This window comes from Corvus hawaiiensis, chromosome 16 (genome assembly GCF_020740725.1).
Source record: "Corvus hawaiiensis isolate bCorHaw1 chromosome 16, bCorHaw1.pri.cur, whole genome shotgun sequence".
NCBI lineage: Eukaryota > Metazoa > Chordata > Aves > Passeriformes > Corvidae > Corvus > Corvus hawaiiensis.
In genome coordinates this window covers 6,119,360-6,258,854 of record NC_063228.1, presented here as the reverse complement: position 1 = coordinate 6,258,854, position 139,495 = coordinate 6,119,360, and the positions used below count along the sequence as shown (strand labels likewise).

The window sequence follows — 139,495 nt, the reverse complement described above, 5'->3', positions numbered from 1 at the left end:
GGTGACCCAGGGGATGCAGGGCAGGGAATGGTGCTGGGGGTTATATTCTCCATGCCATGGTGCAGATAACCACTGGCAGCCACCTGCTGCCATCCTTGGAAATCCACCAGTGGAGGAAGGGTGGCAGTGCCAGCTCACCTCCAAGACATCCCAAAATTTTCTGGAGGCTCTGGCAGCTGAGGATGATGTGTGACAGCCTGTAATGGGAGCTGCCCCTGCTGCTGCCCACCTGACCTTCTCCCAGGGGTATTATTAGCCCATCCGGAGCAGCCAGTCCCAGCCACGAGCTTTCCATCTGCAAGTCGTCCCTGGCTGCGGGCCAGAGAGAGGAGCTGGACACGAGCCTCCCTGTTTTCCTAGGGAGATTTGGGTTGGAAGGGACCTTAAAGCTCATCCAGTTCCAACCCCCCTGACATGAGCAAAGACACCTCCCACGATTCCAGGTTGCTCCAAGCCCCATCCAACCTGGCCTGGGACACTTCCAGGGATGGGACAGCCACAGCTTCTCTGGTCCAGGGCCTCAGAGTCAAGAATTTCTTCCCAATATCCCAACCAACCCTGCCCATTTTCAGTTTGCAGCCATTCCTCCTTGTCCTGTTGCTCCAGGCCCATGTCCAATGTCCCTCTCCACTTCTCTTGTAGACAACCACACTGAAGACTTCCAGCCACTCTCCAAAGTCTGCTCACCAACACGTGGAAGATGCCCATGCCCAGCAGAGAGATCAGAGTGTGCTGCCTCACCTAGACCCTCCCTGTTCTGCCCCCTTGAAGTGACTGCCATGCAGTTCACCCTCTCCCAAACCATGATCCCTCTCCCAAGAACTCACTCTAGCAGCCTCTAAGGCGATATGAGCTGATGTCTCTATTCCCACCTGAAGCTTCTCTGGGTAACAAAAGCATCACCTATCCTGCCATTATCTGACAACTGGACAGATAGACAGCCCTTTCACCCATGGATTTCCAAACAGGGCATGTATGGGTATGAAAAGGCCAGGTTGGATGGGGCTTGGAGCAGCCTGGTCTAGTGGAAGGAGTGCCTGCTCATGGCAGGGGATTGGAACATTCACTGGTGTCTGTGAGTTTGTATTGATGTGGTGAGAGCACAAGAACTAGTTAATGAAATCACCCCGGAGTCACTGACATTGTACATTTGTGCTGGTGACTGGATGCTCCTCCTGCCTTCACTCAGGGTGAGTTTGCTTGGAGAGATTATTATCCTGTGGGAAGACACACCTGGAACAAAACTTATTTCCTCACGGGGAAATAAGGAAGGAGAAAGAGCTGATAGATCAGCAACCAACAAGCCAACAGGAAACTGCACTTCTATAGATCATCCAGCTTTTATTTTGTCTGATTTTAAGCGCCTGGCAGCAAGTTGGCCCTTCCTGTCCCATGGGAGAGGCAGAGTGTTGCCAGCTCAGCAGAGCGTCCTGGGATTTGCTACCTCCGCTGCAGGGCCCCAGCTCCCAGTGCCATGTGGTTACTGGAAAGGGACTTTGTTGCTGGCACAGAGCATTTCACTCCAGCTCAACAACAGCTCAGGGACCAGACACCTTCAACTGCCCCACATCTCTGGCAAGGTGGGCTCTGATTTTATTCTTCCTCTGGAGGACTCTCCTGGATGTCTGGCTCCTCTGCAGCACCCGACCATGGCAGGGAATGTACCAGGCTCCAGGGATGCCTCCATCCTTCCCCACCTCCCAGCCTCTGCCCTGGGCTCGCATGGGGGACCTGACTTGCAGCTGCCAAAGCCACATCACTGATTTTTAATTAGGGAGAACTGCAATTAGTGGAACACAGCAGACTGAGAGGAGAAGCCCTGGCCTGTCAGTCGTGGCTGCGAGGTCCCTGACACTTTCCCTAATCAGCCCAGAAAGACACATTGCCTTGACTGCGACAGTCCAGCGAGTGGGGCATGCATCAGACCTCGCTACAAATCCCAGCAGGATTTAGCTCCTGTTGGCTAAATGTCTGCAGAATATCACCCAGCAGAGCAGTCTGGAAAGTCCTCCCCCGCCAGGAGAATGGAGAGGTGATATCTACAGCTTTACTCCTCTGTGTGTGTGTGTGTGTCCTTTGTCCACACAGCAAGGTAAGGGTTGTGCTGAGAGTGCAGATGAAGGTGGTGCTTTGTGCCTGCATCCCTTCCACCACAGCCCTGTGGATGAACACAGGCTCTTTGATCTCAGCATCAGAGATGTCCAGACACAGGGATCCAGGGAGACACAGCTGGGAGGCACCAACAGGGTCAGACCCTTGGAAGCTGAGTTAGGCTCAATGCATCTGTTGCCAGAGGGGTTCCATAGATTTCCATATGCTCCCACATCATCCATCCTTATCCTCCTGCTGCAAGAGGGATTTGCTGTTCCAAGCTGCAGAGAGCAGGTCCTCGACTGACAGTGCTGTGCCTGGGCTGCAGATCCCACCAGTGCCATTTCCGAGATGCTGGCAAACATCCCCTTAAGAGGAAAGAAGCTCAGCCAAGCCTGAAATGACCTGCTGGGGCAGGGTAGGCTCCTTCCACTCTTGCATCATGTGCTGGGATTTATATAAAAGGGGATTCTTTGCAGGATGGCCTGACCTATGGAGGGGGATGTTCGCAATGTGTGGCTCCCAGACCACAGCTGGAACATTCCTGGGATCAGGGACAGCCCCAGCCTCTGCCACAGAGCACTTGGCTCCCTCTGAGGTCAGGCTGGATTTGTGTGTTAAGTCCCAGCACAGGGCTCTGGGCCACTCGTGTGGTGTCGCTCAGGCCTCTGAACAGTGACCACACATGTGATGCCACACATACCTGCACCCCCAGCTGGGGCACAGCACCCTGGTTCCTTTCCTCATCCCATACCTGAGAAATTAATGTCCTGTTCCTGTGTTCCCACAGTGCCACTCTCTGAACAGACCCCATCCCTCTGCATCCCTGTGTCCCCAGAGCCCAGTCCTGCTCCCTGTCCAGCACAGAAGCCTGTGAGCTTCCTCCAGTCATGGCTGCTCCCATACACTTCCCCGACTCTGATTAACTCCAGGCTCCTCTCTTTTCTCAGCCCCTTGGGAAATAAAACTCTCCAGTGCTGCAAATTGTTTTCAGGTGATGGAGAAAGCAAGGGGTGAACCTGCTGGCAAAGCCACACTCACCTCTGCTGAGGTTGGGGGTTGAGCTGGGATGGATTCTTGTCGGGAAGGTGTTCCTGTGTCGCCAAGGACGTTGGCAGATTTGACTACCTTGCCAAATTACCAACTCAAAGGTTATCTCAGCCACATCCCCCAGGCTGACTGCTCTTCTGGAACAACACGGGGGCACCAGGAATGAACTGGGGTCTCTGGTACTGCTCAAACACCACCCAGTATGGAAACCATACGGAAAAAGAGGCAAGCTCAGAGATGGAAACATTGCACTGGTTCTTGGGAAGCTGGGCTTCCCTGGCTTCACCACAATGCTTTCTTTGTCTCCTTGGTCACCTCCTGTATGCCCACGACCCAATTCTATCAGAAATTGGTTTCTAGCTCCTAATTCCGGTACCAAAGCACAGCCACTGGATTGGATTGCCCAGACTGGACTGCAAAGCTGTAAGCCAGGTCAATGGGAGCATTAGTGGTTCCCACTCTGAGAGAGCATCCCTTCTCCCACTGGGGTCTCCAGGGCAGGCTCATCCAAGAGAAAGGATCCTGTAAGGAGGGGCAGCCACCCTGCCTGCCCAGGCCCGCTCCCTCATCCCTGCCTGCTCCCTGCTCACAGGGACATGTGCACACACGGTGGCAGGACAGGCGATGCCAAGCGCTCCTCGGGCACCGTCACCTGATCTCCACCACCCCCGCTCCAGGCCTGGACAAAAATAAACGTGGGAGCGCTGCAGCGGGGCCGCCCTCCCACGGCTGGCCCGGGCTGAGCCCATTGTTCCAGTGATAATGCTGGTTCCAGTGACTGATCCCAGAGAAATGCAGATATTCCCCTCACGCCTCTCCAGCCTCCTGCTGCAGAGAAACCATGGCTCAGGAGCAGGTGGAAGAGCAAAGGACAAGTTTTTTTCCTCACCATGTGAATTTTCTTGTTGATAGAATGTTCCTTCCTTGTGGACGAGGCTAAAATTTCCACAGGAATCACTTTTTTCCTTGAAAGATTGAATTTGTTTAGGAAGAAGGACAAAATACCCCCCTCACCTTATATCCTGAAAATGTAAAGCCTGAAGCTCCAGCTCTCCTGGTCCTTCCTGGCAGTGCCCAGTGCTCCTGCTGGGCAGCAGCCTTTTGCTATGTAAAACTGGCATCTCCTTGCAGCTTCCATGGTGCTTCCAAGCACGTGCAGAAATACCTGTGGAAGGGCGTGCTGAGGTCAGCCAAATTCATTTCAGTCGTGACCTAAGCAGGTGCTTGGTTGGAAGGGTACAAAGCTGGGGCAGTGGCTTTGGCAGGACAGCGCTGGGGCTCTGTGGTGACAGAGGGAACACCACAGGCAGCAATTTGGGGTCTTCTTCAGCACTCACCCAAGACACACCTGAGACAAACCAGGCCTGCAGAGGGACTCAGCATTTCTGTGGTATGTCCTGGGCTTTCACATCCATTCGTGTGGCTGGAAAGTTGCCCTCACATCCCTGATTTTTCCTGTGGTGCAGAAATACCAGAGACTCTGCCCCACGGGATCTTTACTTGAAGCCACCCCAGCCCTGAGCCTGGCCGAGCTCAGGACATGCCCCAGTTCTGCATAAGCAGCCCCAGGAAGGCTTTGCCACAGGAGCCCCCCACCAGCAGAACCAAAATATGGGCACCAGCTGCATCTCCTCGTGCTCTAGGTGTCCAAGTGGCTTCCAGGGCCCCTGCCCTGAGTAGGAAACATCAAAGTCTCTCCCAGACACACTCCTTCCAAGGAGCCCAGCACGCTCTCAGCCTGGCAAGCGGATCAAACAGGAGGAAAAACCAGATCTGAGCAGAAAACTAAGAGAGGAAGCAACAGCAATATGGTCCTGGAGAAAGCAGGAGCACAACCCCTTGGCTTCCATTCCCCGCTGCTTCCCCTTGCTTCCCAGAGTGCCTCCAACTCCAAATGCCTCAGCTTTGCACAGAGCTGATCTCCTGGTGTTCTCTGGGCTACAGCCCCATCTGCGGCAGCTTGAACTCTGGAGCATCCACCAAAGAGGCTCCTGCCTCTCCCAGCAAAGTGCCAGGGAAATCACAAGACTCTGGGCTAACCAGCAGCTCTCCTGGGACAGACCCAGCCTACCTGCATCATGCTGGATTTTGTCCCTGTCCCCAGAGCCTGTCTCCTCTCACCCCCTCTCCCCAGGCCATACCTGGCTCTTCTGAAAGCGTCATGACTTCACTGTCTATTTTTATCCAGCCCACTGCTAAGTAAAAGCAGAGTTGACACTGGCTTTTGGGAAAAAAAAGAAAAAAAAAAAAGAAAACAAGGCATTTTTCTTATTGTGTGGGAAAAGATCCATGGGTTGGGTTTTCTTTTTCTTCCCCCTTAACTTGGAGATCTCCCAAAGCAAACAAGTGCTGTTAACTGGAAAATAGGATGATTCACCAGTCCCCTGGGCAGATGGTACCCAGGCCCTCTATTCTCCAACTCCTGGCAAGGGAAAATGCCCCCTGTAAAACTTAAAATAAACACATGGTCCTGTATCCATCACGGGATCTGCTCTGCAAAGCCAACGTGTCTTCAGCGACCTCCTGCGTGTGCCCAGACCACTCAGGTCATCCCCTGTCGGTGTCCTGCCCGAGGGGCAGTTTGGGTATGCAAGATCAGATCAGGGGCACGGGAGGTTTCCAGAAGTTGCAGCCTGCCTGTGGATGCTGGAAGCTGAGCAGTGTGCTGGGTTACAGCCCCAAAGGAAGGGATGGAGCAGCCCTGAGCTGCCCCAGGAGCTGGAGCAGAGCTGCTGCTCTGTGACAAGGTCTCTGTCCCTCTGTGGAGCATCTGCCGCGCAATGCCCTTGCTCTGGGGTGCTGAGGAGATGCTGACACATGGAAAAGCTGGCCAGGATATCCCTGTGGGTGAACAAACAGTGGGGCCAGAGCAAGGAAGCAACATTATCTTCCCTGCAGCCTCTGACATGTGTCACGGGAGGGATCGTTCTCTTCACGATGTGACTCAAATCCCATATGGATAGTGCAGGAATCTGCTGTCCTTTCCAGAGACAGGGAAGGCCTGTTTTTAAATGCCCCCAGCTCCTCTCTTCTTCAGGCAGTGAGAGCTCTCATCCTTATTACGTTCCCCTTCCAGATTCCCAAATCCTGGCCACACCAGCAGCAGGGCTGTCCCTGCAAGGAGGCCTCATCTCAGGGATGCAGTGAAGTGAGGGGCTCTTGAGGGATTTTGGGGGCACCACGACCTCTGAAGCACATCCCACATGGAAAGTGTCCATCACCAGTGTCCTTTTAAGGCAGGAGCTGTGATGGTGCTGCTGGAAAAGACTGGGGTGAAAAGAAGAGCTCGAGAGGGTCCTGGGGCAACTCAGAAGTGAACTGTTCCCTGTTGAGATGAGGGTTCCTGGACCTCAGGAGCAGGGCTGTGTTCAGGGTCTGCCTTTCCCTGCCTGGGTCATAATAACAGCAGAGGAGCCCCAAGCACAGGCTGAGAGGCCAAATTCCCAGCACTTAAAAATTCCCCCTTGGAAGCTTTTTGGCTGCTGGAGGCTTGGGTTATTTCTGGATGCACTCGGCAGGAGTGTTTTTCTCTTGCTTCGTAGCAGGGATGAACAAAGAGCTCAGCTCTCTGCCTGCACAGAGACAGCCCCACTGCCCTGGCAGCACCCACATGAGCTGTGCCCTCTCCTCTCCCTGCTCTCCAGGCCAGGGATGAGCTCCCAAGGGTGGGGATCAACTCATGAACTGCTCCCTGTATGAGCCAGAGACACAGAAAAGTCTCTTCCTTCCTCTCACATTTAAATCAGACCTTTTCAGCCCAAATGGCCAGCAAGCCCCATTCCTCACAGGAGGTCTGTCCTGCTCCCTGGACTTTCTCCGGCATCCCTGTGGAAAGCAGGTCAGAGACTTTAGGGTTGCACAAATGCCTCAGCTCCAAAGAGGGCTCTTGGGACAGAAAAACAAGGTTTCTTAAACAAGCCAGCAATGCTAAGCCTCAAAATAAGTGACAGCCAATTGCGGTGTCACCGCATTGCCCACATTGCCACAGCTGCTCTGGGCATTTTTATCAGCTTTGCCCTCCTCCTGTTGCTTTTGTGTTTTATTCCGAGGCACCCACTCACCCCTCACGCCTTGGGGTGGGCAGCAGCCTCTGCCTGGAACCCACTCCTCCACCTCTGCCTGAGTATGAGGCTGTGGCAGCCTCCAGGTCACCTCTGGGCATGTCTGTAGAGAGATTAACAGGAGGAATTGCATTTTTAAAAATGCCAAATATATTGAATAAATTGTGCTGTTACAGATTTAGAAAGGAAATACAGCCAGCACCGAGGAGTTCTGGTTTGGCAGCAATGTGGGCACCCTGCAGGCAAGAGGTGTTTGGGTTTGGAGGGTGAGGAATGGTTTTAGGGCTTTGATTGCTCTTCTGAATTTCCCCCCTGCTCCCACAGAGGGGGCTGGGAAGGGCTGGCTCTACAGAAGGTTCTGATTTTTCACTGAGCTATTCAAGAGAGCCAAGCTTGCCATGGAAGGGTTAAACTCACCCAGTTCATGCAGCAGACTGGTCCCATTCCCCTCCCCATCACCCAGCCCTGTGGTGTCCAGCTGCAGCAGCAGGAAGAAGGGGTTGTAGTCCCTGCTCTGACCACACACCAGCTGCCCTGCCGGCTCCTCCGGCCAGCTGAACAAGCACCCAGCACTGGGGGATCGTGGGCTTAGTGGTCCTGGGGGGCAGGGGGGGTGAGGAAGGTGGGAAAGGCACTGGGTGGGGGAGATAGGGGCTAGAGTGACCTTAACCCTGACACCTGGAGTGCAGCAGGTGGGTGGGATGAGATGGGTGGTCTCTGGTCCTCACCACTGGAAAGGCCAGAGAGGTCCCTTCTAAACCTCCATGTGTGGGGAGCTGGCAGAAGTACAAACATCCCAGGGCTGGGATTTGGGACTGCCAGGATTCACTTTGACCACAGATTTTCCTGGTCTGGCTGGAGCTCAGAGAAAAGCCATCTGGCACCTGGGATCCCAAACTGCCCCAACTCACCTCACACTCAGCCCCAGGGACTCCTTGCTTGGATCCAGTCCCCAGCTGAGCCACTGAGAGACACCAGTTAAGATCTTTCCAGAAGGCTCAAGGCAGCTGGAGGGTCATTTTGGTCCCATCCCAGACAGTGGATGGTGGCAGTTCCTGGGGACAGTGGGGACAAGGAGCCTGTGTGATGTGGCTGCTGGGGCAGCAAGGCTGTGCCTCCTGTGCAGAGGGGTCAGCATGGAACTGGGCAACCCCAGGCACCCTCATGTCACTGCAACCACCCCATGGGAGCTGCTCCTTCAGCCTTTGTCTCCCAGACCTTGCTCAGAGGGAAGGGGAATGGGGGAGTGGGAAGAACAGTCAATTTCAGACCGAAATCCCACAGACGCACCTGGAGGAAACAATTTCTGTCACAGGCTTCTCACAGACAAGGACCTTCTCCCTGTAACAGCCCTGAAAGTCTAAACTGGGAACCAGCACCAAGCCTCACAAGGTGCCAGGAGACATGGGCACTGTCCTCATGCCCCCACTCCCCCACACCTCCTGCCTCTGCTGCCTGCTGCTGCTCTCCATGGAAATTTGCCCTTTTTCCCCCTGACAACAAACCCTGCCCAGTGCTGGGTCTGACTCTGCTCCCCTGCAGCGCTCCAGCCTCCCAGCATCAATCCATCTCCCGGCTTAGTGTCACAAGTGCATCACGGAAAATGCTATCGATCCACCAAGGTGGTGACTTAATTTGAGGGCTCGAATGAGGCAGTGATTTAACCTTATTACACAAAGATAAGTGGAGCTGCTGCATGCCCTGTGCCGGAGGGGACCTGGTGGTGCTGTTGTCCATCTCCTCGTGTGGGAAGGTGCCTCTAAGGGCATGCTGGTGTTAGGGAAGGGCTGGGCTTGTGTCCAGAACTGAGTCAACATCTTGTTGTGCTGGGGTGTCCAGGCTTCTGGTCTTGCCCAAAGTCACAGGGGAGTTCAGATCCCAGATGAGCTCTGAGCTGCATCTCTCAGTGTCGCTGTCTTTAGTGCTTCCCTTCATCTCCTGGCTCCTTCCTTCCCATCTCCTGGCTCCTTCCTCCCCTCCCACCTCTTGGAAGCCTCTTAGTGCCGAGTTAATGTACTGTTTCGAAACAGCATGTCCTGGCTTCACAAAAGGGTAGAAAACTCAGGGGAGAACACTCATCAGGAGACTTCCAGCCTGCCACGAATTCACTTTACATCTCTGATGAAGTCCTTTATTCCAATTTCCTCATTATTGCACCACATTAACATGATTACTCCTTAACTCGGATGTATTTGCCCTCCCTTCCCTCAGGCCATGCAGTTTAGTTGCCTGGACATCTTTGGATCTCCAGGGCCTTTGGGACACAGTCAGGACAGAACTAGGTGTCCTCAGGACTAAACCACTGCTGTGGGATGGAGCAGAGAGCCTCAGCCATGCCAAAAGGCAGCCAGGAGGGTGATGGGGCAGCCAACCTGTGAGCAGCGAGGCACAGGGAGGGCAAGCAGGGAAGGTACAGTCCTCACTGACCCATGGGCTGGGGAACGTGTCCTCTGTGGCCTGGGGCAGCTCTCACTCACACCAGCAGCTGAGTTTTACAAACCATCAGGGTGATGACTTTAATTCCGAGTCCTCTCCTGCGCACAGCAATGATTTTTCCAACCACCCTGACCACAAGCTCACAGTATCAGCCTCTACTGTGCTGAGCCCAACAGAGATCTGATCCTTCCTGGATTCCTGAGATACCACCACCATCATCTGCTCCCTCCAGAAGTGTTTCCTCTCCTCAGCTGGAAGCAGGTGCAAGCTCCTGATAATTCTTCTGTCTGTCCACAAAGGAAATGGGGCGTGAGAACAGCCCTGTACACGAGCAGGATGACAACAGCCCTGCTCCCACTGATCTCAGCTCAGGCTGCAGATGACTCTTCCCTGCTCTCTGCCAGGCCTGGGAAAGTGAGATACTGTGAATAGAAAACAAAGGCTTAAATGTCCCTAAGCCAGTGATCCCAGTGATGTCTCAGCACACCCTAACAACGAGGATCTCCTCCTCACAGCTGGTGGAGGCAGAACACAAGCACATGGTGGAATGACTGTCCCTGCCTGCAAGACTGTTGTTGTGAGTTAAAAGAGGGTCTCAGCACACAGAGACAAAGGTATTGGATGGGGCTTGGAGCAACTGATCTGATGGAAGGTGTTCCTATCCATGGCAGAAAATGGTTGGAATGAGATGAACTTTAAGGTCCCTTCCAATCCAAGCCACTCTGTGATTCTGTTCCTCTGGCCAGTCATGGCAGGCACTGCTATCTCTGCAGAGCTGAATTGTCCTGTGAGTTCTTGCTGTAACCAACCGCAGCACTACGTGAAGGTACTGTCCTGATGGTCTCAGGAGCAGGTGGCTGGAAGCAACATCCTGAGGTTCATACACTCTTCCCAGCTGTGTACAAGCATCTTCCTTGTTCTCCCACTCCAGAAGATCCAGGCAGTGAATGTGGATCCCCACAGAGAAGTGTGGCATAGATCTGACCCACACGTGAGAAAAAAACCTTCAAGAACAAAAAGAAGAAAGCCCAACAACAAACCAGAAAAGCTTCTGGAAACTGGGAAAGAATCACAGTGATGGGAAGGAGGGGAAAAAGCTCTCTGCCTTCTAGTTCTTCAGGCAGGCCTCAAGCCTAATAGACACAGATCTCCTATAAAGCCTGGGCAACCTCAATCCTTCCCACACACAAAAAGCGGCACCAAGAGGTCCACCCAAGGGGAGGGTCAGGGAGGGATTTCCCCCTCCACTCCTTCCTCCCACCCATCACCAGCTGGTGAGGACGAGCAGAGGGATTAGTGGGCTTTCCCTGAGAGTGGGGACGCTGTGCTCTCACCTGGTTACCCACCAACCCCACTTGTCTGTGCACATTCACCAAACAGTCACTGTTCCAGAGACACATTCTCCCAAACACCCTCCCTCCCTCACCGCCTCCTGCAGAGCCTCGTACGTCAGCGCCTGTGGGGGAGAACCGGTGGGCTGGGGACCGAACTTTGGTCTGCGTGGGCAGCTCCCGCACGCAGCAGCAAGGGCGAAGTTTAACGGGGATGTTCAACAGGATCCAACAGCTTAAGAAACCCCAAGATCTCTCCCATGGTGACCGGGTGCGTTAATGCAGCAATCACGCATTCGGAATGCCAAAAGGAAGGCTGGGGAGGTGTGGGGAGGGGGAGAGGGACTAGGAGAGGATAAAGAAGCTGGAGAACTGAGTATCCCTGTCCTTTCTCTCTCTTTGACATGCAAATCAAATTTGCCTTTCTAAGAGCCATGAAAAACCTCTACATCTTGGCAGGGCTTGGAGAGACAAGGCTAAGGCAGATCCATGGAATAACTGCCTCTTGCAGCCAGCCTGAAATTGTAGCCTACAGTGTATCACATACTCCTGCCCATGCCCCCAGCAACCCCCATTTTAAACCCAGTCAGCACTGGGATTCCTCTGCAACTGTGAGTTGTAAATAGGTTGCTGCGAGAGACAGATGCCAAGGGAGAAAGGTTAAACAGACATTGTGCTCTAAGGAGGGAAAAAGAAGGCTCTAATTCAGCTTTGCAGTTTCTAAAACAGTCTCATGAGATCCTGAGTGAAGTGTGTGCAAGCAGTTTTGGCAAAGAGAAACAAAAGACCTGAGAGGAGCGAGAGGAAGGATGAATGAACAAAAGACAGGAAAGCTGCACGTGTTTTCAGTCCCTGAAGTTCACTCATGTCACTTTTCATGCCCAAGCCCTTTTCTTCTTGAGGCACCTTTGGAAAAGGTAGGAAATGGGGGGTGGGAGATTTACTACTACTACCGGGTTTAGCACTGGATCCTATTAACTAAAAAGAATGGAGCAAGGAGAAATTCCCGAGGCGAGAAAAAAATCCATCATTAATTGACAGGTCCCTGGGGGGCCGAAGCGGAGATGTTGAGCTGAATTCAATTACAGACCTGGTCAGAATCAGGCAGGAAGATGTGGCTTCTTTCACTGTGTCAATTAAAGAAGCGACTGGGAACGATAGACTTCTCTGCACAGCCTCTGACCCATGAGTCAAAACAAGCTTCCATCCGGCACTGCCTGATGGCTCCGTGGCTCCCACTGGGAACAGATGGGCTCATGGGCAGTGCAGGGATGCCAGAAGGCCTCCTTGCAGGCTGGGCACTCACCAAGACCAAGCCTTGTGCCCGCTGCAGAAATTGCTGTTCTCTGCAGGAAGGTGGCATCGTTAACAGTAATTAATTTGCAGCCACTGTGCTACCTGAGCAGAACCGAGCGTGGCATCACTGAGCCAGCAGCTCCCTCGCCGGATTTTGGGTCTCTCTTTAGCATTTCCTTTATGGAATGAGGAAACGACTAGCCGTGTGAGGAGGGACAAGGCAGAGAAGATTTCAAAAGGTATCTGGGCACTAAAAGCTCTGCATCAAATCACACACCCCTTCCTGGCTGATGGAAGCAGCTCCCCTCAGACCACCTGGTGCTGCACAGCCTGAGCCCTCCAGCTTTCACTCCCTGGTACCACAGTAAAAAGTAGATGTCAGTAGAGTATCACATCCTTTTCCCTTCACTGTCCTCCATGTTAGGCTAGGTTTGGCTATCCCTAATTTTCAATCTTCCATTTCCCCTGCAAGAGCATCACAAAGTTTAAGAGCTCCTAGACATGCCGAGCTGTCCTGGCTAATGCACTTCCCTTCACTTTTCCTCCTGTGCCTTGATCTTCTCCCCACGGCCCACCTTTAGCACTAGAACAGGCGTTGATAGGAGATAAACCAGCAGCACTGTGCACTCCTCACACGCTGCAAAAACAAAGCACATGGATGCACCCAGGAAAGTGCTGAGAGAATTTTCTGGGTGATGTCTTAAATGTAAAGCAGGGTACATGTGTGGGGGAAATAAACCATGGGAAAGGGAGACAGCAACAAGACTTGACTGGGCAGGGCTCTGAGAACATGGCCCAGAGAAGAGATGGGGCGGAGCACGGTCACATTCCCTGCAACCTGGTCTAGTGGAAGGTGTCGCCGCTCATGGCAGGGGTTGGAACAAGATGAGCTTTAAGGTCACTTCCAACCCAAGCCATTCTAGGATTCTATGCTTGATTCCTGCTGGGTTGAGATGGGCAGGAGTGTGTCCTTCCTTTGTAGGATCAGAAAACTTCAAAGGAACCTCCCTCTACTCCATCACCACTTTCTTCTCTACCTGGGATAACCCACACATCCTCCCATTTTCAGCTAACTGCTCTCATCAAAGGAGTAACAATACTGTGTTCCTACTGACAGCATTTTACACCTTAAAAAGGACCTCTCTTTCTCCAGATTCCCCTTCAAGGGTTGAAAACATCCTTTCTTCTACTCGTTCCTGCTACTTTCCTTCTCCTTTGAAGATATTTATTTTACTGAACAGTCTCCTTCACAACACATGCGGCCTATTTCTTACCATCCTGGATCCATCATGCCTGGCCTGATCACAGGATACCATGGGTGGCTTCAAAGCCTTCTGGGCATCCTCACACAATCCCTCCAAAATAAAAGCAAGGAAACGGATGCCAGAAAGGTCTGATTCTGCTCTGGGAGCACAGCCCAGAATGCAGGACTCCTAGGAATAAGCTGGATAAGGGCTGATCCTGAGCTCTCTGTGGACCAGCTGAAACCAGGAGTACCACAAAGTTCTGAAGAACAAAGAAGTCCTATACAAACATCTCTCTATATTTATAGCTCTTGAGTGCTCCTTTCCTGTTGGTGCTTAAGTGGCACTGCCAGCACCTGGGGAAAGAGATCCTCAAGAGGTGGGCTAATTGATGGAATTATTCCTGGCCAGTTAATGGATAACTGCTAATTGGTGGAAGAGGCTGAGCAGGGGGGCTGCGCTATTGGAAGAACTTCTCAGAGGCCTTGGGAGGGAGAAAGAAGCCAAGAACAAAGGATCTGTGCAGTGTCAGGCAGGGCCTGGAACGGGAGGAATTCCTCTTTCTCATGTTCTTGGCTTATTTACAAAGATTCCCAAAACTCCTGTAAGGAACGGATGAGCAGGATGAGCAATGCTTCACTCCCTGCCCCAGAGCAGTCCCAGCAGCAAAGGGAGAAGTTTGTTACAGTCAACAAAACCCAGCAGTGTGCAGGAAAAGGAGCTTTTCTGCTGCAGCTCCAGCTGTACCTTTGTGGTGACCCAAGCCAGACCCTCAGCTCAGGGGACCCTGATGAGGGTGTGGGGACCACAAGTCGAGGTCTCTCAATTCCTCTGACCCCCAGCACTAGTGGTGTGGAAGGAACAGGCTGAGGCTGTAAGTCAGAGCTCCAGGAAAGAGCAGGGAGGGAAAGTGCCATGTCCTTCTACCTGGAAGCTCATGCCTGAGTCACTTCTCCATCCAACAGAGCATCTTCATGCTCCAAGACACTTCCAGCACCCCTCCCCTTCTTTCCCTGCCTTTCTCAGCTTCCTTGGAGCCCAGTAGGTATTGAGTAGTCCTGGAGGTGAAAGAGAAAGCAGCCTCCACTCAGGATGGTAAGAAATGCTCTCCTGCCCCAGTCCTGAGGCTCATTCCTGAGGAGAAGCTCCCGAGCCGAGCAGACGCCACATGAGTTCGGGAAAGCTGTCAGCAGGAAAGAAAGGAGGGGAGAGAAGGAAAAGGCACGTGCTGTATCCACTGGCGCTGACTAAACCCTGAGGCTTTGTTTGCTTGGTCTCTCTAGCCCCATAAAAGTCAGATGAGCCTTTTAGCTGAGAGCCTGGGGAGGACCAGAGAGGGTTGGGATAAGTGCAGCAGCGTGGGCCATTCCCTCTTCTACCTCCCCATCTGTGGGGCCCAAGGGAGCCATTTCAGATCCTTTGGTCTTACAGGAATTTCTTGGTCTGGAGTTCCTTCTCCTGCAAATTTCTCCTTTTAGGAGCAGTTCAGTAAGGCCATAAAAAGTGCTGGACTTGTGAAGGGTTCAGCCTGAAGCTGAGCAGGGACTGAAGACAGAGAGAGGTTCAGCGACTCCTTCATCTCAGCCTTCCCTCCCCACTGAGACATAAGGCAGGGATAAAGGGCTCCTGAAGATGAGCAGAGTTTCAGAGCAATGAGGCAAAGAGCACAAACACTCTCAAACCTGTTCCTCCAGCCTGGGAACTACCATGGCAGCAGCCAGAGCAGCAGTTTTCCCTGTGAGGAGGAAGGGAAGGAGTGAGGAGGGCTTAGTAGGGAGGTGTAAAGGGAAATCCTGCTTTACAAGGGCCCAGTCAGTCCTGCTTGTACCAAGTGACAGACCTGACAGGAACATGTGACGAAACACAAACAGTGTCTGGTGGGTACAAAACAGCAGCGGGGACTCACCACTCTCTGTCCCAGCAGGTATTTGGATGCTGAGAGACAGTTCCCAGGTAACACGTGGGGCTTCTTATTTGAAAACTGCTCCTTTTAGTATTACCTTTCCTCCCACTGCAAAAGGCAAAGAGAAAAGAGACAGGGAGAGGGAGAGTCATTTGACAAGCTGAAAACTTCTCAGGGGGAGAAAAAATGAATAAGTGGGGAAAAAAATGAATAAGGGGAGGAAGAATAAAAGTGCAGGTGAAGAAGGAAATACAAAGTCAAAAGGCTCAGGGCTGACTCAGTGTGGTGCAGGGTTTGTGAGGGAGACTCTGCCTTTTGGAAATCAGTAATCCAAAGGGCTCTGCGTGTGTGCATAAAGTTATTGACTGACTGCATTACATCCACTTATCCCCCATTAAGCAGCAGGCTTCAGCTTGATCCCCAACAGCAAGGAATTAGAGTAACTCTACCCTGCGTTTTTAGAAGGGTTTCCATCTCCCAGGAATCCAAAGTGTTTCAGCAGCCCTCCAGGGAATGCAGGACTGACATCCAGATCCTTCTGGGGTGGAGACTGGCAGTGGGACAGGCTGCTGTGTGCAGCGGAGATGGGAGGGAACCCTGGTGCTTCTGTACAAAGCTATAGGATCTCTATTATGCAAGCAGAGTAGGGAAGGATTGGCTTCCAAGGACACAGAATATAATTAGCCTATCTCAGAACAAGTAGCGATTCCTCCCCTGCTAAGCTGCTCTCAGTTCAGCTTCAAACAAATCATCTCTGCTCCCTGGCTATGTCTCCACACATGAGCACCAGACAGCTCTTCACGTCTGGAGGGGACAAGAGGCTGTAGGTCTCCATATAGTTACTGAACATTTTCAAAGCTGACTTAGAAAGTTTTTGTTCCTTTCTGCCCCCACTTCAGTTTTCCACCCCCTCAGCTGTACTGATGCAACTGCTTGTGGATCTATGGGGAAATGAGACCACGGAAATTATCTGGGGTGTTTTTAATTTTTTTTTTTTTTTAAGACATATTCACTTGCATCACTTCATCAGAGCAGCCCCCAGTCTCAGAGCAGCACAAAGTTTGGTGAAGAGGTGGAAAGAAGCTCCCATGGGGGAGGAGGAAAGTGAAGGAGCCTCAGGTACCTCCATCAGCTCCCGCTATCCTGAGGTGCTTTCTCTGGAGCCACCACGGCCATGAACAACCCTGGTGACCCTGCAGCTCTGCCAAGCCAGCTCCATCCAGATGTCCCTGCAGCTGGCACGGGGGGACACTTACAAGTCTCTTGTTTCAAAGATGCTTCTTTGCTTTGTGTCTCTGGCTTCACTGCCATGCCCCAGCTGACTTCCCATGTAGCAAAGCCTCTTTGTCACGGATGTCACTGGGAGTGCTGCTTCTCCTGGAGCTAAAGAAGAACTGGGAAGCTCTAAAGGAAGAGGAAACTGCAGCTCCCTCCAGGGGAAACAGACAAGTGAAAGCGCAGGGTTTCCACGTCATCCCAGATTTCTAGGATAGAACTGGGGAAAGACTTTGAAGGAAGAGAAGAAATCAGAGTGTTTAACCCCAGCTGTGACAGCAGCCATGGAGGGCCCAGCACCTGTGAGGCTGGGAGCTGGGAGGCTTCACTTCTGCTACAACAGAGAGCAGTGGTCCTCAACTACTCTGCCTCTGCACCACTTCCACAAATCCTCCATATGGGAGCTGGGGATGATTATGTTTGTTGCCTTGAAAACAGCTGATGTCCCAGTGCAAACTGGTCAAACAGGGAGCTGTCAAACTTCCCTGTACCCCCTCTGCACCCTCCAGACAGTGCATGAGAGGCACCTTGTTTATGGGCTTGACACTGGGTATGACTTAACCAGCTTTGACAGGGGTGATCCTATTTATAGGAGGAACTCCTAATGCCTCTCATTCAATGTCATGTTTGGGAAAAAGTGAGAAATGAAACAGAAATGACCCCTGAATTTCTACTTTCAGTAATGGAAATTTCAGCTGCTGACCTGGGCAGGATGGGCAGCACAGAGCCAGTTTACTCAAGGTCACTTAGAAGTTCACATCACAGCCCAATTTCCCCTCTTTGAATGTCCTTCCTGGCTTGGCTTGGCACTCCTGAGGTGTTTTTAAGTTTGGATCCCTTGCATTTTGGAGCCTTCCAGAAATTCAACTGCAACTCAGCCCATTCCGTAAGGATGGGAATGTGAAGGGCTGAAGGAGAGGTGTTATTTCATAGATTGCCACTCAGGAGTTGCACAAATGCTTTGCTAAACACCCCTGAACACAGGTCAAGCAGAGGAACATCCAAACAACCACCTTTATTGATCCTTACCCAAAGGCTTCAGCAGAGGCTAGATCTCATCAGGGGCTGCAGCTCCTCTGGAGGGGCAGCACAGGGGCATCTCCAATCTCTGCTCTCTGCAACCAGAGACAGGACCCAGGGAATGGCTGGAGCTGTGTCAGGGAGGTTTAGGCTGGAGATCAGGTAAAGGTTCTTCCCCCAGAGGGTGATCAGGCACTGCCCAGGCTCCCCTGGGAATGGTCACAGCTCCAAGGCTGCCAGAGCTCCAGGAGCATTTGGACAATGCTCCCAGGCACAGGGTGGGATTGTTGGGGTGTCTGTGCAGGGCCAGGAGTTGGACTGATGATCCTTGTGGGTCCCTCCCAACTCAGGATATGCTATGATTCTACAGAAAAGTATTTTTTTATCCCTGTGAGTTTTTCTAGCATCTCAAAGGATGATTTGCCATCCAGTTGGCCACCAGTCCTGGCCCGTCTCAAGTCCTCTGGTCAATCCCGCCTCAGAGGGGAGCATCCAGAGGTGCACTGCTGTGTGATGAGCCGTGCCAGGAGACAGCACGTGTGCGAGGCATCCTGAGCTCCAGGCGGCTACGATGAGTCAGAGCCAGTCGCCTTTTTCCCTGCGGTGCAATTGTACCAGGCCCTGACAGCATCAGCTGGCTTTTATCACTGCTCCACATCAGAGCTGTCAGTCCTGAAGACAATGGAAGGTGTGTGGAGGGGGAGGAATTGAGCATCTCTGCACTCTGTTGGCTTCCCAGAATGATGCCAAAGTGGCGAGCAAAGAGTTTTTGATTAGCAGCAGCAGAGTTTTTGATTAGCAGCCTGCTGCCGCAAGAGGCTCAGCGAGGACGTCAGTGAGTGTGGCAGCCCTGAAAGAAAGAAGCAATACTTCTGGAGCTTCCTCCACTGCTGTTTTGTGGGGAAGAGCTTGACTTGAGAGCTCTGGAGGGCACATAGCTAGTGGATGGTTCATCCATGCTCACAGCTCTGTGGGTGGAGGGCACCTGTCTTCAGATCACTGGCTCCAGTGGAGTCTGCAAAGGATTTGAGCAATTTCCTCAGTGCAACTCATCTTCCCATGTATAACTTCTCCAACTCACCTGTTGCTGTGGCAGTGACAACGACAGAGAAGGAATAGACTTGAAAAGCAACGTCCGGGGGCATTTAGTGAACAAACAAAAGCCTCAAGTGAACAAAAACATCAGATCTTGCCAGCTGAGTCCTCTGCCAAGGAGGCGGGGGCTGTTTGTGCCTCCTTCAGGCATATCACGGAGTCTCCTGTCCCCCAGGTTTGCTGGGAAGATCACCCACATGGATTCTCAAACCACCCTTGTCCCGTGCCACTCCCTCGCGCTCGGGGGCCGCTTCCTGTGAACGCCCACGGAGTGATTCGTTCTCTCCCTGCATGTCCCTGATGAGATGCCGATGGAAAAGCTGACAGCAGCAATGCCCAGGGTCTATTTGCCTGTCAGCTCTGCCTTGTTTCATTCCTCCTCAGCAGAGTTGCACCTGCCTGTTGTCCTTGTCTTGCACTTAAGCACTGAAGTCCCCCCAGCACAGAAATCAGCTGTTTATTCTACTTCTAAAGCACAGAACACAAGGACTTTGATGCCATCTAAATACTATGTTTATCCTAAAACCAGAGCTAAGGAAAGTGTTGTATTGATTATTTTCCAGACTCAAAGGTTAGGTTCAAAGCAGGATAAGTGATTTGATAAAGGTCTCGGGAGATCTGTGAACACTGTCAGAACAGGGTCTGCTTCTCCTGGAACTTAACCCAAAACCTGAAGCACAAGTCCATCCTTCCCCCCAGGATGGACTTAGCATAGGTCTGTTTCCCTAAAGTGCTGAGGCATTATGTAAAATAAATTAGCTTGGTCTGTGCAGGCCCAGGTACAATGGGTTTCTAAATTAAGCCCTTGTAAATGGAAATGGTAAGACAGGTGTGAGAGAAGATACCCACAGGCTGGAGAGTTTAATCAGAAATGAAAGTTGCTGAATGGGCCAGACAGTGATTTCAACAAGAATTGTGTGGTGTTGCTGCAAAACAGCAACAAAATGGCTGTTGTTTTATTGATCCCACACAACCTGCTCTGCCCATGCTACTGATGTACTCAGGCACTGTGTCACCGTGTTCCTGAGAGCTGCTGCAGTGACAGAAGTCACCAGTTGTCCCTGGGCCCTGTATGGCCTCAGCCTGTGAATTTCCATCCAGCCCCCACAGGTGAAATGCCCTGTGATGACCAACTGGCATTTCATCTCCACAGTACTCCTCTGGAAGTGACACATGGGGAAAAGAACACATTCAGCACCAGGACAAAAGCTACAAAATAAGCAGAAAGGGAGGAAGTTTAAAAATTAATTAGAGCTCAAAGTGCTGTCAAATTTTTCCTCCTCTTGCCCTTTCTGGACACACAGCCATCACCAAAGATGAAAACTGATCAGCTGACCAGGTCAGGGCAGAGCAGATGTGATAATAGGAAAAGAAGGGAATTACTTCAAACTGCCAGAGAGCAAGGTTAGATGGGATATTGGGAAGAAATTCTTCCCTGTGAGGGTGGTGAGGCCCTGGCACAGGTTGCCCAGAGAAGCTGCGGCTGCCCCATCCCTGGAAGTGTCCGAGGCCAGGTTGGACAGGGATTGGAGCAGACTGGTCTAGTGGAAGGTGTCACTGCCTATGGAAGGGAGGTTGGAACAGGATGATCTTCAAGGTTCCTTCCAACAAAAGCCATTTTAGGGTTCAGAACATTGTGTTAGACTCTCCTGGAAAACAATTTACAGATCTCTTCCTCCACCCCCCTTCCTCTGTAGCTCGTTCCTGTTCCCTTGCTATGAAAAGTTGGGTTGTCTTCTCCTTTTTCTGGCTGAGTCTTTCCACGGCAGTTAGCTGCCATGGTGATAGAAGTTAGAGAAATTAGTAAGAAGAAGAGTCATAATTAACGATTGACTGACAGTCCCATCTGACCTGAGACAGTAGCTGAAAGCTGCCTCCCACTTCAATCTGCTTGCCACGAAACAGCCAGGAACAGGCAGATCCACTAGCCACGGTGGTCTGGCTATTGGCTTCGTTCCTGCAGTGGCTGTCCTCAATGGATTTGGTGCTCAGAGCCTCGGTGAGGATGTGTCACCATTGCCCTCTTCTGGATCTGCAGCCAAGCCTGCTCCAAAGCTTGGGAGATGTCACCGTCTAGTGATGGCAACACGTGGTGACTCCAAGGGAGCGGTTTCAGAGGTGACCACTGCTACCTCACGCAGGTGCTTTGCACTATTTCACTCCAAGAGTTTCAAGTTCTTCTGTGTTTCTCCTTCCAGAATGGTGACTACGCTGCAGGGCAGATTCACAGCAGATGGTGGATTCAAATGGATGGAGATATTAGAAAACAAATTAAAGCTAAATATATGACTAATTCCAGATCTTTGTGAATGTGTACCACTGTGAAAGGTGGGTGGTTCAAAACCTCCCAGGAATGGGGGGATCTCAGGTTCAAAAGAAAGGAGACGTGGTTAAGCTGAGGAACTCCTTGCCACAGGATGTTGAAAAGGCTAAAAATATATATAAACTTAAGAACCTGGAAAAGTTTGTGGAAGAGAAATCCAGTGAGGGTTACTAATTACACAGAACTTCTAACCACTTATATAAGTTATATTTCTACATGAAATACATATTTATGGAAAAAAAGTCTCCCTAGTCCATTCCAGGCACCTTCTTTTGGTATCATAAGACACAATCCTGAATCAGCCCTTTGCTGACCCAATAAAACTCACCCCTGTTTGTATGAATATTGAAAAGCAGGGGTCAGGTCCTGAGCTGCTCCCTCAAGGTTTTATTCAGCTTGAGGCAGGTGAAGACTCAGTAATTGCTCAGTAACACACTTGGGGCCTGGCCCACCATGGAGCCCTTGAGAGCTGGTGTTTTTGTAATGCACAGAATTATGCAGAAACCTCACTGTTTTATACAGGGAGGAAAATTAGCCCAACTCAAAGAGGCACATTACTTATGGACTGAGCGAGGCAATTTTTCACACTCAGCTGGAAAGAATTTCTGCACTTGTCTGTCTGCTGGAGTTCATGCAATATGGTAACATGGAGAACCAAACCTGACACTGGAAATTACGAGGCTGTTGTCAGCATCCAAGAACTGAAAATAGGCAGCAAATAGGAATCTGGTGAGGAGTTTCAACAGCTTGACCCGGCTGTGTAATGGACTTTAGAGTCAAGAGCAGGTTGATGACAGTTGTTAATCCCTTCAAGCACAACCCTCCCTCACAGCTCTGCCTGTGTTCCCTGCTGTTAAATAATGTATCTCCCAAACAGGGAAAAAATAGGAGCGGGCATCTCCTGTTTCACCCAGCATGGGGGAAAGGAAAGATAGGGGAATGATGTGTCCCTGACAGCAGCGAGAGTGATGGATGAGGGAGACAGGGGATGTATGGAGTGCCTGGCACATGGAAGGAGAATGGTGGGTCCAGGGTGAATGACAGAATATAGGTGTCATATATCCCTGAGACAAGGATTTAGGGGAAAAGATGGCACACATACCTCTTGAATCAAGGGATGGATCAGTGAGGTAGAATGGGATGCAGGCTGGGATTATCCAGGAAAGTAAGAATGGAAAGCAAAGTGCCCCCAATCCAGTGCAATTGGGGCCAGCACAGGCTCTAAGTGTGAACAGTGGGACAGAAGGGACAAACCCACTGCTGAGGTGTCTCAGCATTGTCTCCAGTGGGTGTCTGCTAAATGAAGATCCAGACACGGAACTGCAGAGGTCTGGAGAGGAACCTGTGAGGCAAAGCTGTCCAAGGGTGATAAAGGAGACACAGCACAAGCAGCACACAACATGCACAAAAGATGCTCCTCAGGGCCTGGGTGATAGAGTGCCTGGAAGATAGATCAGGGACTAAAACTCAGGATTCCTGACCCATGATTAAACTTTGGCACATGTTAACTTACAGTGGACCAAAGACACACTCTGACCCAGTTCCCTGCTTTCCAGCAAGTATAAGAGTCATTGCCTGCCCTAGAAAGAGAGCATCCTCCATTCATGTTTGGGAAGCTCCTGGAGAGCAGAAGCTGTGCAAGTGCAAAGCATTAGCTCCTCAGCATCCTGCAAGAACATGCCAGCAACATTCAACCTTTCCTTTAAATCCGGTGGCAGGTCACAGCGATTGGCGGGTATCGCATGTGTGTGACTGTGAGTCACCCAGGATTACTGATCTTCATATTAATCTATTGTTGTAAATGACTTGGAGCTGCCTACAGACAATCCTTCAGAGTACGGAACAATGGAGAACCTGCACATCTGAATAAAGCCTCCTCTGCATGGCAACTTATTGCCATCGTAACCAGCATAAACAAGAGCAATTAAGACAATTTCAGAGCATCACCTCCTCCCTCTGGGGTCTTAATGAGAGCACGCTCAGAAGGGGGCTGGAGCAGAAGCAGCAAGGGCTGGGAGTTAACTTGTGCAGGAAAAGAAGGGTAGGGAGATTGTTAGATCCAGAGGATTGCTCCTGTCCACTCCATAGTGTAATGCAAAGGGCAAGCAAGGGGAGAGATTCCATCAGCTCTGACAGATAGAAAAGGCTCTGAGAAGCAGAGCTTTGCTGCTGTCTAACCTTCACACCAGCTGCCAGGACTCTGCAGATTTTGCTGACATATCGAGGTGACCAGAAGTAGCCAGAAGCGGTGAGAAAGACACAGGCACCACTCAGAAGGATAACAAGGTTCTGAACCGTAGCTCTTGGTAGAATCAGAGTTGGATTGGACTGATGGCCTTCTAGAAGCAAGGTGTTCAGGAAGAAGCTCTTCAAAAGGTGATGATTATCTATCCCAGAAAATAAATATGAGCCTTCACATGGTGCTGTTGGATTAGTGTATAGGTTGCACATGCTCCATAGAGCTTTGCTGTATGGTACTGATCTACAAGCATTCAGATGACTGAGAAGCTGTTTGTGGGCAGCTGTGCAGTGAGAAGAGATGGAAAAGTGGGAAGCTCTCCCATGAGGAATCTGTCAGGAGATGAGAGGGACTGACCTGTACAAATACTCCAGGGAAGGAAGGGAGACAGCTCCTCTCAGCTTGGTTTGGCACCTCTTCCTTGGGAAATCTGGCCCCTTGCAATGGAGAAGAAATGGATGGGGCTCCAGAGCAGAGCTTTTGTGAAGGTTTTCAGAGGATTGCAGGAACTACATGATTTTCAATTGACTCTTTTCAAATTTAAGGCAGAAGTCAAAAAGGAGGTTCCTGCACTGTCACAGTGTATAAATAGCCTGATTGAAGCATAACAGCAACTCGGTTTGGTATGTATTGTGCACTCAAATAATTTTATAAAAAAACTCATAGAATTCTATCCAGCCACTCCTGCAACAAGCTCACCAGCTTCTGTTTAATGTGTGTGCAATGACAGCTACCCATGCTTCAGGTGGATCACAAAACTCACCCTAGAACCAAAATGGTTCTTTCCATTCTCTGCAGAGACAATCTTTTCCTTTTAACTTGAAATTTGCTATTACAGATTTGATTGTCTGCTTAAAAAAATGAAGAAAAGTGGTACATTAACTTACAAAGAGAAGAAAGGAGCTAAATCTGAGACCTCTTATCTGAATCTTCCCAATGCCTAAGTGCTGGATAATTGGAATTGCTGTCTGAGCCATAAAGGGCTGCTTTGCTCAGATGTTCCTAACCTCTGATAGTCTTCTCCTTTCTGCTTCTCGTTCAGAAGCACGCTGGTTCTAGGACCTCAGGAGATGCATGAAATCTGACCTTCAATGGAGAAAGATCCTACATAAACTTCCTAGAAGCCAGCAGGAGATAAGTGCTTTGCAAAATGAGCAATCCATTCTCTCTGGAGTCAGGAGTTTTTTGGAATGACAGGGTCACTCAGCCAACCACATGGACCAGTTTTCTCTTAGCTAAGAGTTTTGACGACCAGAGTTCAAACCCTCCCAGCCAAAGCACTTCTTATCACCAGGTAGGTTTTTAGGAGGGAAATAGCTGTGAAATAGTCACCTTTTGGAAATTGGGTCTATCTGTTGTGCTCATTGCCTTGTGCTAAATCTGTGTGCATCAGCTTGGATGAGTGTGCAAAACTGGAGTCCACCTCAAAAACATAGACGAGTCTATAAAGAGAAATAACCATTAGTGGTTGCTGATATTCAAGACAAGACAGCTTTCCCCATGGATATCTTGTTTGGGTACTGCCTGGAGGGCAACTAGTGAGGACTCAGCAATTCTCAACACCAGCTTACATATTTAGGAACCTCATATCAAATGTGTCCTAAAATACAGCCAAAAAAATGCCATTTGACAGAGAAAAATGGGGAGAGGTGAACAGCTGAATCTGTTCTTTGCCACTGACTCACCAAGGGACATGGAGCAAGTCACTTTATTTCTCCATGATTCAAATACCCCCTTGCAAAATGAGGCCAACAGCAAAGCAAGTCCAGCATTTCCCATAGTGCTCACGTTCGTACCTGCTGGGGTATGTGTGTCGGCTGGGGAGCACCCAAGTTTTCAGTTCACAAGAAAGGTTTGTAGAGAGACATCAGTGTTTGTTAATCCACACTTTATAATGCTCTGACATCTGGAAGGGCAGAGCAGAATCATTATTGTTAGGATGATGACCACTGTGTCCCTTATTAAGAGGAAATTAAAAATAGGAAGTGGTTATAATTATCATTTTGGACACCATTCCAGTGGCATCATTCTCAACACAGTGCCAGGATTATAAAGTAATAGCCAAGGGAATGTCAATTTACAATTCCTTTTTTCAGTGCAGCATGAGTGTGAGCCAGTACGATGATCCCTGCTATCTCCTTCCCCGACATCCAGCCGTGCATTTCCCAGTATGGCTCCTTCGGCTTTCTGAGGTCCATTGTAACATTAACAAAGGCAGCCCAGTGATATTGTTACATCCAAATGATGGACGGGGACAGAGAAAAAAGCCCCAGTACCTCCAGAGATGAAAACAATCATCTTGTACCATTCCAGACAGGAAGAGAATTGCCCAGATAATGATTTACCACCGTCTCCTGCTTTAAGGCAAAGTGCTGTTGCCCGTTCCAAGCTCACTGGTTTTGCTCTCCACTCCGCACAGAGAAGTGAGAACCTGCCTTTGGAAACTGCTAACCTTTTGCTGCATGGAAAACCAAACGAAAGCACTTTGTTTGGGAAAGGCTTGCGCTGGGATTCATAATAAGCCATCGTTGACGTGACAAACCTTGTTGTTGACTTGGAGCCAAATCTTGAGGTCCTTGCCTGAAGGATCAGAAGGATTTGACCCCAGGACTGTTATTAGCCTTGACATCACCAGCTCCTGACATGGGATAGTTTTCCAGTGAACTTGCTTGAGAATGTTTAGAAATGTCAAGTGGCCGAGCCACGAGGACACAAGAACGAGAAGGTATCAAATTCGCCCAATTGAACGGGAGAATTTCAGTCCTCCCCCTGCTCTCGCTGGCGATGGCAGCGCTGCTGACAACGTATTGTCAGGGTTACACTGCCTTATCAGGCCCCTCTCAGCCCAGCACCCTTTGTCAGCACAGTCCACGTGCGCGATCCCAGCTAAGCGAGTGCAACGGGATCCCGATGTAGGCTCGGAGACCCGTGAGAGAACTTTTCCAGCACTAATTGTGTTGTGGTGGACAGAGCTTGTACCAAACGTTTTACACAGAGGATGGACACTGTGTGAGCTGAACAGGAGCCTACAAGTTCTGGTGTGGTAACATTCTGCCAAAGGATTCCTGGTGTCGCGTCACACTGAGAGCTTTGAGGGTGGGGAAGAAGAGTGGCAGAAGAGACCGAAAAAGCACAGAGCTGTAGGCACCAATGAGCTTGTGAGGTGCAGCAACCCCATAATTTACTTTTACTCCATATAGGCCAGAACTCCATGCTGAACTCCAGCAGAGGAAAGGCCATGTGTTAGGTAAAACCTCTATCCAAACTCTCCATGCTGGGAACGGCTACAGCACTCACTTCAACACTTGCAGAACACCTCGGCTCACCACAGTTTAAACCAAACTTCTCAAATTTCTTTGCCATTCCCCATTGTCTTCCCTGTGTTCAGTGCTGCCAACTTTCCTTGGATACATCCACAGCACAGTAAATCTTACTCCTGTGCTCCTCAACTCAATCCACCGTTCTGGTTGCTGACATTAGTCAAGGTCTAACAGGATCTACCATTCCATTCACGCCTCCAGAAGATTTGTGCCATCCAGATGCCATTACTGAGTGAAACTCCCATTGTTTCATGCAGCTAAAATCAGTTCCACTAACAAAAATGATAAGGTGTCAGAATCAGTATTGATCATATATCCACCGATCTCTCTCGCCACCTCTCTGCAATTTCCGCAATCCTTGAGAGCACCACTTGTTAGTGTGCTGCAGGAACTCATCCAAAATGCTTTAAGATCCCTAAATGAATCATGGAGGATTCACCTTCCCTTCCATCAGGGAAAACAAAAGCTTGAAATTCAAGGGGAGGGCTGGAATCTCCCCGGCTGATTGGCTGGAGGATGCCTTCTCGCCCACACGTCCCGCTTGGTAACATTTCCAAATATTTTTGAGCAAGCTGAAAACAATTGTGTTGGAGGAGCAGGGGGGCTGCTAATACCCTATCAGTTTCACATTCCTAGGAGAGTTCCCAGCCCACCAGTCTGCCATCCTATATCAGGCAATGAGCCTTCAGCTGGAAACTTTACCCCGGCTCTACCTATTGTCCAATGTTTTCCTTCCTGCCAGATGATTGGAATTGCACCAGTTGTTAATTTTACACCTGCTGTTTGTGAATATCCCTGGGTGACCTTTCTGACAACAGCCACCCCAGGGGATTTCTCGGTGGAGAGATGCACACACATGCTTGTGGGAGCAGATAGAAAGGGAACAGGAAGGGGCCTCCTGATGAATGATGAGGGATTAAAATAGCTCTTGCTGGGGCCATAGTGGGATATTGGACAGCAGGAATGATGAAGCGGATGTTTGAAACATAGCGAAGTGTCGATCTAAGCACAGAGGGCAAAATAGTGTTAGCAGATCCCTTCCTCTTTCCAGCTCTCTCCTTGTGCCCAGCTGGCTGAGCAATGCAACCCCCAGAGTTTCTTACAAAAGAAGAATGGCTCCCCGAGATGCTGAAGCCAAGGTCTGGAGAGTTTGAAAACCCTTTTATTTGGGAATCTGAAAGGAATATCTGCCCTGTGGCCTCATTTATCACTTCTTACCTTGGTGTAACTGACCCTAATGCCATTTCTGGAAGGCATCAATCACAAGGCATGTGTCAGTATAGCATGGACAGGAAAAGCCACTGGCTTCTCAGTCCTGAATTCTAGCTGGTCTGAGGAAGTCACAGGTGCTCAGATATCACTGTGACCAGCTTTAATACTCAGATTAGGTTAAACAGATCTAGCCCACTTTAGAAGTGCATTAAGAGCACTCTGGTTATTAAAAATGATTTATGGGGCCAGAGATGGATCAGAGGAGAAACTGTCCATGGGTTGTAGCCACATAACCTCGATATTTCCTACAGCAAGCTGGTACTTGGCTGTAGAAAGTGGAGTAGTACACAAATAGGCGAAGGAGATGGCAAATTTTCCTCTGAAAAAATACTGAATATTGGATAAATAACACAGTGGTGGATGTCTGCTGAGTCGTAGCATATGTTTGGGGACAGGCAAGCCTGACCCTTGTGGAGGAGAATTCATTGATGTGGATATCAACAGAATTCTGTGTGTACAGTGCTCAGTCACAGGCATCCATCCTCTGGTACAGCGGGGATCCATGTGCCAAGCAATCCCTCTCCCAGAGATATCAACTCGGCTTAATACACCCTTTCACTGGAGAATGGCTGTGGATCAGGAACAGATTCCATTCAGAGACGATGGGGCAAATCTTGCCTCCATTCTCTAACCTGGCCAAACACAACTCAAATGGAAAAAGGCCTTCTCAGATCTGAACACCAGGTCCAAACCAAACTGCATCTCACTACAGGATGAGGGGACCCCATGGTGTTCACCTTTGCAAGTGAAGGTCTCCCCACACCTCAGCTAATGAGCATCCCACTGTATCTTGTGCAAAATGGGAGCTCCAAGGGTTGGCCACTTCCCAAATCCAAAGAAGACATTCTGACAATCTAAACTCCTGCTGTAGCTTTAACCCCTGAATACATTCCTCACATCTTCTCCTGATCAAGTGAGGAACACAGAACCATTTCTGCAGAGAACCTGTCTGAAAAAGCCAGGGAAATAATCCCAACATGCCTCTCAGAAGAAAGGATGTCCCAAATGCCTCATTTTGCTATGGTGTTCTTGTGAGTCCTTCTTCTGAGACTTTCAGACCACCAAGCCACCACTTTCTAAATACTCTTGGCCAAAAGCTCACTCAAATGAATGGACAGCTGCAGACAGTACAAAGCACCTTTGGTGGCATTGGAAGGGGTCAGTGTGTCAGGTATCTCCAAACTCCTGGAAATCATGGGAACAATATTTGTAATCTCCAAAAAAATAATTCCTTATCTGAGTGAAACCCATGGTGGAAGATCAGGGATGGCAGATGAGCTTCTCTCTGCAGCCTCATCAACATGCTAATGGCCATCTGCATCTCTGGATTCAGCTCCATCCTTGGCCAACTCAGTTTAGAAAAGGTTTGTTTTTCTTGGGCTGGTTTTGTTTACAGCCTCTTGACCGAGGCAGCTGAGTGCAACCCAGGCTCTCCCAAGTGTATGTTCTCCAGTGAAACATCTGGTTACAAGGCAAGGTCAAACGGGCCTGAAATGGGAGAGGTCCACAGATTCTGCCTGCTGAGATGCAGCCAGCTGGGAAAGGAACAGGCTTTACTGGGTATATTGGAGGATTTGGCTGGGAAAAGGATGAAGAAAAAGAAACAGATACTGCAGAAAAGCCGGGGATCAAGAGGCTGATTCTTTTATTGGTTAAAAATCAGGACCACCCTAGTTGCCACATGAATTGCTGAGTCTTATTTATCAAGAATTCTAGTTGTTCCCAAACAGACAGAAGGTCTCTTCAAATCCCTCATTTATACATATTTCCAGTGTATGTATATTAATTCCTCTATTCCCCATTTTCCTGGGATTACCTCAGACACACATCTCAGACCTTCTCACTCTGTTCTTTCTACTATTTACCTCTCACAAGGCACTGGAGCCAGAAGGATGAAGACAGATCCAACTTGCATCACATTGCAAACCTTGATCTCCTAAATTCCTTGGGACAAGGACCACCCAGCTGCTTGGTGTTTGTCCAGCACCTGCACCACTGGTGCGCAAGCCAGTGTCTGGATGCAATAATGACACAAATAACAACATTGTTTAGGACTGGTGTGAGAGGTCCTGCAAACCAAAGAAACCATTCAGGAAGCCTAAAGAACAAATCCTTCCATGCAGCCCCAGGGAATGCTAGCAGCAAATACTTAGGGTTTCTTTGTTCTTAAAAAGAGACTTGTTCCTCTGAACAAGAATCATAAAAAAAACCCCCATGTGAATGAACCAAGCACACAGAACACCAAGAGAGGAAGCTCATCATGCAGACGCAGTGGGAGCTGTTTGGTGAACCGGGATTGATTCACGGACTACCAAAAAACAGCAGAAAAGACTAAATTCACATTATGGTGTTTATGCAGCATGAGCTGACCAGCCTTAATAACACTAATGCCTAGTACATGATTTTCAGAGAGAAACAAGTGAAGAATAATTGTCTGAGCATGGGACCAAGCACTATTTCTGAGCTGTGATACTTCCTCCTTCGGGACTTTCACTAAATATCCCGACCTGTTTGTGCTTGAGCATCCTTCTCTAAAAGGATAAGGACAACAGCGGTCACTCACCTACTTCAGCGGGTAATGAATGACTCAGATAGCTCTCACCGACCTCTTCAAGTCCTACACACAATACCCAATGTGTCATGCAGCACCTCACAGCAGCCAGAAAGCTGTCACCTCTTAATGGGCCTGCCTGGCCAGGGTGATGGGCAGGGCAGAGCCTGCGCAAGTTCCTTTGGCACCTCTGTCCAAGCTGGGAATGGTTTGCAGAAGGATCCACTGTCCCGTGGAAGGAGTACAGAGGGAAGGGGAACAGCCGGAGCTGGGTGTGTGCTGCCATTTCTTTGGGTCCTGCTGGAATCTGGACATTGCAGGCAGAGGCATCTTTTGAGGCTCAGCACATCAGCTGCTGCCTTCATGCACCAGAAATAAAGGACTCCAAATCCGAACCTGGAAGCCAACCAAAATACCAGAAGATCGTTGTGCTTCTCATGTGCATAATCTGATGCCTAATTTGCATGCACCGCTTGTGTATCTTAATCCCAGCTTTCCAGAGGATGCTGTCCCATCCCTGATCCCATCAACAGATGGACTCCATCTGCCCAAATGAAAGCCACAGTTTCACCCTGCTCAGATTTTTCCAACCAAACTGCTGGATACAGCTGTTACCCAAGCCTGCCTTATGCAGCCTTTGGTCTGAATGCAGAGGTTTTCCTTCACAAGATTGTTACCATTTCAGTCACCCTTCAAGCTGCCTGGACATGAGCGAGCTCTGGTCTGCAGTCACTGTGCTCCAGTGAACTTCCAGTAAACTCCATCGGAACTTCCAAGCACACGGTACTGGCTGGAATCTGCCTGGCTTGGAGCACAGATCCAGTGTAAGGCTCCACACAGAGCATCCAGTTATTCAGAACAGTCTATACAAGGCACATCTGGAGTGGGACTCTGCTCACACATATGTGGGAGTGCAAAAGCAGCCACTGCTCACTTGAACAAAAACATGACCTTTAAAAACTTCCTTAAAATCCTTTTAAAAGCCAACCATGTGATTTTGGCAACTTCCTGCACCCCTCATGTCGTAGGTAATATTCAGTGAAAAGAGATCTTTGGTCTGACCCTCTGGTATCTGCAAATGGTATTGTAGGGATAAAATGGAACCTGGTCCCATGCTTTTCCCAGAAAAGGGAAAACCCAAGACATATGTGAAGCCTTGGCACAGGCTGCCCAGAGAAGCTGTGGCTGCTCCATCCCTGGAAGTGTCCAAGATCAGGTTGGACAGGGCTTGGAGCAACCTGGTCTAGTGGAAGGTGTCCCTGCCCATGGCAAGGATTGGAACAAGATGACTGTTCCAATAAGGTACCTTCCAATCCAAACCATTCTACGATTCTATCATTCTATATTTCATTCCCCGAATAACAAGCAATAACAAGAACACAGAGTCACATCCTTATTCATTTCTCCCAAAACTGAGGCAGTGGCATTAGGAAAAGGTGTATTTGCAAACCCACAGATCTAGGTTTGCTAGGACATACTGAAGAGTTAAGGCGTGAAAAAGCCAATTGGGAGCACTAAGCATGCACATGTGGGAACATGCTGTAGAAACTGGGCTTGAGAAGCCACACAGTTAAATGTTGATTCATCCTCATCCCTTTCCTTCTCTTCTGTCTTTTCTCTCACAATGGGAACAGTCTCTCTAGAAAAACCTCACTGTATCTTTCAGTCGTGATCAAAGAACCTTCCTGCTGCCCACCCCAAACCCACGTCTGAGTGCTTTAAGAGCAGAGTTTTGTCATAGGTAAAGGGTCAAATAGTTCCCTTCTCCCTTTACTCATTTACCCCATTGTAGGTAAATTTTGGGTCATTCCCAACCTCTAATGGGCAAAAGGGCTTCTTTGCCTATTGAGGCTGCACCAAAGCAGCCAATAAGGTTTGCTGAGGCTTCCCCTCTCTCTGCTGCCAGGAGGGAGGGAACCACACTGACTGAGAAACTGTCTGGGATTTGGGCACTTCCCTTCCTCTTCTTTTCAGAAGTGTTTTGATTAAATTAGTAAAACTGTTCATTCTCTCTATCACTCCTTAACTTTATTTTTGTTACTTCTAGACAGATTGGAACACCCTTTCCTAGGTAACATTCACTAAATCTGTCTCAGAAGCCAAACCGGCTCCCTCCTTGCACCCAAGTGACAGAGACATTCCTGTGCAGTTGGATCTGGCATCGCCTGGAGAGCACCAAAGAACCCACCCACCTCCACTTCTCTGCCCCTTGGTTCTGGGAGGTGCCATCCTCCAGCTGGGAATGATCCTTGCCCACTCCCCATGGCTCTCACACAGAAAACGCCATCCCTGAGCCCCCGAGCTGGGAACAGGGAATGGTGTGGGGACACCTCCTTGGCCTCCCCATAGCAGTGGTTTAAGGGTGCTGACTGAAAGCAGCCACTGTGGCCAGGCAGCCGTCCAAGCACGCTGGATGCAAGCTCAGTTGCACTTTCACAGGGATTACACTCCTGGATTGCCAACCCTTGATTGCAGCGGGCAAAATCCTGAAGCAGGGAAACTGCCCTTAAAGCTTGTTCCCTCTCTAGTTGTTCACAGCAGGGATAAGTAAGGCCTCATCTATAATCACCTAAAACCATCACATGATTCCTGCTCTGGCAGTACAACAGCTGAGCACACTGCAGGATACACAGCAACACACATTGGTGATGCACCATTACACACTTCCCCAGTGCAAGCCCTGTTGAAATGCTGCCATCAAATTATTTCAACTGATCAAAGCAGGAAAAAAATAGAATATTAAAGCCCCAGATAACAAATTAATAAGAATAAAAGCATGTAGGTGAGAATTAAGAAGGCATTAACATTCTGATGGCATCTGCTGCCTAAATTAAACTACAGGGAAAAAAAAAAAAAAAGAGTTCAGCTGACGCTCAGGATCAGGACAAATAGTTCTCAAATGGAAATTACAGTTTTGAAAATTATGTACCAAAAAAGGATCCAAATTAGGACATTTCTGATTTGTGAAGTTCTTTCTCCAGGTGGGGATCTCAGGCTTGACTGGAGGGCTGGCAACATGATTGGCAAGATGCTGGAGTTGCTCAGTTCCTGCATCCCACAGCAGGACCGAACTGGCCCAGAGCCCAGCTGGGACAGTGTCTTGTCACTTCTCTGATCCCTCTGGGGCTCTGTCCCCTTTTGGACTTGGACCATATGGGTATGGTGTGTAAAGTGTGTTTCATTTCTGCAGACATCATCCTGGAAAAAGAGGAGGAATTAGGCCTGGATTTCCAAAGGAGCCCAGTGCTAAATTATGTGAATAACTGCATCAGTAATTTACATGAGCAGTTACTGTGACAACTAATAGTGAACAACTTAAGTAGCCAGTTGAGCATGTAATGACCCGAGTTGTATGCACCATCATGTCTCTTTCGCACACCAAATTAGGTGTGCATACACATTTTGCATGCCCTGAAGGACTTCTACCTCAGCAACGAGCCTTAATTTCACAGCACAAGCCTGATCTCAGCAGCCTAGCACAGCACAGCCAGTTTATGCAATGCAAGGAGCTGGCACAAACTCCACGGCCCAGGTCGGAACGGATCCTCAGACAGCTAATTAATTTTTACTGCTCCTTTGTGAACTGTAAATTACCCTTCATTTCCTAGATTTCTGTCCCATTTTTCGCCTGCCTTTCTCTAGTGAAGCAGTAAAAAGGGAAAAGTGCCAATAATGGGCTCTCATTGTGATAAAAGCAGCCACGATTCACTCGTGCTTTGAACAATGCTCAGCTTATGACCAGAATATAAAGGCAATTGGGTTTCAAGAAACAGTCCAGAGATAATGACTTTTCCTGGAGATGGGAGGATAGGAGGAATATTTTATAAAAAGAGGGGCGGGAGGAATGTCTGGTTTTGCAGGACAAACACAACTGAGTTCCTTTCCTGCAGAGGGTTAAAAACGAGATAAATAATCTTCACTTAGAGACCAAGTTCATCAGTATTGCCTGCACAAAAGACAAGGGAAACTGCTTACAACGCTGAACTGCCAACAGCCTCCCCTTCTCATTCAGATAGGAAAGAAGAGCCTCTTCCCGAGAAAGAGTGACCTTCAGACCACACACACAGAGCCCAGAGTCTTCTGAGAGCAGCCCCTCAGCAAACGGTGCTGGAGCAAGGATGGGCAGGGTATTTTCAGTACTGCTGTGACCCTGTACAAAGACTCAAGTTGCTGATTCTGCTGAATCCAGAAAGCAACACCCTGCCAAGAAGAGATCTACCAGTGCCTACAATCCTGCAAGCCATGGTTCCAGTCTATGTTCTTTGCTGATGTCACTGTTCACAGAATCATGGAATGGTTTGGGTTGGGAGGGACCTTAAGTTTATCTCGTTCCAGCCCCTGCCATGGGCAGGGTCACCTTCCACTATCCCAGGTTTCTCCAAGCCCCATCCAGCCTGGCGTTCGACACTTCCAAGGATGGGGCAGCCACAGCTTCTCTGGGCAACAAAATTAATCTAAACCTTTACATTCAGCCACACACTGATCAGAGGCAGAAGCAGCTGTAGGGAAGAGATCACAACACACCTGAGATGAACTTTGCACAGGCACTGCTCAAATTCAGAACAGATTCAGCATGGTGAGACTCACTTCACCCTTGTGTGAAGCGTTTGCATTAAACCCACGAATAACACAAAGGTATTACTGGAATTTTCATGTGGTTGCATCTACCAAATGCCCCTTGAAAGGCCACGGCCACAAAAACATACGGAAGATCTCCGGGTCCCGGCTGTTGAGATGCTGCAGGAATGAGAACACAACACACTGCTGGGGTGCATTTATGGGGCCTTCAGCATATGAGATACTTATATTGCAAAATGCCACATTCCTCAGCTCTGACGGAGCCTCTTTTATCTTCATGGCAGATTCCTGAGTCGAAATTGCTGCCAGATGAGGGTGCACAGTGAGTTAACGGCCACAGACCCTGAGCTCCTCTTGCCTCAGGTCATTTACCCAGAGCACCAGTGACGTTATCATGTTCAGCCCATATTTACTACAGCTACAAACTGATTCAGAGAAACCTGGAGTACAGTTAATCATTACTCTTGGGATGTTGAAAATGGATACCAGAACGGACTTCCAAATTAGGTATCTAAAAGTCCTGCATCTCCCAGGAGAGCCCCATTACATCTCCCTACTCCTTCTAATGGAATCTATAGTATGTGAGCACAGCTTTGCCTCCCACAAGCCCTTCCTGTATAATTATCCCCAGCTCAGATTGCTGCTTTCTGTAATGGCTGGAGAACCACTTTCTTCAGGCTACTGAGATGTAAAGAGGAAATGTTTATTGCAAAATGCAAGTCAGCCACAGCCAGTGGGTCTGGGCCATGGTGGAGGGATACAGAAATGGCTTCTTCTTCTTTTTTTGGCCTCAGAAATAGAACTCACTAAAAATAGCAGTTCCACAGGAACAAGACTGCCTGAAAATAGCTGTTTCTCAGGAGCAGGGCTGGCTGCTTCTGAAAGAAGTAGCTATTAATGTATAATTGTCCCTGAGGCTGGTTTCTGAGAAAATGCTGTACATACAGAGCGCTGTAAAGAGATATGTTCACAGCAGGGAACACAGGCACCCCTCTCTTGTCAGAGGTCCAGTGAACTCCAGTAGCTCCTATCAATGTATTTGGTTCACTAATCATAGGCACATTTAGATCCATCACAGCACTGGGAAGTATTTCCATCTGTTCCAGCTAAAACAGCACTTCGGGATGCTCTTATTAGCTAGACCAGTAAATAAGAAAGCCTCCATCAGCTCTAACCAAACCTACACTGGTTTCTCTCCCAGGACTGAGCAAGCCTTACAAGCTAGAGCCAGCTCTGAAATCCCAGCACTTTCTTTCCACAGAAGATCCAACAACTTTGTGGAACTGCAGGTTGCGCAATCTACTTCCAATTTCCTGCTCTACTCAGCACTTAGAGTTTTCTCGAGCAGATGCTACAGGGCAATAAATCTTCTGAAGAATGGCTCTACATTTCTCCCACTATGGTGTTGCCTTTTAATGAGGAAAGACAAATTGCTTGTGAGATTGGCCGATTGGTTGGTTATTCCCTAAAATATCTCACTCATCCCTCTCATAACACCATGGGTTCAACAGCTCATTTCTTCTGTCTTCGTTTTCCTTCCCAGCACAGCCAGACAATATCTCTATCGAGGCCATTGTCCTCCTGTTCTTCTCCCCTTAAGGAAAAATCCATCTGGCCAAAAGCAGCAGAGATTATAAAAGGTCCAGAGAAGGCAAATTTTGGAAAACAGCATCTTTAAGGAAACTGGGTATGAAGTACAGAGGACCTGGCTGCTGCCATCACTTCAGTCCCGCAACACCATTGCCACAAGCCATAATAACCTCTGCTGGGAGCATTCTTGGATCCCAAAGGCTGTGGGACTGGGCTGTGTCATCACAGGATGGAAATCTTAGATTGCTCCTTCGAGGCTCTGCTCTAAGTGCTGCATCAAGTCATATATCCTCTGTTCACTGGTGATCTGACGCTTCAGCATTCCAGTAACAGCAGAAGGCACTTTCTGCAAGAAGTGTATGGCTGAAGCTCTACCCACTGAGTAGCCCAAGACTGGTCCTTTAGCCTGAGAAATTACTCTTTCTTTTCCTGACTGAGTTCCAGAAAAAGAAATAGCATCCTGCTTGCCCTTACACCAGGCTTCAGTTTCCGGTATGGAAACTACCTCTAGCTCCCTGGGTAGATTTACATTGCAGCGTGCAACGAAGACCAACATTCCCAGGCTTCTCTTATCCTCATTTGCTTAGGAAGGTGCTGCAGCCTGGATGATTTCACTTGACTAAAACTGGAAAACTTCTAAACCACAAAATATACAGTGCCAGAAGTGTGGTGCCTGATGTGGCCAGGTAAAACTGAGGCAGGTACACACACCCTGTCACACAGCCATGACATCCAGCCACACCATTAACTGATCTTTCCCTTCCCTGTTGCCAAGTGGTTTGTTACATAATCTAAACTGCACACATAAAGGGAAAGATCTATAAAATACATAGACACAAATACACTCCCTGCCTTTTTATTTTGCTAAAGTTTTGAAAAATGCCTTGGGATCCTCAAAACCAATAGCCCATGAAAGGCAGAGTACTTGATTCCTGTTTGATAGCAGCAGGGTGAGGATTTTTTTTGCATCTCAGATCAGTTTGATTAAACAAGCGTTTTGTTGCAGCCGTCATACAGTGCTCATTAAAAAATACTCTACATTTGTGTAGCATTTATCATCCACGAATCTCATAATGTTTTACAAAATGTAATTAATTAAACTTTACAACTCCCCCCGGAGAGGGATAAGGAAAATGGAGAGTTGCTTTAATCCATCACTGAACTGCAGCAGGCGCTGGGTTAGAGGAAAGCAGCTTTTCATCAGCACACAGCAGCAGTGGATCAAGAAGAGAACATCTCCAGGCAAAGTCACCCAGGGAATATATCACACACCTTGTGTTTGCCTGAACTGTGCACTTCCACTAAAGGTTAAATGCCAATTCTTGCAGAGAAGAGGGGGATTTTTCCCCCCCCACCCTGCTTCCCAGGTTTATATCTGAGGCACCTGCCAGTACAATGCCTTCCACTGAATCCCTAGCCATACTAAAGCCCAGGGGCAGGCACAACCTGCCCAGCACCCAGGAGGCAGAAGATATAAAGCCACACAGCCACAAATTGCATCTCACAGTCCTGGAATGTTGTGCAAGCTGGTGCTTAAAGTGGAGGGAGGGTAAAGTCCCTTTAATCCCTCGCTTACTTCCCTCTCCCCTCCCCATCAGTAAATCCACACCTGTTAAAGGTCACCCTGAAATGAAATACATTTAAATGCTTCCTGCTGCTTCTTGGCTCCCCTGTCCTGGTCCCCTGTGATCCCTCCCAGTCCGCACTGTGAAGCAGAGGGAACAGGGGTGCCCATGTGCCCTGCTTGTATGTCAGAGTCTCATGGCTGAAATCCCACCCGACACTTCGCTGATCTTTAGAGAGGAATTTCCCTCTCACCCTGGCTTTAGGAGCATATAGGATAACATGGCCATGGGGCAAGCCTGATTAGATCAGTTATGCCACTTTCACTGCCTAGGAAAAAGCTAGAATTTGATCTGGTGCAGGTTGGGGAGGGAGTGCAAAGGATCGCTTTTGTGAGGACGTACAACAACAAAACCACGGGGATATGTGCCAGGAGAGAATGATGCAAACAAACACATGTGCATCCATAGAGCACTAAGAAAAGGGGGGATAGATGGAGCAGCACCAACTCATTCACCAAGTGATCAACACAGCCGTGAATCCAATGGCAACTGCACGTATGAATTAGAGAAAGATCCTTGATCTAACTCTCCAGATGTGCAAGTAGGAAGGCCTGGGCTACATGTGGTGAGACACAACTGGCTTGAGCTGTGACTCTCCCACTGCAGCCCCACAAACTTTCTGATTCCTTTGTGTCTTCCAAGAAGACACTCAGCTCACCCACTGGTACAAACCTGAGGTCTCACTGGCACAGCTGTGCTTCTTGGCTCCTTAACATTTGCTTCAGCCTCACATCTCCTTGCTGTCACAGGTGAAGTGACTGCAGCTTTTGGGAAGAGAAAGCCTGGGATACAAGCCCTTCCAGTTCTCAATGGGAAGATGTGCTGAGTTGAGACTGGCTGTGGTCTGGGATCTGCAGGAAACAACATCAACAGGTGCCACAGGACTGTGGAGGTAGTAATGTCCCAAAGCCACCAGTGCCTTTGGTCTGAGTAAGGTTCAATGTCAGCAACTAAGCTTCTTCCAAGAAACAAAGTAGGAAAGGAAGAACAGCCATCGGCTGCTTCAGCTGGGAAGGTCAGAGAGACAATTTCCACATTTATTTTCATCAGCCATAAATGTGGGAAGAGAGGAGAAATACAAGGATTGTGCTGGAGGAACTGGCAGTGGATTCGAAGATGGTAACAAGGTGATTTTTTTTAAGCCTCTGTCACATCATTTAATTAGTCTCCAAATCCTCCCCTGATAATATGAAGCCCATTTGTACATCCCTCCTGCTGGGCCACTGACACTTGGGCAAACAGACACATGGATAGATGGGATTCTTCACACCAATCTTCCCCCACTAATGAAGGCAGATCACCCTGCCCTTCTGGACTGATACCACTATGCCATTCCCACTGGGTACATGTCTTTCCTCTTTTTGGCATGAAGAAACTGGGTTTTACTGGTCCATGGTTTTATTTTCATGTTTGTCTCTGGGAAGCAGCCTCAGATACAGCTGTTGCTGCAGCAGATTTATCTCTGTGAAAATTCCTGCTTTGGTTTTGCAAGTGTTTTAATTAATGTACATTATTTTAGTACATTTTACTACTGATAGCATGTAATTATCTCCCCACAGGTATATATTTAGCTAACCACCGGGCTGATCAAAGAATAATAAAATAAGGTACTTTTGCAACTGACACCAGATACAAGCAAAGGCCAGCAAGATGGGACCAAAGGAAGAGGGAGGAATTCCCCCTCCCCAGTCCTAAACCCAGGGCTCAAATTTCACCACTTGAAAAGATAATCATGACATTAATGTACACATTTTATCAGAGACGCATGAAGATGCATCAACACTCAAGTGCTGTGAAGGAGAAAAGAACTATGTACATGCTAAACTATTAATCATTGGTAAGTGATCTCCTCTGCAAAGTGTTTTGAGGTTGATGAAGGAAAATGGCTCTGTAATAACACAGAACAAGCAATCTGCTTGCAATCACAGGTTCATTCTCTCAACTGCTTTTGCCATGTCAATCCCTAGGTATTATTATCTCTGCAAGGCAATTCACCATTTTCCCGAGGAAGTCTGGCCACGGAAGAGATTTCAGACTCCACACTCTTTTCTTATCCTCTTCAACGCTGGAGTCTGGTTTCCACTGCAAGCACAATTTTAGATGAATGAGGCTGAGACCTCAGCAGCTGCTCTGCTCTCACCACACCAAACTGTTCATACAATTAAAAAAATAACTGACTGGATGAAGCAGCCTGGGGCCATAACTTTTCTCCAAATTACTGGCTGATAGAACGTGCATCTCTCTGTTGAGCTTCTGCAAGTGCTGGTAGCCCCTGATTTCTCCTTCTCCTTGATGGCTGCAGCTCCTGAACCTGTGCTGGTGGGAATTCATCAGATTGAAATGAGTGCTTTGGAGCCAAGAGGCATCCTGTGCCAAACCACATGTTTCAGAACTGTATCTGGTCTACAAACCACTGAAGGTCTGGTCCTTTATTAAAAGCACTGGGTGCTTCGTCATCTCTTTCAGTGGGCATGGGATCATTTAGGTGAATCCTCGTTTCTTGACCTTTTTGAAGGCCACTCTGTGCTACCTCACAGAGCTACAGACACTGTGTCTGTATATTCCTACAGGACCACTGACCACCTAGGGGAGACCCTGAGTCTTCAAAGGGTGGCACATGGAACAGGAAAAATGATCCCAACCTCTGAGGGAGGCTGTTCTGCTTTTTACTTCTCCTTTTCAGCAACTCAAATGAAGTGTGACTTAACTTTTCGGGCTACAACTGAATCTTTGGACTGAAAGCTGCAACATTATGTGTTACCCTTGTTAGTGGAGAAAGGAAATCTCTTTTGTATCCATTGATGTCTTTTGCAAAACACTCTGTGTTTTTTGAACTTATTTCTATTTCTACTTCTATTATTTCTATGCCATTACTTACAAACTTCACAGCATTTTCTAGAGAGGTCTTCACTAAGATGAAAACCTCAGGGCAACACTCCATTAGGCTTTTATTTTTAGAGGTTGGGTTAAACCTTCTTGAAATTGGTAGGTTTAACTGCATTCCTTTATTTAGGGTAGCTGAAGGAGACATTAAGTCTATTTCCACCCACAATACAAGATTGCTCAAGAACCTGAAGGCTCCGGGAGGACAGTTTGGAGTAGGATATTAAAAGGAAAGAAGGTTATGTGTGGATGCTATGGCTCAGGTGGAGGAAGAGACAGAAAGACAGAGTATGGAAACAAGCAGAGAACGGAAACTTCAAAGACCCTGAACAATCATTGATATAAGACCTGGAATGAATACAAAGATTTGGGGTCACATTGCTGCCTGGAGCAGGTCTGGAGCTCTAAGCAAGGCAACTGGTTCTCAGTGTGTGAGTTCTTCTCTGGTCAGGAAAGAAGGGCTGCGAGAATTCTTGAAAGCAAACAGAAATACATCAGAAACATCTTTCTTTGTCATTCCTCCTCCCATCTGGATCAACCAACAAGACCCTGAGTTTTGGACAGCAGCACAGGTCAAAGGAAGGAAATGTGCAGCAAAACCTCCTGCACATCTGTACCATTTCACTCTTCCTGCTGGGTCAGGTTAAGGTGGCATAAAGAGAACAGCCCTGTTCCTCTCAGCCTGCCAGCATGGGCAGTTCAGGCCAAGGCTTGAGTCACTGCTCCCTCTAATTGCATTGCAGAAGGATCCTCATTAAGGATTTCCATTCTTACCCTAACAATCCAAATTTCTCCAGATCTTGCTATAAGCAGTTTGAGCAGCTTTATGTACTCTTCTGCTCTGCAGGGAACTCCTTAAAACGAGGCCCCCGCCACTGGCTTTCTTCCTGTAGGTGAATTAATCTACCTTGCATGAGTAATCCTATTTAAAACAATAGGTTGCCTTGCAAGAACGAGGGAAGCAAGTTTGGAACATGATTTTCTGCAAGTACTGTAAAAAGGGCACATAGTAGTTCATCAGGGGACACTTCAGCCATAAAATGACAGTTACCGGTAAAGTCCAATAATAAAATAAAGGATAATTTAATAAGAGGATTTAAAACTCATTTAACAGGGTCTAAATTTGGAATCCTTTCTTCAGGTGATCAGACACACTGTATTTTCCTAATCTTACTTTTTGTTAATGAGGAAAAAAAAAACTTTAAAAATCAGGCAGCAATGTATTAATTCTGCTTTTTTTTTCATTGTTTTGTTATGTTATAGAACTATTCAATGTAAACAAATTAATTTTGGTAAAATAGAGGGTGAAGCTAGACACGGGGATCAGCCTCTGATGTGTGACACAGTTCCATATATCTTGCGACAGCACAGGTCCCTCACCTCATTTAATACCAGGTAACACAACCCTGCAGATTTCAAGAATTCTGCAGTGGCAGGAGGGAGGAGTGTGGAATAAGACTCTGAAACCTAGGAGAAATAAAAGCTGCAGAGATTAGTGTTTATGTAGGAGCCCTATGGGCTCCTTTCAGCATCCTTAATTTAGTTTGCATCTCTGATCCCCTCTACCAGTCCTCTGTGGGATGGAGCTTTCATATCCAGGAATCCCGGGGTGCTATTTGACCTGTCAGGAGCAGCGGGGGAACGGCTGCTCCCTGTTTACCTCTGCAGCATTTTGCTTTTCAGCTTTAGCACAATAAACAACAACAAACCCTGACACTGCTATGAACCTGCACGAGAGGATTTGAAGCCTCTAGAGGTCACTACACGGGGACCATCAGCCGCAGCCGCTGCCTGCGAGTGACACCTGCTGGAGTCCCACCTGGTGCCACCACCCAGGGCTGCAGGTGTGCTCAGGGTGGGCCTGAGCGCCCCAGAAGGGCTCTGGAGAACAGGAAATAAATCTGGGTGGTCCTTTCCCGTTCTACTGTGAGTTGGTGCAGTCTCACCTCAAGTTCTGGGTGCAGTTTTGGGCACCACAATACAAGATATAAAGCAATCAAAAGGAGGGCTATGAAAATGGGGAAAGGTCTAGGGGAGAAGCCAAACAAGAAGTGGTTGAGGTCACTTGGTTTGTTCTGCTGGAGGAGCCTGAGGGGAGACTCATCGGGGCTGCAGCTCCTCGCGAGTGGCAGCACATGGGCAGCTCCAATCTCTGCTCGTGAGCAGGGACAGGACCCAAAGGAACAGCTGGACTTGTGTCAGGTGAGGGTTAGGTGGGATATCAGGGAAAGGTTCTTCCCCCAGAGGGTGGTCAGGCACTGCCCAGGCTCCCCAGGGAATGGTCACGGCCCCAAGGCTGCCAGAGCTCCAGGAGCGTTTGGACAACACCCTCAGGCACAGGGTGGGATTGTTGGGGTGTCTGTGCAGGGCCGGGAGCTGGACTGGATGATCCCTGTGGGTCTCTTCCAGCTCTGGATATTCTGTGATTCCTGTTACAGGAAGGCAAAATTTGTCTTTATCTGCACATTAACTGCTCCACCACTCTGGTTATGTGGGTTTATTTACATACCCCAACCCAGCCTCTCCTTTTGCCTTTGACACCCTTCCAGAGGAGCTGTAGTAGAACACATCATATTCCCACAGGGAAAAGCCCTCAGTGGGCATGGAAAAGGGACCTCTTACAGTACAATAAATGACAATAATTTAAATGTATGTTGCAGTATATACTGTCTGTGAGTGCATATTTACCATGTTAGAGTTGCAACTTAAGAACACACTGGAAAAGGTTCATTTGTGGGACATCAGCAAGATTGCTGATAGAGACGTGTGAAGATGCTGATGACAACTTGTGAATTTTTCTATATTTTCTCACAATCTGAAGCACTGCGAGGAGGGCACCTGACACCCCATAACGTGGGACAGTGCGAGGCGCTGCCCTGGGGGATTGAAGGACGTGCTCAGGAGTTGTTTACCATCTCTTGAGGAGGGGCCCAGCTGCTGAAGGGACCTGCTGGACTAGAAATGAAGGACAAATCCCTCAGGTGCCCCAGTTCCCTCCCAGGCTGGCAGCACCTGTGGCATCCAGGGCAGCGTGTGCAGCGCCCAGAGAGGAGATCACAGAATCATGGACTGTTAAGGGATTGAAGGACCTTAAAGATCATCTCATTCCATGTCCTGCCATGGGCAGGGACACCTTCCACCATCCCAGGTTGCTCCAAGCCCTGTCCAGCCTGGCCTTGGACACTTCCAGGGATGGGGCAGCCACAGCTTCTCTGGGCAACCTGTGCCAGGGCCTCACCACCCTCACAGGGAGAAATTTTTTCTGTATATCTAACCGAAATTTCCCCTGCTTCCAATGTGTACCCATTACTCCTTGTCCCGTCACTAGGACGGGCTGGATGGGCTCAAGGCGACACCGGGGCGCCCACGGTCCCTCCTGAGGGGGGCGTGACACACCCAACATGGCGTCGTGACACACCCAACATGGCGTCGTGACACACCCAACATGGCGCTGGACACACCCAACATGGCGCTGGACACACCCAACATGGCGCTGGCCCCGCCCCACCCGCCATCCGGGTACCCGCCCTTCCCTCCTCCCATGAGCCCCTGCGGCCCGCTCCTTCCGGGCACATCAAGATGGCGCAGCCGCCGGGTGAGTGCGGAGAGATCAAGGTGACCGTGGTGCCCTCCTCCCTCCCTCAGCCCCGTGCTGACCGGCTTCTCTCCCTCTCCCTGCCGCAGTTCTCCTCAAGGACACCAAGCTGATGGACGTGAAGCTGGGCCAGCTGGGCAGCTGGCTGGCCATGAGGGACTTCACCCCCGGCGGCATCATGGGCGCTGTGCAAAGAGGTGAGGAGGCTGCGGGGGAGGCCCGGAAGGTGCGGGGCCCTGGATCCGTTCTCCTGACGGAGGCAGGGAGAGCAGCACACAAGAGCCCCTGGCTGCCGCAGTGGATGTTGCCGGGGGGTGGGGGCGTCTGGCAGCGCAGGGGCTGCTCCATGACGAGTTTTGCCTTCCCAGAGCAGTTTCTGCTGTAACATCTCGTTTTTGCATCTGTAAACTTATTTCTCGTGTGGGTTTTATCCAGCTGATGTTTGTTCTCAGTATTTTTTCTTGTACAAAGGAGAAATGGGGTGCCCTTAGTCCTGAACCCATTGGCTGAAAATCTCGGGGTTTCCCAAGATCACAAGTAAATAAAAAATAGTTTAAAAGCAGTTGATCCCTACAGATGGTAAAAAAGGAAACAGGGCTCTTATGGATCACTTGGGACCACTGTCCTTTGCTATAGGCAGAGGTCTCATTCAGGTACATTTAAACACAATGTCAAATGCAACTGTCTGCCTTTGATAATACACATGTGTATGTTTGTAATATATGGAAGACTTACATAGTTCCAAAGCAGCTTGAGCTCATGAAAGTCACAATAATACTTAGGGGAAAATGGGTTTTTTTCCCTTTTATTTTTTTTTTTTTTAAGGCTTAGAGCTGTTAACTTGAGATCACCTTGCTCAACTAACACACAGGTTGCCTCCTCTCAGATTTGCTTCTGAGACCTTCAGATGTTTCATAAGAAACAATTTCCTGAAGTTCTGTGAATCCAGGCTGCTTCTTTCTCACACAGGGTAACACACAGCTCATCTGGCTGCTCTGAAAACTTTCCTCCTCCACAGGTTACAACAGATACTACAACAAATACATCAATGTGAGGAAGGGGGGCATCGGGGGTATCTCCATGCTGCTGGCTGGGTATGTTGTCCTCAGCTACGTGTGGAGCTACAGTCACGTGAGTAAGTAAAAACCATGGCTGAGTGTGTGCAGGACACCTTGGAAGGTTGCCTGGGGAATAGAAGCAATTACCTGCTGCTGCTTTTAGAAATAAAATGCAAGATTGTTGGCAAACAAACTTCTTGTAACCATAGAAAACTTGATGCTTACTGAGTATTTTCTTGGTAATGAAGAAAGTTTAGACCTTGGTGTCTGTCTGACCTGACAGCACGTAGAAAATACATGCTCAGGGGTTTTTTTTTAGAGTGCTTTCTTGCCTCTAATTTCAGGTGTGGTGGGGTTTTTTTCTTTTGAGTTCAGCAGAATTAACTTGCTGTGCTTTGCTGCAGAGCATGACCGCAGGAGGAAGTACCACTGAAACACCATCAGAAGGTGGAGGTGCAGCTCCTGGCACAGCTGGCCTGACAGAAGACATTAGAACTATAGATATTAAATCTGTACTCTTGTGACCAATAATAAAGTGCACACACTTTACATTTCCTGAGCTGACACTCTCCTAATTGAATTGTTAATTGTACTGTGCAAATAAATTTGTCTTCTGAGAGTTTCACCCCTCAGGGTAAGTTCACAGGGAAAGCAGCTGCTCCTTGGGTTGTATTATGAACTGGGGGAACTGTTGCAACTGATTAGTTTGATAAAAATAAAAGCATTGGATTGCTTCCTGGCCATTATGGACAGGCTGGACAAGGGGCTGAGAGGATGTGTTTTGATTTGAAAGAATTTCTGAGCTTTGGGCCTGTTGGTGTTTCTGGTTCTCAGTCAGGCTGTCACCAGGGACTGAAGGTATTGGGGCAGTTTTCCACCATTGCAGAGCACTGTCTGAGGTGAGACAGATCTGCACTCTCCTTCTGTCACTGCCTCAGATAACCCAAAATTTCCACCAAAACTCTACCTCCTTTCATTGCCAAAGCTAGGAGGGAATGAGCTTCAGACTTCAAATCCATCAAAATAAACCAAAGGAAAACTTTCTTCTTGACTTAAATGCAGCTTAAAGGAGCATCTGTGGGTTTGGCCCCAGCTCTGAGCTTCCTCACACCCCGATGTCACACCAGCACCTGGAGCTGGGCACTGCAGGGCTGACCTGAACCATCCTTGTCTGAACAGCACAGAGAGTGAAAAACACTTCCTGAGGGACACAAACCTCCCAAGAGCTTCAGTGTTTACAGGAAGGCTTTCAGTGTTGGAAAACTGGTACTGAAGCCCAAAAACTGAACTCAGTGGGGAAGGTGGTGAGACACTGGAGTGTTTTAGTTCCCTTCCCACATGCCCAGTTGCACACAGATCACACAGCTCAGTCTGAGGGGGGCACAAAGTGTCATGAAAGTGATGGTCTGTGACTACAGACTTGAAACTTCCACAGTGAAATAACTGCAGTCATTGACACCAACACAGGCTCTGGTCACTTCTCTTAATCCAGCCACATTACCTTGTTCTTCAAGAAAAGTAAATTCACAGCCAGCTTTTGCCATCAGTACATTTCAATAAAAACAAAGTATAAAGGCAGGCAGCAAATGAAGAGATGGGGTAGAATCAATAAGGCTCACATTGTGGGCAATTTTTTTCTTTTAATTCACATTTTGTCATTGGCCCTTTTGAAATAGTAATCTCAAAATAAATGGGGTTTGGGTTGAAAACAAAAACTGCTCTCAGAAGGAATCTCTACCAACACTTTTAAAAGCAATGTTCCATAAGAATATACAGGTCCACTTCCTGGTCTCCACAGTGTGGGAATACCTGCTCAGTGTGAGCTGGATGATGGGGGCTGAGACAAGGCTCTTCTATTCCTACTCCAAGACATGCTCATTTCCCTCCTTTCTGCACATGGGAACTGAGCACAGATGCAGCTTTCCTATAATTATTGTTCCTTATTGTCTGGCTAACCAGAGAGATGCCAATTTATTCTCCCCTTGATCCGTTCTCTCCCGGAAGACTGATTTCTAACCTTCAGTACAGCAAGAAGCACAGAAACAAAGCAAGTGGACATGGGTTTTACTGCCTGATGTACGTGAGGGGTTATGTCAGCCACCAGGACAAGCTAACCAGGCTGACCTGGAAACAGGACTTTGCTTTTGAAAAGCTACAGGACAGCAGAATCCCTGCTTCCTCACTGAGGAGAAGGCATTGTAAGTGTTAAGTTTTCCCAGTCAGTCTTCCTGCTTCCACAAGCAGGGCTGAAATGCTGCAGATTCTCCAAAGAGAAGTAGCAGAAGGAAAATACTTTAGAGAAACACTGGCCTAAGATGTGTTTACATGGAGTGCTGCACCAGTAAGGGCTTGGTTTATCTACAGGCTTTTAGATCTACCTTTCATCAGGGCTCAATGAAAACAGGCGGAGGCCAAAATCGATTTTAAAAAGGTTAAAACTTAAAAAAGTTGGGGACAATTACAAAAATGTTGCTTAGCAGCAGCCAGCCTCTGACCAGTTCTTTCAGTAATGGCATTAAAAAAACAACCTGATTAATAGCTCCAGACATTGTGCTAGGCAGAAACCTTTCCTCAGTGGTAACAGCTCCCTTGCACCTTCCTGCTGCACCTTCACTGTCCACTGAGAAAGGCCAAGTGTCCTTTGGTGCATCTGTTGGCATAATGACCTTTTTCACCACACTGAAAGAGAAAGAGACAGGAATTATTGCAGAGTTCCAGCTTTTTCCTTCTAGCCACCTTCATTAAGGCACCCAGCAACTGCTGCCATTTGGAAGCTTTTCCACACATGGAAGATGCAGCATTTAGCAGGTGAAGTGGAACAGGGTGTCAGGAGGGACAGGATTTATGGGCTGCTACCACTTCGTGGAGCAAAAGCTGCTTCTATGCTGGGAGTAACCTGATGCCATGTTATTCTAAGGCATTTCAAAGGAGAGAACACTCAGCACACAAGGAGGATTTCAACATTTGAGGCTTCTAGGACTACTCCATCTGATAGGCACCATATCCATGGGGACTCTCCTGGTCAGCTATCCTGAATTAAACACAGAAAAGCACCTCTGAACTTGAGAAAGTCACAGATTCATGACTTTGCATCTTAAAACTACTCAAACACAGAGAAATGCCAGTATCTGGTGCAACAGCCTTCTCCAGATCTGTAATTTACTTGCAGATAAAATAATAGGCAGCTATTAAAGGTTTTCAGTGGAATGGATTCAGCTATTTAATATCCCAAATGTCCAATCACAGCAATTTTCACCCAAACAAGCACAAGGCTCAGAGCTAACATGTAAAATGTTGTAACTGTCAGGGCTAATGGGACAGGAAGATTTTGTCCTTTTCTAGTGATAGGGGCTTTTGTGGAAAAATACAGAGATGGAAAGTTGATTGTGTCTGAATTTTCCTGGTGCTCCTCAATGAGCAACCAAGGTGAACAACTCATTCCTTGGTTTGACACCACAGGGTGCATTTACAACTCAAATACTGAGCAGGCTTTGCAAACCTAATTTCTGTTACTTTCAAGGACCTTCCAGGCTAACAGGGGAGAATAATCTACACCCACCAGTATAAGTAAATTAGCTTATGAGACAAAAAAATTACTCTTAATTCTTATTTTTGAAATGTGCAGCTTGACAGTCTCCTTCCAGTCTTTGGGGCAGGGTTTCCTGTTCATTAGCAGACAGCAGAGTCCTACAGAATTTGTCATTGTCACAGCAACTCCAGGACTAGCAAGGCAGTGACCTCAGAACTCACGGCCAATTCCCACAGCTGTATCCAGGCACCACACAATGTCTACTGAGCAAAGCTCAGAATTCATGAACCCCTCTACACTGTGAAAAAGCCTTTCCCTCCTTAGCCCTCCCCTCTGCATTACCTTGTAGCAGGTGACCTGCTCCAACGGCCGGGGTCCTCGGTTCCCACTGTTGTTATTTTGAGACTGCATGACTCCAATGACTTGGGGTGTCCTCTGTTGGGTAGGAGAAGAGTTCTGACTCGTTAAGTGCATCCAGAATAAAGATCTTTGTGGCTGTTGTTTTGTTAAGAAGGTAAAAGAGCACCCCATATGTCAAATGATCAATTTTCTTCCAAATCTGTGTGTGGGTGCTCTGCCAGCTGGAGCACCAGAGAGAAGAAATCAAGCACTGAGCCTTACAAAGCCCAGTGATCCTGTTTTTCTCTGGAAGGCAGATTTGAAGAGTAGGTTTAGGCTGCTAAAATATCATTGCCATCACGGAGGGATGTCAACCTGATTACAAAACCTGGCAGACTGCAGCACAACCACATATGATGGGCTTCTGTGTAGCGTGGGAGTGTTCTGTGACATGATCTCCATGTGAAGTTGGAACAATTGTGGGGCTTTCACCACTATAATGGCACTCAGGGTTGCTCACTGCTTAATTCTCTTGTCCAGACTCAAGAGCCTGAGTGCCCAGTTTTGACCACTAGACAATCGATTCTATTTTAAAGCACTGTGGGAGAGGTTTGAGGGTGGCTGTGTGGGGAGGCAGGGGATCTGGGTACCTTTTGCTGTGTTTGTGTTGGCTGAGGCAGTGGTGGTTGCTCTGTGGTTCCCATTGGCAGTTCAAACCGAGGGCTGGTTTAGAAGGAAACAAGAAAATTGATTCTCAAATCATATGCCAGCATTTTGTCATCAGCTCAGTCAAGTAACTCCAAACAACAAAACATTCAGCCAGTTAAATCTGGCTCACAGGAAACAGACCTCCCCATTTCTCTTTGCATGTGTGTAGCATATCCCTCTGCTTTCTGGAATATAAATCCATGTGATTCCACTGCACTGATGGCATCTAATCACCATGCCAGTCTTACTGGGAGCTCCCTGGAGAGGGCCTGGCCCATATCATAGAATGGTTTGGGTTGGAAGGGATCTCAAAGTTCATACAGTTCAACCCCCTGCCATAAGCAGGGACAGCTTCCTCTACACCAGGCTCCCCTAAGCCCCATTCAGCCTGGCCTTGGACACTTTCAGGGATGAGGCAGGCACAGCTTCTCTGGGCAACCTGTGCCAGGGCCTCCCCACCTCCACAGGGAAGAATTTTTTTCTAATGTCTAATCTAAACCTACTCACTTTCAGTCTGAAATCATTCCCCCTTGTCCTGTCACTAAATGCTCTTGTAAATACTTTCTCAATCCTCAAATCGGTAAAAATTTGGCCCAACTAAACACTGGCAAATCTCCAAACCATTGGGAAGCACGGGAGCACCCTCATTTGACACGTAGCAGATCACAAGGGAAACAAACAAGGCTGCAGGGCAGGCCTGGAGCATACTCACTGCATGAATTTACAGGCAGGCCCCTCTGGACAGAATCCTACCAGGTAATTCACACAAATGACTCTCCGAGTGTGCCGATGTCTGCAGAGGGGACCTGCAACACAAAGCTCAGCAGTTCACACTCCACATATCCATATCCCAGCAGCACATCCACCAGCAGGTCATGCCAAGAGACAACAGCAACACCCTGCCCTTGATCTCCAGCCACAGAAGCAGCGACTGTGGGAGGTACATACCGTGTTTACAGAAGCCTCTGTCATACCAGGGACAGTCTTTGATCTTAGATTCCGGGTCGATGTGCAAAAATGGGCATTCCTTGTTACTGCATTCCCCTGTACCAAAGGCAAACACACTTCCCAGTCAACTGTGCAGGTTTGAGATCAAAATGACTCTTAAAACGTTACCTGGATCATGTAGCTCCCAGAGAGCTGTTACCAACATTTGTAAGTTCAGGCACAACAGTCTAACTGCCTGCCTTAACTTCCTTAAAGAGCTCCAAGGACTCATCCCTGGTGAGCTAAGTTCAACCAGACTGGATTATTTTTGTTTTTTAAAACAGTGGGGGAACTAAATTTGAAAGAGCAGTCATGGTAACAAACCCCAAACATTTGGTGCACCAGAAGTGTGGAGAAACTACAAACTGCACACTAACCTCAATCCAAGGAAACCTACAAGACTGTAAGTTTCTGGCAGCAAGTTGCCTCATTATGTCCAGATCTCCAGAGCTGGAAAGCAAGTGCATAAAAGTTTTGCACTCCCATGCCCTCTGCTGCTCATCAGCTCCCCAAAACCAGAGTCATGCAAAGACCAGCTGCTCTGCCTACTCATGTCATACCCAAAAAAATGAGCTTAAGGCAAAAAAAAGCAGTAAAAACAGCTGTTTCCCCCCTCTTCCTGCAAGGGACAAGCTCTCAAGTGAAGACATCTACAATACATCATAAATTTATGTGGATAATCAGGTGAAGCAGATCTGGAAAAATGTCAATCTAACATCAGACACAGAAGAATGTAACGCTCCGAGGATGGATGAGAGGGATGCACCAGGATCTTCTTCAGTCTCCCACACCAGCAAGGATCGGTTCAGCAGGAGCTACTTACCAAATTTGGAGTAGAAGTAACACTCGGGCATCTTGGTCATGTCATATTCGTGCAGGAACTCGCACTGGTCTCCCTTTTTGCACAGTCCTCGTAGCCAGTGTTTACAAACAACTGTCTTTTCCCCACTGATGTGTCGGAACGGGCACATGCCTCCTGTGAAGGGTGGATGGGGCAAGGAGAAGGGAAAAAAGAACAATTAAAATGTGTCATGTCGGGTAACAGCAACACCTTGTTCCCCTCTACAAGAGGGGTTTCAGAAAACATCACTTATGATTTCAGCCTTAAATGATAACAGCAAAACGGGGAGCTCCAAAACAGTCTTGTGATACCCTCTAATGAGCTTCACAACAAAGTCTCCAGCTCTTAATCCTGGCAACTAAAAACCACATCAACTAAGAGGCAGATCCACAGCAAAGTCTGCTTGTGGCAAGTTCAAACCTTCCTTTAACAGAAGCTTTGCTTATTCACTTCCCAACTTCCTTAAAAAATGCCATTATTTCCCAATTGCTGCAGATATTCCGACATCCTTCAGTTTTATCCTCTGTCTAGGTTAGCCTCAGCTTTACAAAACAAGAACACTATAAACAGTGCTAGAAAATCTATTTTCACCCCTCCACCCTGTGAGAATAATTGCCTTTTCCAGTATTCCATACAACTTGCCTTTTCCACATGCTGCCTTTAAAAAAAACTCACAGACAGCTGCGCCCGACTCTGTGGAGAGAACAAGGAAACATTATTTGCTTTAACAAACCTCTATGGCAACTTTTACAATATTTCTGTCCTAGAAAGAAAATGATCTCCAACATCAAGAGAAAAGTAATATTTTGGTTTGGGGAATTTACTTTCCTGCAGGAGTTCCTTGTTAAAGCCTGGCACTCAAAAATAACTGTCTTCTTCTTGAGGGACATGAAAAGGAATTTGCAGAGATTTGGAGGTGCTTGTTTTGCTTTTCAGCAATTTAAGTTCTCAGCTGGGTTTTCCTCTGCTGTTAAGTCAGTCATATCACAGAATATCCTGAGTTGGACGGGACCCACAGGGATCACTGAAGTCCAACTCCTGAACCCTGTATTTATAGTCATGACATTAACAGTCTTGTCTTTTTTTACCAGAACTGCCTGAAACAACCATTAGCATGTTATCCCTTACTGATCCTGGCCAACAGGAAGTCAAACACAAGTTTAGTAGCCCAGCCAGAAAAATTCAGAAAGCTACGAGTCTCCTGAGTCTGTGTCAGACGGAATGAAAATACTTAGAGTCAGCCACGGATATACCTCAAGATGATGACTCTTGTCATCGAAATGCCTCATCTGCCAAAAGTGAATGAAAAAGGAAATATAAAATACTTTGCAGGAGAGCTACCTTTATTCACGGTAACACCTCAAGTTTAATTTTCCAGCCTGGCTGGGTAGTAGCTACTGATTTCACTAAGTAGAAAAGAAAAACATCTGGGTTAAGACACAAACCTCACGGGGAAAGCGGAAGTTGGGTGGATCTATGGATAAAACCTGAGGACGACGCTCAGATCCCTGAAAACCTCCCAGCCACCGCAGTCCTGCCCAGCCCACCCTCCTCGGCCCCATGGCCCCCGCCCCAGGACGAGGGGCCCAGCCCCGGCCCGAGCACCCCGCAGAGGAGAGAGCCCACACGCACTGTCCATGCCAGGGAAGGGGAGCGGCTGTGCCCCCAGCTGCTGCTCCACGGCCAGCTCCAGGTCGAACGTGATGTGGTCCACGCTGGCTATGAGCTCTTGCATGGTGGCAGCTGGGGGCCGCCGGCAACGGGAAGGTAGGGGCGGAATGGTGGCGGTGTTGGTGGCGGCGGGCGGGCGGGCCCGGGCGGGCCCGGCCCGGCCCGCTCCGCTCCGCGCCGGCAGCGCCTGCAGTGAGGGGAGGCGGCGGCGGCAGCCCCGTGGCCGCCCCGCGCCGCCCGCCCGCGGAATGACGGGACCCACGGCGGGCACGGCCGCCCGGCGGGCAGTGCGCGCGCCCCGGCCAATCAGCGCCCGGGGCGCCTCCGCCCGGCGGGCAGCGCGCGCGCACCCGCCAATCAGAGACCGCCGGCTCCGCCGAGGACGCGCCCCTTCCTTGCGCGCAGGCGCCGCGGGTCGGGGGGTGACGGGGGATGGTGCCGGCGCGGGGCCGGATCCCGATCCCGATCCCGATCCCGATCCCGGTCCCGGTCCCGGTCCCGTTCCTGCTCCCGCTCCCGTTCCCGTTCCCGTTCCGCACCCGCTCGCTTCCGGGGGGAGCGGGCACATCATGGGCTCCCTGCGGCTCCTCGTCCCCCGCTGGTGCCGCTACGCCTCCCCTGCTCTGCTGCGGGCGCGGTGCGCAGCCCCCGGGGTTGGATCCGGCCGGGCGCCGCTCCTGCCCCGGCCCCCAGGCCAGGGCTCGCTGCCGGGCTGGAGAACGTGCAGCTCCTGCCAGGCTTCCTGCAAACTGCCCGGCAGCGACCCGAGAGAGATCAGTGCTGGCAGCTCCGCTGGAGCTACCGAGGAGCAGAAGGATGATGATGATGATGAAGGCGTGGAGTTCGGGACGCTATCCGATAAATTTTCCTCTAGAAAATATTACCACAAAACCACAGCGCGCTTTCGGGATTTAAAGTTTCAAGAAGAAGGAGAAGAAGAACCAGAAAGAAAACCTCGACGTGGGCCTAAGAACACCCCATACTGGTACTTCTTACGGTGCAAGGCCCTCATCAAAGAGGACAAGGTTTGAGCCCAGCTTTTCTCTTGTTTTGAATAGCACTGTTGAAAGATGCAGCTCTGACCAATCTCTATCACTTGGTATCTTTACAGAAAGAATTAAAATAATAATTTCTTGTAGAATCATAATAGAGCTGTTTGGGTTGGAAGGGACCTTAAAGATCATCCAGTTCCATCCCCTGCCATGGGCAGGGACACCTTCCACTATCCCAGGTTGCTCCAAGCCCTGTCCAGCCTGGCCTTGGACACTTCCAGGGATGTGGGCAGCCACAGCTTCCCTGGGCACCCTGTGCTAATGCCCCACTTCCCTCACAGTGAAGTATTTCTTCCCAATATCTAACCTAAATCTCCTTCTGTCAGCTTAAAGCCATCCCACCTTGTCCTATTACCACATGCCCTTGTCCGAAGACCCTCTCCAGCCTTCTTGTGAGGAACCCCACACTTTGTAGGACTTGCACTGCAATCTGCCCATAGCTGCATATATTAATATCCATTGTAATCGGTTTTCTTCTGCCTTGTGATGGATTTTTCTCATCCTTGTAGCTGGCAGAGGCTCTGGAGCTGTTTGAGGTGCAGATGCTGAAGGAGGAGCGTGTCCAGCCAGAAGAAAGCAATTACACCGTTCTCATTGGCGGCTGTGGCAGGGTTGGCTACGTGAAAAAGGCATTCAGGCTCTACAATGATGTAGGTTTAACTTCTCTTTCAAAACATTTTCTAAGCTAAAACTACTTCAAGCATTCATTATGTTACTTTGTCTCCAAAATGCCTTCAAGTTAGTGTTGGCACCTTCTTAGCCTAAAACTCTTAAAAACAAGTTAAAAAATTCAAGATGTCCTTTTGCAAAAAAGCCAGTTCAAATCCTTCTTCTCTTCCTCTAGATGAAAAAACGAGGGTTAATCCCCACAGAGGCCACTTACACAGCCCTGTTCAACGCCTGTGCTGAGTCTCCATGGAAGGACTCGGGGCTGCAGAGCGCCCTGAAACTGCGGCAGCAGCTGCAGAGCAAAAATGAGGAGCTGAACCTCATCACCTACCATGCCCTGCTGAAGGTCTGTGCCCTCTGCTCAGACCTCAGGATGTGCATGGATGTACTCAAGGTAAATAGGTTGCTTTTTCCCCGTAATCTGTTGGGGTTATGGCTCCTGGAAGTTGTCATGTTGCATCAGGTTTTAATTTCATTTCCAGCAGAGATAATTACAGATCATGTGTTTATATTTCATTGATGCTTATCGTCATCCAGTGAAATTGTACATACCAAACTTTAAGCTTAATTACCTGAAAGGAGGCAGCTTTGGCTTTAAAATTGATAAGGTATGTCAAAAGCTTACCAGAGTTTCCGTGGAGTTCACAGATACCATTTGTGTCCTTTCCTTGTTTTGAAGACCTGGCTCTTTTTAGAGCTCTTTACAGCAGCTCTTGTCAGCAGGGCCCTTCCAAGAATATCTAAAAAGGTTGCTGTTCCTGCCCCAGGTTCCCATCAGGGCTCTCTCCCAGAGCAATCCTGCTCAAACATTTGGAGCTCACCCTATGCTTTGTTACCTCTATCCCCAGAAGATGACAGTGGTATTTGAGCTTCACCACACAGGGTAACTGGGAGATTTAATACTCTCTCTGCTCTTTTCAGGAAATTGTGCAGAAGGGCCATGTCCTCACAGCTGAGACCTTCAGCTTCCTTCTCATGAGCTGCATAAAAGACAGAGAGAACGGCTTCCGATTGGCCTTGCAGGTTTGTCCTCGTGTTCTAGGAGAGGGGGGGAAGTGCTGCTGGGCTGTAACCATAACTTGAACACATGGAAGGTAGCAGGGTGGTGAAATGGGAGGAGTTCAGCTCCTCCTAGCGCAAGTTCTGAAAACTGGACATTGCTCAGGACATCTCATATCCTGGTAAATAGCCCTGGATCATCTCACAGGGCTCTCCAGCTCAAGGTCACTGTCCTTCTCACACAGATGTGCTTACAGGCTGTTAGAGATGGTCTTAGTATTTAATATCCATCTTCCCCTCTTCAGGTTTGGAAACAAATGAATAAGCTGGGAATAAAGGCTGACAGCCACACCTACAACCTGATGCTGCGTGCGGCCAGAGACTGTGGGATCGGCGATCCTGCCATGGCCTCTAAACTCCTGCTCAGTCCCCCTGAGAACTCACCTCAGCTACAGTTGCCACCTGGCAGGCGGAAGGAAAAGGTGAAAAATCAGAGGAAGAAGGCATCAGAGAGTGCTGCTGTCCAGCTGGATGTGGAAGCTATGGAAAAACAATTATTTCAGGAGAGTTCAGTGCAGCCCGAGGAATGGATCCAGCAACAAAATAAAGATGTGGCTCGGGCTGAAGCAGAACCAGCTGTTCCTGACAGCCCCAACGTCACTCACAGCAGGGCTGGAGCCTTGATGAGGCGAGCCTGGAGTGAGATGGAGCAGGAACAGGCACACCCAAGCCAGAAGCTGCCTTTCTGCAACCTGCCCAACTTGTTGGATTCCAGGATGCCTGACACAGCTGTGGTTTCCTTGGGGACAGTGGCCACGCCATCCCATAGACTGGCTTTGATGGGGGATGTGGAGGGATTCTTGAACAAAATGAAAGAGGACAATGCAGAGCCCAACATCAAAACGTTCACATTACTGGCTGAGCTTGTGGAACCCCAGAGCCCCTCAGAGTCCTCTTTGCTGGCACTGTTGGATCATCATAAAGTAAAAGTAGATGTGACCTTCTTTAACACTTTAATGAGGAAGAGAAGTAAACAGGGAGACCTGGAGGGAGCAAAGGTGAGAGAAAAACCTCAGAACCAGCCCTATCACCACCTCCTGGTCTCAGGCCTCCTGTGTTTTACTGAGACCCATTTCCCTGTCCACAATAGAAAGTGGGATCTCACACTGTTTCCACAAGGTGGTGCTTGGGTTAATTTCTAAGTATTTCTGGATTCTGTTCTAGCACGTCCAGCTCCCTATTTGGAAAGCTACAGTGAGATTTTTTTGGGAAGTGATGCCAACACTTGTATCTTGCAGAGCGTGCTGCCAGCTCTGGTGAAGAGGGGACTGTCACCTAACCTCCAGACATTTTGTAACTTGGCAATTGGCTGCCACAAACAGCAGGATGGACTGCAGCTGCTCTCAGATTTGAAGGTAATCAAAGAAAAATCTGCTGCTGCTTGGGGTCTGAGCTGCAGGAAGAGGCAAAGTGAAAGGTTAATGCTTTTGAAAGACCTGCTGAGGTTTTCGTGGTCAGTGGTTTTGTTCTCCCCAAAAACATGCAGCTCCAGAGTAGCTGGTCTGCCCTGCACCTGTGCTGGCACTGCACAAGCTGCTTCACAGGTCCCATGGTGAGAGTTGTGCTCCTTGTGTAAAAAGTGCCTCTCTGCCTTTTCCTTCTGCGAGTCCTGCACTAGTCAGCAGATAAACTTCTTTAACTGTAGCATTTGTTCTTTGCAGAGGTCTGGAATAACTCCCAACAAGTACATCTACAGCACCCTCATTGCTGCTGCTGTGAGGCAGCTGGATTACAGTTACCTCACGGAGATCCTGCGGGACATGAGGAATAACCAGGTGCCTCCCAATGAAGTGATCATCCGGCAGCTGGAGTTCGCAGCACGGTACCCTCCCAAATTTGACAGGGTAAGGAGCCAGGACTGACAGGGTGTGAAGGCATCACAAAGGACACCAACAAGGGAGGGGAATCATAAATGTCTGCCTGGGTGTCCTTTGGGTTTGTCTGGTCTGGCTGATGGTTATTTGATTGCTGTTTCTTCAGTAGCATCTTGTAGCTCCTGCAGGCTGGTGCCCAAGTGAGCTCTGATCTAATAGAAACTTGTTTTGTTGGATTTCTCTTTGCAGTATAAGTACAAAAACCCATACCTGGAGAAGATTGATGGTTTCCGTGGCTACTACTACCGGTGGTTAAAAGTTATGGCTGGAGAGGAGACGCCCCACCCCTGGGCCAAGTACAGGACAGGAAAGCCTGGTGGGCAGGACAGCGAGGCAGAGGCTGTGCAGGAAAAGGGAGCAGGATGCTGAAGTTTCAAGTTTTTCTAGCACAAGGAAGATGCATGACTTGCTTCTTTAAAGTGGCTTGTAGTAAAGCTGCTTCGTATTTCCCCAACCCCCAGTTGCAAACTTCTTGCAATAGCTACTTAATAAAATATTTCCTTTTGTTTTAAGGAGGAACAAATACGTTTTCAGTGAATTTCCTTCAACTGCCAAGGATTAGGTGGGCTGTAGTTTAGCAAACCCTGCGCAAAACAAGGAAGAAGCAAAATCAGATTTAACAGGGGTTTAGCTCGGTGCTGGTTTTGTCTCTGTCCTGTGTTCTGTCATTTCACATGTGACCTGTAAGACTCTAGACTGCTGGCATTCCTGAAGGGATCTGTGCATTAATTCCAGCAGAGAATTGCAGTGAAATTCAGCTTCCATCTGCACGTGGTCAGGGAAGAGCTCAGACAGGACATTTGGGAACTGTATTTCCTTTCCACACAGCCTTTTAAATGGACCTAGTTGAGGAAAAACCCCAGAGCAGCTCACAACGTGCAGAACAACCTTCAAGCACCTAGAACAGATCTAACAGGAGAAAAGAGGCACAGGAGTGTTTCACCAGATCACACCACTCTGTCAGGAAGGCAAACTTTATTTTAAAATAAATGGCTACACAAAACCCTACTCCAAAGCACCCCCCATTTATTCACGATCCAGGTGATTATGCTGCTGCTTTAATTATTATACAGAAGTATCCCATCACAGAAAGTGAAATTGCACTCATAGTCCATTGAGAAGGAGGAGGAGGAGGAGGATGTCCCTCAGAGTTCAAAAAACAAGTCTGATGGCAAAAGGCTTCAACCAGAGCAGCCTCTGCATCCACAGTGAGTGCACTCAATGATTCTGCCCTGAAAAACAAACATGAGGAGGGTGTTTCAGCCTAGCCACAGCCAGAGCAGCAGGATCAGACCTCGAGGCAGGGAAGGGCTCTAGGTGGGAAGGTTTTCCACTGTTTGGTGTTATTTCCCATACTTAAACAACTTTAAATGAATGCCAAAGCTGACAGCAGCTTTAGAACCAGCTAGACACCAACTCTACCAGCAAAGGTAGAGGAAATCACCAGGAAGAACAGCACTGCCCCCTCTGCTGTCACTGAGCTGGGAGAAGTCACAATAGCTACTGCAGAGCAGAGGAACAAGCTGGAGACTCACCACTTCCAGCTTGCTTTTGGGGACTCTGCAGATGCAGTTGGTCCCAAAGTTGGTGTCCCGAGTCTGAATGCAGCGCAGGCAGCAGAGGTTCTCATAGCCCTGCTTCTTCCACTTGGCAATCAGGTTTTTGTCAGCATAGCCCTCCTTGATGCAGTACTCATAGAGCTCTGGGGAGGAGCAGACACTGTCACCAGCAACTGTCACAAGTCTCACTATCAGGAGTTACCAGCTGTAGTAACCAGCAAGTACAGCCAGGCTGCTGCCAAGCCTTCCCTCCATCCTCCTTCCCCAGAAACCTGATCCCACCAACTCCCAGTTCAGCAGCATCCACAGGTAAACACCTCACTCACTCCAGTTTTCCCCTACCCCAGGTAAAGCCCCTGCCCTCCTCACCTCTGCTGATTGCTTTCCTCTTATAGAAGAGATCAAAGATGTAACGTGTTTTCTGGTGGTGGATCCTGAAGATGGGCCAGAGGGACTCCACTTTCCTCTTCCCTTCGTGTGGCTCTGTCTCCGCTGGGAGGGAACACAAACACCAGGTGACCAAGTGCTTCCCTCAACCCCTTTGCAGTGAACTGTTCCAAGAATGTTCATAACTCAACACATGACAGAGATAAGACCGAGATTAATGGGAGGAGACTCAAATGAGAGGGACCTAACCTGGAACAGCTCCTTAAGGATCTCAAACCAATGGCAGTGGGATGACATGACCCACACTGGGATGGTGGGTGACTTCATGCCCACAGCAGCAACACAGACAGGAACTACCAGTTCCTCCACACACCCATGAGCTTCATCCCAAAACCAGCTGTAAGCAAAGCTCTGTGCTCCATAACCTGTGTACACCCCAAAAATAGGGACTACCATGGCCCAGGATCAACCTGCAGCACCACTGGAGGCACAGACACAGAAAAGGTCCACCTGTATTCACGAAGCAGCTCTTGTGAGCTTGTTTTGGGGTCCCATCCCAGAGAACACCCACTCACCTTCTCTCATCTTCTGATCCAGCTCGTCCAGCGTGGGCTCGATCAGCTCCCAGCCATCCGGGGGAGGCTTCCTGCTCCTCTTCACTTTGGGCATTGCCTCGGGAACGAAGGGGGCGAAAGGCAAGGGGAACCACTCTAGCACTCCCTCAGAATCACTAGAAAAAACGAAAGGAAAACAGCGGTCAGATATATTTCTCCTAAGGTTTCTGTGCCTCCTTCCCGTTTTCCACTTCAAGGATAAAAATGAGCTTTACAGAGCTCGTGAAAGAGGGGAAACCTCGGCGACTGCTGCACGATAAGTCAGTTTTTCTCCTCGGCAAAGCGCGGCAGCCGCTCCTCCCCCGAGGTGACAACTCCGCTCAGCTCCCTGGGACACTGGGGCGAGGCCGCCCGGCCCGGCCCCAGCAGCCCCACAGCGGAACCCGTGGCTGGCGGGGTGAAAGAAGGCCGCAGATCCTGGTTCCAATTCCTGTCCTGATCCCGGTCCCTGTGCTTGTCCTGGTCCCGACCCTGATCCCGGTCTCTGTCCCGCTCCCCGTCCCGGTCCCAGCCCCGCTCACCGCCCGCTCCCGTCGCGCCGCCGCCGCCGTCACCCGGGGGCCTCTCGCAGCCGCGCCGCCTCCTGGGCTGCCCTGCGCGCTGCCTGACCGGAGCCCGCCCCGCCGCACCCCCGAGAGAGGCGAGAAACCGCCGAGAAGGAACCGGTCCCGGCCCCGCTCCGCGCTGCGGGAGCACCGGGAGGGACGGCGCGGGCGGCGGGAGCGGCGGCGCTGCGGGCAGCCCAGCGGCGGGGCCCTGCGGGTGGGGGCGGTTCCGGTTCCGGTTCCGGGCGCCGCTCGGGCCGGGGGGGCCGCGCCGCCATCGCCGCGATGCCGAAAGGTGGTGGGGGCCAGGCCGGGCCGGGGGTTCCCCCGCGGGGAACGGCGGTGGGAGGACACGGGGGACAGAGAGGAAGGGGCTGAGGGGGTGTGTGGGCCGCCCCGGCGCGGGCAGGGCTCGTGTTCGCCCCCGGCTGTAAAGATGCCGCGGGGGCTCCGTTCTCTCCCCGGCCTTGGGGGAGCCTGCGGGGGTCCCTTTCCCCCTTACCGGCGGCAGAGGGCGGTCCCCGCGCTGCCCCCGCGGCCGTGTTTGGGCTCTGGGGGGCTCTCGGGTTCTCTTTCCCCCCCGCTCTGTTCTCGGGGGCTCCGGGGCTGCCTCGCCCCCTCCCCGCCCCCCAGGAGACGGCGCCTTCCCCACGCTCCTCGCAGAGCCGGGGGCCCGTTCTGTGCTCCCCAAGTGCCGTGACAGCGCGGCAGCCACGGGGGTGTCCGGGCCGGGGGCTGCCGGTCCCTCCCGTGGGACCGGGCTTGGCTCCATGTGCTCCCGCTGGAACGGGAACCGCGGCCGGTTCTCCCGGGACAGGGCGTGGGGCTCATGGAGCCCCGGGGAGGTGGGTCCAGCCCCACGGGGGGCACCGGGGGCTGGCGGCCATCCCGCCCCGGGAGATCCGAGCGGCCGCGCAGGGGGTCCCGCCCCAGGGGTGGTCCAGGGGCTCCAAACGCGGCTCCTTTGATGTGGCTCCGGCAGCGCCGCGTTTGGGTGTTCCGGAGCGGGCACCGACTTGCTCCTCGTGTGATTCAGGAGCGGGGATGAGGCACTGCCGGGCTGTCACGGCTCAGCGGGATCCACCCAGAACCTTCTCCATATGCACCATCTGCATAATTGGCTCTTGCAAACCTCGGTCACACACGTTGAAAACCAGCCCTTTCTCATTCCTCTTCCCTGCAGTTTGCTCTGCTTTATTTCATCAGCATTTCCCAGCCTTTACCACCAAACTGATTCCTTGCTTAGATTTTATTTAACCACTTCATTTTGGGTCCATTTGCACAGTGATGGGAGATGGGGCTGAAGCTTCCACATGGTTTTTGTGAAGGCAGGGAACTGTGGGGGGTTATAACCCCGTTTTTCGTATTTAAATGCCCTCTAACTTCAGGATTTCCTGCTCTTTATTTTATTGTACAGATTTCAGTGTTTGATTCAAACCTTTGGCTTTTTGTAAGAAGAGAGGTCTTTGGTCATTCTCTCCCTAAGTCAGTGGGAGTTGTTGGATTGTTGGCAGAAGAGTGGACTTTGGCACTCACTGTTAATATAAAAGGGAGGGGCATTAATCAGCTACTAATAAAAATTTTTACAGGATTATTTCTGATTAATTTCCTTTTTTTCCCCCTAATACTTTGATTTTAAAAAGAAGAGATTCCATCAGTATCATTCCGTTCTCTTTCATCTAAATTCCTTAATTAGGCTGTTGAAAGCCAAAGACAGATGTGTTTGAACGTGGGCCTGCCTGGGCACCTCTGGGCTTTGCTGCAGGTGATTCTGTTTTAAAAGTGCTTCACAGAGGTGCAAAAGAACCATTATCCCTGTTTTACAGATGGTGAGACTGAGGCACAGAGCTGGTCAGTGGCAGGTGTAGGAGCAGCTCCCCATGTCTGATGTGAGGTTTGATCTCTGTGTGGGAGCAGAGCCCCATCCCTGCACTGTGCTGAGCCCTTGCTGGGCTTCCATGAGCTTCATTCTTCCATTTGCTTCTTTTTAGGCTTTTAATGTAAAATATTTTCTCTTTAGTTGCTTCTGCCCCTTATCACCACTGTTTATTTGCAGTAATGAGTGGTTTGTGTTCCTTGGTCCTGAGCCCAGTGTGGAATTCTGGAGCAGCTGGATGAGGAGCCTGGCCCTGGCCGGGCTGGGAGCACAGCAGGCTTTGGTTATTTGGGGGTTGGTGTGTCACAGATGTCACTGTTGTTCCATTTGGAGTGATGTCATGTGCTGGGCAGTGAGGTAATGTCTCCCCAGGAGCATTCCAGTGGCAGATCTCCTTCCAGAGGGTGTCAGTGTTCCCACGTGGGATGGCTGGGAACAGACAAACAGAAAACCCCTGTCTGGCTGCACCAAAGCTTTGAATTGTGCTTAGGGTTTGAGAGTCCATGAGCTTCCCCAGCTGAATCCAGGAAGAAGAATTTGGTCTCTGCAGTTCCCCATTTCTCTTGGAAAAATATTTCAGGAGTTTCTGTAAAGCTTCACAGTGGGGTTTTGGGACAGAACTAAGGCATATGAGAGTTTGTGCTGAACCAGGAAAATTGGTCAGAAAATGTTGGATCTCTAAGGCTCCCAGTGCCTCCCAGTCCAACAGCACAGTGAGAGAGCAGTGGCAGATCTCCCATGGATCCCACAGTGCCAAGGAAGGAGGGACAATTCCTCAATCCCTCCCCATCACTGTAAGGTTCCCATTGTCCTTGGCAGGTGAAGGGGAGGATGAGGGAGATCCAGTGTTTCCTGCTCCTTCCATTGGACTTGCAGGACTCCTGTGGCAGCAGAGAGCTGCCTTGCCAGAGCTGTTTGCTTTTTGCCAAGCTCCCTCACTCAAGGCTGTGGATTGGCTCTATTCAACTTGCTTCCCAGTTCTTTGGGCTGGAAGAACATCACCAGAGCAGTGGCTTGAAGGGAGCATTAGTGGCTTCAGCAGTTCACTGATCAACAGAATTTGGAACTTGGGGCAGTGCCAGCCACGGTGACTCCCCTTCCTGCTTCCTAGAGCTTCCTATTTTTCCTCATAAAGCAGTAAAACATGGAGGCTCCTTTTAGTACTTCTTCAGCTCCCATTGTGATTCCCAAGGCTTTTGTCCAATTTGCTTCCTATTTTCCCCTGGCACAGTGGGAGGGGTTAAGGAGCCAAGCTTGTCGGAATGTTGGTTGTAACCACAGGAACACGCTGTGATTCCTCCTGTGCAGGAAACTGGGATCTGCTGTGGGACTGAGCACCCCTTGCCAGCCTGGGAAGGGAATTGTAGAGGCCATGAGCACAGGCAGGGAGGGGTGGTATCAATAATCCCAATTCTCTGTGTGTCTTACCTAAAAGTCTTGGAGCATTTCACCAAGTTCAATGTGGGGTTTTGTTGTTTAGGTTCTATCAGAGGACCTATTTTGGTTTGTCCTGTCCACACCTAAAATCCAGAGAGTGCTGCAGGAGGAACAGACCTTTCTGGAAGTTACCACTAAACCATGTATTAATTTTATTATTTTGTGCAGGTAGAAAAGGAGGCCACAAAGGCCGAGCAAGGCAGTACACCAGTCCTGAGGAGATTGATGCCCAGCTCCAAGCAGAAAAGCAAAAGGCAAGGGTATGTGTTTGCTCCTTTGTGTGTTCTGTCCTAACTCCTGTTTTATCCAGCCTGGTTATTCACTGTTCAGGAGCAATGGCAGCTTAGCCAAGTGTTGCAGATCATTCCAGCCATGATCACAGTATGGATCCTGAATACCTCCAGCTGGGGAGACTCCAAGATGTCACCCAGTCTGGTTCCTGAGGCCTGGGAGACCACCCATGGCAGCATTTGAAAGTTAAGGGACAGGAGCTCATGACACAGCAGCTCTGGAGATCTTTTCTCTCCATATTTCATCATCCCAGTCTCCATGAGTGTCAGCTCATTTGTTCTGCAGCTTGGCTTTGGAGAGCAAGGGCCACATCTTGACATGCTACTGTATGTTGAAATTATTGTATTTTCCCTCATCCTACTGTAGATTTAGGGACCAAACTCCTTTGACTTCTTCCTGGACACATGATTTTCTTGTTTGCCTCTGACTTGCAGGGAGAGATAACAGAGTTTTCTGGTGTGGGGCCTCTTTTGGGTGCGTTTCTGTGCCCCAGCATTGGACTGTAACAGCTCCCCCAACTTCCACCGTGACCTGACTGCTGTCATGAAAGCCTTGGCTGCTTTTTGCAGCTCTTGCTCTCTTTATTCCCAAATTACCACAGCTCTGGTGACACTCTAATATTTTTCTGTGACTTTGTAAAGTGCTGCCTCAGCCCAAATACACAATTCCAGCTGAGGCCTCAGAGCACTGACCACAGGAGGATAATTACACCCCATGTAGGAAGTCCTGATGAATACCTCTGAGATGACTCTCTCAAGCAGTTCTGAGCCATAGCATTGAGTCCTTTTTAATGTTTTGCCCAGCTGGAATTCGAGATGATTGTTTGGTTTGCTGTTTAGCCACATATTCCAGCTTTGTGTTGGATTTCTTCTTCCAAAGTGTAGCTCCCCTTGATTAGTTTCTGATTCCACCTTCTTGGTTTCATGCCATATTTCCAAATTCTGAAACCACTTACGAGTCTCATCCTGTTTTCCAAAATAATTCCAACTCCTACCAGTGTGATGTCATTCACAAACTGTGTGTCTGTTCTCTGCTTCCATGTTGTTAATAAAAATACTGATTGGAAATGGAACAGAAAAGCAGGACCCACTTGAAACGCCTGTCTTGTTTCATAGCAAACCAGAGAACTGCTCTTTGAGAAGGATTTATTTTTTGTGGTAATCCATATCACATAGTGATGGTTACACAGATGGTTACAGCTATACTGGTTTATTAAGGACAGCTTAAAAAAACCCCCCACAATTAACAAAATTACTCCTCTTACTGTTCCTTGCTCATCCACTTTGCTGGTTGCTTGAGGGATGTTGGTAGTGTAAAACAAGCTATTCATACCCATATTGGTTCTTCTGATGATTTAGAAATTAATTCCCAGGCTCCTGACTGGTGGAAGCTCTTCTAAAAAGGCTGTAATTCCTTGGATAATAATGTTCTGGTTGATGGTTGTCAGTTTGCTCCTTCTCTAGTTGTTTTTATTTATTCAGACCCAGGATGGAATCCAGCTCTAAGCTGCATCCATGTAGTTTCCAGTCTCTGAAATACTGTGCACTGGAAACCCAGGCCAAAATTCTCCTGGAGAGCTTTCATTTGGGGAAAGTAAAGTGCCAGTTGTGTCCTTCGCAGGGATTTTCCTGTTGGAGGGAACAGCAGAGTTCCTTGGAGGTGATGCTGTTGCAGAGGAACTCTCATTCTGTGACAGCCAGACTGCCTTGGTGGCCCAAGGGCCACATCAGGAACGCCAGTGCTCAGAGCTGTCACTCGTCCCTCCAAAATCTCATTTAAGAGCTGGATTTGGGATTTTTAGTGACATACATTGCCTCTAATTTCCTCTGATTTTGTAGGAAGAGGAGGAACAAGAAGAAGGAGGCGAAGGAGCAACAGGAGACCCCAAAAAGGAGAAGAAATCTTTAGATTCAGATGAGAGTGATGAAGATGATGAGGATTATCAGGTACTGGCATTCTCAGGGCACTTAATGCCCCTAATTCTTGGGTCAGGGGGGAGATGCACACTCTGGATTCTGAGCAGAGCTACCTAGAGTACACTTTTTACAGAACTATTTTTAGAAGCCAAAAAGCCCTCACTTGAAAGCGTTCTGCCCTCAGAATGAAAACTCGTGCATATTTACAAATGAAATACAAAGGCAAGAAGATTTTTAAAAAGGCTGAAGGTGCCTTGGTTCCTAAATGGTTTTACTGGCTGGTATTAAAATCTTGACTTGAGCTTTTGGGGTGCTTTGCAGTGTGTTTGGAGAGCTCTTGGTGCAACCCAGAGCTGAGTGTGAGAGCTCCTTAACCTCCCTCTTGTTCTTGACCCACAGCAAAAGCGCAAAGGAGTGGAGGGGTTGATAGACATAGAGAACCCCAACCGTGTCATTCAGACAACCAAAAAAGTCACTCAGCTGGACCTGGATGGACCCAAGGAGCTCTCACGACGAGAGAGGTGAGTGTTCCCTGCTGCGTCCCTGGAATTTCAGCCTCGCTGCTGGCAGCAGCTTGGTGCAGGGAGGTGTTTCCCCTGCTCTGTGTCAGTGTTTCAGGGAGGCCCTTAAAGTGTGTTGCTGCCTAAAGCAGGCACTGAACAGCACCAAACTGGGCTCACTGTGCTTCAAAATGGGGCTCCTTAGAAACTTCACAGGAGTTGTCTGTCCTCTGGGAGCAGCTGTGGCCATCCTGGAGCCAGGCAGCCTGCCGTGGGGCACTGAGAGAAAGGGATTTAGGCCATTCCTTTCCTAAGGTTTTATGCCAAAAATCAGACCTAACTGAAATCCTGAAATCATACTGCTGTGAAAGGGATTTAGGCCGTTCCTTTCCTGAAGTTTTATGCCAAAAATCAGAACAGAAATCCATTAACCAGAGGTCACCTTGGATCCACTTCAGTCTTGCTGCAGAAGGTGCCCTGCTGACAGGTACCGGTTTTCCAGATTTCGTGGTGAAATTTTGGGCAGATGAATAACCTGAAAACCAAAGTTTAATCTTCTGGTTTCAATTAGCAATGGTGAGGTTTGGAAGGAAAGATTGAAGCTTTTTTATTTGGCATTGATTGCTTCAGCAGAGGGACACCTTTGAGGGTAAGGCTGGGAAAAACACGTCACAGTTGTTGTGGTGTGGGGCTAATTCATTTGACCTCCTTGTGTGTCCATGTCCTTATTTAGCTGAAGCAAGGTAGAAATAATCTCTCTCCTCATCTCTGTTCAAACCCTGAAAACAGGCAGAACCTGTGCTGGAAAACTGGTGAAGGACCCCCAGTTTGGGGATTTTTCCTGGTTGGAAAGCCCCACTCTGCCTGTTCCTGTGTGCTTCCTGGATACTCTGGTGATTGTTGTGTTTCTCTTGTACAGAGAGGAAATAGAGAAGCAAAAGGCAAAAGAAAGATACATGAAAATGCACCTAGCTGGGAAAACAGAGCAAGCCAAGGCAGACCTTGCCCGACTAGCCATCATTCGGAAGCAAAGGGAAGAAGCTGCCAGAAAGAAAGAAGAAGAAAGAAAAGGTTAGAGAATAATTAATCATATTCTCCTACCTCTCCATGCCATGGCTGCAGTGCCAAGAGGCACAATGCCACATGCCACACATGCCTCATCTGAGCCTGTGCGGTGTTGCTGAGTGTCATCAACTCCCTTCAGCAGAACCGGGCTCAGCTGTTTCTCTCTCATAAAACTCTTGCTTTATAAACAAGTACTTGGGCACTGGAGCAGGGGAGGAGAGAAGGGAATTGCTCTTCATATCCATCTTGTCCCCTGCCTCCCAGGCAATTCTGGCTCCAGTTTAGGGGTTTGGCAGGCTCCTTGTGCTGGGTGATTTATCTGCTTTGCATGTGGGGATCTGAACTGCCCAGGGAATTCACACAGCACTCCTTCCCTTCCTGGCCTTTCCCTGGGAGGTGTGAACCAGAAGTCTGAACACAGCTCCTTGGTGGCTTCCACAGAGAAATTTGGGCATCAGTTCATTTGTGGACACCTGGAGAGAGGCCAGGGATAGAAGGGAACATACTAGAGGAGCTGTGCCTCTTACCTCTGAGAAATTGGTGGGAAGGGTGGGATTTTTTCCATTACCCAACTGGCAGGATTTTGATCCCCGGGGCTGCCAATCCACCCCCAGTCCCTGAGCATGAAATGATGAAACTGTTGTTTTCCTCCCCAGCAAAAGACGAAGCAGCCATGGCAGGTAAAAGACTGCAGTCACTATCCCTTAACAAGTAAGCACAGGCCATGCAAGAGGAGGAAACGCCAGGGAACTGTGCCTGGTCCTGCCAGGAGCTCTGCCGTGTCGCCTTCCATCGATGCCACGCAGAGCGTCCTGCAGCATCGACCTCACCTCCACCTCCAAGAGACACTGACGATGTGTTTGTCCTCATCCTGGCACAGATTTCCATTTGGGGTTAGGGGCAGCTGCTCTCTGCAGTGCAGAGCTGTGCTGGACAGCAATTCCCTGTAACAGTTCAGAAACATGAATGTTTTTGCTGTTTTTAGGATCAAGAACTCGTAGACGGTGGGGGGGGCAGGGTGGGAGGGAGCTGTGTGGGAGGGGAGGTGCTTCAAATACTAGATTGCAAGAAAATAGATTGTGGGGTCGTTGTGGGGTGGGGCATGGGGTGGGGAACTGACTTGGTATGAAATCCCAAAGGATAATGTATCTGAGGAATCCAGTTGGCAAAGAGCCCATCAAGTTGTGCTGCAGGGTGTTGCAGTATAAGCTGGGAGCCTGACTTCATGGACTTCTGGAGTGCCGTTCCTTCCCGGATTCATCCCTCCTTTCTTGCAGCCAGTCTCCCCTTTTCCCTCCTCTTCATTTTCTTTTTCTCCTCCTTATTAGGGATAGTGCCAGTTTTTAACCACATCATCCTTTGTTTAAAGGAGAAAAACAACATTTATTGTGTCAGATCCAGATGGAAAAAAACAAAAGAAAAAAACAAACTTGATCAAGTTTAAAAACCACCAAGAGAACTTGTATATTTGGCTGATTAAACTGTAAGTTATCAGAACTGCTGTGGCCTCGTGTGTGTGTGAAGGGCACAGCTGGGGGGGGGGTCCTGGGGGAGGCACAGCTGCAGCTTGGGGGCTGCTGGTTGTGGTGTGGAGTTTGGTTCAGGGTTCAGGAGCTCCATCAGCACACGCAGCCTGAAGGGAAAAGCTTTTCCTGCTGATTCTGATGGATGTCTTGCACAATCTGTTTACCAGGGTGGAGGAAACAATTACCCTCAGGCCACTGTCTGGCCTAGTCTCTGTGTCAGAAGGGCAGTCACCGCACTGTCACCCCATCTCAGATGTCTCTGGAGGGGACATGCTCCAGCCTGCTGTGCCCCAGGGGTCTGGGAGTCCTGCTGCCAGCCTGTTCAGGGACACCAGTGCTTCCCAGACTCACTCCCCCAAAGGCTGGAGGAGATACGGCCCCAGGGCTTGGAGCAGTGGAAGTCACTGGGAGAGGGGGTTACAGCTGTGGAGATGAAGGATGAAAAAGGGGATTTGTTCTGTGTCACCCTGTCCATGCCTGGCTGCAGGGACTTTGGCACGAGGGTGTGACACAGGACTGTGCCCCAGGGAATGTCACTGTGAGCTGCTGGCTCAAGCCACAGCTCAGACCAAGCCAAGATTTGGGATAGGAAATATCCTCAGGGAGCTGTGGAAGGATGAGCAAGTGCTACCAGGAGAGGTGCCTGTGCTGTCAGCTCCGAGAGGGAAGAACTGATGGGGTGGACAGCCTGACACGGGAAGTTTGGGTGATCCTTGGAGCAGAGGGAGGTGGATGGGGCAGGACAGGGGGAGTTTTTGGGCTGATGCCTGGGATGGAGCAGGGCAGGAGTCACAGGGGGAGAGGTTGAGGCTTGTAAACAGATGGAAATAGGTGGGAAAATCTCAGAGTAACACCTCCCACTAACTGAGGGCTGGAGCAGAACTTAAATGTCACTGTCCCTCTGCCAGCCAGTGCTCCCTTCCCAGGCCGTGGGCGGTATTGGGACTGAGCTGCTCCTGTGGTAACTGGCTGGAAAGGGGCAGGATTAGTTCGGCAGCCCAAGGTGTGTGAGCTGGCTCCAGGTTTGGGAATTGCCCACCTGACAGGACTTTACCAGGGAGACTCAGACAATAGGAAACCTGTGCTCACTGGCTACCTCCATCCTCTCCACTCCCTTTTCCCTAACACCAATCCTAGTTTGACATAATGCTAAAGCAGGGAATGGGGAAGTAACATTCCCCTTATCCCCACGATCCCAATTCACCCTCAGCACTGGTGGCAGAGAGGACGTGACCACCTGTGGTGAGATGTGGCGCAGCACCGTGATCTTCCCTGATCACAACTGTGTTTGCACTGAACTTGCTCTAAAAAAGTGCAAAAAACAAGTTTTGATTTATCAAGGAAAATCCTTTATTTGCTATTTCTCCAAGCAATGTATGACCAGCATCGGGAAGGATGGTAAAAAAAATAGTAAGAAAAATGGTTTTCTTTGTCTGGAAACAGCCACCAGGGCTGGCTGGCAGCGGGGACAGGCACTGGTGGCAGTGTGGCCCAGTCATGTGGCACGGGGGGGGGAGTGGCAGAGAGCAGCAGGCAGGGGGCAGAGCAGGGGCAGCTGGAAGCGTGGATGCCCTTCCTGGATGGCTCCTTCATTTGATCTTGAGATCCTTCAGCGCTGACTCCAGGCTCTGAAACAAAACAGGAAGGTGTTTATCAGTTTGTTGCGTCCCAAAGAAACCGGAGGTGGTTGGGAAGCTGAAAGGTGGGGAACTGGGAGGGAAGATGGTTCAATGCTGGGTACTCCCAGCCCAGGGCCTCCTTGAGGATTCCTTACCTTGACATCCCAGATGCTCATGCCACCGTCCATCCCCGTGGTGCAGAACTGGGAGCACTTGTCCTTCCCACCCGTCAGCACTGAGATCTGGCTGTGGGTGCAAAGAGGGAGTGGGAATCGGTCCCAGGTCGCTGCTGAGCCCTCAGAGCCCTTGGAGCTGCCTGGCAGCCATGGGTGGGAGTGGGGCTGGACCCCTTCATCTTTCCCACCCATGTGCAGGAAGGCACTGGGGATACCCAGGGATGCTTGGGAGTACCCAGGGAAGCTCAGGGACACCCAGGGCTGTCGCAGCTCCTGGTGCTGGCACCTCAGTCTCTCCCTCCCACTTGCAGGGATGCTCAGGGACATTCTGGGGATATGCAAGGATGCTCCAGGGCTGTCCAAGCTCCTGGGCTGGACAGCAGCACACCCAGGGGATGCTCAGGGATCATCAGCCCCAAGCAGCCCCGGAGATGACCCCAAGCCTGTCCCTCCCCGCCCTTGTCCCCAGCCCACACCTGATGCTGTTCTTGTGCAGGGTGTCCAGGGTGGCATTGGCCGTGTCCGAGCTTGCTTTCTTGTCCAGGTTCTGGAAGCGCTCGCGGGCGGTGAGGCCGCGCTGGGAGCTCTGCTTGGGAACGTCCAGCTTCCCCCCAAAGGTCAGGGTGCCCTGGCTCTCCTCATAGGTGAACAGCATCGGGCAGCAGTCATGGCCCTGGGGAACAACCCCAACCTGCTCAGCTCCCTCTGGCCAGCTTCAGCCACAGCACCCACCCCGTGCCCCCGCCCGGACTCACCGCGGCCACCAGGCTGTTCTCGGTGATGAAGGTGACAGCGAGCAGGGGGAGGGTCTCGGTGCACAGGGAGGCAACACTGTGAGGTGTGAGCAACGAGCTGAGCTTCAGCCTCGGTGCTGAGACTGGCACAGCTCATCACATGGGTGGGAGCCACCACCTCCTCCACCCATGGTGATCTGGGGATTGCTCCAGGGGTTCCCCAGCTCCTGGGGCTGAGCCCTCTATGTCCCACACCCACGTACAGGGATGCTCAGGGAGTATCCAGGGATGGTCAGAGATACCCAGGGCTGCTCCAGGGCTATGCCAGCTCCTGAGGCTGGACCCCTCTACTTCCCCCACCCAGGTAAAGAGATGCTCAGGGAATACTCAGGGATGCTCAGAGATACCCAGGGATGCTCCAGGGATGCTCTAGGGCTATCCCAGCTCCTGAAGCTGAACCCTTCCATCTCCCCCACCCATATGCAGGAACACTCTGGGATGGCTCTCAGCCCAACCCAACCCGAGCACCTCCATCCCCGTGTCAGTTTGGGGGTCAACCCCTGCTCCCACCCCCAGCACAGCCTCCCCCAGTCCCCCCAAGCCCCCTCCTGTCTCCAGCCCTCCGTGCTTACGCCATCTTCTTGCCAGCGTCGGCCAGGCACAGGGTGCTGTCATGGCTCACCCAGGCCACGCGGGAGCCACTGGCCGAGAAGCAGATGCTGTGCACCCACCCACAGCTGCTGCTCGACTCGAACATCAGCTCCCCAAAGGGCATCTTGGAGCCCCAGGGCGTGGGGCTGGGCCGCTCCTCCACCTCCTTGATGTAGGCTGAGAAGATCCTGGGAGGGGAAGAGCCTTGGCTTGTCATGTGTCCCCGGATGCAGGACTTGCACCACCTTCATCCCTGCCCCTTACCTCAGTTGTGTGACTCAGTTTCCTGGCAGAGCCCGTGGAGTGTCCCCCTGCCTCCCCTGTGTGCTGTATCCCTGGGATGGTCCCCAGACCTCCCTGCATCTCCCCTGTGCTCCATTCCCTGCTCCAAACAGCACCCGAGGTGAAGCTTGGCCCCCAACCCATCCTTGAGGGTCCCCCTGCCTCAGGCCCCCCGGTCATCCACCCCCTGCTCCTCACCTGCACTTGAAGTCGCAGGAGCCGGCAGCCAGGAGGACGTTGTTGGGGTGCCAGTCGAGGCTGAGCACTGTCGAGCGGATGGGCTTCTTGATGTGCTTGCAAACCCACCTGTGTGGAGAGGGTTTGGCAGCAGAGGGGCAGCATCACCACCCTCAGAGCCCCCTGCGATTTTGGGGGGCTGGCTGAGGTTGGTCAAGGTTCCAAATGCCCCAGGAGCTGCCCTGGGTCACTGTCCTGCAGTAGGAGCTTGGGCATGGGGAGTCCATCCCTCCATTTTCCCATCTGTCTCCACTTCCAGCTCCTCCAGTCTCTTATCTCCCAGTCCATCTCCCATCCATGCATGCATGCATCCATCCATCCATCCATGCCCCCTCCTGTTCCCCCAGGACAGACCCACTGAGGCCGTGCCAGAGCCTCACCAGTCATTCTCCTGCTCAAAGTAGCAGATGGAGATGAGGCGGGAGCCGCTGCCCACGGCGAACTTGTTCTCCTTGGGGGACCACTTGACGCAGCGGGCGGCGCGGTTGATACGCAGGATGACCAGGGTGGGCTTCCAGACGTTGCCCTTCAGGGTCCACACGTAGGCGTTGCGGTCAGTGCCACATGTCACCAGCCGGTTGCTCTCAGGGGCCCAGTCAATGCCTGGAAGGCAGAGTGGGGTGATGGTGGCCCAGGGAGCCACGGGAAAGGGAATGGGAATGGGAATGGGGGCGTGGCACTCAGGGCTGGGGGATGTCTGAAGGTGTGGTTGTTCTGGGTGGTCTCTGCTCCACAGCTCCTCTTTGCCCCACACCATCCCTTCCCATCCCTCCCACCTCAAAGCATCCCATGTCAACCCATCCCACCCCATCTCTCTCATTCATCCATCTCAATCCACCCCACCCATTCCCATGCCTCCTACACTGTTCCATCCCATCCCAACCCATCTCTCCCATATATCCATCATCCATCCATTCCTCTCATTCCACCCTACACCATCCCTTCCCTTCCCATTCATCCCACATTACCCCAATCCATCTCACCCCATTTCTCCCATCCATCCATCCATCCATCCATCCATCCATCCATCCATCTCCCTTCCCATCCCTCCCTTCCTCCCTCCCTCCACCTCATCCCTCTCCATCTCACCCCTGGCTGCCTTCAGCTGGACACAACCTGCTCCATTCTCCTCCACCCCTGCACAACTCCCATCCAGAGGGTGCCAGTGCCACGAGCGGGGCTGGGAGCAGCTCTGGGACAGGGCCACCCACCCTCTGTGTCCCTGTCCCCTCTGCCAGCTGGGACTTACCTGTCACCTGCCCGTTGTGCTCCTTCAGCTCATGGACTTTGCTCCACTTGGCCCCGTCCTTGCGGTAGATGTGAACCTCGTGGTTGTTGGGGCACAGGGCGATCTCTGGGAGTGACAGTGGCCGGGTCAAAGGCCTCCCCTGGGTCACAGGCTCCGCAGGGCCAACCACCACCCACCCACCCCTTCCTGGGCTCCAGGTCCTCCTCACTGAGCCCCAGCTGCCTGGCGGGGTCCCACCAAGCCCCCCAGCCCTGGTCCTGCACTGTCCTGATGCTGCAAATTGTCCCTGTGGGAAGGGAGCACCCCACAGCCCAGTGTCTTCCCTTCCCTACAGTGCGGTCCCATGGAGCTGGTGGGATGGGACAGGACAGGATGGGATAGGATGGAATAGGACGGCTGCGGGTGCACAGCTCCCAAATCCATTCCGCCCCGCCTGCCCGGCGCTCCGGCCGCAGCAGAGAAAGCCCTTTTTGTTCTCCCACATCCCCCGGGCCGTGGTCGGGAAATGCCATCGGCCGTGAATCACCCGGCTCTGCTCCGTGTCCGTCCCTCCCCTGCCGGTGCCTCGGGGCTGGACGCTGTGCCGGCACCCCTGTGCCAGGCTCTGTCCCGGCAGTTGGACCAGGGGACACGGGGGATATGTGCTGTCCCAGCCCCCAAATTTGCCCGTGGCAGGATCTGCTTCCCCAAACCCAGCCCCAAGCCAGCACTGCCCTGTCCCGAGAGCACCACCCACCACAGGGATGTTTAGCCAGGATAGTGCCTCGGGATGTCCTTGGGAATTTCGGGGTGCCCCAGCCGTACTTACGGGTGCGGTCCTTGTTCCAGGCATGGCAGCTGATGGGCTCCAGCAGGAAGCTGTGGTAGGCCATGGCTCACGGGCTGGGGACAGGGAGAGACCCCCAGGCTGTCATGACATCCTGCTGCAGCCACAGGGACAAGATCCCAGCTCCCAGCCTCACAGAGTGATCCTCCCCATCAGCCCTGTGTTGCAGCCCTCTGCATCCCTCCTCTGCCAGGGAGAGGGTTTCCCTGAGGATTTCCAAGCTCAGAAACTGCCCATTTCCAGGAACTTCTAAACCCTGCTGTCATCCTGCTCTAGCTGGCTGGAGCTTGCTGGGCAGGAGCTGGCTGGGAACACCAGGATCCTAGTGCCAGCAGCCCCATGTGCATCCCTGGGGTCCCACCACGGGAAGCACCTCCTCTCTCCACCCCAGCAGGACCAGATCCACTTGCCCCTTCCCCGTCCCTCATTTAGGAAGAGCCAAAGCCCCATGGAGGCACCTCCATCCCATCAGTGCTCAGCCCTCAGGACTAATCCCTTCTCCTGGCTGAGCTCCCACCATTCCTGCTGGTCCCCAACTGCTCCGGTGTCATGGGATGGAGCAGTTGGCCCCAAGCCCGCTCCAGGTGCCACGGGACCGGGAAGGGCTCCGAGCAGCGTCACAGCCCCTTGGCCATCGGGCCGAGGGACCGCAGGGATGTAGGGAAACACCTCGCCAGGGAGTGGCAGACGGGGATTACTCACAGCCCGCTCTCGGCTATTTTGGGAACTCCCTGAACATGTCCCGTTTTCTTTGGCAGTTAAAACGCTACAGGGGAAGGAAAAAAGTCCCTCCTAGCAAAGCTCCGTCCCTGGGCTGGGGAAAAGAAAATCCGAGGAGCTCCATCACCTGCCTTCTGCATGTGGAGAAATTCCAGTGCTGATGCAGGGCACGAGCCCTGCTATCACACATCCCCTGGCCAAGGGCATGGGCATGGATGAGGAGGCAGCTGCCCTATCCCAGCCCCACCGATCCTCCTGGGATACGGCACAGGGTGTCCCAAGGAGGATACAAAGCTGCTGCCACCATGAGCCTCTGCCCTGAACCCTGTGGATGGAGCAGCACCCGAGGGACAGACAAAATCATCAGTGACAGGGACACTGCTGTTGGCATTGCAAGAGATAAGGAGAGAAAAAATGTGTGAAAAAGGGATTTGGCTGAAATGGGGACCCGGCTGAAAGGGCTCCCTGGAGGAGGGATGGGAGGCAGGACGCACCGAGGTGCTTTCCGGATTCGACACTAAGAAAACAGCAATGCTTTTTCTTTTTCCAGGTGGTTTGGGGGCTCAGAGGCATAAATCCTCCTTCCTGGGGGTCCTGCTGCTCCCTTGCTGAGTGCCACTCTGAAGGGATGAGTTCAGCTGCCGTGCCAGGGCCGGAAGCCTTTGCCAGACACGGGAAGGAGTGAGGGCTGTGAGGGCCTTGGCCGCTGCCTGCAGCGGGTGTTGTTTCATTTCCCCCCCAGCCCCTTTGCAGCCAGTTCCCTGCTGCTGCTCCGCTGGCTGAGTCCTGCTCCCGCCCTGGAGTGATGCACGGGGGCTCGGCAGCCCCTTCCCCAGCTGGGAAGATCATCAGAGGAGCTGTGGTTACCCCCCTTCCCCCCCAACCCAGGGGCTCTTGAGGGAGGAAAATGGGAATTTTCCGAGGGCCAGACAGGGCGGGATTGGGAGCTGGAGCAGCTCCGTTATCTCCCAGGCCGGTCCGAGCAGTTCGGAAACATCCTCGGAGGAGATAACCAAACCTTGGCAGAGCCGAGTGCCGGGGGCTCCTCCCAGTCCCGGGAGGAACCCACACACCAGAGGAGCTGGAGTTCGGGTTTTTACGAGCCTGGCGGGGTGGCAGGAGGTGGGTTTGCATCCAGTGAGGATCCCACTGGGAGCTGGGACCCCCTGAAACTCTCCCCAGACACTGTGGTGGACCCCTGCACCACCAAGACCTCAATACCGACCCCCGGAAGCCTCTCTGCTCCCTGTGGCATCCGAAGGTGTCACCCTCCCTGCTCCTGCCAGGCAGGTTGGGGACACCCGTCCTCAGTCCCCAGTGTTGGTGGGGGGTAACCCATGAGCCAGTCTGGCCCTGGGGGGACACCCCCGTCCCAGAACAGACGGAGGGCGCTCTGACCCTCCTCTTCCTCGCGCCGGGCAAAGCGGGAAGCAGCTGATTCCCGAGGAGGAGAGGACAGATTGCGGCAGCTCTGCCTCTGCCGGCACCAACCCCGACGGGACCCCCACAGGAGGACTCTTTCCACCCCGCCAGAGCTGTCAGAACGCCGGCAAGAGAAAAAACCCTCAAACTTGCTGCCGAGGCTGGGAGAAAACCCCAAAACATCCAAAACGCAGCGACAGTGAAGCTCGCACGGGGCAAGGGGCTGCCTGCACCCCCCTGACCCCAGCCCGGGGATACCCCCCGAACCCTGGAGCAGGGTGTGAGCACCAGGAGCGGTGACAGCCACAGCCCCATGGGACAGCCCCAGGTCCTAGCGGGGGTAGCAGAGCTGCCTTACCTTGCTGGGCAGCGCGGGCAGGGCGGGCTGGGCTCGGTTCCTGGACGGCGGGGCTCGTTCATGGACTCTGGGCAGTCGACACGAACGGAGCCCGGAGCGAGCGGCGGGAGCTGTGCCTGCCCCGCCGAGGCAGCCTGACTTCCCTTTTCCTCTCCGAGAAATGCAACCACTTCCTTACGTGGGCGTTGGGGGAGCGCAAAGCAGCTCTGCGGCCGCCCTGCCCCTGTGCCTGCGGGCCAGGCCGCTCCAGCATCGCCGCACATGGACGGGCCCCCGGCCCCGGGGTGCTCCCAGCCGCTCGGTGGGACGTGGGCAACTCGCCCTGGGTGCTCCAGGGAAGAGCACAGCCAGGAGAACAGAAGGGAAGGATTCCCGTCGTCTCCCTTGGCAGCGGGAGTCTTGTTCACCCCCGGCTCCCGATGCGTTTCGGAGGGATGGGGACTCCCCCGATGCCAGTGCTGGCCCCCACCAGGGAACAGCCGTGCCTGGAGCCCACGCGGGGCGAGATGCCCGTCAGCATCGCCTCCCACGGCCGGGGAGATCCGCAGGACCCCGCGGAGCCTGGATCCGGCTGCCCTCGGCAGCAGCTGCTGCTGGTTCCTGCATCCCACAGAGCCCAGTGGGCCCCAGTCCCAGGCTGGCTGCGGTCACCATGCCCGTGTCCCCACGCACCAGACAACCACCCCTCCTACTTCAGAGCAACTAAATTTTATCCCATTCTCGCCGGGATGCACTCACCCCTTCCCTCTCTGAGTGATGTCACAGCACTGGCACAGCAGCACGCTGGGGTCCGTACAGGGAGGGCAGGATCTCTTCTCAGCTGCAGGATTTGGATACAATAACCTGGAATTGGCTGAGCTGCAGAATCGATCCCCACGCGAGGGGTCAGCTGCAGGTGAAGGAGGGGGGGGGTGTGTTGCCACAGAGCAGGCAGCCCCTCGCTCCTGGTCCTCATCCATAGCTGTGCTTCATTTCATGTGTGTTGCTCTGATCCCTGCAGACACAGGGAGATCCTGAGATGGCACCCGGGCAGGGATGGGAATGAACTGTGGGCTGGTTTTAACTTCTGCAGGAGGATTTGGGGTACATTACTACGGGAAGGGAGAGGACAGTGTGACCCCTGTCCCTCACCTGCCATCCCCTATCCTAATCGCTCCCATCTCCAGGCTGCTCCAGCCTGAGCCTGTGCTAAGGAGTGCCACAAGCTGCCTCCACTGCTTTTGAATATTACTTGGGGCTCTCCAAGGCTTGACAGCACAGGAGGGGGAAATCTGGCACCATGGAGGTCAGCGATAGAGGCTCAGCCCTGCTGAGCCTCTGCCAGACCCAGTTCATGTTTGCCCAAACCCTTTACCAGCTTTTGCTTCTGTTTCAGAAGTGGGAAGATCCTCCTGCCCCCATAGCACGTCACATCCTCAAGAAGGCTGTAGAGGAACTGTCCCACTGCACAGGCACTGGGGACATGGGGACACTTCTGGTGATGTTTTCTCTGCGGGTGGGGCAGGGTGGGTGATGAACCACAGTGATTCTCTGGGTGGAGTGTGTTTCAGGCAGGCTCCAGTGAGCATTCCCTGGCATTCCTACTTGTGCAGAGCCCCATTGCTCAGCCCCAAAAGCCTATGAGGCAGTGTGTAACATCAGCACACACAGCCAGCAGCTAGCCCTGGGATAGCTGAGAACATCCCTTCCAGAGGGAAAATACTAATCCCAGCTCCACAAACATGTGCCAAGAGCCCAGTGCTGTGATTCCCTCACCATGCTCAGGAATTCCCACTCACACTGGACACAAAGGATGTGAGCACAGGTGTGCCACTCCGAGCTGATCTTCCACCCTCCCCTTCCAGCCCCCCCGAGCTGAGAAACGAGCAGGGTATGAAGCAACTCTGGGTTCCAGAGGAAGTGGTAAATTTAGTCATCGGGTTTTTTCTAAGACACTTCTGCATTTTTGGCAGAAATAACAACGTAAGGCCTTGTAAAGCAATGCCATGAGCCAGCTAATCTCCTCGGAGCACAGCAAGGCAGCAACACAGGGAGGAGAAACTACACCCTGTGAATAAAGTAAGTTGTGTGCAAATGCCTCCATGAGCTCCTGAGGCTCAGAGCTGAACTGCAAAAGGTACCTGGAGACAAAGGATCAGCACAGAAGCCAGACTACATTGACACCTCTGGTTGGAACTTCATTTGCCCACCAGTCATTACACATACAGGGTTTTACAGCCCGAGAGCTCAGCTCTAACAGGACGCAGAATCCCAGAATCACTGAGGGTGGAAAAGATCTCCAAGTCCACCAAATCCAACCTGTGGCCAATCCCCACCTTGTCAACCAGACCAGAGCACAGAGTGCCACATCCGTGAACACCTCCAGAGATGGTGATTCCCAAGCCTTGCAGCTTCACAGACTTACAAAGTGATTTGCTTTTAATTTGTCATCCCCAGGCTCAGCAGATTTTTGTCTCACTTTCCACACAGAGCCTTACATCCTGTCCCCCGGGCACTGCCCTGGGAGCAGGCTTGGGACCAAACCCAAAGGCAACTACAAATAATTCTGGTCATTCACCTTTGGAAAACTGTGACTCACTGAGCAGACAATAAAAATCAATTTGCTGTTATTATGGATTAAATGCAAGGCAGACAGAATGAAGCGTAGTAGGATAAAATCATTCATCCTCCAAAATCATCACTTCAAGGGAACAATCCTCCTGGAAGAAGCTCATCTAATCCTCACACCCAGATCATCAGAACTCGGGGTCTTCATCTGTCAACTTTGAGAACCTTTCAGTTAAGATGAACTTTTCCTGTTTTAAGGCCATAAAATATCAGTGCAGGGTCTTCCCCACTCTGTCTCTCTCCCAATATCCTTAACATCCCTTTTTTAATCACTGCCAACAAGCGTCAAAACAAAGAATCAGTTTTTCTCTTTTTTATTATTATTATTATTATTATTTCTAGCAGACAATTTACATAAAATTCCCCTTTTAAGTTAGTGATTCATAACTTCCTGCAATAAACTACTTAAGGAGCAGCTTTGGTAAAGAATGGAATGAAACAACCAACCAAAAAAAAAAAAAAAAAGAACAATCACAGCTGATTTTGAAACCAACACAATTCACCAAATTTAGATTCAAAAGAAAATCTGCCAAGCTGTATTTTCTCTGTGTTTCCAAATATTTCACCTTCCTCCTCCTCCTCCCTTTTCAGGTTCGTGCAGATGTGGGAGCTGCATTCTGTCAAGCAGTTTGTCCTGCTAGATCATGGAAATCCATCTTTACATGATTCGTAGCCCTTGGATGGAGGACTCTAAAGTCTTGAAGGAGAGAAAAAAAATCTTGATCACAATCTGCTGCAGTAGCTTGGGTTAAATAATTCAGTGTAAATGCTAACAAAACCAAGTAAAAACCATGAGTACTTGAAATTAGACTCAGTCACAGAATCCCAGAACGATTTGGGTTGGAAGGGACCTTGAAAATCATGCAGTTCCAACCTCCTGCCATGGGCAGGGACACCTTCCACTATCCCAGGTTGCTCCAATCCCTGTCCAACCTGGCCTAGGACGCTTCCAGGGATGGAGCAGCCACAGCTTCCCTGGGCAACCTGTGCCAGGGCCTCACCACCCTCACAGGGAAGAATTTCTTCTTAAAGGATTTCTTCTTAATTCAAGAGACAGAGACCCCAATGGTCATTCCTTTCAAACTCAGGCATGTACAGACCAGTGATACAGACCTGAGACTGAACTAAAGCAGCTTAGAGATCACCTCAACTTCATGTTTGGCTCCTGTCTCCACCAGAGCACTCTGGGACCACAGAACAGAGACAATCTATTCCTTCCCTAAATCAGATCCCATATCCCAGTTTTGGGAAGACCAACAGGGACCTCTGTTGGCCAGGCCTGAGCAAAGCAAGCATAGAAATTATTACATTCTTCTAGGATTTTCAATATTGTATTTTCCAGCTGTTAGAGGCAACTTCTTACTCCTTGGCTAAGTTAATTCTGAGAGGACAGGACCATGTTCTGCAGCAGGACAATGAGCAGAGTCCCAAGGGATGGGAGCAGGAAGAGGAAGAGGGTTGTGTTGTACAAATTGTTCCAGCCCAACTGTGGCTGAGGCTGGAGAAGGAAAGAATTAAGGGGATTCCTACAGGGACATTAAGTAATTCAATTTAAAAAGTAAGTCTGTATTAGCACCATCTGCTAAAAAAACTGCATCTGCATTTATGCTGATTCTTGGATCTGTTTTTCTTATTGACTTCACTAATGGTTTTGAATATTCCAGTCTGGATTTCCTGCTGCTAATAAAACCTGGCTTGGGGCTGAGCCCCAGGAGTTGATACTCAAGAGATCAAAAGAAGAACCCCACCACCCCAGCTAGTTCACATAAACATGGTAGTAAAAGCACATTTTTACCTTAAAATCCCAGATGGTCATTGCTCCATCGATGCCGGTGGTGCAGAATTTCCGACAATCCCGTTTGTCTATCTCATAAATAGACACTTGGCTGCAAACAGAGAATGAGAGCTCCAACACCCATTCCAGAGAGCCAGAAAACTGGGAAATTTGGGTTGAATTCTACTCCTACTCTTTCAGATGGAGACATGACTATACCAGAGCCTACACTAGATTCTTGGTAGAATGCCTCAGAAAAATAAGCAAAGAAAAGGATGCTGGAAGCTCTTTAAGGGCTTGGTGAGACTAAATGCTTTCCTTAAATAAAGAGAAATTGCTTAACATCCTTTGGGATCACATAATTTTTTAAATGGAAAGATATTTTACCCAATTAACCTGAATCAATCCTTTTGACTAACAGAATCATGGAATGGTTTGGGATGGAAAGGACCTTAAAGCTCATCCAGTCCCACCCCCCTGCCATGGGCAGGGACACCTTCCACTATCCCAGGTTGTTCCAAGCCCCATCCAACCTGGCCTTGGACACTTCCAGGGAAGGGGCAGCCACAGCTTCCCTGGGCAACCTGGCCTCCTTCCCAGCCTCAGAGGGAAGGATTTTTCTGTATATCTAACCTAAATTTCCCCTCTTTCACTTTGAAAACAAACTGAAATAAATACAGTAAATAAATACACAAGGCACTAACATCTGAAATAGGAAGCTGGGATGTGAATTCCTGTTTCAGGTGGATTTTGCTGACTGGATTTTGCACAGTGCCAGCAGCCTCTTGGGAACTATGCACTTATTTGATAAGATAAGCAGTGTCCAAGGTACACAACACATTAACCACGAGCAAACAGCTGTAGCCATGTCAATGATTAACTTCACCAGCACCCACGTAAATCCCAGAAACAGAGAGCTGTTAGGGAAAGACCGCAAGGAAAAAGGGATAAGAGTTACACCCTTCTGGTACAGCAAATCCGAGGGTTTTGCAGGACATCCTGAGAAACCCACTGGCCATGGGGAACATTCCCTGTCCTCATGCTGGCAGCAGGACACTCACGTTATACTGTTTTGGTGCAGGGTCTCCAGGGTGGTGTTACGATCTTCCGTGGTGGCTCTTTTATCCATGTTCCGGAAGCGTTCCATGGCGGAGATATTGCGCTGGATGCTCTGTTTGGGAATGTCGAGTTTGGAAACGAAGGTCAGCAAGCCACGGTCGTCACAGTTGAAGAGCATCGGGCAGCAGTCGTGGCCCTGCAACCAAACACCCGTTAGGAAACACCAGCTCAGCACTCCCACCCTGCCCTTCCAAATGCAAACACTGACACTGGGGCAGAGCTTTATTGTTACTATTAGCTGTGCAAAATACGGGGTTTCCTCCCCCTCCAAAACACGACAAAGCTCTACAAGGAGGAAACAGCAGACACTTACAGCTGCCACCACGCTGTTCTCAGAGACAAAGGACACGCTCAGGAGTGGGAGGAACTCTGTTTTCAGCTGTGAAACCCTGAGCACAAGAACATTTGTTAGAGGGATTCATTGAAACCTCTCATTTTCGGCTCTAACAAAAAATAGGCACCATTCCCATCCAAGGATTACTGGAAAAGTCAGGGTAGCTTGGCTGTCCTGTGGTGACACCAGAAGGTTGTAATTTGTAATAAAAAGTTTTAGTCTAATGTAAGTGTGCTGGAAGAACTATGACATTTGAATTGGGAATATTGTTTGGAATATTTTGTACTGCAGATATTGTTTTGTAAAAGGAAATATTGTTTCCCCAGTTACTGAATATACCTTTTTTTCCCAAATGACTCTTTTTTCCCCCAAAACAAACTGGCTATACCCTCACTGAAGGATTCTTACAAAGAATTTAAATGATATAGTCTAAAATTCCCAGAACCAACCTTATTTAGAGAATATTTACATTTATATAAAAGCTTCAAAGAGACTCCTGGAATCTACAGTAAAACAGGCAAGAGAGGCACATGCTTGCGAGCACGATATTCCACACAGAATCACAGAATCATTAAGGTTGGAAAAGACCTTTAGGATCATCAGGCTAATAATACCATCAAGGGGATACTCACATCATGTTTTTGGAGGCATCAGCCACTGACACAGTGCTGTCATGACTGACCCAGGCCAGGCGGTTGCCGCTGGCAGAGAAGCTCACGCTGTGCACCCACCCTCCGCTGCCCGCGCCCCCCGAATTCCGACATCAGCTGCCCAAAAGGCATCTTGGACCCCCAGGGTGTGCTGGCTGGCTTTTCATCCACTTCCTTAATGTAAGCAGAGAACACCCTGCAAATAAAAAGATTCTAGCATGAACAAAGAGAGAACAAAGCTCCTGGGAGCATGGGATGCATTTCATGTTGGAAGCGGAGAGATGCGTCCCGATTCTCCCAAAATAAAGTATTTTGGTGTCTTTAAACAAGCCTGGAAGCAGCAGTGTGCAGAGAGAAAGCAGCAGTACAAAGGGTGTAAAGCACACAGATTTCTCATAAATGCTGTTCTTGTAGTCCTCTCCCTTTTTTTCCAGAAGATGGCACAAAAATACACGTTGTCAGTGCATTTTTCCCCGTGCCAAGATTTCCCTTTCATCTTTTTGTGGTGCTAACAGCTCTCCGGAGTCAATCCTTCAGTTAGAGAAAACCCAGGAATGGCACTGTATAATTAGAAGCTAATACAAACACCTACAAAATTACCCACTTTTTAAGAACATTCCCATTTTAGCAGGATTTCAAAGAAAGAAATGTGATGTTCTAATGCCAGCAAAGGGGCTCTGAGCCACCTTCTTCCGGCTCATTTTTGCAAAAATGCCGTGAAAACCTGAAATACTGCAGTGTTTTTATAGGTTTTTTTTTTCCCCAGCACTACAATTTTCAAGATATGTTAAAACAGAAAGCCTCCCCCTTTCATCAAATTCCTTCTGCATGATTCAGACATGCCACAATATGGTGTTCTTGACTGTTACCATGGAATTTAATGGGACGTCACAACCATAGGATTTGAGTCCATTGAACAGGAGGAGCAAGGCAGCTACACCATGCTACTACCAGAGGAAAAAAAAAATCAGTATAAATGAAAAACTATGATCAAATATTCATGGTTGCAGTCACACACAAACAGGAATTATTTTATAGTGAGTTTAAGGAAATGTAGCTCCCCTCTCCTTGTTTTTCATATCTTCTGTATGTGTGGGGTAAGCACTTCCAAAGCGCTTATCTCAATAAAGCTGCTCATTTGCAATGAGAAGGGTTTAACTGCAGCTATATTAGGTACAGATTTTCAGGGAATTAAGTATGGAAATATATTTGGCTTTATCAGTTTAAATATAATCTAATGAAAACCTTTAAAAAACTGAATTTTATAGAGCCACCTAAAAGGATGGTTCTCTTAATGTATGGAAATAGGACAAGATGTTTAAAGCAACAGCCTTTGACACAAAGCAGGAAAATCATACCTAAGTAGGGAAGACCTTGAATTTAACTGTTAGCTAAAAAAAAATACAAGAAGTCTTTTCCCTTATTAAAGTCTCCCTGTCTTTTAAAACCAAAATCACCTCATCTTGAAGGCCCCAGCCTTCAAAGAACTTTGGGAAATTACTTTCATTCCCACAGCTAGAACATGAAATCATACTTATGTGGTGTTCATAGCTATAGATACATATATATTTCAGATAAATGTAAGGGGAGCTCATTTATCTTGGCCAACCACCAAAAAACACCCAGCAATTTGCAGCCTCTTGCCCTCCATTCTTTCCCCAAAATGTTTCCCACTTAGCTGCTTATTACATGGCAGCGGCTCTGGCAGATCCATTTCCTAATTTCCATCAGAACAGGTGCCCACTTCAGGTATCTTTATTTTTTTTAATATGGAACAGAAGGGAGAACTGGAACTCCAGAGATCTGTACTCATCATTCACAAAAGAGAATAGTTTTTCATGGTTTTGAGGAAGAGAAAGAATCCTAGAATCCCAGAATGGTTTGGGTTGGACACACACACACATATTCCAGGTGACCTAATGTCAAAGTCCTGAGGTCCTCTATGAACCCAAATTAAAAAATTTCCGCATGTGAAAAGTGGCTACTTCTGTAAGGAGAAAAGTAGCTGCTTCTGTTTCACATCACCTTTTTTGTGAAAGGAACTGAATACATACAGTTTATGTAATTAAAACTGGAAATAAGGCAGGAAAGGGGAGACAACTCTCCCCTCCTTCCCAGGTTCCATTTAACATCTTTCCTTACATGAAAAGCTATCAAAGGATGGGGTTCAGATGCAAGGCTTTCATTCTGAAATAAGGACTGTAATAGTCAGTCCCACCTCCCCCTCCAACTCCTCCTTAGTCATTTTTAGTACACACTTTGAAGCTTAAAAATTGCCCTATTACATAAAGAATTTAAGAAAAGAAGCTTTCATTATCATTCAAGGTACAAGTGATTAAGTCAATGTGGATTCAAGTCAGGCCCTGCAGACTCCCCATGCAGACTGCCCTGCAGTGACCCCAATCACTCAGCACAGAGCAGTTTGCAGGGCCCATCCCTCATGCTGTAATTTCACAATTAGTTTCAAAGTCTGCCCCATCCATCTCTCACACCAGTCTGCTTTAAACAGCTTTTTTTTTAATGATCTTCAAAAATTCTCTTTTATTGTGTTGAGTTGCAGATGCATCAATTTCTTGACTCTGCTCCCCACAAAGGTGTGAGAGCTTTAGGGCCAGCACAGGCAAAGGAGAGGAAACAAGGAAGTTAGGGAACAAAAAGATGGGGTAACACCTTTGGAAATGGCCAGATACTCTGAATTTTGGGACTGCACCATTAGGATATTACTTTTTAACCTCTAACTGGCAGTGTTGGTGTTCCACAAGATGACACCTGCTAATCCAACTTCAGCCTAATGACCAGCTCTCAGCCTCAGTACACACTGCTGTGTAATGCTGGGAAGGAACCCACCAATTCCCTAAATTCAGGTGTGAATTCAGCAGCAGATCCATGTTGGCAGTCCAAAGTCAGGACACAGCAGCATCAAAGCCAACATTCTTGAGCTAGACATCTTTCTTTGGTACCAACACAATGAGCCATCTTTTATTCTAACAGCAAGTGCAAATGGCTGACCAACATGCTCAAGCTACTGATTTGATCCAGTAACCCAAACTGTAGACAGATATTTTAGTTTCTCTCACCTGCACTTGAAGTCACAGGATCCTGCAGCCAGCAGGACATTGTTGGGGTGCCAGTCCAGGCTGAGGACAGTGGAACGAATGGGCTTTTTAATGTGTTTGCTCACCCACCTAAAATAAAAACAAACCAAAGAAAGATTTAAAAGTTTATATGGACATATTTTACCTGATTCCCAGAAATCCATGAAGCACTCCTCAAAAAGATCTCTCCTTGTCAACGACTCAACACATCAGTTTTGGAAAAACTTCATCTACAAATGTTTCATGTTCTCTTGTGCAATCTGTGAACTTTATGGTTAGCTCAATTAAACTTTGAAATACCATGAACAAACTCATTAAATATGTATCTCCTCAGCTAAGTCCTATTCCTCTTCAAACTAATTTTTATAATGCACCAGATGGAACTCCTTGATGTGAATTTTGCACAGGAATTGCCAGGTCTCTCTCCTCCAGTGAACACAAGGTCAGCTGTGACTGTGACACTGAGCTAAGCAGCCCTATTTTCACGGATCACCAAGTACAAGTCCTTCTCCAGCTCCTTCCAACAAGTTTTACAGTCACATCTCTTGCCTATTGACTTTTCTACTGTTTAGTAATACACTAACTATAAAACACAACAAGAAAATGGGGGGACTGCCAGTGATCCAACCAGTGCATCCATCTCAATTATCTGCAGTGCAGTGCAAAGTGGTCCTGCTGCTGAATGCATCAATAGTGGCCTAAATATGTCTCAGCAGATTTAGTTTATCTGAACTATTTACAAAATAGTAATGAAATCTATTATTCACTTGATGGCCTTTGGGATGATGGTGATTTTTCTTTTATTTTACTTCCATCAGGCACAAGTTTTAAGGCTCACATTTTTAAAATTATCTTTCTTTAGCATATGGAGTTTTGATTCTTTTGCAGACAAGTGAGGCAGAGAAAAATATTGATAAGTAAATATGCTCGAAAGCATAAAGGTCCAAAAAAATCTTTAAAATGTATTTTGCAGATGGTGTCATTGTTTTTCATCTCCACATGGCAGACTGCACACAGGACACCTGTGGTTTTATGCCTGTTTATGTAACCCAAAGTGAGAGATACTCCACACACTGATTTCACCTACAGATGATACAGCAAACGTAGCTCCAACATGTGCAGCTACAAAGGGAGAAGATCAGAAGCGTTTAGATGCCAAAACGAGAAAAATCTTAATGGTGGAAATATTTTGTGATATTCCTGTGTGAAATCTATAAACTGTGATAAAAATACATAACAAAACACAGAACAGGTCAATGGCAAGCTCAGACATCTTCTAACAGACCACCCCGGAGATGTGACAGACTCAAGCCTCTAATGACAAGAAATGGCCCAAAATAATAGATATGGAAGAAAGACTTGAGTGAAGATTTCTTCATTCATTCTGGCACGAGGTGGGGGAAGGAAATATTTATCTTTTTTCAAACATACAGTTGTAGCAAAGAAATCTTTACTCTGCAGAAATTCCTGCACTTTTAGAAGAGCAACATATGTTTATGACAGTCAGGCAGAACACATCCACGCCAACTTGAACTGCCTGAAAATAGGCAAAATCAAAGGCCTTTAGGTGCTACACCAGAGTGAAGAAGAGAGGGAACCTTTTTCCCAAAACAATAAAGTCCACAAAAGAACTGATGAGGCCATCCCTCTACATTCCTTTAATATTTTAGGAATTAGCAAAATAGTAACCCAGTTACCAGCTCAGCTGGTAACACCAGGCTCAGCTTTCCCGTGCAGACCATAAAGATATAAAAACAGCTCACCAGTCATTTTCAGACTCAAAGTAGCACACAGATATGAGTCGAGCTCCACTTCCCACTGCAAATTTGTTCTCCAAGGGAGACCACTTGACAAAGGTGGCGGCACGGTTGATCCTCAGGATGACAAGGGTGGGTTTCCACACGCCGTCCTTCTGGCTCCACACGTAGGCATTGCGGTCGGCGCCACACGTCACAATGCGGTCGCTTTTGGGAGCCCAGTCAATACCTGCAAGTGAAGAGTTCACAGGAATTACCTTTCCCCTCATGTTGTTTGCTTTACATTAAGGCAAAACAAGAGATCACCTCACAGCCTTCTGTCACAGAATCACAGAATGGTCTGGGGTGGAAAGGAGCTTAAAGATCATCCAGCTCCAACTCTGTGCCAACTCCTGTTCACTATCCCAGGTTGCTCCCTGTCTAACCTGGCCTTGAACACTTCCAGGGATACGGCAGCCACAGCTTCTCTGGGCAACCTGTGCCAGGGCCTCGATACCCTCACAGGGAATAATTTTTCCATACATGTAACCTAAATTTCCCCTCTTTAAGTCTGAAGCCATTCTTCCTTGTCCTGTCACTGCAGTTCCTGATGAACTGATCACTGAGACAGTTATTACTGTTATGTTATTCCCCCTCATCTCTTATTCTCCAGGAGCCATTTCAAGCTGTTAGGAATACCTGTTTCTTCCTTTAGCTTTCATCAAACCTGCAGATCCCAAATTCCCAGATCCCAGGGATTGCTGCCTGAGGCAGCTCCGTGGGCTGGCCAACAGGTGGAGCTCTGCAGACTGGCCAAGGCCCGTCCACCAGCACCCTCCAAACCTCTTGACTTCAGCAAGATCCCTCTCAACAGCTGAAACCCAGCAATTCTAAAACTGCACAACATCTAGCAACGTTGTGTGCTTGCTGCCAGACTGCAGACATGATCTAAAGTTTAGATAACAGGGTTTTTTTGGTTAGATGTTATCAATCTTTATGTACTGACACAATCCTTACATTTTTTCCGTGCCTATTTAACCTGTGCCATGAGAAAGGTTTACCAAAAGAAAAAAACCCAAGTTCAAAGAATAAAATAAAATCTTTGATAAGACTGCCATTGCTTTTTTCCCCTCCTAGGCAACGAAGGATGCCTTTGCCAATTGGAAAGTCTTATGGGAACATTATTTTTCATCTTTTCTCTAGCATCCTTTGAGATGCAGATTGCAATCCTCAACTCTCCTGCCACCAATTATATGTCAGTGGTTTTCCATTACTACATTCAGTATTAAAAACATCTCTTAAGCTCACAAACTGAAAATGCATAAAAGCTATGGAAAGAATGTGTACTAATGTTATATTGTTCATATAGTGTTACCTCGAAACAGGTTTATGCTTAAAAAGTGCAGAGCTTAGTAGCCTGAAACCACAGTTACAGAAGTTCTAGCACTGCCTTTGAAAGAGGGACCATCCTGCCTCTCTTTCCTTCTCTTGTTCACCCATCTCCTCCCACCTGTTCTGATCTATTCCAAGTTTAGATTTTTAGTTTAGCAGAAAACTAAGCCAAGAGAGAGAATAAAGCTCTTCCTGGGAGTGAGCAGAGGCAGCTCACCACAAACCTTAGTCAAGAGAAGGACCTTGTCCCCTGTGATCAGGGGCTGGAGTGGCAGCAGCTGACTCACTCCTGTCAGGGGTTACAAGCAGTTTGATCAGTGGATCTCCTGTGTGTAACCATAGCTTAACTCCACTCTTTACAACCACCACAGTGTTTTGTACTCCAAAGGTACACACCGTGCAGGAAAGCAGAGAGAGCTCTTTTCCCAAGTCATGAATATTTGGCTTCTAATGCTAACAGGTACAAGTAAAATGCAAAGAAATGTCTTTGAGGGAAACACTTCCTTTGTAAATGCAGCCTAAGCAACTCTTCACAAAGGAGCAGGGACAGTTGTGCTCTTGGACAGCAAAAATTGTTGCTACAAAATGCTGTTGCGCAGATACTTCTGCCCATTAGTGAGCTGAGAACAGAATTTGCTGCTTTGGGCAAGTGCTTGTATTAATTGTTTTCATTTTCTTAAATAATAAAGCCCTTTTAAAAATATCACCATGAAAAAAAAATCCCCCGTAGTATAAAAGACTGCCACAGGATAATCACATTTTTTAAAATAACACCTTGTTATTTTATATAACTCATCGTGGCAGCTCTTCTTTATTTTCATTGTGGATATACAGATACTCTGGGCCTGCAATAAATGTGCTCACTGGGTCTAAGTCCAGGACTGGCCACTTCAATGTTTATACAGTCCCTAAAAAAGGGTATTTTTTGTTGTTGGAAACCACAAAGCAATGCCGCAGTCATATACTTGATGAAATTTTAGTACTGGCACTTGAAAGGGAGCAGCATGCATCACTGTGACACAACCAGATTACTTCAGCAGACTGAAAATGTGTTCTCATTATGTCATTATAGATGAAAAATAAGCCATAGATAAGAAAAAATGGCTCAGTAACTCCACTGAAATGTCTGGAAATGAGATAGGGCTTTTCTTTCTAACATTCACTGCATGCAATTCAGAAAACTGCTGCAAGGCTCTCTCTAAGTGGGAATGCCAACCTATAAAAAGATCTATTTACTCAATGCTTGCAGATTTCCTGCTCAGAATCTCAACTGGGGAAAACAGAGGAGGTTGGAAAACTTCATGTCTGGCTCAGCACAATCTCACCTGTAATGTGTCCATTGTGTTCCTTCAGCTCGTGAGCCTTCACCCACTGGTTCCCACTCTTCTTGTAGATGTGCACTTCATGGTTATTAGGGCTAATGGCAATCTCTTGAAAGAAGAAATAAAACAACCCAATTGTACAGAAGGTTTTTTAATACCAAATGCTATATTTGGAAAGACTTTCCACATCTAAAAACCTCTATTTGCAAATTTGAGAGCATAACATAGGCTTCGTTAAAAAAAGGGACAAAATCCCTGGAAAATCTCCAATAATTATGGACATAGAATCATGGAATGGTTTGGGATGGAAGGGACCTTAAAGATCGTCCAGTTCCAAACCCCTGCCATGGGCAGGGACACCTTCCACTATCTCAGGTTGTTCCAAGCCCTGTCCAGCCTGGCCTTGGACACTTCCAGGGATCCAGGGGCAGCCACAGCTTCTCTGGGCACCCTGTGCCAGGGCCTCGCCACCCTCACAGGGAAGAATTCCTTCCCAATATCCCATCTAACCCTGCCCTCTGGCAGTTTGATATTGGTACACATACCACGGTCATGAGTACTCTGCACAGGAAGACAACACATTTGGAACACAACAATCCACAACACAGAAAACTTGGCCAAGAGGCAAAGCTTTGTGGAACAGCAGAAGACTCAATTACCTCCTATGACAGAGTTCCAGCAACAGGTTTAGAAAAGCTCCGATTTGGAAGACATGTGCTTTTTGGATCGTAAGTGGAACATTTAATAGGTAGAACTATGTATCTGACCATACCTTCCCTGAATGGGACCCAGAACATCACAAGATCAAAAACTGTCAGCAGAAAGAAAATAGTAATTGAAAAAAAAAAATTAAAAATGAAAATGAACCTATTACTTACGAGTACGGTCTCTGTTCCAGGCATGGCAGGTGATTGGCTCCAGCAGGAACTGATGTAGAGACATTCCGAGTTAAAGAGATTCCTATGTTGTAAAAAGTGAAAAGGCTGAAAGATGTAAAATTGAAAACAAAACGCTTCAAAATGAGAGAAGTAATAAAACAAAGTTAGCCTTCAACATTTACCAAGCATCCTTCAGTGCAGTTTTACAATTTATTTACAGACCACAACTTAATAAATATGTTAGGGCTGCTCAAGAGATGCCTGTGTCACACCCCCAGATATTTTCAGTAGGATGATGGATTTTCATTGTCCTGCTTACTTTAGCTAATTGCAACTGCCCTAAAAGCCAGATACACTTGCTTCTTTGTGTATCCTCACAGACAAGAGAGCAGGTCCTCAAGAAATCTAATAAATCTATTAATTTTACTATGGAAATAGAATAATTTAAAAAATAAGTATCTAGGACAAAGCTCAGTGAACTGATTCTAAATCCTGACTTGTATCCAGTACAACAAAATCTTTCAGTAGGCCAAACTGATGTGTAACTGTGATCTACTGATGTATTATTTGACATTATATGCATGAACCATTTATATGCATCCTAGGGAAAAATTATTAAGATTAGTAATTAACTAATTTGTAATTTCTTCAAATTAATTCTAGCACTGAACTGTTTGATAGTCAGGGCTTTTGCCCCATGAGACTCAAACACTACAAGAACAAGCTGCATCACTGTAGTTTGTGAGCATTTTGCTTAAAAAAAGCTAAATTCCTACTTTTTTCTTTTAACTTATGGCTGTTAAAAGAGACAGTGCTGAACATCTCCAATTAAAGGCACATCCATCCACAGACAAAGCTGTTTACAATGTTTTTATTATGTTATCTTCCATCCATTTATGCTGCCCTTGGTTAATACAGGACATCAAATAGTGTATTTTTGAAATTAAAGGAGTTTAAACATTAAACTATTTTAGGTATTAAAGTATTTTAGGTATTAAAATACAGTATTCTATGTCCTGTATTAACCAGGGCAGCATAAATGGATGGAAGATAATATCATAAGAACTCATGGTCACCTGTAATAATAAAAATGTGCACAGTTCAATACATCCAACTTGGATTTGTCAATTCCTTTAATATATTTCACTAATTTTCACAGCAATTTACTACTGCCTGATGGATCAAAGCATTTTTACCCCCACATATCCATCTTAAAAGAACTATCTCCGTGATGTCATTCCAAGACATCCACACCCATTATAGCCTGGAATTACAACATACCCAAGTATGGCCATGTTAGCAGAGGGTGGAGACTTCAGGACAAGGTAGGAATTTGGAAGCAAACAGGAAATGAGTATCAAATCCAACAGAAACTCAGGAGTGAAAGAAGGATGAGTACGCTCTTACGGAGCCTCAGGAATTACCATCACACCAACAGTTTTACAAATATCTTGGAAGTGCTGAATCTTGGAGCATAGGTGAAACAGTATTTCACCAATGCAAGTAACTGGAGAGAGTTTTTTTTTTTTTTTTTTTTTTTGTTTAAGGAAATCAAGTACTGTTATTCTAAAAATAGGCGAATTACAGTTGCATTTCAAATGTACTTCAAATACAACTTTTAACAATATGAGCTTTAGGTCCAGCTCACAATTTTAACCATCATGATTCTCATGGTTCTTATAATAACCACATACCAATCAAACAAAGTATTAAATACACACAGTCCTAGGCAAAATAATTAATTATTTTTTGTTAATGAGAAAATGTTGACATAATCTGGGTTACCTCTGCCCTTGGACATCCATCACTTGAGATTCCACATGTGAATATAAGCAAAACACAACTGCAAAGTGCTTTTTCTAGGATCTTGCTTTAGCTCATGCCAACATTCAGTAGCAGCACATTTCCATATACAGGAAAAGTTCAAGAGCTGTTCCACCAACAAGGAATGCTCAGCCTTTGCTACTCTCTCCGAAATAAAATGTAAAAATATCCAGTCTCCTCTCCCCAAGGAATGCAGCTATTTTGAAACACTTCCTAATACAACTGTGGTATTTTATTCACAGATTGGCATTACATATAAAATACAGTCTCATCCTAACTCCTATTCAGGTATTTTTACTTAGCTATTCCCAAAACCAACCCAAAGTTGTATGATCCATTCCTTCCCATTGATTGAGTTACTTGAGCTCCATAACTGGCTACAAGTGACCGTTTTCCATTTTGGTTTGGTTACAAACCTACAAAACACAATAGTGATGATAACCTCAAAAAGCAGTGCTATTTCTGTGTCCTCATAGGTACAGTGATATTTTCTTTGGGAAGATAAATCTTAAAGAAGTTTTCCAGTTATATTTTTTCCAGTTATATTATTCCTTACTAATACACAGACAAAATCCAACTCATATTTCACTAGGGAAAATGCCACTGGCTTTACAATTTTTGACAAATTAATAACCTCAAAGCCTTCCTGTCGTACAACCTCAGAATCTCACATGGGAAAGATACTGGTATGACTTTGTTAACAAGTACTTAATGCAACTCTCTCTGAGTTTTATTTCAAATGGAAAGCAACCGACTTGGAGTTTCAAAAAAATATTTTAAAATGAAGAAAAAAAAGGGAAATCTTGCACCTATGCAGAGCAGGAGTTCACTCAGTACAAGGCCTGAAAGCATCGAGGTTGGGATGTACAGGACTCGGCTGCTGTCACCTCTCAGTGGAGTGAGAAATATGTGGTGGAAGCTCATCCGTGGACAAGGAACCAGCCAGGATATGGACTCAGAAGTGGAGATGGAATGTGTGTATGTGTGTGACAGCGAGAAAGGGATCTTTTTAATCCTTGCCTAGTCTCAGAGCACCTACACCACTTCCAAACACCTGGAAGCGAAGCACCTGTGATTAAGGACAGCCTCCTACCACTGTCACTCCCTCCCAAGTCACTCAGCGCAGATTTCCCGGGGGGGGGTGACTCCTCTCGGGCACCTTCTGCCACAGGACACCGTTAGCAGGATAAAGCCGCCGGATGGGGATGGATTGTGGGCTGCGGCCCTGCCAACACAGGGGCACGGCGGGGGATACGCGGAGGCTGTAGGGGGTACAGCGGGGGATATGGGGGGGGGGGGCACGGTGGGGGATATGGGGGGCACCTCCTCGTCCCCGCCTCTTCCCGGCCCTTCAGGGCGATGGGGTGAGTGGTGCCCATCGCCTCACCCTCAGCAGGACGTCCCCAGCCCCTCGGGGCAGCGATGCTGCGGTGCCTCCCCCCCGCCCTCCCCTCACGCCGGCGGGTCCGCAGGCTGTCCCCGCCCACCGCCCATCGCTGCCGTGGCCGGCACTCACCTGAGGCGGCGGGGGCGGAGCGGGACTCGCGGACTCTGGGCAGTCAACGCGACTCCGCTCCGGCGGCGGGAGAGGCCGAGCGGGCCCGGCTCTGACACGGGCGGCAGGAAACGCGCTCCGCGCCTGCGCCGCCAGCGCCTCCCCACACAAAGGGCGGAGCGGCGCCTGCGCGGCCCCTCAGGGCGGGGCGGGAGGCTCTGGGAATTAAGGAATTGACCCGGTAAGGAGTGACCTTTAAGGTCATAAAATCCGTCTGTCAATCTACCCCCGCTACTGTGACCCCCTAAACCACATCACCCAGCCGCCTCTTAAACGCCTCCGGGGTGGCGAGGCCATCACCTACCTGGGCAAGCTGTTCCAATGTCTGACCACCCAAACAGTGAAAAAAGTTTCCGACATCTAACCTGACTCTCCAGTGCCTCAGCTTAAGGCCATTTCTTTCAGTCCTCTCACTGCAGGCACGGTAGAAAAGACTGGATCGCACCTCAATACACTCCCCTTTCAGGTCTACTACTGTAGTCAGCCTGGAGGACAAGGAAGGAAAAAAAGAGGGAAAAAAAGGAAGGTATCTCTCCCCCTCTGGTTGTTTCTCCTAGGAGAAAAAAGCAAAGGTGTGATTGTTAATTGTTCCCAGTAGGTGACTCCCAAAATACAGAGGTGCTACAATACTGGACACATACACCAGATCGAGGTCCCAACCAGCAACACTCAAAACCCATCCTACAGAGTACATCACAGAGAACATGTACTGCAAGTGAAGTATCACCAGTATAATGGAGACAAAACGCCACAAATACAAGAGCAAATAAATCCACGTTGAGGTCCCCCATGGGTCTCCTCGAGACTAACCAAACCCAGTTCCGTCAGCCATGCCTCATAAGGTTTTCTAGACCTTTCATGAGCCTTTTGCCCTCCTCTGGACACGCTCCAGCACCTCAGTGTCCTTTTTGAAGTGAGGTACCCAAAACTGAGCGCAGCACTCAAGGCACTACGTCACCAACGCCAAGTACAGGGAATGATTACTGCCCTGGTCCTGCTGGCCACACTATCCCCGATACAGGCCAACAGGCTATTGGGGGGGACAGGGCTGCGCTGGAGCCAGGCTGGGAAAGCTGGGGGTGTTCAGTCTGGAGAAAAGAAGCCTCCAACGAGACCTTAAAGCCCCTTCCAAGGCCTAAAGGGGCTCCAAGAGAGCTGGAGGGGGACTTTGGGCAAGGGCATGGAGGAACAGGACAAGAGGGAATGGCTTCCCACTGCCAGAGGTCAGGATTAGATGGGATACTAGGAAGGCATTGTTCCCTGTGAGGGTGGGGAGGCCCTGGCACAGGTTGCCCAGAGAAGCTGGAAATGTCCAAGACCAGGTTGGTTGGGGCTTAGAGCAACCTGGGATAGTGGACAATGTCCCTGCCCATGGCAGAGGGGTAGAACTGGATGATCTTTAAGGTCCCTTTCAACCCAAACCAATCTATGATTCTGTGATTGGGGGGTGGAATATCAAAATAAGTGCACTAGCAATAATTTGCCCTGCCCTTAATTCCCTGAAGGAATTGCCTTCTCTTTGAGATCCCATGGTTTGTCTCCTTCAAACTCTTGAGATTTTGTGAGCTCAAGTACAACAACAACAAACAAAAAAGTCTGGGAGAATGGGGAGAGATAAGTGGCTCCCGGATATACTGGGGAGCAATAGAGTACCGAGTTTAATTTCAAATCTGAGGGAAAATAAACAGTTTATAAGCATCTCAAAGGAAAAAAAAGAAGGTGAATGCTGGCCAGTATGGCTTTGTCAGGAATGAATTGAGCCAATCTAATTTCCTCTTCTGGCAGCATAACAAGGATTGCAGATAAGGGCGAAGCAATGTATGTCATATATCTTGATTTTTAGTAGAGCTTCTGACACTGGCTTGCAGGATATTCTAATAATAAACTGGGAAACCAGTCTAGGTGATACTGCTCTAAAGGAGTTGCAAAACTGGTTGAGAGAAGAAGTACTTAGTATCAGTGCTTGTACAGGGAATTACCTGTGCATTACTCATCTATGGTGAAATAATGCAATTACTGCCCCTGGAGCTGAGATCAAGTTCAGAATAAACACAGTGGCTGAACCAGGATTCAAAATGGGAGCTCTTTGGAAAAAATGGGATGTGGTTAAACAGCAGGTGCACTGCTGTTCACTTCAACACCATCAGCTTCAGAGCTACACCACTAAGAATAGGGCAGCTGGCTGTGTTGCAGGCAGGGAAGGGTGGAGGGGCTGCTGAGGGTCAAAAGCTGAACAGGAACAAAAAATATCTTTTTGCAGATGAGGTAAACACCACACAGGTCCACGTGGGTAGGAAAATCCAAGTAACACACGCAGAGGAATCCTGCTCTGCGAGCTGCATTAGAGGAGCATTAGAGACCTGTGCACCAGAGAAAAGTGGATGATTTGGAGAAAAAGGTGGCAATAATGATCAGGGTCTTTGAACACATGACTTCAGCCGTGCCTGTTGAGAGGACAGAAAACTGAGGGAAGATGTGTGTAGTCTTGGAATAGATAAAAGGCTGCTGCTCTCAGGAAAGGAACAATTTGTTCTCTTATGTCCACAGGGTAGGGTGAGAAGTCATAAGCTAAGATAACAACAAGGCAGATCTAGGTAAAAAATTGCCAGTGACTCCTTTGAAGTAGTGAAGCCCTGTGTTAGGAACTGATTTGACAGGATGTAGGGCTGCTCTTAGAAGTTTTAAGAATGGATCCGAAATATTTGTCAGGATGGCAAAAGTGCAATACAAGGTCTTGTATTCAGGAAGGAGGTGAGAGTCGATGGCCTCTGTCAGTGGTCCTGTGGCTCAGTGGCTGCGAGATGTGTAATCAGTGCAGCCCTAATTGGCTTAACAATAAAACTTACTCAGATGCAGGGATTAAAGACACACAACTAGGCCGAGTAGAGTTACGCAACAGCAACGAAATTACGTTTTAAGTACGGTTTTATGTTTACAAAATGACTTTCACCAGATGGAGGGAGAGCATCTAAATGAGGAACTCTGCAGAGGTTTTAAGCATTAAAAGCTAAGACCCTGTCTCCAATAAAGCTTCCCGAAGAATTTTCCACCACTGTTCCTGCTGATACAATTGCGCTGTGCTAATCCAGGAAGGATGCCGATGCTTTTGAGATTAAAGCCTCACAAGCAAGGCTGAACTGATCTTAGTGAAAGTGGTTTAGATGCAATCTGACCTTAAGATATATATGAAAAAGATTTAAGCTGAGACATCCTCATTCAGCTACAGGGTAGCAGCTAGTCAAAGAGAGATCTTCCAGAAGCAGGCTGTTAGATACACAAACAGGTAATTCATTGGTGATGAAAGGTCATGCTTTGAGTGCATTCTAGGTGTGCATTGCCACAGGAGCTGTTTTTGCCTCTCAGCTCACTTGAATTTGCTCTTTCTGTGCTCTCTACCCTCCTGTTGCAGCACCCTGCTATGCCTTGCATTTGAAGTTTGAGCAGAGTATGATATACTGCTTTCTCACTGTGAAAAATACAAGTTTTTCCCCATACAATAAGCCTTAATAAGACTATGAATAAAGGCTACTGATGAGAGGAATTGCAAGAGATGACCTGGATCACATCTCCTATCCTTGACTTGAAAAATCCTACATCTCTGTTAGCACAGATCCTTCACATAGTGTTGGATGTGTTCCATCATTCCAGATATACCAGGGAGGTATTATTTGCAAGGTTTTGGGTCTGACACACAGATAATTCTTTTGTCTGCAGATTCTTTCACACTTTTTCTGTCTTATAATTCTCCTGCAGGCCACTTTGATATCTCAAACCTTTTGGGTTTTTTTTCATGCTATAGCAATGTTTCAGTGGGCAGCTCTTTGGAACAGTACTCTGGAAGAAAAGAGGACATTGAAGTGGTGTTGCCTTAATACCTTCTTTACCTTTCAAAACCTTCTTAAGAAAGAAGGTAGAAATGCTACAGTGTTTAGGCACAGGCCCATCAAACCTCTTGCTGTGGGAAGAAATCACTTTTAGAAACACTGAGATGCTAGCTCTTGTTTTTGACCCAGAGGAAGGAGAAGGTGTAGGAATTGGGTATTTGCTTTGTGTAGATTTGCTCCTTGTCTTCCCTGCTGGAGTGTACAGAACTATCCTGGGGAATTGTGCCAGGATGAGGGGGGCTTTTCCTAAGAGTGGTCCTGGCTGTGCAGTTTTGGTGCCCTTAAGAACAGATTTAGCCCTTACTGTGCATCCATTTGAGGAGCAGAAGGATGCTTCTCCTTTTCCCTTTCTGTTTTACCATTAGTGAAAACATATCTGTACTATCCATTAGGTGTTCCAGAAATACCTCTGTGCCTAAAGAGACTTGAGGAATATCTCTGTTCCCTTTCACAGGGAACTGCATGAGTCAGCTGGTGTTGAGAACACACCTATGTTTTCCTCATCTCCATCCCACACCCTTTTCTGCTCTAATAAATTCATGGCAGGTGGATTCAAACACGTGAGCTCCAGCTTCCCTGAGCCACTGACAGAGAGGAAGAGGATGGAGGCCTTGGATAACCTCCCCAGGAACCAAAGCTTGAGACACAGTGCCTGGTGTGCAGTTTGTTTAGAGCCAATGCAGCCATCCCATCTCCCTCTCCTCTGCATCTTCTAGTTCGTGTATGGACTTCCTTTAATTGGCCAGGCTCTGTTCCTGTACCAGAAACTGTTTGATTTAATAAGAGAAATCTTTGCACTGGAAAAAATTGACCTGGAACATGCCTGAAATTTGTGCATGATGACACCAAAGTGAGGAGAATGGGCATGACCCTGAAGAGTGGCAGTTAATAAGTATTTAATAAATTGTGTGTTCATGTCTGTGCACACATCAGAGACTGTGTTTGAGGACAGGAAGTGGCTGCACAGAAGCAGAGGAGAACAATCCTTTGTAGAGAGCGATGCACGCATTCCAGTGACTGTCTCAAAAGGTCTGCAAAGGTCTACAAAGGTCCACATGTGTAGGGATGCTGTGAGTATGAACTGAACATGTGCTTCCTGCAGCATGTGTTTTGGAGAGGGAAAATACCCCTGGTGTGTACCAGGTGCCATTGTGTGATCACAGAACACCTCAAGCTGGAAGGGACCTGTCAGATTCATCCAGTCAAAATCCCAAGTGATGAAACAATGAACTGGAGCAAGGAAGAGCTACAGCCTCCTCATTTACAGTTTTTCTGCATCTTTCCCATCTGGTTGGTTTTGTAGCCATTTTGTGTGGAAGACCATCTCCTTTGGAGATCTCTTGTTCTTGTGCAGAATTTTCAGTCTCCACACAGTGTTTCTGTTTGGCGTCTGGCTCTGTTTCCAGTTCCTTCATCTGAAGAGGAGCAGAAGGACAATTGATGTGCCATTGTGAGGGTCAGAAATAGGATGATGGTATCTACCCAGGAATTTGAAGTTGTTCATGCTCTAGAGTTTTGTTGCAGTTGAAAAATAAAAAGCAGGTCGTGCTGCTGATGACAGCACACCTTCCAAATTCTCCTTTGTGGGTGTAGATCAGCTGCTGAAAGCAGTGGCTTGTTACTGCTGCATTCAGGCACCATAAAGATTCTGATGGATGAGTTCTGCACGGGGTGCAAAGTGCTGAAATTCCCTTGTGCTTCAGTGGGTTCAGAGTATTCCACATGCAGCTTTTCTGCCTAGTCTGGATTTCCTTGAATTAGTGCATTCCCTTTGGGACATCCTGGTTGTTAAATGAAAATATTCCTTTTCAGGTATTTGTGCTGAATGTGGAAGCTCAGGTGCAGAACAGAGTTTCATAGCTGCTCTGTTGGAATAATCTTTCTAATATATTTGTACATGTTTTTCTTACCCTGGCGTTCCATAATGGGGTTTTTTTCCCCCCCTCCTCTCTGGGCTAACTGTTTTGCCTATTCCATCTTGACTTACAGGTCTTTTATTGCAATTTAATAGTTGTTCTTAATCTTTTCCAGGTGCACATAATGATCCTGCTCCTGACACAGATCTTTTGCCACACAGGAAGCCTGTGAGGAAGGTATGAAACAGATTGAGAGCACAGCTATTTATACAGATCATGGAAAGCCAGGATATGTAGATTTGAAATCTGTGCGTTACCTTCTGAGGAATTTTGCCATTTCTTTAATTTTATTGTGTATCACAGGCTGCCTTTCTGAAGGCTGGCTCTAGAGTTCACTGAAATAATTGGAATTAATCCCTGACATTTTGGACAAGTCTAGATTGAACCATAAACCAGGTGGTGGGGCGCTTGTTTTGAACAACTGAACTAGTCAAAGGTGTTATCCCCACCTGTTATTAAATCAATAGTTTAGATTCTAATGACACTTCAGGCTTTTATTTCCACCCTCCAGTGGAAAGAAGGTGGCTGAACATGTGCTGTAGGTGGAGGGTGAAGACATTGAGCACACAGTAACAGAAAGCACAAAGGTGGCAGAAGGCTCAGTGTCAGTCTGGGAGGAAATGCTGTGCATTAAATCTCCAGCTAGCTGTGATATTTGGGAAGTGCCAGTTGTCAGCACAGTGCCAAAGGAGCAATCTGCTCAGTGCTGGCAGCTCTGCTCCCCTCTGCCAATTCCGAATGCCACTGACTCGCTGGAGAGGGAACCCAGCCTACTCTTTGTTGGAGGGCTCATAGGTGTGAGGAGTGGAGTTGTGTAATAAGTGAAAGAAAGGACAAATCAAGAGGAAATGGAGGAATTCCTCAGGGTGCCATCTGTGATGCAGATTACCAGGGAGGCAGAGTGAAAGTGAATTTCTTCTTTTGTGGATTAATTCTGTCAGGCTGCAATCAGAGAGCTAACATGCATTCTGCCTTTCAGGATCATAAAAAGCAATGCAAGTGCTGACATCTGTTATTAACACTGCTTTCAAATCAGCACTGGAGAGAAATAATGGAATACATACCTGAAAGTTTCCAGCTACCACCATAAAGGGCAGAAATGTGGGGAGGTGACTTACATTAGCCACAGCTTTCTTTGCTCCCTCATCACCTGCTCAGTGCTTACTGATGATTTCCTTGTGCTCATTAGTAATGTGTTGAAGGTCAGGCCCCAGCTTTCATTTAATAGTAAACAAACTGATTTTAGAGGGCAGAAAGAATTCTTAGAGACCCAAAACATCTTTCTTATCTGCTCCTCTCTTCCAATCAGCTGCCAAAGAGATGATTTGTGAATGATAAAATGTTACACCACTGAGACAGAAACAGACCCTGTTGTTTACCAAGACCTGAAGTCTGCGTCCATTTTTCTGAATTTCTGTGGGATATGAGTTTATATTCCAGTATTATTTATTTCAAAGCTCTGCTGCAATATCAGCAGCTGGCTTTAGACCCAACTGAAGCTGTATTTAATTGCTTTCTCAACAAACATAGCTTCTGCTCCACAGTTTATGATATGGATGTGTCTTTTTATCTCATGGAAAATATGAGCCCCACAGCTTATTTAGCACTTATTGCTTACTGATCTGAATCATTGGAGGACTGTTGTTGTTGCTGCTGTAAAAATAATAATAATAATAATAATAAAAACACTCTATGGAAGAGAGCTACAAAGGCTTTAATAGAAAAATTGCATTCTAGTAACACAGACTGCTCTTCAGCAAAACAACATCATGTAAATGTGCCATTGTGTTCCAGAATGCTGCACAAGTTCAGTGCTATGTGGGTTTTATAAAACAAATAAGTTTTAAACCCCCAATTTAGTATGGAGATAGCAGCTCACCTGCTTAAAACATATCCTTTTATTATTGGTCAATTGGAGGGGAATGTATTGGTTGTATTTTTTAACCTGCTTGAATAAAAGCCACGTTTACGACTCAGTTTTTATAACCAATGTACTGTAATTGCAGCTGAGAAGTGCTTCTTGGATTATCAGTCCTTTCCAGAAGTTACACTCTTCTCCTTGGAAATGTTATCATGGGTGGTCTTGATGGAAAAGCACTGCAGACTCTAATGGTGAATGTTAAAGTGGCTTCATAAATCTGTGCACAAACTGAAGTGGCAGGTATGTTATTTCATACTGCGGTCTGTAATTGCAAAGAGGCTTCACATTTCACTACAGTGGATCTCACTGAGGGCTACAGTCCATGGAAGAAATCTGAGCACCATGGAAACAACTGTAAAACTGTGGTTTCAACGGAGGCAGAATTTTATGCTGTTCATTTTAGGGTGGGTTTTCCCTCAGCAGTGTCTTTACTGTTCCACCAAATTTGCTAAAAATCTTTCCATAAGCCTTGCTAGGAGCAAAGCTGGGCCAGGATGGTGCTTTTGTGAAAATCCTGTCATTGGTGTAATATCTTTAAAGACTGAGCTGTTCATGTACCATAGAGTTATCAGACTTGCCTTATGGACCACTGGTATTTATCCATTATTGGCCTAATCCTGCATTTCTTACCCAGAGTTAAGATTTAATGTTAAACCACACGCACATAAACTCTGATGCATAAATAGTTGTATTTTCTCTGTGCATGGACACTGAGTTCATCATGCCTTCTCCATGACCTCTGCCTGCTCCTAGAGTTTTCCAGAGTGCTCACTGCCCTCCAGGTCAGCCTGCACTTCTTCCAGCTCTCTCTGAGGTGGGCAGAGGCAGCACATACAGCTCCTGCAGCTCCTTGTGCTGGCAAGCATCCTCATCCCTTTGGATCCAAAGGTCCTGAAAGCAGATGAAAGATTAATGTAAACAATGGAGAGAGAGGATGCTGAAAGTTGTAGAGGGTCTCTCTGCAAAGCTGTTCTTTAAGGTGATGCCAGATTTATTTTTTTGAAAAAGCAAACCTTAAAACCAAACCTCATGAAAACCCCAGCTCTCTCAGCATCTTGTTTGCCTGTCATTGTAGCCACACTGACTTTAAGAAAATTGTTTCTGATTGAGGCTGATGTAACTGAGGACAGGTTAGGTTTGAGTGTGTGTGTGTGTCTGTGTGTGTATAGATGTGTATAGGAAGATAGAATCTTTGTTGTTAGTCTTTAAGTTACTAGAATTGGGTTTTTGGCAGCAGTTGTATCACTTTATTCCAACAAAGAGACAGCTTTTCACTAATTTTCTTACTTAGTCTTATTTTAGCAATGAAGAGCTGAAGGAAGCTCTCTAGTTTTACGTCTCTGTTAGTTTCCAGTCCATTTCTTGGCTATCCTATTCAAACAGCAATCACAACTTCTCTTAAACACAGAACTTTTTTGGTTTAATTACATATAAATAGTTCTTGGGTTTTCAGTTTGACAAAAGCTGATAGTAATGCTTGTGTTGTATAAGATTTGTTGAAACTACTGCAGATTGAAATTGGTGTGAGTGGGAGAGTCAGGGCTTTTGAATATAAATTCTCAGCGTGTTCAACATTTCTGTCTAAACAACAGTACATAATCTACTGCTTTGTTGCTTAAGTATAAAACAGAACTGGTGTTATTTTCCATCCAGGAGCTGCATCCAGCCTCTCTGGTTTACCTGGCCGTGCTCTTGCAGTTTATTCAGGTCCAGACAAGCTCAACTGTTGTTCCTGCTGGCACAATCCAGCTGCATTTCCATTCTGGTCAGGTCAGTGTCCATCACTTCCAGGCAGAGGTCTTCAGCACTCCACTTCAGTCTCCAGACTCGCCTGCAGAGACTCAATTGCATGCTGGTGAGTGTTTCTGTGGACTCCAGTGAAGCATATGGTACAGCAGTCTGTTATCTTGAGTCTGATCCAGCCCTTGTATCAAATTATTGCCCACCAAGTAATAAAAATATAGTAACTTTTCAAACCTGTTAAAACTGAGATACCAGGACTTTGTACCAAGCTATTCAAGAATACCTTCTTTTAAAACAGGGCTGGAGAGATTTCAAGAGGTCATCCTAAAAATATACTGCATAAAAACTGGATCACCTCCTGCCAAATGAGTCCCACTTGATGTGAGACCAGACTGCACTCAACTTCCAGTAACAGAGCCTGTAACCTCCAGACAATCTGGTCCAAGGAGTAATTCCCCTTAATGATTATCATACTTCCCTAATGTCTAACTTAAAACCTCCGTGCTGCAGCCTTATTATGTACATAATGTAATTATGGTCTACGTGATTATACATACAAAATCCATCTGGTGGTATGTGGGCAGCAAGCACCAGGCTGGCAGGAATCTCTCACATCTGCAGCATTGATACGTCCAAGGAAGACTCTGCTTCCTCCAGTGCCACCTGCAGTTTGTCCTTCTCAATCTCCAGCCTCACCGTTTGCAGCTCCTGAGTGTTCTTCCCTCCCTTCCTCAGCTGATTGATTAGATGCTTAATTTCCCTTAGGGAAGAAAACAGATATTTCTTGTGATAGGTTTATTTCAGGACTATGATCTTTACCAAATGCACCAGACAGATCCTTTCACTGGAAATAGCATGAAATGGTTTCAGTCACTTTATATCAGCTGCCCTTTTCTTTCATTGCTAAATATTATCCTGGATTTCTGAGTGAGCCCTGCTAGCTGCATGTGTTCACAGAGGTGGAAGAATGAAGCCCACTAAATAAAGAGAATTTTTTCACAGTTTTTATCCAGCCTTCCCCTCTCCCCCTTTCAGATGGTTGCTCTCACAAAATGGGAACAGGACACCACATCATCTCCCTGCAGCAGAGGGGCTCTCTGCCAGCTGATGGAGGCTGAAGCAAAGAGCTGGGGGGAAAGTCCAGGAAACACTGGGTGTGTGCCAGAGTGTCCATCACTGTTTTCTTTTGGCCACAAAGACAGCAGGCTGTAGAATCTTTTAAATGTTTACAGTTTACAGTGTCACCTTCCAGCATCCTGTCAGAAATCAAATTTTGTAATTTACAGAAGTGTGAAAAAAAAGGGGAGGGAACTGCTATCACTGAACAGCCAGGATGGAGAAGGGATGCAAAGAGGGAGACAGAGAGGAATCTGACTGACTGGCTCTGAACTGATTGCTGGAGATGCTGAATCCTCTCCACGGAGGTTAAAGGGAATGTCATCTTCCCACGGTAAAGCTGGCTGTTGTTAACAGCCCCCCAAGTGAATTTTTCAGAATTAGAGGATGCTGGTAGCCAGAACTGGCACTGCAGCCTCTCTTTCATTGCACCAAATTAATGTCCTCAGACACTGAAAGCACTGCTAGAAATAAGGAAAGTGGAATTGGTGCTGGAATAATCCCAAGAGACCATTCAGTAGGAATCAAGGGGCTTATGACGTACAGAATTGTTGTAAGTCAAACCAGTACTTAACCTGAAGGGCCTTGTTCTCTTTCTTCATAGATTCCAGGTGCTCCAAGGATTCTTCATAGGCAGCCTTAAGCTCTATATTTTCAGTTGTGTACATTCTTTCTGTGACTTTATTTCCACCTGCAGCAGCTCTTTGCCCTTTTTTTGCCATTCCTTTAGCATCTTACCAAAGGCTCTGTGCCTCTTGTCCAGAGCAGCACAAGCAGCACTGGCCTGGAAAAATAAAGCCAAACATTCACTGGACACAAGTTTTTTCACACTTCACTTCTCTGCATGTCCTGCCAGCCAGTCACAGTTAAATTGGCAGCCATTCTAAAGACTGGCACTGTTTCTCTTGGTCACTCTGAATGGATGATTAAAATGTTTATGAGGCTGTCTTTCCTCACCATTAGGAATTTAACAAGATCACCCAGTTCCCATCAGTGTGATAGTCTTCCTTGCTCCTGTGGTTATAATGATGCTGCTGTGGAGCTAATGTTTTCCACTTCAGATGTTCCTTGTGCAGATGTGCTGTTGGTAATTGCCTGGGTTGATCAGTGTCACTTTTTCTATTTCAAAGCAGATTCAGTTACAAACAAGATGTTATTCATGACTATTTTAGACTGTGTTTAACTGCTTGCCATGAAGGGAAAGAATAAAGGTACACTTTTCTTTCCTAGGAGCTTTTAATCACAAATATTCTACATATCCTTATGATCCACACATGTGTTCAGATACCATGGTGACAAGTACACCACAGGAACCATAGATTAAAGAACTGCTTCATTAAAGAAAGGCATGGGGAAACAGATTTTTTCAGCCCAGTAATGCAATGCTGTATGTGGGATTTTCGGCTCTTGGGATCTGTTCTAAACCCAACTGCAGGCATTGGCAGGTACCCAAGGACTTCAATGGATTTGGAGCAGCCTTTGTGCCTATTTTAAGTAACATTTTTATTCAAATATCCCACAGTTGCACTACTATTCATGCTCTTACACCAACATGAGCAAGAGTGGAAATACTAATTTAATGAAGGATCTGGTGCTTAAACTGTGTTGTTTAGGTCTGCTTTGAGTTTGGTGGTTAATAACCAGTGGCCAACCCAGCAGTACTGCAACACTGAAAAGTTCAAAGCAGGATATCATTATCCTTTAAAGGAAGATGAATACCTTGCCTTACAGTAAAGAAGGGCTTTTGCTTAAGCTGTACTCTTGTTTCTGGAAGTCAGCTAATGAGCTTATAAGAAGCATGCTGTGTGCTCCCAGGAATTAGCTGTGGCTCTCATCTGGGTTTTCTCTTGATGTGAGAAGTCTTATCCTTGCTTCTCATGGCCATACAGATTGCTTGACGTTTAATAGAGAGACCTTAAGAAATAAGGGACTGGATCAAAGCCGACCTGAGTTAACAGAAAGACTCCCAGAGCCTCTGGTACCAGGTCTTAGATCTTGGTGGTCAGGCTGAGTACAATCCTGGGTAGCTGGATTTCTTGCCTTCTCAAGTCAACAGTGAGTTCCTCCACTTCATTCTGAAGCCTCTGCTTAGTTTTCTCCATGTTGGCAGCCCAGGCTTGGACTGATCCCACTGTCTCCTCTGCTTCTGGAGCCTCACAGCCAACTTTGTCCTGAAGTAAAGATGGCAGGAAATATCCTGGTGAGTAGCTCATGGAGTTGAAGAGTGGTGGAATCAGCAGCCCTCACTTCCTGAGCACCATCACTGTTTTCACCAGGGAAAAGATGGTATCTTGACAGCAGTCTCAGACAACAGACTATAAAAACTTTGGTGCTTGCTTTATCCTTAGGAATTTATAGTGGCTTTTGTAGGGCTAATGGAAGAGTAAAGTCCTGTTGAATTTAAAAAAGGCTACACAAATTCAAGCCTTTATCAGAAAGGTTTGTTTTCTGTTGTCAGTATACCCGTGTTAGGTCTCAATAGTCTCTGTTATTGCAAGTATTGTTTTCCTTCTCTTGGCTGGAGCCCTTTGCTTTCTCTCTCTCTTACCAAATTACATCCCAACAGACCACATCCATAAGCTGTGACTCAGCAGCCAAACTAAATAACGAGACTGCCCTAAGCCCCAGACTCCCTGAAAGCTGAGTGCTCACTTGGTTTCCTCCAGCTCTTTGGTTCTCTCAGTGGCATCAATCCTCTATTTGGTCCTCCAGACTGTGACTTCAGTGTTGAGTTTAGAAACCAGGCAATGCAGCTCAGCTTTGCTTTTCTCCTCTTCCTCCAGCTGTTTTTTCATCAGGTCCAAATCCTGCTCGGTGTTGGCTGGGCTCCCACAGCAGCCATGCAGCACTCAAAGTAGCACCAGCTCCACTTGAACCACTCAGCTCTGGACCATCTAGAAACAGCTCAGCTTTCAAAATATCTTCCTGTTCAGGAGCCAAGTTTTTCTTCCTTACCTGGTTTCTGCTGTATTGCAGTGAATTGAATTGAGCTCATACAACTGAAAACAGAACTTGGCTTGTCACCGTCCCTGTTTTCTCTCAAACAGTGTTTCAAAGAATTATGACAGTAAACCCATTTGGTGATTGTTCTGAACACAGAATCCTTGCCAGACTGGTGATATACAGGTGCAGCACTAGAATTACTCTTTGGAGATAAGCAGAAATTTCCAAGACACAGGTGTCAGACAGGGAGATGAAATGTTGATATATTTTGAGCCAGATTTATGTGATCTCTGCAAATAAACTGCTGCACAATCCACCAAATGGACAGTGGACTGAGAATCAGGAGGTTGTGTGTATTCTGCTCTGCTGCCAACTCATGGGAGACTCCATATCTTATTTCCAAATCCATACAGGGCTCATGTACCCCACATCCCCTCCAAGTGCAGCTGGTGACAAGCCCAGAGAATAACTTGTATGAGGAAGTTCTTCTTTGTGAGGGCTAACAGAACAGATTTGTTACTCTGAAGTGGAGAACGTTCAAAGGAGCAGGCAGTGCATGACCCATGACAGCAGCAGGCGCTGCAGGCAACTGCTGCTCCCCAGCATCTTGTACTCCTCATCCAGCAGCCTCCTCAAGTCATCTGCTTGCAAAGTGAGAGAAATCTTTACTGGACAATCTGGTTAAGCCTGCTCTGAGCTTCCTGGTACTCCCAACTCAGCTGGCTCGTTTTGGCTGTGCAACAACTGCATAAAGAAGCAGGAGAGGAACTAATTCAATATGACTGGAGTGAGAGAGATGGATTGGGCAGATCTGCGAGAGGAGACAGGGCAGGGCTGCCAGAGCTGGATGAAATGTAGGGGAAGAGAGGGATCCGAGGGAAGTAACATTGCACAAAGCTGTCAAGGAATTTACCTTGGAGCCTGATGGCTTTATTTTCAGCTTGGCTCTCCTCCACTGCAGCCAGCTGGGCACTGGCCTCAGCCAGGTTATCTTCCAGCTGGTGAACATGAGCATGGGAGTTCAGCTGGAAGAGAGAGGTCAGTCATACGATGCTGAGTAAGGCCTCAGGGGCCAAGATATCCTCCCTCCCTGGCAAACTCAGTTTATTCCAGTTGGCAATTGCACTGGGATGACTGTAGTAGCCTGGGGGAGCGCAGTGTCCTGACCTTTGTGAGGGGGGTGCCTGCTCCATCAGCCAGGATGGGCAGTGTTCAGCATCAGCTGCCAACAGCTGCTTCCTGGCATCAGCAGCTCCCACTGGAGAGCTGAATCCTGCCTTGCACTCATGGCTGCACCTGTGGTTGCATTGGTTTGGTGAGGAATTCCCTGCTGGTCTCTCCCCCTGGATTTCTGCAGAGAATCCATGCTTACACTGAGATTACCCTTTTCTGCTTTCATGAGCTGTTTGCCCATCTCCAGCTTTGCTTTCACTTTGGAACATCTCTGTGAGCTCTGCCATCTCAGCCATGGCAACTGTGTTCTTCCTGTGGCCCTGCCCTGCTTGAACAGACCTTGCTGCTTTCTGTGCCACTGGACAAGCTCCTCTACATGCTTTCCCACTTGCAAGGTGTCTGACAACATGGACCTATCTCCTGATAGGGATGAGAATTAATTAGCTCACATTTCTAAAGTGAATTGAAATGGAAATGTTCTTTATTATTGATGCTATCAATTTGTAATAGTGATTAGAACATGTTCAGAGCATTCTATTCAAATATAACCTCAGCTTCCAGGTCTTCTTCCAGCTCTTCACTATCTGGAGTGACTGAAGTACACACACGAGCACAGCAGTGTCTCTGAGCAGGAGATGTGTGAGAAACTTGTGGGAATATGAACAAGAATCTTACTTTTTTCACTCCCTTCTCTGTATGTTTGTCAGCTCAACTGGATTTTATTTCCTGGGAGAGATCTACAGCTGGGAATACTGAGCCAAAAAAGCAGGAATGCCTGGCCAGGTGTTTCAACAGACAGCTGATGGTTGGCTTCCTGCATGATGCTGGAATTTGGCCTTCAGGAATATAATCAAGCTGATTTGGTTACTTGAGGAAAATAGAGGCTTGTTCATAGAAATAGCTGCAATCTAGGTTTGTGTGTCATGCTTTTGTTGAAATGCTGAGTGTTTAATATTTGAACACTGAAATACTTGGATGAAATAAATATTTTAATTCAGAATGGTAACACTACATCCTGTGAACTGTGGCCTCATTTCTTGTTTGATTTATCACCTTTCCTTCCAGAGTGAGAGGGACAGTACCTTGGAGGAAAGTAGAGTCCATGGAAAGGTCTTTCAGACATCTTTGCTGACTGCCTGAGGGGGATCCTGGAGCACATCACCTTTCTCCTGGTCAGAGCAGCATGGCAGGAGATCTGCAGTGAACACAGAGTTCCCTAGACTTCACAGTAGAGTTTCCAGTGAGTGGATAATACACAAGACAAGCTGGATTCAGAGCTGGCTGAACTGTTTAGTAACTGGAAGCTAAAAGGCAAATGTTTCCAAGCCCAGGGGTTTCACAAGCTCATAGAGAAGTCAGAATCTGCTGTAGAAAAAAACATCAGCATCTGCCTAGGGAAAAAGAAGTACTAGATCTCAGCTGGTTCTGTTATTTAAGGGTTTAAGGAGTGATAGGCTCCAGACTCCATATTAACAGGGTAGGTTTAAAGGGCTGTATTTATCTTTTATGCCAACTCAGTCTAATCAAAAAGTCAAAGCTGCACGAGCTGTCTATTGTGGGGTGGCAAAGGTAGGATGTTACAGCAAATGAATTTAGCCAAATCAGTGTTTCTGCTCTGTAGTGAACAGCTGAGATTTAGTGTCCTGTCTCCTTAGTGGGACTGGCAGAGCATTTAAGTCCCTTTTTCCTTTGTGGAAGCTCCTCTTACCCCATCATTAAGTGGTCTGCACAGAAAGGCTCAAGCAGCCTGGGAAGCTGAGGCTGTTTGCAGCTCTGAAGGACTAAACCACTTAATTTTTCTTCTGTCACTTAAGTGTCCTGGTGGCCTTGCTCTGAAGTACAAGGATCTTGTACTCCCTGTGGAGAATTTGAATTAGCAAAGCTTGCAGCGTGTATTAATGACTGTACACATTGCCTTTGCTACTTAGTTCATTAACTAGGTAAATTAGTGGTTTGGATAATATAGAGCTGGATATTTGTGTTTCAGGAAGTTAATTTCTAAGGGGAGGTTTCTCAGAGCAGTGCTGGCAGACCCATCACTGAAGTAGTCAATAGTGACACTAAAATAAAGTTCTAATTTGTGGTAATATTTTGAAATTCTAAAACAGTTTTTATCTGAGGATCAGAAGGCCTTACATAAACATGAATCATTTAAGCCTCATAGCTTCCTGGTTATTATACACATTTCATATGTGGGTGAGTGTGGAAGATGAATTACAAATATCAGACAATGAGTCAGAGAAAGACTTAGGAAACAAAATCTTGTATTTCTGATTCTGCCCGCCTGAATTACTGAACTGTACTTGTGCTTGTCATTGGGTTAATGCTGAAGAAATCTGGGTATAACTGTGAATTTTCCCAGTGAATTTATGGTCAAGGGACTTTTCAGCTGCATCTGATGCTGTCAGAGCTGTGACGTAGCACAACTGCACCCAGTAGGATTTTGTACCCTGGGAAATTCCATTCCAACTGACACATTAAACCATGAAAATTCCTTAGAACATCTTCTAAGTTTAGCTTATTTCATCTCATGAGGTTGGCAGTTGTCACTTTGAGGTCATGCTCTGCTTTAGGATGAGCCTTTTTCATCCTGCCATGGATTTTCTTTTCTTGTTCAGAGTTGTCCTACAGCTAGTTGAAAAAAGGGGAATAAGTGTGAAAAAAGACTTTGTAACAAACATAAAATCATAGAATTATGGAATGAGTGTGTTGGAAGGAACTTAAAGACCATCCCATTCCATGCCCCTGCCATGACAGGGACACCTTCCACTATCCCAGGTTGCTCCAAGCCCCATCCAAGCTGGCCTTGAACAGTCCAGGGATGGGGCAGCCACAGCAAACACATAGATGATGTTTATCAGAAGGGCCTAACATGTTGAAACCAGACCAAAGAGGGTCATCTAAAATAGAGACACTAAAATAGAGACATGGCAACTGCACCTCACCTCAGGTATTCGAGTGGCAGGTTGGCTGCTGTTCTTGGGCAGGTGGTTCACCTTGTTCCCCTGTCCTTGTTCTCCTCACCTTGTTCTCCTCAGTTTTCCAAGAAGGGAGAGGCCAAGACTAGTGCACAGAGTTGGGTGAGAAGCTAAACCCTGCCCTGGCAACAGACTGAAAACCCAAAGAATTTATCTGAGGTGCTTCTGGAGGGCAGCACAAGCTTCATGTGTGGTTTTCAATGGGCCCACGAGAGCTCGGTCCAGCAGTGACTCTTCCCAAAGCATCCTGCTCACCCTCAGAATTCACACAGCTCTTTTGGGCAGTGGCACAAATTGGCAACACTTCTCTGTGCTGCTATGAGTTAATACCTAGAAGAACACGGCCTCTTCCTGTTTGTGCAGCATGCTGGAGTCTCACAGCATTGATCCAAGTAGACAATGGGGCTTTTTCCTTTCCTCAGACCGGGAGAATGAGAATGGGAGAGAATAAAGAAAAATGAAATGGTTATTTCTGCCTGATGAACTCCCTCCAAAGCCCTTTTCTCCTTTTGGCATTTAGTGACTGAGTCATTCCAAGCAGAGACATCTAAGTTTGAACCCTGTGGTCTAATGCCTGCAGACAGGAAAAGGATTTTGTGGATCACACAAGCCGTTAGCAGCAGCAGGACAAAATGTCACTGGAAACTTGTGCTTCTTTAGAAGGAATCTGAGACTCGTTTAATAAATTCTGAAGCATATGAGGCATCTGTGAGTTTAACATCCTGTGGAAGTTAACACTGACTTCAGAAGAAGCAGCAGACAGCCACATGGCTGCTCTGGTGCAGATTTAAAACTTCTCCAATTACATTAAATAAAAAACAATTCAGGTGCCGGAGAGGGAGAATCATTCCCCAGGGCTGGATAGAAAAGAGTTACACGGCTGCAGAGGGAGACATGTTATAAGCAGAGGCCTACCAGCATCATTATGTAAAAGTGGGTCTAGTTAATAAAGAATGTCAAGGAAATACAATGTCTTTATGTAGAGAGATCCCTAAAAATTCCTGTGAAATGACTATTGCTATCAGGTGGGAGGGTGAAGTGAATAATTAAATCCATCCCAGGTTGTATGAGATGCTGGAAGACAGTATAAGAAACTGTGGGGGAGATGAGATGAGTAAATCTGAGCATCCCAAAAGGTGCTCTGAATGGAAGAGCTGTAATGGTTGGCTGGGTTCATTTCCCTGAAGAATAAGGCAGAAAAAACCTCCTGTTATGCTTCATACCCACTTTTCTTTCTCAGGATATTCTCCAGCTTCATACCCACTTTTCTTTCCAGGATATCCTCCAGCCCTTCCAAGTGCCATTTCAAATGGCTGAGCTAATCCTCCAGCATCCACTTGCTGGCCCTCCTGTCATCTCCTTCACATCCAGGAGCTGCCTCAGGAGGTCCCTCCTTCATTTCATCATTTGGGCCAGGCATTCCTCAGCATCCAACAAGTTCCCTTGTTCCTAATGAAGAGGTGGGAATCCAGTGTTCATCCTATGAAAGGCTGCTAATAAGATTCCCTTAACATACCTGTGTTACAGTTGATCTCACAGAAGAAGCCACAGCTTCTTAAAGTTAAGCATCAAAAACTCTGCTTGTACTCACACAGGTTCCTAAAGAAGAGTTTGCACTTCAAAAAGGTGCCACCCCAACTTGCTGTGGCTCACACTGAATATCAGTGGTGGACCAGGGCCAGAACTTGGGACTTGTGACAGCAGCTCCTTTGCTTTCACCAGCAGGCTTTTCAGTCTCCTTTGTTATCTAAGGACTTTATTTGAGTTACAGTCAAGCTGCCTGTGAAGCTCATGCATCATCCCCATGTGCTCTTTATTCATTCCGTATTCTGAAAAGGAGCCTTTTATGAGTCACCTGAGGGAGCTGATGCCCTGCCTCAATGAATCCTGAGCCTTTAACCATCCCCTATGGATAACAGCAGCTGGATGAAGAGGTCATCCTTCTCCTGGCTGAAGGTGGCTTGTCAGCTCCTCTGCTCTTTTGTGTGTTCTCTGAGCTCCCAAGTCTTTGGCATGATGCTTTTCACCTTCCATTCCTTCAGTTACATTTCATTCTTCTGCTGGGCCACATTCAGCAGCAGCTTCACCTGGAATTATGGAGTTCAAGCAATGAGGTTCCCAAAACAAGCCTTTTCTATTTTAATGGTTCCCGAAAGCCCTGAGGTGGTCATTTTATTATCAGATCCTAGTGGGTTTTGCATACCAGTGGGAGCCTTGGTGTTTCCTGAAATGCCTGTTTAGTACAGAGTTTCATATCTCTGGTGTGAGTAATACAGCTCCTAGAAAAGGTTGTTATGGAGCACAGGAGCAGATCTGTGTGCCAGCACAGAAGTCAGGACTGTATGCCAAATTCTGAACTGATATAAATGCAGAATGACTCTTATCGTGATCTAGATTCACACCAGTCCAAATGGGACTAGAACCCTTTGAAAGCTTTTACTTTCTAAGGCTGTGGAGGTTCATTTGGCTCACACTGGAGCTGGGAAGGTGTGTACCCAGATAAAAAGGCAGATTTTGATTCACCTATATGTGGAAAATTTGCTTTAAAATTTTTGTTTCACTTTAACTTTTATGTCTTGGTCAGCACTTTCTTTCCTCTCTTACCATAAACCCAACTGATTCATCCATCCTGGGCCTAAGTGAAGAGACTCTGAGCTCGAACTGCCCCTTTGTGATGGCAGTGTGGTCCTGCTTAAGAGAAGTGAACCAAACATCTTTGTTTCAGCTTTTAAATATTAATGAATAGTGAAATCTTGTATTCCCATGCTTATATCGTCACCCCTCCTCTCTGTGCTGGTTTGAGAAGTGGGAAGTCCAGGCCTTGAATTTTGAAGACATTCTTTTTCCACTCCTTAGAGGCAGCAGGCTTAGACTCAGATTTCAGGATTTTCTCCATTTACTAACTTTTCTGGCATTGATTTGGAAACAAATTATTCAGGCCCCTTGCCCTATCAATAATTAACAAGAAAGTCACTGACTTTTTCAGTGTCTCTAAGTGAACATGGCTGTTATTTTTTTCTCCCAGCCCTTATCTTTCCTGCCCAGACATCCCAAGGTTCTCAGTGCCTGTAATTGCCACTGTTTAATTCTGCAGAACAGGACAACCTCAGTGTATTTTCCTCACCCTAATGTTTAATTCCTCCCAGAAAAGCAGCTGCAGAAACTTGTGGCCATTCCTGTGAATTGCCATCAGGCCAAGCCTGTGGCAAACAGAATGAGTGGTGCTTAGAAACAACTGCAGGGGTGAAGGTTTTGTCCTTGATAAAACCAAAATACACCTTGTACTGTCCTGCGACAGGAAATGCACTAAATAGTTTTAGTAGCAATGAAAAATAATGGTAGTAATCTTGTGGTTGTTGGCTTTAAAGTAATATTGAGGCAGTGATCTCCATCCATAAGTTGAAATCTAAGGATAGAGTAGGTTGGAGGAGTGATGACTATTGTGTAATTATTATAAAGGTTGGGAAATGCGGATTTTAGGTTCTTGGAAAGAACAGAATGCTCCCTTCTGTGTGGCTGTTACAATAGCTACTTTCATTATGTTATGACAAAAACATATGTGCAAAATTAATGACGCATGCTGCTAATATTAGACGACTACAACAATCTCTCTCCATTTTACTTTCCAGTCTTAAATTGGATAAATGATCAGTTAGTAGGATTTTTGCCTGACTAAGGAATAGTAAAGAGCAAGTGAGATTTATCGCATAGCTGGAGGTGCACTTCATTTGCATTTTATTAACTGAACTGTCTGATTAAAAGTCAGTTTCAGGAGCATGTTTAAGAGAGAACATTATATGCATGAGGAAGTGGGTTGCTGTAGAAACTCAGACTCTGCAGCTCTATCTACACCGAAGGCATCCTGAGTCATAACTGCCATCAGTTTAGTCAGCCCAGTTTGGTAGGAGTAGACAGTACCCTTTTATAGCCAGTTCTGCACTCCTTTTCCCCCAGGTCAGGACAGCCAAGCAGCAACTCTGGTGCCTTCTTATTGTCCACAAACCCTGGAGAGATTAAGCTGGGATTCAGGTTTTGGTTTCTAACATGGAAAGACAGGTATAATGATATAAGAACTCAAGTCACAGCAGTGCAGAATCCTCATCACTGCCTACGACCTTCTCCGGTGTAGCTTCCCAGGCCTACAGGCACTGAAATACTGCTGTAAGGAAGCCTGTGCGTATTCCTACACCTGTGGAAGTTCTTGGAGAGGGAAGCAGAAGCAATGGAAGCAGGCATTTCTACCCACTCCCTCTGTGATTTCCCATCAGGGACAGGATCCCTGCACAGGAAGCAGACCTCTGACATCTGCAGGTAGAAGATGCGCATTCAGTAATGGTGTTGGAATTCAAACAACATGAGTAACTGCCTATTCACAGCACATTTGTTTGCTGTTCACTGTTTTCCATTACTTGCCCTTCCACTTTTTTATATATGTCATAGGTGAAAACTCATGTTGTTCTTCGCCTTCTGCAACTCCCTGTTTCTGTGGTTGCAGGAGGCAATACAGCCCAATAAAAAAATGGTGCCGATTTGTCTAGTTCCAGGTTGTGTATTTCCTAATTCTTTGTGCTTCTCTCACAAAATGATAGGTTTATTAGACATCCTGTCTCTGGCCCTGGCGCTTGGAAGTGTCTCTCAGCCTAACATCCCCTTGGGCACAAGGCAACCTGTGAAGGGATCACCCAACCTCTTTCATTCCTGAATGAGGATCTGCTCAGCCAGCACCAGCTTGTGCAGAAGGCACTGTGTGCTTTGCTGAGGATTGCTGTACCAGACTGTTTGAATCCATTTGGAACAATGCAGTGGGTGAAATGCAGGGATGTGCTGTGCAAAGCAACCATCAGTTAGTCCAGCTGCTCCTGGAATGAGACAAAGAGGAGTGGAGTGAAAGAACTAACAGGAGTTACCAAGGCTGGAGAGAGAAAACCTTCTGGTTTATAAAGTCATCTGCATTTCCCAGCTGGAATCGTAGCCCCATATCAACTGGCATTAGCTTTGGATACAGAGAAAAGTAACACAAGCCTTCCCCTGTAATGTATTTCCCATCTTCATTTGTGTCTTTCAAGGCAAAATACTAACAGGATTCTCTGGAGCTTTCCTGTCCTGTTTCTAGCACTCCTGAGAGTTAATGGAAGTGCTGTGACAGCAGCCTCAGAAAGAAACATCACATTCTCTGGGTGCTGGACTGCATCTCAAGAGTCAGTCTCCCCTTTTATGCTGGTGCTGCTTTATCAGTTTAGCAAAGCCCAGGATGGAATTCCATAACCAGGGAGTAGATGCAAGATGCAACCCTGCATTCATTTGATAGCCCAATATCTGAAAAGCAGTTTCCCCATCTCTCCCATTCACCTCTCAACAGCAAAGTGCTGGGCTGAGCTGTTGACAGTCCTGGTAGGCAGCGGGTTTTTCTGGTTGATCGAAACCTGACATTTGTCTGGGCAGCAGAAGGCCACTGACTGCCAGGGGGAGATTATGTAGCCTGTCATTAATCCAGGATTGCACTTATGCTTCCATCTGTGCAGGAATGTTTCTGGAGCAGTGCTTGTGGTGCCTTCCTGGAGTGCATGAACGCGGCACACACCGTCTGCCTCTCATGCTGGAGGGGCAGAAATTTCAAGGTCAGAGCAAGATTGTCTTTCAGCATGGAAGGAAGGATACAGGGGCAGACACAAGCTGTTACCTGGATGAAGGGAGTGTTACAGTGACAGGCTTTATCCTTTCCACAAAAGAATGATGGGGAAGCGCTGGGCACCAGAACCAGTGACATTTGTGCACCGACACATCGAGCTGACAGAATAGATTGTACCCTGATGTTCACTCTACCTGCAGCCTCCTCTGCTTTAAGGAGGATTCAGAGCAGGACATGCTGGATTTCTGGAGCAAATCTATCACTGCTTGGTGGGATCCTTGTTCTTCTGTTACCACCCTGTGATGCTGTGTCACACTGGAAAGGAGCAGGGGAGGAAAGGCATGACCAGTTCAGATACAGCAAGAGAACAGCCTGGTAGTGCATGAGAAAGCAGATTTATGATTGTTAACCTGTGCAGAGAGAGGCACAAATCCTCCCTATGGGTACAGGGAAAGGATATGAGTTAATGCTGGCATGGGAATAGCATTAAAGCAATCCTTAGAGTCTCAGTCCTCACAGGGGGTCCTTTCTGTGGAAAACCCATTTGCCCTGAATAAATGATTCTGCAGCACTGCCAAAGGAAAGCGTGTTGTGGAGAGATTATATTTTTACCTTTTAGGCTCATACTTTGATACACTGACAGAGAGGACAATGTGCTATAACCAAGCACAATCAGAATATATTTTGGCACAGTCAAATGTCACTTTCAAAAACCTGCTTGGTAGCAAAGAAAGGAAATAGTTGCTGAGTGTAAAAAAGATAGACCAAAGGACCTGTGATTCATGCTCTGATCATGTTCTGTCAGTGTGTCTGTGCAGTGAAGTATATGAATAACTGGTGGAGTTTGCTAATATGCTTAAATACTGTTCCTGCTGCTAAGCATTAGCATGGCTGTGTGACAGCACAGCAGAGAGGCGAGGCACAGCCACCAGGAAAGGCGAGACAGGCTGCAGTGAGCTGCAGGGCTCTGGCTCTTCAGCAACATGCAAGCAAGGGAAGCAAAAATTGATTTAATCTTTGGTTGATGTGCCTTTTAGGTAGCTTTCCTATAGCTCTGTGTTACTAGAAACAAGCCATTAATTTTGGGGGGTTTGTTCCTTTTTGGATTTTCTGTAAGGATTATATTGTTAATCAAAGCCAGTGGCAACATGTTGGGGAGTCATGGAACAGCCTTGCTGTTCTTTGTGCATTAAAACGCTCAACTGTGGTGTCACTGGTCAGACAATTGCGTAATCAGTGTTTTTAACTAATTGTCACTGGAAAGGATTTCTGAGATGCACGTTTCTGTATGACAGAGCCACCCTCTGCCTTTATGGCAAAAGGGACACATTAATTTGGGACAAGCTTGTACTTCTCCCAGTGTCGCTGTACATGAAAAACCTGTGGAAGTGTGGGGTGATCTATTCATGCAGAGGGCTTGGGCTCATCTCTGACCTTGCTAAGTGCATGTTCCAGCTTACACAGGGTTAGAGAAGGGGCATGGCAGAAACAGAGCTGCTTTGCACTGGCTGTGCCGATGTTCCCCTTCTCCTCCCTCTGGCTTGAGGAGGTTGAGTGATTTGCCCAGAGGATGTTACAGTGGCAGCCTTTGATGGCCATCAGTGACCTGCTTGCCAAATCCTCCATTCTTGGCACTATGATGCTGAGAGGATGCACTTCCACTCCAGCTTGTTCCCTGCTTTTCCCCTGGGCCTGGTGATGACCCCTCTGGAACTCTCCAGGCTGCAGACCCACGAGCTGAGTAACTTTGTCAGCCACTATTGGAGGGAAGGTGAACATGTTAATCTAAATAACATGGAGCAAATCCCTCATTGTCCCCATTCCTTTTTGCATACTCAGCAAAATGGTTGCAGACCAGCCCTGCTGGGAACAAACTGGGAAGGACAGAAGGGAAGCAGCTCTCAGCTCCATCCCTTCACACACAGACACTTCAGCAGGGCTGGCTGGCTGGAGCAGAGCAATAATACACACCTCAAACAAGGTGCTGCTGCCCCTGGGCTCCCATAAGCTCTGGAGGGTCTGTGCCTGTGCTCCACCGTGGCTCCAAACTCACCGGCAAGGCAGAGCTGTTGGACAAAGCAGGATCAAGAACTTAGCTGACAGCTCAGCCATCTGCTAGGCCCACTGCCCTGTGGCAGCTGTGGATGCCGGCTCTGACTCTCAATAGCACATCTGTTCATTAAAAAAAGATCAGTGTGTTGTCTAAGGTCATTCTATATTTCCCAGAAAAAAGAGCCAGGTTTTAGCAGCTTTTCCAATCTCGGTGAACTGGCTGAGCTCGTAGTACACTGGCTTTGTCCTCGTTTGCTGTCCCCAAGCGTGAGATTTCAACCCAGGTCCATGTTGTCCACCTCTGCCTGCTCCTCCTTGGCTTCTGCTTGAATTTCTCCATGGCATCCCTAGTCAGAGGTCTCTTCTTCTGGACCAGAGCCCAGGACATCAAAGGACACTGGGCAGAAGAGACACAGACCCCCACAAGGGAATTCTTAATCCATACCATGGTGTCAAACATCTAAAATAATTTTCCAGCCCACTGAGATTTGAGCAGCCAGGTCCCATTAGACCAGCACTGTGCTTTCCTCCCCCATCCTGCCCGGAGCAGGGAGAGTGCACAGCTCCAAACACGCCAGATAATCTTGCAGTGTGTTACTTGTGAGCCATGATTTGGGACTGCTTGTCTTTGTGGCATATGAAAATCATATCTGCTTTGTACAAAAGACTTGTTTGCAATGTATAAATCCTGGGAGCTGTAAAATACCAACAGCTGCTGGAAAGGGCACTGGAAGTTCAGCAGCTGAAGACTGTTTGATCTCTCTGTAGCTCAAGTCCTGCTTATAATGATAGTTTCAGAAGCCAGCAGATATTCCAAATAAGCTCTGCTCAGCAACAGATACTCTTCAAAGTGATATTAAAAAGGAAAATATGTGTCAAAACTAGACAAAGGGTCAAGTCTTCTCCTCACAAAAGCTGCTCCTTGAGATTACACATGTATGCGAGACGAGCAGGTTTTAACCCGTGGTCTCTGCCACAGCTTTCAGATCTGTCAGTTTTCAGGCTTCAAACAAACCCCGTTACAGCTCGTCTGAAGTCCTGCAAACTCCAGGCTGCTGAATGTTAACCAGACACTCCTACCTCACGCTCATTTGCTCTGGAGCAGATATTTTATCTTCAGGCTTCAGTTCACACAAAATTGAACAAATCTTCAGGCTGTCCTAGATGCTCCTCAGTCGCTTATTTATCCTCAGGTTGAAGAAGCTGAATTTTATTCCTACAGGAAGCTCGGGCCAGGGGGCCAGCATCCTGTTTGCTGTATTTCCACTTTCACTGATGTTCCTCCAGGCTTCCAGTGAGAAGTGGCTCTTCCCCACCTTCTGTGTTTTTTGCTGTGATCACACCTTGAAGCGCTCAGTGCTAAGAATTAGGATTGAGCACAAGCAGAATTTTCTGCAGCAAGAGACAGACCAAGAGATGATTACACAATTGTAATCAGTCCAAACAAGGCATAACAAGCAGGTTTTGGACTGGAGACTGAGTGTTTGTCTAGGTTTCAATTCCTGGGCATGTTTGGAGTGTTTCACTGAAAAAAAAAGCCCTTTGTGGGATGAGTTGCTCAGGCTGCCCAGGAGATTTTGACATAGCAGCCACAAGTAAGGATTGAGCACCCAAACCTTTTAAACGGTATTGAAAAGCTTGTCCTGGTTGTCTTCCCTGTCCTGAGGAGATTCAAGCAATTAGCATGAAGCAGCTCAACACTCCAGTTTGAAAATTATCACTTTTACCTTCATGGCAGCCCTGCCAGATCAAGGCAGACCTCACCATGCATTGATCAAGACAAGGGGAAGACAGCTTTCCTTTCTCACTCTGGCCTGCCTAAGGAAAAGTCACTTGCAATCCTCTTCTTCCTGGATAATTAGTAACAACCCCCCACTGCAGAGAACCTATTTCAATCTCTGACCAAGCTCAGTTCTGGTGAATAGGTTTTTTTTATCCTAGAAACAGAGGATTGAGCAGGGATATGAGCACTAAAGGCAGTGATTAACACACACAAAATGCTGTACCAGTAAATTCAAGGAAGAAATTATAATATCTCTTGGTTCATTCCTGGGAAATGACATGTGACTTCTGCAGACATGGGACAGAGAGAGGAACATATCCAGATGTATCCGGCAGCCAGAGATTGAAAAGTCACAGCTCTATGGATGTCAGCGAGAATTGGCTTTTGATATCAGTGAAAGCAGTATTTCACCAATATCCTTTGGAAGTCCTGTGAGTGCAGCAAGAACCACAGCATCCTTCAGTGATTCTCCCAGAACATGCCTTTAACCTTCACAGTGTTCCCACTGACACAAGTTTTAGTACAGATATTTTAGCAGGAAGCGAAAGAGAGGCAGAAAATTCTTGTCCAGTTATGTCATTGTTGGGTTCAGGAACAGCTTTCCAGAATAACTCATTCTGCTTCTGAGCATCCTTTGAATTGCCAATGCATGATTTGTAAGGTTGTCCTGTGAATTGCATCCTTACACTGCCCTTTGTTTCAGGGAAGAGCTCTGGAGAAGGTGGTCTGTACCCTGTAATCACTCTGCCCATGCCTTCTGCCAGGCTCTAACATAGTTTGGCTTTTGATCTCCACAAGACCCATCCTCCTCTAGACCTCACTGCATCAGTTCACTCCAAAATCCCCAGAGGGATACCAAGTCACCAGACCTTGCAGAAGGTCCTGCCTGGGCATTTTCATCCTCTCCTCTGAACTGGGGTCTTCTTTCCATATAACTCTGCTGTGAGCTGCATCATGTGAGTTCTTCAGGCAAGTTTAGGTTGACTCAAACCACCTTTATTGTCAGTTTTAGTTCGTCCAAGTGACTTTGGGGAGGACCCACAATCCCTTCTGCCTGCAGAGCTCCAGCCAAGGTGCAGGAGGACCTTGGTCAGTGCTGCTGCCTGCCCAGCAAAGGTCTGGCCATGCCAGGCTGGAAGAGGCTGAAACCTGCCAGGAAACAACCTCAGCTTGCCTTGGCCTTGAACTGTCCACAGAGGCAAATCCAACATATGGTTCCTGGGTGTGATGCAAATCTGGGATGATTGAAAGTCAGAGGGATGCAGACAATCCCACATTAAAGAATGACTGGTCCATATGTTTCCTCTCTCCTTTTTCTGTGTGTTGAAGGGCTTTAGTCAGGAAACGTGGTGGGGTCTTTTTACCTTGAGAGCTGGGATTTGTGGCTCTCAGTTTAGTGTTGGATGCACATGTGCAAGCACAGAACAATGCACCTTCCCTGCAGAGCTATTTTTAGGGTCTTGGTTGCAAGACAATTACAGTGTTGTGCTGATAAGTGTTAGCAATGGTTGGAATATAATCGTGGAGTGAAAAGTGTACAGCTTTTGGGGGAGGCATCGTGTCCTTTTTGTGTGCACAGAGTCTCACAGGCAAGTAAAGAAAGAGGAAATAAATTTGTCATCATCTAAAACATGTAACTTCACTGTGGAAGAAGAGACAGAGTTTGGTTTAATTTACAGCAGTGCAGATCCCTCCAGTTCACAGAATTCATTTCAGATTTGCTCGTGTCTGATTTAATCAAAACAGGGTCCATTCAACACAAGAAAAAATCCAAAGTGAAGTTAATATAGAGAATTATCTGCTTACTTACAACTCCCAGTGTTAGCCCCAGCCAGCCTCCCTGTGCCACCACAGTGAATTCAGATAAATTTGCCCTGGATGAGAAAATAAAAGATGAGTCTGTTAATCAAGATTGCAATATCTGTAGGAAAACAGAAAGTAGCTGAGAGGTTCTGAGTGTTCATCAAGGACAGACAGCGTTGCCTGTAGGGGCAAATTTGCAAGTCAGTGAGAGGAAATTTAATCTTTTCAAAGATCAGATCTATAAAAAACCCTCTTTCTTCTTGGATTCTGTATTAGAGCTTAAAGAAATCCTCCTTTCTCTGCAGCATATGGCAGAAGTATGTAGCACACAGAAACAGGAATGAGGCTTCAGCTGAAACCCCCAATGTTTTACATGTTCACTGAGAACTTCAACATTAAAAATAAACTGCAGAAAATCTGCAAAATAATCTGAAAAAAATCTGTAAAATTAAAAATAATCTGCATTTTGAATCTTTGCAGCAGTGATCAGTTGAAAGGGCATTGATTTGAGGGGCTGTTCAAAAGTATTTTTTAATTGACATATAAAAATTTGACATCTAAAAATAGGAAGGCAAAACGAAAGTGACAAACTCAGTTCAAGAAAATAGGAACCAATAATGCTCGGTGGTAAGTGTTAGTAAATAGAAATTAACTTTACTGTTTGAGGAAGCATTTTAAGATAGTTTTGGTTTTATTTTTTTCTGAGGGAAGATCTTTGTATGCTCTACAGTGACCTACCAGTGAAGGGCTGGTACTTACGAATGGAAGGAATTGTTCTTCCTCCTATTTTTAGCACTATTAAGGGTCTCCAGAAGAGGATTCATCTGGATGACTTGATCTTCCAGGGATTTCTGCAAAAATCAGCAGGATGCTCAATGCTGAAGCCTTGGGCTTTGAGCACAATGACCCCTCACCATCCAAACCAAGCCGGGGAATAGATTTTCTGTCAGTCAGCTCCCACGAAAAGCTGAATTACTGCTGTGAGCAGGAATTCCATTCAGGTTCAGCCCTGCCAGAGGCTCTCCACAGGGGTCCTGCCGTGTGGATTTGGGGCAGGCGGGAGTCTGGCTAATCCCAGTTCCAAGAAGGAACACCAAATGCAGAGTGCACTGCAGGGCTTAGTACTTCAGTGTTCTAGGAAAGAGGGTTCGGGGTATTCCAGGATTGAGAGACCCACAGGGGAATGGTTGGGCAACACTGGGATCTGCAGGCAGAAAGCTGGGAAAGATGAATGAGGTTTGTTGCTTGGAGTAGGAGGAAGGTTATTCCAAGGATAGAGGGCAGCATAAGACAGGCTAGGAATGTGTGTGGGATAGAGAGAGCCTAGAGAGAGCCTGGGGGGAGAAGTTGTGGAGGAGGAAACAGGCACGCGGGGACAAGCTGGGACTTGACAATCCAGAGGTCTGGCATTGAGGAAGCTGGAAGGAGGAATAGGAAACCGCCGAAGGAATCCCACAAGGCTTGAATAACAGGATTTCTGCTGCATGGCCAAATGTAGCTGCTATTCATGTCTTTAAATTCAGAATTGTTTTACTGAGCCCCACAGTGGAGTCTGAGGGGAGATGAAAAAGAAAAAGAGGAAAGAGGAAAGAGGAAAGAGGAAAGAGAGGAGAGGAGAGGAGAGGAGAGGAGAGGAGAGGAGAGGAGAGGAGAGGAGAGGAGAGGAGAGGAGAGGAGAGGAGAGGAGAGGAGAGGAGAGGAGAGGAGAGGAGAGGAGAGGAGAGGAGAGGAGAGGAGAGGAGAGGAGAGGAGAGGAGAGGAGAGGAGAGGAGAGGAGAGGAGAGGAGAGGAGAGCCATCAGCATGGTGGAATTCTTTCTAGTTGATGCCAAACAACTTTCCTCATTGCTATCATGACAAAAAAGACCGGGTCTCCCTCCCTGATTATTGATGCTTATGTCTCCTTCATTATTTGGATAATCTGCTCTTCACAGTATTTTATACAGATAAAACACTTTTTACTATGCTTTGGTTGTGCAGGTGGCAGGATATAAAGTTCTGGGAAATCCCACCTGGCTGAGGATCCCCGAGGCTGCTCTACAGCACTATTCTCTCAGGAATCTCCGTGCTCTCTGCAAACACTGTGATTATTCCTCCCACTGCTATTTATTCCCGTTTCCAGACCACCTGGGAGGCCCAGAGCTCTGTGTGAGTGTGGATTCATTGCAGCCACAGATCAAGATTCCTGTTTATGAATGGGCAAAAAGAGATGCAGGGAATTGATTTGTAGAGAGGGCAAAGAAAAGCAAAGAACTCAAACATTCTGGTATTTTGCCATTTGCTTTTAACAAGGAAACCCTTTCTCTTCACTCAGAAGGAAAAATCTGTCCCAGGGCTTGTTCATGGCCTCAGATTTCTCTTTCCCAGGCAGAGCCAGGAGCTGTATGGGGTCTGTGTCATCCAAACTCTCTTCCTTATAACTAACCATCAGTCATTTTGGCTTCTCTACCTTCTTCTTCTTCTACGTTTTGGGTAGAAGGTAAAACTAGAAGGAAAAGAGAAGGACAGCAGTGCTTCCCACATTGTTGAGAAGCAGATTGAAGAAACCTGGAATTTCCTGTGGTGGTGTTTTCTTCACACCAGTGATACCTTCCAGTTCAATAGGAACCTGCAGCAGAAGGAAGATCCCAAATATGGGTGGTAGCTCCTAAGAGAGGTCAGAAAACAAGAGATTGAGTGGAAAAAAATAGGGAGAATATTCTCACTTTCTCTTCAGCCTTCCTCACTATCCAGTGCCAGGCCACTGGGAACCTGCCCATGGCTGAGAACAGGGGTCTTTTCTCCCATCTTTTTTTTCCTGAAAACTGTTAGACCAATTCTGGTGAGGGCAGTTTTTGGATGGGGGTTCAGAGGAAACTGAAAGGGAGGACCTGGTTCATCACCTCCTGCCCTCAGCCATCGAAAACTACCAGGAGAGTCCACAGCACGTCCATTTCCCATGGCTCGTGGTGGTTTTCACTCTTGTCACAACCTGAGTTGTGGCAAAGCCGTTCCAGAGGAGGGAGTAGGGGAGTTCAAGGACATGACTCATGTCCCAAGGCTTTGCATTTTTTGGGACCTGTCCTGTGCTGGGAGCAGACTGTGTCCCACACTCCAGGCAGTTTTCCTTCCCCCACCCACACATCTGCAGCAGCTTTAGAGCTGCCAAGGCAACAGCTGATGGTGAGGGCTGTGTCCGTGTCCAGCACCCAAAGATGTGCCCCCGGGGACCAGCCCTACCTGCTCAACTTGCTGCTCCCTGCAGAGGCGAAGCTGATTTCATCATTCCTGTGATTAAAGGGAACAGGGGCTGTGCTGTGGCTTTCTTTGGAAGCAGGGACACACTGCCCAGGCCGAGGGCTGCTCTCCATCCCACCTCTGCAGCCCCAAGCAATGCTGGGCGCCAGCCCAGTGACTCAGCCTGCTCAGGAGTCAGGCTGGGCACAGTGGGAGAAGCTCCTGGCTGGGGAACGGACTTCTGGCCACCACGGTCTGGGTTTAGAGACCTCTGCTTGGGCTGCAGTTAGGACAGCTTGGCACTGGTCGGAAGCAGCAATGGCCCTGGCTGTCCTGGTGATCTCATTTCTCCACCATCCTCCTGAAAACCTCGATGGGCTAAAAAAATGTGTGCAAGGACTCCAAGGCAGCAGGGCTGTGCCCTTGGAAACCAGTTTCCCGGCTCCAAAAGATCCTGGTGTGACACCCTCAGCTGCAATCTGCTGCTCTGGGGTGAATTTCACCCACAAAGCAGGAAGGAGAAATTTCCTCCGTCCATTTCCGCTTTGATCAGGTAGAGATAAGGAATGTAACAGCTCAGCAATCATTTCCCCTCTCAATCTACACAGCTAAATCTGTAGGCTGGCTGGGTTTGGATGCCTGGATTTGCAATGTATATTTGAGGCCTGGCTCAGGTCTGCACTTAATCCGTCACCTCCCTGAAACACAGGGACTGACAGGGTCCCTGAAACAGATCAATGAAATGTTAAACCAAACACCGACAGAAAATAAGTGTATGAAACAAAATAGCTCATACTTGCATCAAACAGTGTCTCTTAGGTGCAGGTCTCAGACTCTTCTGGAACTTTAAATTCTTTATACCTCACCATCCTTTCATAGCTGGGGAAATTGAGGCAGGACATGATGACGACTTATACCTTCAGGCTTGTCCGCCCAGTGTCAGCCCATGTTTTGGCAGACAATGTACCTACAGAAAGTCTATTTTGTTCTGATCTTTCAGTCTAAAGCCAGGAGTGACCTTTTTAAAAGCTTAGGTGTAAATGTAGACCCAAAAGTCAAGGAAGGGGTAAGGCCATGCCAACAGCTGGGGATGAGTTAAAACTCTGAGATCTCATTTCCTCAAGGCCATGTGGAATTTAATAAACTTATGGTTAAAATACCTGTGAGTTCAAGTCTACCTGACATAAAACAGTGAATATAAATCCAGATGGGCTCCACACACACCTGCAGGCACCATCCTTTTCTCTCTCTGCCTCTGCCTCCCATTGCTGCCACATGGTCCTTCCTGCTCTCCATCCCACACCTCTTCCCAGCCACCGCACACAGCAGGTACCTACGAGGTTAAACCCAAGGTCCTGGAAGGTGTACGTTTGCAAGGGCTGGCCAGGCTCTTTCAGAGCTGTCCAAAGGTCCTGAACCAGCGATTACATTTTAAAAGAGATAACACATTACTTATCTGTAAGTCCAGTGGGGTGATAATGCTGGGAGCCTGACTGGGAAGCTTTAATCCCTCAGGAGACATCAAATAATGCTTTGTTTCATGGCAATTTCTTGTCTTTCCTCGTAGGGTGTTCTATAAACTCGGCTTCTAGGGAGGTAGGGACAAGAGGCTGAAATAGAAAGACCATCTAAAGAAACTTCTGTGCAAAGTCACAATCTTGGCCGTATTTTCTTGCCAAGGTGGAACAGCAGATTTCATCAGACCTGATCTTTGGCAGGCAAACCTCAGGCTGAACCCTTGGCAGGAGTAGCCACACTGGTGATGGAACTGAAGTTTCATTTTAAAATCATTTCTGTGCCCCATGTTTATGATGAATAAACCCTGTGTGTTTGCTGCAAGCAGAAAGGATAAAGCTGTTGTTGTGTTACCATCCTGCGTGTTTCAGTCACTCAGTGGGTATGAACTGCCCTGAAAGACATGAAAGACAACAGCTCCTGTATCAGCCCTAAGTATTTCTCTGCTATATTTGCCTCAGCTGGAGCGTTTGGGATGTGGTTACCCTGCCAGGATTGCCATTGTGGGTGTTGTGGGTGAACACGCTTGGGATTGAGTTTCCAAGCAGGAAGATTCAGATAAACAACTGCTTTGAGGTGAAAATTAGAGAGTTCGTGCTACACCCACCTCTTGAATTTGTAACTGACTATTCACCCTGAAAATCTGATTCTAGAAACTCAGCATGCCCCGTCAGGAGCAGAATAATACCACAGAAACCATGGCCAGCTGGAGTCCTGAATGCTGAGAACTGTGATTACCTCCTCAGGAATCTCTCCGGAGCAAGTCATATTTTCTGGGCTTTTGAAGGTAATTATTTCAAACCTTGAATCTGTGAATGGAGATTGTAAACAGTTCTCAGCCCAACATCTTAGAGAAGGACGTGAAATGCATCAAATAAATAACGGGTTCTGACCTGTTAGCTCATGTGTAACATGAAAAAATAAATGTTTTGACCAAACAGGAGGAGAGACCTGAAAAGGCAGCAATTGGATCTCTCCACTCAGTGATCCAAGGCACAATGGCAAACCTGAAATAGCTGCTGGCCCACTCAGCCCATGGACACATCAGCAAGGGCCAGGACTCAGCCAATCTGCTTTCTGCTTCCAAGGGTGCCTCTTGCTGAGTTTAATGACGTGTTGTAGCAGTGTCCATAGCCCAGGCCCTGTCCTGTATCTCGCTGGCCACACTCTGTTCCAGCACATCACCACGCTCAAAACCTGCTGGGACAGCCTGGGCTGGGCTGCAGCTGCTTCACCCAGCCATGTCCCTTTGTGATTACATTATCTGGGAAGGGGGGTTGGAAGGTTCCCTCAGAGAATAGAGGAGAGATTGTGGAGTGACGTGTCCCGATAGCAGTGCACAGCAAGCCCTGCAGACCACGGATCGTAGAGGGAGTCGTCTGCTAAGTAGGATGTTTGCCTTTGGTGTGGGCTCAGTTTCTTGCCCTGACAGAGATTCCTTCATCATGTTAAAGTGAGACTGAGAGTCCAGCCCTCTTGCCTGAAGGCATGTGGAGCATAATTCTGTTTCAGGTTGGAAAATGGCCTTCAGATAAGGGCAGGTCAGCCCATGTTGAATCCCAGAATGGTTTGTCTTGGAAGGACCTTAAAGCTCATCTCGTTCTACCCCCTGCCACAGGCAGGGACACCTTCCACTATCCCAGGTTGGTCCAAGCCCCATCCAACCTGGCCTTGAACACTTCCAGGGATGGGGCAGCCACAGCTTCTCTGGGCACCCTGTGCCAGGGCCTCCTCACCTTCTCTGGGAAGAACTTCCTGCATATACTTACCTACATTCCACCTATCCAATACAGACCACACATAAGAAAGGCTCTTGTCTCTCCCTCAGTGCTGCCAGGGATCCCAGGCTAAACACCGCGGCCCAGGTGTTCGGAGTGACATTCCCAATTAAAAAGAAGGAGGTTGTAAATGGAGGAGGACAAGGTAAGGAACAGGGAGTACAAAACTGTTTATGGCTGCTTGCTGTAGAGCCTCAGCCTTTGTGCTGTTGTGACAAGCCTTGGAATAACAAGGAACTCAGTTTGGATGCTGCATTTTGGGGTTGCATTTCAGCAGCAGGAGCAAACTGATCTCTGGTGGTTCAGGGAGGAATGGAATCCGGATCGGAAAGCCCTGCTGAAGGATCACAGGGTTATATAAAGATCTGCCTCAGGAGACTGCAAGATGTTTTTGCATTTATTAGTCATTTAGAAAATAATGAAAGCTGCAACCTCATTCTCAGCTGTTGTCTGTGCTTGCTTGGGTAGGATCAGTGTATTCCTGTGAGGGCTGCAGGGATGTTGTCTCTACGGAGACACGACGAGGCTCTAACCAAACAAGGGCAGATTGCTGCTCGTGGGGCACAGAGGGTCTGATGGGGACAATGCCAAGGCCTTTCAAATCCCACCAGGTGCTCAGTGAGTCACGAATCCTGCAGGAGACAATCTGTGCATTGTGATCAAAAGCTTCAGGGAAGGGTACACACAGGAGAGCAAAGTTCAAGTCTGTCTTCCTGGTATCCAACTTCTCAGTGCTCACATTTTCAGTTGTGGCACTCAATGCAAGGAATTATAGAATCTGAGAGTCATGGAATGGTTTGGTTGGAAGGCACCTAAAGCTCATTTCATTCCAACCCCCTGCCATGGGCAGGGACACTTTCCACTATCCCAGGTTGCTCCAAGCCCTGTCCAACCTGGCCTGGAACACTTCCAGGGATCCAGGGACAGCCACAGCTTCTCTGGGCAACCTGTGCCAGGGCCTCCCCACCTCACAGGGAACAATTCCTTCCCAATATCCCATCTAAGCCTGCCCTCTGGCAGTGGGAAGCCATTTTCCCTTGTCCTGTCCCTCCATCCCTTCCCCAAAGTCCTCTCCAGCTCTCTTGGAGCTCTTTTAGGCACTGGAAGGGGTTCTATGGTCTCTCTGGAGTCTCCTCTCCAGGTGAATAGCCCCATCTTTCCCAGCCTGGCTGCAGAGCAGCCCTTGGAGCATCTCTGTGGCATCCCCTGGACTCACTCCAGCAGCTCCTCATCCTTGTGATGATGGATGCCCCAGAGCTGGAAGTACTATCCCAAGTGGGGTCTCAGAAAGTGAAGCCGAGGTGCACATTCCCCCTCTCTGCTGCCCACGCTGTGGGATCAGCCCAGGCCATGGGTGGGTCACGCAGAATTTGGTTTACATTTTTACATAAAATTACTGTCACATTTCCAGGACAGCCCTCAGAGCAGATGAGTGGCAGGAAGGAGGCGGCACAAGGAGATGGAATTACCGGGGGCTCCCCAAAAGCTCATTCTTAAATCAGTGTGTGTGAGATGTGAAGAAGTTGCAACAGAGATGAACATCACCTCCAGGCTTAGCAAAAATTATCTGCAGCTCTTGGATCAGGTGGAATATGCATGTCCAATCCTCTTTTTACCATTTCCTAAGCATGGCTTTCAAAGGCAGGCCCCGAAATACACATTTTAAACAAAGACACTAATTTCTATTGAAATGCTGTCCTCAGCTGGGATAATCGGAGGTGCTGGAGCAAGGTGAGCTGTCTGGCAGCAGGAAAGCTCATCTCCTCCTCTAATTAAGATGCACTTGGACTCCCTGACAGCAAAGAGGCATCCAGAGGCTCAAGACCCCATGATTTATATGGTTTTCCTGGTGTTTTCACGGAGTTTCTCTTCCCTGCATGATTTACAAGGCACTCCACTCCTTTAGAGAGTACCTTAGCTTTTCTCCTGGTAGATGCTGTGGGCCATGCATGATTTATACAAAATGATGTGGGTTTTTGATTAATTCCAAGCTTTCTTCATCACTCTGTTGTGCCTCAACCCTAAATGCACTATAGATTTCTCTGTTTCAGTTCCTTGAATTACAGGGTCAGGGACTAAAGGACTAATTATTACTGGGCCAGGCTAAGGAAAAAAAAGGTAAGATTTTTGGCCATAGGTGATTATAGTTTCTGTAGCTGAATCAGTGTCTCATAACTGACAGAGGATAATGGATTTAATAAATAACTCTGATTAAGTCTGATGTTATTTTTAAATAACTTCAAAAACTGTTACTCTAATCCCTCCGTGGCTGGCAGAAAGGAGGATGCTCAGAAGTTAAAATTAGTTCCTTAACGTTCAGCCTGGTGTGGAGTTACAGGCGCTCCAGGGCTGTCCTGGTTTTCTGGGGCATCCGCTTACAGTGGAGCCAAATGGACATTAACAGCTGCCTTTGGAAAGGGGGAATGAGCTCCCACAACTCACACAGCCCTGCTGCTGTTCTCCTTCCCATTGCTCTCTGATAGCTCAGCAGGAGCTCCCAGCCCAGCTGATGGGATAATCAGTTGGTATTACACTTCGCAAGCTGTCTTCCTGCACACAAATTCCCTTTCCCTTAATTCCCAGGGAATTCCCAGCTCTCCCAGGCCTCTTTATCAATAAATATAGATCTCTTGTGTATAATGTCAATATGACTCTTCTCCTTTTTTTTCCAGTGCCTACATTTCAGAGTGATCCCGTTTCTTGGCTGGAAAAAGGACCTGAAGAACAATTTGCCTTGAAAACCACCACACAGTCCCACAGCCACGGCAGGAGCTGTTTCAACTGAAATGATGGAAAACTGTACTTGTTTCCTCCTCCTCTTTTTCCTCCTTCTTTTCTCTCCCATGGAGATGGGCTAACAGAGCTGTTCAGCCTGAAGAAGACTCCAGAGAGACCTTAGAGACCCTAAGTGCCTAAAGGGGCTCCAAGAGAGCTGGAGAGGGACTTTGGGCAAGGGCATGGAGGGACAGGACAAGAGGGAATGGCTTCAAACTGCCAGAGGGCAGGGTTAGATGGGATATTGGGAAAGAATTGCTCCCTGTGAGGGTGGGGAGGCCCTGGCACAGGTTGCCCAGAGAAGCTGTGGCTGTCCCTGGATCCCTGGAAGTGTTTCAGGCCAGGTTGGACAGGGCTTGGAGCAACCTGGGATAGTGGAAAGTGTCCCTGCCCATGGCAGGGGGTTGGAATGAGATGAGCTTTAGGTGCCTTCCAACCCAACCAATTTCATGATTCTCTGAACTGACACATCCCCATGGCTCCCTGGCTGCAGAGGAACAGAGGCAGAAAAGCAGGACCACATTTTTGAGGCTGCTCCACTAAATTACAGGAAACAACAGACTGCACCTTCAGCCGCAGAAAATCCAGCTGCAGTGCTCAGCTTTGCCTCTGGCTCAGCAGTAAGGCTGAGATAACAATAAATCCTTTCTCCCACCTTCTGCATGTCCTGATTAGACAGACTGTAGCAGATGGGGGCTGTCATTATTCCGTGCCTGTTCCGTGCCTGGCACAAAGCAGCTCCGATCCCAGCTCCCGCTTGTGGTGGCTGCACCAACAATAGCTCTGACAACAAGCTGGTGGCTGCTGCTGGGGAGGTCACAAGCTGCCCAACCTCTGCCACTCCAGGAGGGACCAGTGCAGCCTGTGGAGTTAGCACCGCCTCCCTCGTGGATTGTGTGCCAGGAGGATGGATCCCAACTGAAAAAGGAGGAATTTCCAGGCTCCATCCCTGCCACGCTTGGGAATGAAGGCATGAAGCTGCGTCAGGGAGATTTAGGCTGGATATCAGGAAAAGGTCCTTCCCCCAGAGGGTGGTTGGGCACTGAGCAGGCTCCCCAGGGAGTGGTCACAGCCCCAAAGCTGCCAGAGCTCCAGGAGCATTTGGACAATGCTCCCAGGCACAAGGTGGGTTTGTTGGGGTTTCCTGGGCAGGGCCAGGAGTTGGACTGGATGATCCTTGTGGGTCCCCTCCAGCTCAGGATATTCCATGATTCTATAATCCACCAGTAGTTACATCATCAGCTGTTTCAGGAACCCACAGGGATATTTCCTTGGTTAGCGTAACTAATAAGTAAAATTAATTCGTTGATGTTCATTTAGTGGAACTACATTGTTGCTGACAGAGAGGACGCTGTGTGAGAGCAGCCGCTCAGGGGCTGGCAGGGACCCCTGCCTCTGCTTCCCCTCTGCCAGCTGAGGCTCTCCTCTCACAGAGGGGTTGATCCAACCAGCTGCTGTGGTTGGATCCAGCACCCCAGGATGGATCCCAGGATGTTCCTGCCTCATCTCACCCCGCCACAGAGACGCCACACGCTGACACCTTTCCTGTCCAGTACCTTTCTCCACATGCAGTGAGGATAAATCTATGCAAGAAACGTGAAAAACACAGAAGGGGAAACCAGGGCTTTTCTCTCAGGGCTTAAAATTGGTGTTTTCAAATCTACCCCAGTCAGAGCTTCACTGAGGTGCAGTGGTGGGGTGAAGGGTGACAGAGTGGGGGACAACAGCCTCAAAAAAACCCCTACACTGAAACCATAGCTTCTCATACCTGTCACAATGTGGATTTTCAGCTTGAGCACACAAGGCTGAGCTCAGGGGACACTGTCATGTAGATTTAGGGTTTTATCTCCTTTCCTCTCCATTAGCTGTGATACCTTCTTATAAGCTGAAACCCAAAACTTTTTTTCCTCCAGTGGTTGTTCACTTCCCCATTTGGCAAATATTGATCTCTCCATGTCCTCAGCATGGGTTCAAATCCACTCCCCTCATCCTCAGCCTGCTCCTGGGGTCGATTGCGTGGCAGTGCCACCTCTCATGACATCAGGGACTAGAGCGAAGGACAAGGAGGGGGATGTTCATCCATTATATGTGTTTTTCTCTCCCCATCCTCTCCCTCCATGCGCTGGAGGTGACAGGGAACTGAACAGGAAGGGGCTGATTGTGCTTGGCAGGTGGAGAGGGAATGGAAGGAGCAGGGAGAAAAAGAGCAGCCCGGGATAACCATGAACTTCTCCCAGCTTTGTTTCATATTCACATCCTGCAGCACCTTGGGTGAGAGCTCTCCAGGCAGGGGACTAAAACCTGGGGGCTGGCCTGTGCCAGAGGCTGCCCCCACTTACCTTGGGGTATGATTTTAAGCCAATTTAATTAAATTGCTTGGCAAGGTCGCAAGGACTCATCTATTTCAGCTTGAGCCAGGCCTGTTTTGATTTAGTGTTGGCTGATTAGGAATTAGTGGAAACAAACCTCTCAGAAAACAAAATTAGAGGGTGCACGCTAACTTTTGCACCAGATTAAGTTGAATTAAAAAGTAATTGAAATGTAATTTTCATGTCTCAAGCAGCCAAGAAACAAGATAATGCAACCAGTGGCACTTGAAGCTTAAAATCACAGCAGCCAGGATTAGCACAACTGGCTTTTTAATGCCTACAAACAACAGATTTATCTGAAGGTTTTTTCTCAAACCTCCCCTATCACCTTCCACATAAAGCTGTGTACAACTCATTTTATTTGCCTTGAAATGCAGAACTGGTGTGACCCCAGGACTTGAATCCAGGACTTAGAGCAGCGTATTGCACAGCATGTCTCCACAGGTATTTCCATGCTGGGCAATACAAGTTGTTCCCCGAATTCCTAAAATTTGGATTGGAATGGCTCTGTGTGCCCAGCTGGAAGGTGCAGAGGCCCAGGGGTCTGGAGGGTGCAGACCCCAGTGGTGAGTGCTGTTCCCATCGGCATCCCAGCATCAGCTTCCTGAAGCTCTCAGGGTCTTTCCTCCCCATCTCCCTAGTAGAAAAAGATGTCAAGTAGTTTAAAGTCAAGTTTTAATTAAATATTTTAATTGTTGCTCTCCCTACCCATCTGGGAAACACTGCTCCTCCCTTCCCTGTTGGTTGGACCAGGCTGGCACCCCTGCACACACCAAGAGGATTTTATGGGGCTTTGCTAAAAAGGGTGATAGTGTGGAGCGGGTGCCAAGCCAGGATGTCTTCAGCACCTCAGAGTCCCCAAAACTGCCCACAGTGCTGCAGCCAAGCCCTGCCACAGTGGTTATTTGGGGGTCAGGGAGCTGCTCTCCCTGTTGGCCAGAGCAGAAGAGCAGGACCGGGGCAAGGGCTCCATAAATGAAGCTGGTGGAGACTGTCATGGGCACAGAACACAGCAGCTCCTGGCCAAAAGCTAAAGGACTCATGGAGATAATGGATTCCTGTTGGGTTTCTCTCCTCGCCGCCTCCCTCCTGTGCCAGCCAGCAGCTCAGTGCCTGATGATGCTCCAAGTTGCTTAATCCAGTCTTGGCTCACTTGCAACCTCTGTGCAGCTGATGCTGCCTGGCTGTGTGGTCCGGGGCCCTGCTGACCAAAGGAGGTGCTCTCCTGGCCTGCAGCACCACCCACAAGCTACCCAGACAAAAAAAAGGGCACCCCCAGACTGCCTGTGCCCTGCACAGTGATGGGGTGGCAGAGCCCAGACTGTCCCCCACAGGCCAGGACACTGTACAGCTACAGGCCGGCATGACCCACAAAGGGCCTTGGCCAAGAAACAAGGCCAAATCTGGCAAAGCATAAACATATGGAGGAGATCTGGAGGGTGAGTGGTAGTCCAGACAAGAAGGCAGCCACCACCATCCATCCTCCTCCAGTGCATCCAGGTGACAGAGCAGGTGCAGGTAACGGGGGGCTGTCCTGGGAAGAGCCAATCGGGGAGGGGAGCTGGGGGTACGTGGCCCCGTGGGGGAAATAAAAGAGGCAGTGGAGGGTGGTAGGGTATGAGGCAGAGTTGGGGGTAAGTGTTTCCCTCCCCCTTTGGGGTACTGGGTGGTTTTTATCTATCCCACAATGAGGCTGCTGGCTAGGCCCTCCTGGCTCTTTGGGGCTATGCTGGGTCTGCTGCTTGGCTGGTGTCAGTGGGTGTGGTGGAGAAAGCTCCCCAAAAGAAGAGGCTTTTTGGGATGTGTGGCTCTGTTGGGGGAACAGAGGAGGGGAGGCTGGAGCAGCCCTTGAGGTCTGAGTGTTGGGATTAAGGCTATGGGGGATGTTGGATTGAGCCAAGAGGTGGCTCAGCCTGGTCCTTCTGGAAGCTGGAGGAGGTCTGCAGCTGGATGGATGGGATAAGAGCTACTGCTGCCTGGCCTTGGTTACTGGGACAGGAAACAGGGAGAGATAGGATGAAAAAAACCACCAAAACCTTGAACTTAAAGCGATGGTGTGAG

The 139,495-nt window shown here is 48.2% G+C and overlaps 7 protein-coding genes across 12 annotated transcripts; 3 read left to right on the top strand and 4 right to left on the bottom strand.

Moving 5' to 3' along the window:
* Window positions 1-44,712: 44,712 nt before the first annotated feature.
* Window positions 44,713-46,395, top strand: ATP5MF (ATP synthase membrane subunit f). Its single transcript, XM_048320544.1, has 4 exons — window positions 44,713-44,778; window positions 44,868-44,975; window positions 45,797-45,913; window positions 46,241-46,395. Exons 1-4 carry the CDS (start codon window positions 44,763-44,765, stop codon window positions 46,267-46,269), a joined length of 270 nt encoding a protein of 89 aa, XP_048176501.1. The 5' UTR covers window positions 44,713-44,762; the 3' UTR covers window positions 46,270-46,395.
* A 905-nt stretch (window positions 46,396-47,300) lies between these two features.
* CPSF4 (cleavage and polyadenylation specific factor 4) lies at window positions 47,301-54,073 on the bottom strand. Of its 2 annotated transcripts, XM_048320539.1 has the most exons (8): window positions 53,873-54,069; window positions 52,883-52,933; window positions 52,223-52,375; window positions 51,361-51,456; window positions 51,125-51,218; window positions 50,355-50,427; window positions 49,708-49,800; window positions 48,254-48,515 (listed from the first exon to the last, which is right to left on the bottom strand). In XM_048320539.1, exons 1-8 carry the CDS (start codon window positions 53,973-53,975, stop codon window positions 48,447-48,449), a joined length of 732 nt encoding a protein of 243 aa, XP_048176496.1. In that variant the 5' UTR covers window positions 53,976-54,069; the 3' UTR covers window positions 48,254-48,446. The 2 variants fall into 2 exon arrangements, with proteins under 2 accessions (XP_048176495.1, XP_048176496.1); XM_048320538.1 differs by lacking the exon at window positions 50,355-50,427 and having other exon boundaries at window positions 47,301-48,515; window positions 53,873-54,073.
* A 244-nt stretch (window positions 54,074-54,317) lies between these two features.
* PTCD1 (pentatricopeptide repeat domain 1) lies at window positions 54,318-59,083 on the top strand. Of its 3 annotated transcripts, XM_048320536.1 has the most exons (9): window positions 54,323-54,395; window positions 54,438-54,936; window positions 55,473-55,613; window positions 55,808-56,026; window positions 56,554-56,655; window positions 56,937-57,689; window positions 57,930-58,046; window positions 58,353-58,535; window positions 58,755-59,083. In XM_048320536.1, the coding sequence occupies exons 2-9, from the start codon at window positions 54,481-54,483 to the stop codon at window positions 58,932-58,934; spliced, it is 2,151 nt and encodes a 716-aa protein (XP_048176493.1). In that variant the 5' UTR covers window positions 54,323-54,395; window positions 54,438-54,480; the 3' UTR covers window positions 58,935-59,083. The 3 variants fall into 3 exon arrangements, with proteins under 3 accessions (XP_048176492.1, XP_048176493.1, XP_048176494.1); XM_048320535.1 differs by having other exon boundaries at window positions 54,318-54,936; XM_048320537.1 differs by lacking the exons at window positions 58,353-58,535; window positions 58,755-59,083 and having other exon boundaries at window positions 54,323-54,936; window positions 57,856-58,040.
* Window positions 59,084-59,523: 440 nt separating this feature from the next.
* On the bottom strand, window positions 59,524-61,747 carry BUD31 (BUD31 homolog). Of its 3 annotated transcripts, none has more exons than XM_048320540.1 (5): window positions 61,647-61,747; window positions 61,087-61,241; window positions 60,494-60,616; window positions 60,101-60,267; window positions 59,524-59,797 (listed from the first exon to the last, which is right to left on the bottom strand). In XM_048320540.1, the coding sequence occupies exons 2-5, from the start codon at window positions 61,178-61,180 to the stop codon at window positions 59,747-59,749; spliced, it is 435 nt and encodes a 144-aa protein (XP_048176497.1). In that variant the 5' UTR covers window positions 61,181-61,241; window positions 61,647-61,747; the 3' UTR covers window positions 59,524-59,746. The 3 variants fall into 3 exon arrangements, with proteins under 3 accessions (XP_048176497.1, XP_048176498.1, XP_048176499.1); XM_048320541.1 differs by lacking the exon at window positions 61,647-61,747 and adding an exon at window positions 61,341-61,618; XM_048320542.1 differs by lacking the exon at window positions 61,647-61,747 and adding an exon at window positions 61,364-61,618.
* Window positions 61,748-61,885: 138 nt separating this feature from the next.
* On the top strand, window positions 61,886-70,252 carry PDAP1 (PDGFA associated protein 1). Its single transcript, XM_048320534.1, has 6 exons — window positions 61,886-61,965; window positions 65,152-65,243; window positions 67,113-67,220; window positions 67,590-67,711; window positions 68,610-68,761; window positions 69,412-70,252. Exons 1-6 carry the CDS (start codon window positions 61,956-61,958, stop codon window positions 69,468-69,470), a joined length of 543 nt encoding a protein of 180 aa, XP_048176491.1. The 5' UTR covers window positions 61,886-61,955; the 3' UTR covers window positions 69,471-70,252.
* Window positions 70,253-71,607: 1,355 nt separating this feature from the next.
* Window positions 71,608-78,717, bottom strand: ARPC1B (actin related protein 2/3 complex subunit 1B). Its single transcript, XM_048321304.1, has 10 exons — window positions 78,556-78,717; window positions 76,038-76,111; window positions 75,230-75,334; window positions 74,361-74,583; window positions 73,942-74,049; window positions 73,443-73,649; window positions 72,832-72,907; window positions 72,553-72,749; window positions 72,056-72,146; window positions 71,608-71,909 (listed from the first exon to the last, which is right to left on the bottom strand). Exons 2-10 carry the CDS (start codon window positions 76,099-76,101, stop codon window positions 71,871-71,873), a joined length of 1,110 nt encoding a protein of 369 aa, XP_048177261.1. The 5' UTR covers window positions 76,102-76,111; window positions 78,556-78,717; the 3' UTR covers window positions 71,608-71,870.
* Window positions 78,718-81,460: 2,743 nt separating this feature from the next.
* Window positions 81,461-96,943, bottom strand: ARPC1A (actin related protein 2/3 complex subunit 1A). The gene is given in 11 exon segments (XM_048321075.1): window positions 81,461-81,859; window positions 82,958-83,048; window positions 83,998-84,191; window positions 84,369-84,444; window positions 85,022-85,140; window positions 85,142-85,235; window positions 88,117-88,224; window positions 89,898-90,120; window positions 92,588-92,692; window positions 93,463-93,567; window positions 96,803-96,943. Coding segments are annotated over 10 exon segments (1,113 nt in total). The 5' UTR covers window positions 93,527-93,567; window positions 96,803-96,943; the 3' UTR covers window positions 81,461-81,820.
* Between the last annotated feature and the right edge of the window lie 42,552 nt (window positions 96,944-139,495).

Bases quoted from the DNA above. Each gene is read 5' to 3' on its own strand.
- BUD31 (XM_048320540.1), bottom strand. From the start codon at position 61,180: ATGCCCAAAGTGAAGAGGAGCAGGAAGCCTCCCCCGGATGGCTGGGAG. The intron at 60,617-61,086 runs GTGAGTGGGTGT...GTTCCCTCCCAG, and splicing joins GGATCAGAAGATGAGAGAAG to CGGAGACAGAGCCACACGAA. The intron at 60,268-60,493 runs GTGAGGAGGGCA...GCTCCTCCCCAG, and splicing joins GAGGAAAGCAATCAGCAGAG to AGCTCTATGAGTACTGCATC.
- CPSF4 (XM_048320538.1), bottom strand. From the start codon at position 53,975: ATGCAAGAGCTCATAGCCAGCGTGGACCACATCACGTTCGACCTGGAG. The intron at 52,376-52,882 runs GCAAGTTGTATG...CACCCTTCACAG, and splicing joins AAAGGCAGCATGTGGAAAAG to GAGGCATGTGCCCGTTCCGA. The intron at 48,516-49,707 runs GTAATGCAGAGG...TTTCTCTTTCAG, and splicing joins AGCAGGTCACCTGCTACAAG to TGTGGTGAAAAAGGTCATTA.
- PDAP1 (XM_048320534.1), top strand. The intron at 67,221-67,589 runs GTACTGGCATTC...CTTGACCCACAG, and splicing joins AAGATGATGAGGATTATCAG to CAAAAGCGCAAAGGAGTGGA. The intron at 67,712-68,609 runs GTGAGTGTTCCC...TCTCTTGTACAG, and splicing joins GAGCTCTCACGACGAGAGAG to AGAGGAAATAGAGAAGCAAA.
- ATP5MF (XM_048320544.1), top strand. The intron at 44,976-45,796 runs GTGAGGAGGCTG...CCTCCTCCACAG, and splicing joins CATGGGCGCTGTGCAAAGAG to GTTACAACAGATACTACAAC. The intron at 45,914-46,240 runs GTAAGTAAAAAC...GCTTTGCTGCAG, and splicing joins GTGGAGCTACAGTCACGTGA to AGCATGACCGCAGGAGGAAG.
- ARPC1B (XM_048321304.1), bottom strand. From the start codon at position 76,101: ATGGCCTACCACAGCTTCCTGCTGGAGCCCATCAGCTGCCATGCCTGG. The intron at 74,584-75,229 runs GTAAGTCCCAGC...TCTGCCTTCCAG, and splicing joins GCACAACGGGCAGGTGACAG to GCATTGACTGGGCCCCTGAG. The intron at 71,910-72,055 runs GTAAGGAATCCT...GTTTTGTTTCAG, and splicing joins TGAGCATCTGGGATGTCAAG to AGCCTGGAGTCAGCGCTGAA.
- PTCD1 (XM_048320535.1), top strand. From the start codon at position 54,481: ATGGGCTCCCTGCGGCTCCTCGTCCCCCGCTGGTGCCGCTACGCCTCC. The intron at 56,656-56,936 runs GTTTGTCCTCGT...TCCCCTCTTCAG, and splicing joins GCTTCCGATTGGCCTTGCAG to GTTTGGAAACAAATGAATAA. The intron at 58,047-58,352 runs GTAATCAAAGAA...TGTTCTTTGCAG, and splicing joins AGCTGCTCTCAGATTTGAAG to AGGTCTGGAATAACTCCCAA.